The 144,179-nt window shown below is 42.9% G+C and overlaps 2 protein-coding genes and 1 pseudogene across 2 annotated transcripts in view; 1 reads left to right on the top strand and 2 right to left on the bottom strand.

Moving 5' to 3' along the window:
- LOC147886114 (glycerophosphodiester phosphodiesterase GDPDL7-like) overlaps positions 1–3,754 on the bottom strand; it is an 8,835-nt gene extending 5,081 nt beyond the window's left edge. The window contains exons 1-2 of the mRNA XM_087395166.1: positions 3,368–3,754; positions 2,158–2,451 (exon numbers count right to left, since the gene is read on the bottom strand). Coding sequence (XP_087251292.1) covers positions 2,158–2,451; positions 3,368–3,545 — 472 coding nt within the window. The 5' untranslated portion in view covers positions 3,546–3,754. The remainder of the gene's footprint in view (positions 1–2,157; positions 2,452–3,367) is intronic.
- Positions 3,755–30,687: 26,933 nt separating this feature from the next.
- On the top strand, positions 30,688–103,109 carry ACD1 (Pheophorbide a oxygenase family protein with Rieske 2Fe-2S domain-containing protein). Its single transcript, XM_087395445.1, has 7 exons — positions 30,688–31,366; positions 60,732–60,967; positions 61,108–61,234; positions 79,003–79,139; positions 79,283–79,442; positions 102,401–102,676; positions 102,825–103,109. Exons 1-7 carry the CDS (start codon positions 30,830–30,832, stop codon positions 103,077–103,079), a joined length of 1,728 nt encoding a protein of 575 aa, XP_087251571.1. The 5' UTR covers positions 30,688–30,829; the 3' UTR covers positions 103,080–103,109.
- On the bottom strand, positions 65,422–66,676 carry LOC147886113 (uncharacterized; annotated as a pseudogene).
- Positions 103,110–144,179: the final 41,070 nt, after the last annotated feature.

Raw genomic sequence — 144,179 nt, 5'->3', positions numbered from 1 at the left:
GCCCAACAGTGGGTGTAGACCATAGTATAAAAATATGCTCTCATACATACAAATACACATACCCACACATACTTGAGCATCCATTAATACAAAGTCTTCGTATTGAGTTTCTGTCGGCACTCCGGAGGTGAAGGGCAGACTCAGCCATGAAGAAGGCTAGCACTAAAGGAGAAGGCTAATCAAAAAGTAGTCCAAAATCTCTTCATTCAAGCTACAACTGCTTGTGAAGTCTAAACAATTTCATTTTAGTCTCTCCCAAACGAGCATCTAAATCCAGTCTCTCCCAAACTGGCTTTATGTTTAACCCACCCATTTTGCACTTTGTTTTTGGCACCCATGCACACATTCATTGCCAACCTAGCCACAAACCAAGACTAAATTTGCACAGCTTATAATATCCACCCATACCATGCACAAAGAAAGAAAACTATTACCAAGCCCTTCTAGACCAAGTCAAAGCATTGCTAGTATGACCATCAAGCATGGAAGGAGAGCAAAAAAAAATTATGAATCACATGCACACCTCTCAAAAAAAGAAACAAGCAGCACAATTTTGGCCTCATGCATCATCCAGAAGGTCAAAACTACGTGCACAGTGGTGCATCGCAAGGACTAACTAATCACATTCACCCCACCCCCCCAAAAAAAAAGTATGCAAAGCATACATCTCTACAATGTCTTCATATTGTCTCTCTTTGGTGAAGGTCAAACTTTGACTACTTTGTGATGAAAGCCTAACTAAAAGAGCTACAACCCCTTGTGAATACAAGATTATTTCATCCTAATCTTCCCCAAACAAATAATTCCAAGCATTTCTGCTTACAAACGATACCTGACAGGGCGATGCAATGCAAAAAATAGGGGAGGAAAATAACAGTACAAATGTGTATTGAGCCCAAAGGTATATCCTACTAAACATAACAAAAATATATACCAGTCTGCCTTCTACTGGTCCAGGCTAGCACATCTCCAGTAAGAACTTGGCCAGTTTGTCCTATAGGTCAGCCAATCTAGTGAAAAGCTTTTAAAAGCAAGGCCCTCATTGTAAAAAACAGTGGTTTCAGAGCAGCCTTATAGGAATGTGGACTCCAAGAGGAGCAAGATTATCACTAAATGTTTCAGCAAAGGTTCCCTTGGCGTTGTTCATTTCAGCACAGTAATTCACTTCAGCATTCAGCAAATACTTCGAGGAATCACGAAGCCTTGGATTGCTCTCATTATATTGATTCATTCCAGATTCAGCATATATTCCAGAGCTACTTTGGGCATTTGTGTAAGAAAACAGCTAGTGTTGAACCCGGTCTTGCTTGTAATAGAAGACTCCCTGTTTCAAAGACCAAGTCCAAGCATTGCCCCGCTAAAGCATACGTCTATAGCTCCTTTTTCATCGTTCAAAAACAATAGTTATGCATGGTCTTCGGCAGCTTTGCCACAAAATAGGGATAGAATGGGTGGCTAGGTCTTTAAATTGGAAATTCGCAAGGTAAGAATAGTCTTCTAGTTGGCGTAGGATGCCCTTGTCAAAGTGAAAGCAAGTATCATGATGAACTTTTCTTCTCATAACTGGCACGGAGAGGCTAGAGAATTCCTCTTTCCGATGTGCACAATTTTTATTTTTTCATTCAAGTACATATGCTTGTGAATTCCCGATCACAAGATACAGCCATAAGGACCACCATGCATAGTTTACATTGATCACCTACCGACAGTATAACAGGCAACATGTACGAAATTCAGCCCATTTCGTTATGCAAGCATTTCTTATATGTCGAGGATCACCGCCAACAACTGTACACGTCACATGTATGAATATGGTTCAAGCAGGTCCACTAAGAAAAGCCAACACTAAACAGGAAACATAGTCAGGCACATTTGAGATTTCACATTCAGCCACAATGCATGTTACGTAAGACAACTTAAAAGAAAGCACACAAGCAGAACGACTGATTATGGGAAACTGTCCACCGTAAGCTTTTAGGTCTTAGTGCGATTCCAACACTGCAGGGGATGTGCAATACTTTATGGGCAGCAATCTGGATTGATTCTGTAGGTCTTTCCGCAGAGTTCTCAACAGGCTGCTGAATGAGAAATATACTCGTGTTATCAGACTTTTCCATCAAGAGCAATCAATACGAGAGGAAAAAGTGTAACTGGTACCTGTCAAGTTCGCCACCTGGGCCGCTGTAAGGTCTATGGAAAAGAACCCTGTCAATAGTTCTCCGTTCACATCATACTGGTTTAGAAGTTTAGGATAAGTCAGATTTATGGATGTGCTGAGTCCTAAATCGATTCCAGTTCGACATATGCCAATGCTGTCTTTTGTGAGTTGCAAATCACAAAAAATTGCAGTTCCAGTTAAGCTGTTGTTGACAGCATAAAGGTATGCAGCTTCAGTTTGATCAGGAAAAAGCCCTGAGGAACCCCCACGTGCGATGACAATTGGTGCCGCACCTGCTCATGGACAATCAGAGTTAGAAACAAGGAATGGGCATTCACAATTTTAATGTTGCAAAGCGTCAGGAAACACGGCTGCTACTTTCTGCTTAACACTCGAATCAGCTGGCACAACAGGAAGGGTTGTTTTACTCATGAAAGACACAGGGAAGTGGTTTAGTGCATGTGCCAACCCTTAGGAACCAAGAGCTATTTTTTAGTTCTTTGATGTCAGAAGGCCTACCTCTACATAGATGAAAGTAACGCCCAATATAATCTGTCACTCTAAACAAGAAAACGATACCAAAAACACACATGAATAATAATTGGCCACTTCCAACACGAATACAAAGACGAGTGATAAAACAATCACCATAGCATTCCAAACACCTTGGTCATATACGTGAGTGGAAAAAGTCTACGTTGTATTCCAACAGTAAAGCAACGCGATGTGCCAGGCTAATCTTTGAGTTCGACCACCAATGACCTGGCGTTCACGTCTGGAAAGAGCCAGGTGTGCAAGGAAGCTTAACCTGCGGGGCCAAATCACGAGGTCGTGTGCTCAAATCCCATAGGGAGAGCAACCAAGAGTATCTACACCCTTCGGAAAAAGGAGTAGAGGAATTTGATCGCAACACATTGAAAGGTCGAAATTTGGACGGGGGAAGAGTGGTTCAGGATATGTCTCTTCCCTGTCTCTGGCGCTGCTCCTTGTGAACGCCGACTAAAACCAATGCAGGAATGAGCAACTTTGCCGCCGAGCAGCAAAAAGAGGACATCGCGCTCGTGAGGGCAAATGCTACGATTTGCGAAAGAGCGAGACGTTTACACAAATAGAAGGAGAACAAGCCTGAGAGGAGAAGCCTTGAAAGCTTCCCAAGCATGTGTAACTAAGAGCAGAAAAAATGGTGCATTGTGTCGGAAGAGAGCGTACCTTGCACCGTTTGCCATGCGGATCCCTTCTGCGCTAGAAATCTGTGCAGATAAGCGTTTGGGATCTGATGGGTGAAAGAGGAGGAAGAAGCAGCATGGGGGAGGGAAGAAGAAGAAGATGAAGAAGGGATGGTGGAGCAGAGTAGGAGACAAAGGAAGAAGCCCAGGAGGGGCCGCATTGTGGGCAGAAGAAGGGGGACTTGGTATGGGCAGAATAGCTGAGGGAGAGGGAGCGATCTAGAGAAGCGAGATAGCTACTGTGTGTGTTTGTGTTTGTGTGTGTGCGCGTGCGCAGGCAGGCGCGAGCAGAGCTGGACGGATGTTGACGATGAGAGCTCGGGTGGGAGAGAGGAAGAAGGAAAGGGGGAGAGTGGAGACAAGCTGTGTGTGTGAGAGAGAATTTTGGATGATTTCACAGAAAATGCATTTTTTTGGATGACGAGATAAGTGAGTGGGGAGAGTTGACCGTGGCACACTGTGGAGTGCGTGCGTGCGTGCGTGCCTACGACGAACGCGCCTGCTGGCTCCATGTTATGTTTAACTCTAATAATTTATAAGGACCTGGTGATGCGATTCTCAGTCCCTGTTGTTTCCCTTGCCAGCTAGCTAGCTGGAACCCGACGCGCCTCTCCCCACCTCTTTCCCACAACCGCGTGGGTCACCGGACTTGGTCAACCATACCAGCTCTCGGCTTCTTCTTTCACACTCTCCCCTTCTCCATCTTCGTTCTATCCGTCCCCCATCGCCCTTTCCCTGTTTCACACCGCCCACGACTGTCGTAGCTTTTCTCTGCTTTTTAGCCTTTTCCTCAGTTCTGTCGTTATAACACCTTTACCTAATGCTGATGACGTAGAATCCAATTGCTTATAATGCCGCCCCATGACCAGAAAACTACCGTAAATTCTCGAATTCTTTTGTCTTCATTCTCATTTTTCTACACAAACATGAATTAAATTAACTCATGATAACAACGTCGACCTAGTTCTTCAAGAAAAGCAACTAAAAAGTTTCGTGTAGTTCTCCACGTAAATCACCTCCCTCTCTCTCTCTCTCTCTCTCTCTCTCTCTCTAGTTTGATCCTTTATCAACATCATTTGTAGTTCCTTAAGATTAATCATTCCTACGATGTAAAAATCTTCTCATTTCTACCTATAGGCCCATCATGGTTACCACCCTTCATGGGCAAGCTTGTTGAGTTCCTCTTGTCATTTTGTGTGAATTCAATCCTCATATCAACATTGGAGCTTCGCACCTCATCTCATTTGTGTGAGTGTGTCTCTGTGTATAATGAGACAATAAAGGATATGTCAATCCTATAGGCTTTCAATAACAATCTTCATTTCTTTTCTTTTACACCCATGGCCAACTATTAGGAGCTCATCTACCCATGGGCAACACTCCCAAGTAGTAGGGAGGCATCCCGAGGGATTGATAACTAGCTTAGTGGGCGAACGCCCAACCACCTGAGGTGTCGCTGCTTCGCCATCTATGCTTTAAAAAGCATAATAACAAATGTTTTTAAGCAGTTAGAACAACAAAAAACTAAGTAATTTATTGGTCTCTCAAAGTCCCCCATGTACCAATCAATAGATTCTTCTAAAGCAAGGAGGTGTCCTTTCTTCTCAACTTTAGATGTTAATAATTCTACAAACAATTTAAAAGTGAAAGTTCTTGCTTGAATTGCTATACACTTTATTACTAGACTTTGTAAAAGTGTATTTTGTTCCATTTGTTGCTCTATGGACCTTCTTCTCGTCACACAGTCTTATTATGACTTCCTTTTGAAGTCTTATTTTGGAGCTTTGTTAACAAGTTTTGCTACAAATCATTTTGTATAAGATTTTCCTCATTTTAAAACTTCAATTAAAGCAATAAGTGGATGATCCTTTTTCTACAAACCACCATCCATCATCATGTGCAAGAGGGTCATTTGCCTCTTCTAATCAAGTATCTCAAATAGATCTTAGATAATAGTACAAGGTAGGCATACATAAATACATTCTTTTTGTTCATAGCATAAAGGAAAGCCATCGTCTTACAGGGCAAGAACTAAAAAAATTATACATATTGTGTATTTTCGTATTCAAAGGCATGAGAATAGTAATAATGGTTTTTAATCATACACCCCCATTTCATTGGCAAGTGAATGATGTCACGAATGTACCACTAGTTATATTTGGAAAGAGTGTCTACACTTCATGACTTTTTGCATGAGTAGCTTGGTTTTTTGTAATCATAACAAATGCATTTGTTTGCGAAATTCTTAACTTCACACATTCACATAGCAAATAATTAACCTTAATTCACCTTAGGACAACTTCTCCATTCATGCTATTTTCCAAAACATAAGCAACTTGCCTGAGAGTTAGTAATAGGCTAAGTGTAACCTCTTAGATAAATTTGAAATTAGCGACGTCATTTAGATTTTGTATACCTTCAAAGCAATACTACAGAGAATAATATGTAGAGCCCCCCTGTAGTTGCCATTCTCTCATTATCTTGCTACAAATTCCTTAGCTCATGATTTTAAAAGCAAAGAAGAAGGAAGATTTGAGTAGCAAGAGGATCAAGAGAAGGAGCAAGATGAGCACAAGGATTGAGGCGAGGTCTCAATGCAAATAGATTTTTAAAAGAGCTACTGATAGTGAAAGTGAGAGAGGGAGAGAGAGAGGAGTGCACACGATATAGCTACCTGTACACTAAGTGTATTGACAATGAACATGAAGATATACATGTGAATCCCTCAAGGGTTAGGGTTTGCCCCTATGCCTTATGTAGATAGTGCAATTTACACTATCTTTAACACCTGCTCTTAAATTGCACTGGGTAAGTAGAGGGTGCATGTATAAGACCTATTTGTGGATTTCCTTTGGTGTATATGATAGCATCCAAAACTGAAAGAAAACTGAAAGAAGTCAGAGTAGTATGTGCGTATGTGAGCACAGGACTACGTAGTGAAAGCATGTACAATGAGTACAACTTACGATCCTGTACAAATCGTGGATTTCCCCCTCTTAAGTTGTGGGTCATCCTTCGCCTTTGGGAACGAAACCCAAAAAATAGGTTGAAAGGGAGAGGAAGGAAATATGTAGAAAGTCAGGTCCACCTGGATAAAAAACTGGTCAATCAAAAGATGACTGTGTGGAGAACTGTGTGTATGGCTATGTGCTGAACATGTCAAAGCTGAACTGTGCAGCTGCTATGTGGAAGAGGCATCCGGATGTGAGGCTAGTCGATGTAGCGATGGAGAAACAATCCGGTAGATTGTGACAAACAAGGGTGTCACCAACCCAAAAGAACTGACACAACAATGTGTGAGGTATGCTGCAGTAGAGGTATAATTTCTATCAAATGATGCGTGGTCGTAGAAGACCGCATAGTCGGTGTAGACAGAGTGATCCAGGGGCTGGAAATTTGGGGCCAAAGGTACAGGTATGATACGCTGCTCTATTGAAGAAGAGGCCCGTAAAACTGACAAGGTATGGCAACCTGTCAAACCTGCATGCTCAATTGTCACGAACTGGAGGTCGTCTGATGTGTGCATAGCTAAACATTCATTGGCATGGGATGTAGCATCTGTCAAAGGATCAAGGTGGCATGTAGCATATGTCAAAGGCTCGAGGTGGTGGAGCTGATAGTGTAAAGGCCTAGAAGCCTGAGATACAACTGAGAATGCATAAGATGTCCCCGCCGAGGCATATGCAATGTCGAATGCTGATGTCAGGATTGATCTGAAGTCCTGGATCCAACCACTGATTTGCACCAAGTATGGACTGTATACGACAGCCATAAGTGCATGATGAAACATTGAGTCTCCCCAGGTTGTGCTATGGCTAAACCTGATGACATCTACTGCACTAGGGCAGGACCGCACTAATGCATAGGTATCCTTGTGCTAAGAAATGATCTGCTAATGATCAAAAGAGGTGGTGGTGATAACTCGATCCAAGGATGCGAGAGTGAGCCGATGCTGAAATGTCCTGAAGACTGATCTGTTGATCTGTACTGCTCGTGGAAACTGTGTCCAAGGAGATGATGTGCCCCATATCAGAGGTGAAAGCATCAGTGATGGATGCTAGAATGGAATCACCTGAGGAGCAAGATACACTGTGGCATATATCTCCGCATGCAACTGGAGATGTGAGTGCCTCATACTAAGGACTTCCCTACAGTTGACGAACTACATGATCATTAACGAACTCCTGCTGAGTATCTGCATCTGATGTGACAATAGATGGAGTTGGATCCATGCATGAAAGTGATGGTTATACATCACTAGAAGCAGACTGTGTTGTGAAGCATCTGCATCTCATCTGTCAAGGCCAATGAGACTCGGGTCTGCATCGTAGAGTGGTACATACCCTGTGGCAATGAATGGTCGAAGAAAGTTCTCTTTCCACTCATGAATCTCATCCGAAGTCATGACTGGTGTATCATCAACTGCATGATGTGGCCTATGGTGATGTCGTAGTGGAAGGTCACATGGTAAAATGCAAAAGTGTGCCTATGTGGAGAGCTGTGCCTAGGAGGCACTCTACCATGTGGCATGCTGAGGTGGCCAATTAATGATTGGGCAATTTGCTGACATGGCATGCCTATGTGGTAGATGGTCCAAGGTGATGATGTGGCACACGGGCCCATGGTGACATGGCACTAGGGCCACCTTGATGCCATGGCAATCGGGGCTTGCAAGCTGATGTGGTAGTATGCCACATGTCAGTTGGACCTCAGTGTAGTGAGGTTGAGGATAAGGATGATCCTTCCTCTTTGCCATGTGTCGTAGACGATAAAGATCCACTAAAATCTCTGAAGATTTTGTCAAAATCTAAAGAGATTCCGTTAGTGTTCTATTGGAGATGCGAGGGGAGCTGGTCTAGGTTGTGTTGATAGGCGCTGTGGAGGTATCTGTTCGTGGCTCTGAGGCAATGATGTGAGTGTTGTAGGTCATGTGGGAGGAGATGTGATGTTCCGTTTGGAGGAGGCTACCCGTCATTGGAGAAAATCGTGGCCGTTCATTGAGTCAACTGCAACCTTGCAGCGTGGCTAAGGGTAGGAGCTGTGCGTTGTCAGTGAAGCGTGGAGTCGCCATCCGTGACGATTGAAGACGTTATGCTACAACTATGGCGCTATGTCGAGGAGACAGGTTGGTCAACGAAGTGCATTGGCATTGGCGGCTGGCAATTAGAAGCAACGGAGATGTAGGTGAAGGAGGTCGCAATAGTGTTGAGGTTTTTGGTGGCTTCGCTCGTGAGCTCTTGGTGAAGAAGGAGACTATTGATGAAAGGTCATTTGGAGTCGTTTGAATGCAGACCTTAGTGGCTGAGTGGAGAGGGTCGGCTACTTGTGCTCATATGCGATAGCCATGTATAAAAGAAAATGTAAAAAATCTATAGATTTGTCATGCTAAATTAGTGTATTGGTGAAGCTGCATAGCTTCACAAAAGTATTTCAATTACCCAAGTGTATGCCCATGTTTGAATGCATGCCACCCAATTCGAGCAAGTGCCAATAGGACCAAAATGCCACAGAAGTGTCTACGCAGCCATGGAAGCCAACAAAGCATCTAATGTCACTATAAGAAATTACCATCCCAGCTAAGCACATACCTTGTGTAAGTACCTGTTAATGAGTTTGCTCACAGAATTGACTGAGATAGAATTCAACCCACATAAAGTAGATTCTTCATATAGCGCAGACATGTGTATTTAGAGACGATGCTTGTTCAGCCAACTGTCACATCATATAAAGCCCATGTATTCTCATCTCTTAAGGGGCTCGTGCTAGAATGCTCCACTACCTCTATCCTAGCATCCATGTGTTATGGTAATCACCATCAACAAATAGGCTTTTATAGCCAGAATTAGTCGATTCAGCTCCCCAACTAACCATCAACCATGAAATATCTAATCATCACCATCAGTTATTCCAGTCTCATTCATATTATGTGTCATACCATGAATAGAGCTCTTCCATTATGCCTTGATTATCAAAGGGAAGTGTTTAATATGGAAGTGTCATATCATAGAACCCCATCTAGGCCATGTCTCATGAAGTTTGTTTCAAATTCAAAGTAATTACAATGTTGGAACATATATTGCACATGTCATTATGCATGTACCATATCAACACCACATTTCAATCAAATTTGTGGGTGCGCACTCACATGCATATTTTTTTTAATCCATGTCTTATGGTTACATATTGTTAGTTTCCCCCTAGTACTTACGATGAACCCATCTTGCATGGTCGCATCTTTTTGGGCTCACTCAGGGACTATCTGGAAGTTGTAATTTTGATTGTTTCACATCACATGGCCTAAGTTCCCTATGGTACAATAAAATTTGAGTACTAACATTTAAACCTATTCAACCACATCATTGGTTAGAAAATTACCTTAGTACTCAAATCATTCCAGGGGAAGCCATTAAGAAAATTCTTAAGCAAAACAAGGTCAAGTTTGTAAAGGGCTAGCACTCAAAAGAACAATCCTATGCAGAAGCAAGAAAAATTGCAATGCTTCATTCAATAGAAATATGAGAAAATGTTTTCAATGAAAGGAGAAAACATGAAGAAGAGCATGTGTGAAAGAGTTAAAGATGAATAAAGTTGCACATGAAGTAAGATCAATAATATTATATGAAAGAAAAAATAAAGTCGTATTCATGGTGGCTCTAAGTTGAGTTGGAGTGATCTTTATGATGGTATTGGCATTGGGTTTTCCATTGTTTTGTCATTGCAGGTTGACATTTTCTTTTGGGCCAGTTTTGCTGATATGGATGCATAGTATATTCAGTTGTATTTTGATGCTTTGAGCTTTACGTTTTTTGTGATATTACCCTCGATTGTGGCAGACATATTCGGGTGCACCTAGTATTTGATGTGATTTCTTTCTTACAGGCACTAGCATTTGGGATTTTGTTTTGTGGAAAGAATAGATAAGAGATGTGCTTATTCAAAAGAAGCAGATTAAACCCTTGGAAGGGATTGTAGCTATGTCTGAGGATGATTGGAATGAGTTGGATGCATTAGCAAAGTCTACTGTTAGACTTCATCTTGCAGAGTTAGTTTATTTCACAGTAGTAAATGAGCAAACTATGGGAGTGGAAGAAATTATGAGCCACTTATGAGAAGGAAACTGCCTCTAATAAAGTTTACCTCATGAAGAGGTTGTTTGAGCTACTAATGAAGGAAGGGGTCTCCATTGCTTCTCACTTGAATGAATTCAATATTATTTTCAGCTAGCTTCAGGCTCAGAAGCTGAAGTTTGATGCAGAGACTAAGGCAACATTCCTCTTGTGTTCATTGCCATCCTCATGGGATACCTTTTGTGCAACTATCAATAACTCTGCACCTGGTGGAGTACTAAAGTTTGATGATGTTGTTGTGGGTAGCCTGTTGGCCGAGGAGATTAGACGGAAGTCTATGGATGGCAACAAGTAGGATGCATTCTTAAATGTGAAAAGGGATAGATCATAGTTCAAGGGGAAGTCCCAAGAAAGAGGGAAGTCTTGTAGTCCAAGGCACGAAACATTGAGTGCTACCATTGTGGTAAGAAGGCCACATGAAAAGGATTGCTACAAGCTAAAAAGAGAGCAAAGGGATAAGAAAAATAATGAAAATTGGGATGCAAATAAGAAGAAAGGGAGTCCTCGGGAGGACAAAGGATGCAGTCACAATGACGTTCTCTTCATGTCTAGTCTACCTGCAAATTTCCTTACCACTTTAGATGATGCATATTTCTAGAATTGGATTTTAGATTCTGGTGCTTCATTCCATGTTACTACCCATAGGGAATGGATCTCCACTTATGACAATGGAAACACAGGTTGTGTGCATTCCATGTTACTACCCATAGGGAATGGATCTCCACTTATGACAATGGAAACACAGGTTGTGTGCATCGTGGAAATAACTATGCAGGTGACATAGTGGGAGCAAGTGACATAAGGTTTTCTTTTGCAAATGGGTCTGCTTTTGTTTTGAAATATGTGAGACACTGAATTGGAAAATTCTGAAGGTCTCTATGGCTTTGGCAAGGGGTGCCAAATGTGGGACATTGTATCCCTTACATGTATCAAGGGTGTATGATCATGTTGTTGCAATAACCGAGCAGCCAAGTACTTTGTGGAATTTCCGGTTGGGGCACATGAGCCAGAATGGAATGAAACTTTTATGCCGTTTGGGTTAGGTACCGCATTGGAGTTTTTCTGATTTTGAAATTTGTGAGCATTGTCTCTATGGGAAGCAAACTAAATCAACTCATAAAAGAAGGGGAAAGAAACAGTGCTCCATTGCCTCCATATGTGAAAGTGAGTCAGGATATAGTCCCAAATCAAATGAGGAGAGGGCCATGATGGCCAAGGTTCCTTATGCATCAACAGTTGGGAGTCTTATGTGTGCTATGACAGCTACTAGACCGAACATTACATTTGCAGTGGGAGTCGTTAGCTGATATATGGCTAATCCAGGAAAGAGGCATTAAGTGCATCAGGAGGTACATGAAGGATACCAAGGAGATGTGCATCTGCTTTGGCAGAGGAGAGATGTGTGTACTTGGGTACATAGATTCAGACTATGCAAGGCATGTGGATATCTGGAGATCCACTTCTGGTTATGTGTTCACCTTTGCAAGTGGTGCAGTGTCGTGGATGTCTCGTGCACAGAAGTATGTTGCTTTGTTCTACCATAGAGGCCGAGTATGTTGTAGACACAAAGGGTTGCAAGGAGGCTATATAGCTTCATTGGCTAGTGGGAGATTTGGGGATTCACATAGGTGTACCGACATTGCATAGTGATTCCATAGTGCTATTTAGCTAGCATCAAATCCGGTCTTTTATGCAAAGACCAAACACATTGAGGTCATGTACCATTTCATCATGTAATGTGTAGGTTGCCAAATAATTATTTATTTGAATATTACTTTTTTCTCTATATGAGTTTGTTTTTAAGGTTTGTGCAAACCAAAATCTTGATGTGGGTACGAATTAGCTCATTGTTTGATGGCAATCAATATGCAACCTTTGACTAATCAATGAATATAAAAATTACAGTTTATAAGGGCAAATGTTCACGTGTAGAAAGTTCTTTTTTGACATATCAAAAAATGTTCTTTACAAATCTTAAGCTCTTTATTGAACATCAAGTTAGAAAATTGTTTGTACCAAGTTTTGTAAATATTGTCAAGAGGATCGAGAGTAAGAAAGTTGTATTCATCTCATATTATAAATATACTAGAATCCTTAATGAGAATGTAGAATGCATTACCAGGACTTTACATTTTTGACTTAGCTTTTAGAATCAAAACTTTAGCTTATTACTTTTAAATGTCACTTGAATTTACATTGGTATATAATGGTATTAGTCATGTGAAAAACAAAACTCGAGATACAATGTGAAATGGATCATCACCCATTAGCTAGGAGTAGGATGTGGACCAAAATAGAGCCTTGAAAAAAGACAATTGTTAACCTAGTCCAAGGCCTAACTAGCTATGTCTTTATGGGTCTTTTGTTAAAGCTTATTACATGCTCCTTAAAATTTTAACATGTCTCAATAGGTCCCTTTCCTTAACTCAAACAAATCTTGAAGCAAGTGGTGAGGATTCCAAGCTCACAATTTTCACTCTTGCACTTACAAGACATTAGTGGCTAGACTCTCTCCTCTCCTCAAAGTAAATAGGTTGTATGGAGTACTTTATAGATCCACACCAGAGTCCTTCAAGCCTTAGGTGAGAAAGTGAGTGAAAAGAAACTTAAATGATAGAATGGAGAACCCACAAGCTTATTGGAACCTCAAGCACTAGACTCCAATGAGTAGCTCTTCAATGAAGAAGCAAGCGAGCATGCAGAAGAATAAACTAAGAAGCAAGAAAGCTCAAATGAGGAGCAACAAAGCAACAAGCACATATAAGAAGATGAAATGTGATAAGGAGAGAGGAAGTCTAGCTTGTGCCAAATTGAATTTCTTGTCATTTCTCTTTAAGAAGAATTAGACAAGGGCTTTTATGGTCAGCCCAAAATCCTACTATTTTTTCCTACTATTTTTTGCCTCTAAGAGAAAAAGTCTTAATGCACTTCTAACTCCTAGAATCTACCCTAAAGTCCTCGGCTCATCATGGCCATGTGTCAGAGATGTACATCTTTCACATCTTAAAGACCATATAGATCTCCAAAGAGTGCCACCCTTGGTTCAATAAGTTCAAGTTGACAAGAGATGAGAATTGTGGATAGTGTTTCCAATTTTCTTTTCCCCAAAAACGTGAGAAATCGACCATACAAACATAAGCCTTCTTCAAATCCAGAAGAAGGATTGTGTGATGATGGGTTGCGACTCCTCCCATGCCTAATCCACTACCTCCCAAAACGTGAAGATATCATCAAAGATATTGTGTTCCCAAACCAAATCTATTTATGCATCGTGGATGACATTTATGAGGTAGCAAGCTCAATACCTTTGCATAGATCTTGTAAGCGATGTCCAATAAAGTGATCAATCTCTATTATCGGATGTAGACTTGTCCCTCCATTTAGGATCAAACACATCCAACCTTGTCTCAAGGACTGAGGAAGAGAGCCTGAGTCAAAACTCTCCTAAAAAGCCAATTGGAAGGAGATGAGGTTGTCCTCCCAAAAGCATCTAAAGAAGAATGGAGTTAAACCATCCTCCCCAAGGAACTTTTGAGGTTGGAGGGCCTCCCAAAACTCCTCATCAGTGAATGGCACCTCAATGCCTAGTCAAGCTCTAAGGGACCATCATTGGTACTTGAGCCCACACTGCATCATGGCTAGAATAACCTAGGGAGACTCCTCAAACTGAAACAACTATCGATAGAAATCTGTGGTCAGCTCTAGGATATCCAATGGGTTTGAATGCATCTACTCCATTAGTTGTCATTGGAGCTGAGTCTAGGAGGCTCTCAATTAATCCCTCATCTTTGTTGCCTAGATGGATAATATGCTCAAGGAGGCTCTTATCTTTGAGAAGGAAGCTCCTCACTACTTGTCCTCAAACACTAGTCTAGGAGGCTCTCAATTAATCCCTCATCTTTGAGATAAAAAAGCACCTCGGCCCCACTTCTCTTCTCTTGTAGAAGAAAAGTTGAAACCACAAGAAGGCCAAGATGTGGAACTAAAACCCTAATGGAACCCCCCTTACACGGCTGCTGCAAGATGTCAACGGTCACCTTTAGGACATGGGGTAATCATCTTGGATGTCAAGGTAGTTCCATGATATGAGCCTGTAAAAATTCACAAAAGAGGGGTTATCATGTACGTGGCCTCAAATTTGGAAGCTAAGAAAAGGTGCCATCTACCTTTGACTGCTATGGAGGAGTGGTGCCTTGCACCAAGTGAGGGCAAGACTAGGACGTAGAGGAAGAGGCAGATTGCAAGGGGGAGGTCCCAACCTTGCCCTTGCCCAAAGGCTTAGCCACCAAAAGAGGTTGGGATTGTGGGAGGGGGGAGGAAGAGGAAACAAAAGGTATTGTTGTTGCAGTGGGCTAAAGGGTGGGGAGATGGGCAAGTGGAGGGTGGGGAGGGCGGGGGTGGGTGGGTGAGAGTAAAAATAGTTGTAGAGACTAAAGTAGGTGGGGGAGGAGACAAGAGAGGGGGAGGGGGGCGAGACGAGCGGGGGAGGGAGGGGAGGAAGATTTAGGGGAAGATAAGGGAGGGGGATGGTTAGGCGGAGGGTGGTAGTTAGTTTACCAAGCTCTCCTATCCCTGCTGTTGTACAAGAGCCTAAGCACTCTTGGCCACTATCTTTGGTGGGTCTACTAGAAGATTGATGATCTCACGTCAAAAGCTTGGGGGAGTCCTAATGAGGAGGCACCTATTTGTCCCCTTGTACTGGAGAAGCTAGTAACTTTGCTCTGCCATCCTGCATTGTCAAAGTTTGGCTCACCACCTATGATCCTTGATGGCCCTCTTGCTAGGATTCCTTCTCTCCAGCCAGGTCAAGCCCCCTCAAAAGGTTCCACCCAAGATTTTAATGCTTTGGCTTTATTGCCTAGATGGATAATATGCTCTAATTTGCACTTGTGTTGCCCCTAGGTGGGTTGAGAAGGGGGACGCTCAGCCCTAACCTATGGGACAAGCTCGCGCTAAGTGTCCCATATGCTTGCATCTGAAGCACTAACCTAGTAAACCAAAAAAATCCCCTCCATCTTGAGGAAGATCTCCTTTGATAGAGTCTTTGGGTGCTCAACGTTCAATTAGAGTCTAGGGACCCCATCATTTGCTACAACCAAGCTGTTGAAGGTGGAGGGGACTTGAGCACCATGCCAAAACATCCCCCAATAGAGGTTACGATGGGTCAATACTCCTTTGGGAGCCTTGGCAAGTGGAGCATCATCAAAAAGCAAGGTAGGTGATGCACTAAGCCCATATCATCAACTTACAACCATGGTAGCAAGGGATGAAGTAAACCAAGTGTGAGCCAAGGAAGATGGGCCTCTATTGCACCAAAGCCTAGGAAGTGTTGGGGGAGCCAAGAAATTCCTCTTTTGTACATTGTATGACCTCCTGAATGTGGTTGCCCTCTAGGCCCAAGTTCACCTAGATCTAATCACAAACTTGACTTCTTATGGGCTTGAGTCTAGCAATGCACCCCACCACAACCCTATCCTAAAGGGACTAAATTATTGTCTTCAACTGCTACATGTCTTCTTGGGAAAGGATGATTTGAGCGGAAGTGGGAGTCGAGGGAGATGCCATGAGAGCCCCTCTAGCCAAATAAGCTCTGTATCCTAGGTAATCTAACAATGAAATCGATGGACACTTTCCCTTTTTCCAGATGGGATCCCCAAGGGGTGTAGGAGACCTCCTACTTTAAGGCATTTAGTTTGGCACTTCAATACATAATCTTGGACATCCTTTTCTATTCCAAGCAAAAATAATTGTCTTTTCAAAAGTGCATACATATTCTGAATTTTGAGGTGTCCAAAACTTCGACTATTATGACACCCAAAAAATTTTCTAATGTTCTTATTATTCGAGACACATACTCTACACTTGTAAAGTAGATAGCCATCTTCAATACTATGTTTTTCCACTCGATTCTTTTATCACCAACCTGTGGTGTGTCACTATTTCCATGTGACTTCTCAATGAAAGCTCCTTGATTAGTTGGATCCCTCCTCATAATTGCTTTCCATATTTCAAAAAAGTTAGGATCAAACTCACATTTTCCTTTTAAGGACTCTAGGGAATCATTTTGGAGCTAAGTAAAACCCAATATAGCCATTGGCATTTGACTAAGGAATCTGCTACCACATTAAACTTGCCTTTTGATATGTCAATTGAATATCAAACTCTTACATATTACTTCAGCCAACCTACACTTTCTTCCTTTAAGCTCTTGTTGATTGCAAATCGACTTAATGTTTTCTTGATCAAAAGTGATCTCAAACTTGGTACCATATAAATAGTGCCTCTATTTCTTTAAAGCATAAACTATAGCATATAATTCCTTCTCATATGCCAAGTAATTTTGATGAGTAACTTTTTTCTTTAAAAGCCATTGGTCGAGCTTTTGTAAAAGTACCGCCCCAATTGCAAAATCATTGGCATCCGTTTCAACCTGGAATGCCTCATTGGGATCCACTACCTTTAAGATAGGTGCTACTACTTCTAACTTTTCAAAACTGTTATTTTAAGGTTCATCCCCTGTGAAGGTACTTCCCTTACCCTTAAGCTTGATCCATCCATCAAGACAACATTTTCGCATAGTCTTAGATGAATGTCTTTATAAAATCCATATTATGCTCTACTTCTCTCTTAGGGAATAAACCGTCAAGTAAATTAGATGGTAAAACATATTTAAATTCATCCATCAAATCCTTGAAATAAGATTTATATTTTTTAACATTATCAAGAAAAATTATACTAACTTTGGATGCATAATAAATGAAATCATCGACAAAAGTAAGCTCACAGATCTATACGATGCATTCTTGTTGGTCTAGAAGTCATTCCAATTCCATCGAGTAAATAAATGGAGAATTTGGTACAATACGTTCTTCTTGAATCTAGAAGACTCTACCATTTTTTTAAAAATGGACTTATTTAAATAACTTCACTGCAAGCCATGCCCAAGACTACATAACCATTCTCAACCAAGAATAACATCTCTTCTATCGAGATGCATAATTTCGAGATCCAAGGTATCCTCATAGCCTTGAATATCAAACCTCTAGCCCTGCAAGCTATGCCCAAGACTATGTAACCCTTTGCCAGAGAGACCACATATTTATGGGCACTTGGACTCTCAAGCATTTCAATGTTAACTAATGAATAGTTTAAGAGATTGTGTGGTACTTTCATTGGATCCTCATTAAATCATGAGGAGCAAAAGTGGGTTGCCACATCACCGATTATAGACAACAAATATGGGTGCTATCCTCTCATAATAAACCTCTACTAGAGTGCACCTTTTAATACCTTTAAGAGGAAATACCTGCATTGCATGTACTTGCTTTTGTGAAGGCCTCTTTGGGGCTCTGACTCTTGCTTGTTTATTTCTAGGGCATTTCCAAGCAGCATGATTTTCACCTAAACATTTAAAGCTGAGATTCTCTTGCTTGGCCTTCATAATCCTCTCTTTTAAAAAGAGGACGAGTACTGATGAACCGTGCGTTGCATGGGAAGAGATACACTACCATCCTCAACCACTCCCTATCTGAAGGTGGATGTTCCCTCAAGCAACCAGCAGCAAGCATTTGCTTCAAGGAGTCATGCTCCCATCATTCGATCAGTTTATTATGTGAATGGTCTCATAAGTAGATGTGGCTTAAGAGTAATGCAAGAGGTTACAAGAGATCCATTTTGTGCATTGGAAGAGGACCATCATGTCAACATCAGGATTTAAGCACTTTATGCAAAAGCATGCATATGATTGCTCCATTCGGCTCCTTCTATAAATGCGACTCTATTCTTTAAAGATTATACTATTATTCAAGTGGAAAAGGTCCCAGTAATCCGTCAATGGTAGTTTATAAATTAAATAGTAGGCCTCATTCATTCCTACATCTTGAATGAGTTGGTGCTAGCTTCTTTTAGTAAATGCTAGATCTAGGAATCCAATCCAATGGACGTCTCATTTGTGTGCTTTACTAGAATCAAGGAAATGGGTCAACAAAATTAATTTAGAAATGGCCAAGGCCGAAACAAATGCATGTTTTAAACACTTGGACTTCTTTTGGCACATGCAAGTGATGATGCATGCTGACGATCATCAAAAACTTGGATTGGCTTGTGGAATTATGGTTACGTCTTAACCCAAGGATTTGAAACCTTCCATCTCCTCCCTCCATTCCATTGACCTTTCATAGCCTCCTTCCTCCCCAAAGCTTCCTCTTGTCTTTCCACCTCCTCCCCACTCAAAGCTTGCCTCTTATCTTTCCATCTCCTCCTGGCTCTCAAAGCCTCCATCCAGGAGCTCCTTCTTCATGACATGTGGCAACCTCTTGTTTTCTAAGCTGCCATATGTCCTCATTTTTTTCCCTCCTACCTATGGTTAATAGGTTAATGATATCTTTGTGTTTGAGGTTTCTTGGGTGGTGCCTTAGAGGCCTCCTTCCTAAATTGCCCCTTTCTTTTCAAATTGGAAAACTTATTGAATCTTGAAACAAAAGCAGTTTGTTTCGAAGTTCTAGCTCTAGATTTCCCCATAGTATCATCATATATCTAGGTATACTTGACGGCTTCTTCAAAGGTTTTGGGGGAATTACTTCTCACATCTTTCTTGTGGGTATCTTTTAAACCCCTCATAAAACCGTTTACCTTCTAAAATTCATCGATTCCCTATAGGTTAAAGATTACCTCCTTATAATTCACTGTGTATTGGATTGAAGTATTTTTGCCCATTCTACAATTATTCCACGCTCCCCATGCCCTTTCCAGCTCATTTTTGGGTAAAAATTCTTTCAAGAAAGCTTGCTCACAAACATCCCAGTACTTTGGAATCATATCCATTTCTCTGAGGCTCGATTTTTCAAGATGGGTACCTTGGGTTGATGGGAAGTCTTGCCATTTTTGCAAGAACGTGTTAATAGCCTTCTCATTTCTTTCTTTTCCTTCCCCATTGTATATCAGTGGCTTTAAATCCTTTACAATATTCGAGGTATCTTTAAGCCGAGAGGTAGCCTCTCAAATTGACTTGGAGGAGTCGGTGATTTTACTAATTTAGAATTGATAACTTAGATATGACTCCTACCCAAGTTTTTAAATGAGTCATTAACAGGCTCTAACCGTGTTTCTATATTTTGCATTGGGGTTTCTAGTTTTAGGAATTCTAATTATCGAGTTCAGTATCACCATATTCACATCCTTCGGATCCATAAATTCTTCATGTGTTTCCTCATGTGTTTCCTCTTTGACAATGGCCTTTCCTTTTCGCTTCCTTTCCTCACTCACAATAATCATTTTATCTCTCTTTGGATTTGTCATTATGAAAATGAGAATTTTCCAGAAACCATAAAGAGAAAAGCTTTATCTAAGGGAGGACAATACAAAATCCACTTTCCTATTAGTTGTTTGAGGCCTTGGTATTCAATCTCAAAGTCAACTTGCTCTTCTCGCCATGTGCACACTTTTATTCTTTGATTTTACTTTTCTACACCAATCTTGCCTCCTTGACTAGTCCTTTGCGTTAAATTTTGTGAGGCGAATGAATTAGAAAGGTTGGGGTGCCTAGACCTTGGAAGAAATAGAAAATCTTAGAAATAAGGAGGCCCTTTAAGCATTAGGGAGGAAGAGGGGGTTAAAGGATGGCTGATGTGGCTTTTCTGAGGGTTTCTTTAACTTTGTACGAGGAGGGATTTTAAATGTCTTTGCTTTTTCTCTGCTCTGCATAGGTCGATGAAGTATCAGTGCCAAATTGTATGTTGCTTCTTTAAGCATGCCCACGAGACTCAGTCTCCCCTTTTCTCAGTTTGCAGTCTTTGCTGTATCCGCATCTCTTCATTACCATACTAGTGAGGGCTTTATATCGTTGCATCACATAAGAGGTTGAATCATATTTGCTAATCAATGGCAAAATCTGTAATGACTCACACAATCCAGCCTACTGCATAGCAATTCTGGTGAAATAGCTGCTGTGAAAGGATGGAAGAACTCACTAAAGCTTGCTTTAAAAGGGCTATAAACATTGTTGCAGTGGCAATAATAGACACATTGCATCTCATTCCTCCACATAGGTGTTACACCTTGTTCCACATGGGTGTTGCTTTCCCTCACGTCAAAAATCAAGAGTGCCATATGGTTGCTTGCCTCTCCATCATTGTGATTCCTCAAAACAAGTAGTCCACAATTCATGCAATAGTGCTCACAGCTTATGTATATCTTCAAAACCTTCCAAGCTGCTACTAACGTTTTGCATTGGCAAAAGTTTCTACGAGTCCATCCTCATAAAACCTACTTCGATACCAATGATACATCAGCTACTAACAAAGAGGGATCTCAGGATTCGATCCACCCAACCACAATTTCTCGAGTACTCCCTTACTTCACATGATGTACTTGAACTCCTCTACATGTCTCTCTCTCCAGTTTCTTCCATGGTGGACCTCTCTTTCTAAAAACCTCCTTCCAAGCCCATGCATGTCATGTGGACCTTTTGGATGCCAAGTGTCCTTCTAAAGGACCTTAGTCTTTTTACCCTCTTTGGCATCTATCTTTCATGCTAGGGTACCTTATTCCTAGGCATTAACTCTCGTGTCTAACATTCTCTGCACTGCTTCGTGCAGCGCAGTCTCTGGCCTATGTCGCCCAATCACTTATCATCACGTAGCCTTTTGCCGCAACTTTGCCACCTGTCACTGGGTACTGCACCCATGTAGATCATTAAAATTGAAGGTTGGCTTAGAGAGACCACTGTACTGGTTCTTGGTGTAATAATTAGACGCAATCTATTATTCTGAACACCGCCGCAGTGCAATCTCTGGCCTCACCGCTTGTCATCGCGCAACCTTTTGCCGCATCTTTGCTCGTAGCCCATGCAAATCATAGGTTGGCTTGGAGAGACCACCGTGCTAGTTTTTGGCATAATAATGAGACACAATCTATCATTTTGAGCATCGCGCCTCAACGCAGTCTCTAGTCTATAGTCTCTAGCCTGACGACCTATCATCACCCATAATTCAAGGTTGTCTTAGAGAGACCATTGCATTGGTTCTTGGAGTTATAGCTCCATTACCTCTTCTTATGTATTATAGGAGGAGGTCTATGAACGACCAGCTCATTGGCAAACAGATGGAGATCTATGAAAACCACCGCACTAGTTCTTTGAGTTATATATTTGTGTACCAAAAAAATGTATTCCGTTGTGCAACTAAGCAAAATGCAATTGACGATAAGGTCCCATTCTCGGGCAAGGGCCATATCAACATGCCATTTCTGTCCTGTGGCATCCTGGATATTGTATAATGCATGTTGATATGGCCCTTGCCCCTAGAGGGGACCCCTCAAGGGCCATATCGTCAATTGCATTTTCTAAAAGACTAATTGTATTTTTCTAGATGTATCTCCATGCAACCACAACACTGGGGTCGTTGGAGTTATTTTAGTGCTATTTTGGTCATAAACCAAGGAAATTGTAGTCCTTCTTTCCTGGTATTTTAGTCCTTATTGTAGTAGTTATAAATGAGGGCAAAAGTACAATTTATTGAGTGAAAATTGAGCAAAAGAGGTTACAATGTACATCTACGTCCAATAACAAGTTATTAAAAAATTATCAACTTATACCGAGCAAAAATTGAACAGAGGATCTTACATTTATAAAAACTCGGCAATTGTTGAGAGCCTTAAAAGCCAAAAGATTATGGGTAGCAGCCATAACCATTCAAATATAAAAGTTAACAACAATGCATATTGAGAGTCTCAAATTGAGCAAAAAGAGATTACATAACTGCCTTAGAGACCAAAACATTACATCCAGTGAGCCAAAAGATCATTGAGAGCCCAAAATATTACATCCAACCATTGCTGAGAGCCTCGTCTGAGCAAGAGGGAATTTGTATAACTCAGTTTTTTGCCAGTCTAGCTTGTTGCATTAAAAATTTTTTGGGAGCTAAAGGAGGATACAATGGAGAGGCCGAAGACGTGGTTGGGAATCTTAGATGCCACCACCTCTAATCATTTATTACCATGCAAGTCAGTACTACCGCCTTGAATTATTCAAAATTCGGGCCAACCATCGCGATGGCTCTCACCTTGACAATAGTCAGGCTACAACATCATGGTGGCTCTCACCTTGACAGTGGTCAGGCTACAAATCACTATTCCATTCCCTTAACCATTTCATCTTCTATCCCTCTCGACCGTTTCGTTCTCCCTTGCAATCTCAAGCCTCCACTATTCCATTTCCTTCACTGCTACATCTTCTATTCCTCTTGACCATTTCTTTCTCCCTTGCAATCGGACTGCAAACTCAAGCTCCACTATTCCATTTCCATCACTGTTTCATCTTCTATCCCTCTCGACCATTTCTATCTCCCTTGCACAAATGCTCTAGGAATTTCTGGAGGTAGTTTGCAAGCACACTTTTTCGAGAAACAGTGGAAGAGACAAGATATTCTAGATGTATATCCTAATGCTCAGATTAGTAAAGATGGCGGAGTCAAGATTTTGAGCTTGCCAACAGACCTCCAAGATGTGCTGAAGAAGACCATTCACTTCTTTCCTGATACGAGAGGAACCTGTAAGTTCTGGCAAGTTCAAGCAGCAATAGAGCAACTGAAAGGACATGATGCATCTTTCTCAAGGGCGATCTCTAAGAGCATGTTAACCAACTTGAAGAATTGAGTGGATGGCAAAGCCCAATTGTCATCTCAGGTCGTTGGAGTTGCAATGCACCTGATGGCATCTACCCTCAAAGGGATTTTTGAGCAATACGATAAGCAGATGTCTCAAAAGTGACTTTTCTACAAGAGACAGCCACCGATGCAGCAAAGGCAGCGCAACTTGAGAAAAGTCTCAGGGAAGGTGCAAAAGCCAAGGTAGAGGAGGCACAAGAGCCAACTGAGGCCGCTACAAAATTGATCGACATGGAAAGGCACAGAAGAGAAGAAGCAGAGAAGCGCATGAATGTAGAGAAAGCCACCGATGCATTAAAGGTAGCACAACTTGAGAAAACTCTCAGGGAAGGTGCATAAGCCAAGGTAGATGAGGCACAAGAGCAAGCTAAGGCTGCTACAAAGTTGGTCGACATGGAAAGGCATAGAAGAGAAGAAGTAGAGAAGCGCATGAAGGAGCTCCGAGATAGGCTCGAAGAAGTGAGAAATGATGGGGACATGGTGGACAAGGAGCTAGAAAAGATGCGAAGGGATCTTGAAGATCAAAGAGCCAAAAAGGAGGGTCTTTACAAATGGCTATGCACCATAAAAAACGCATTGAACATTGAAAAAGACCAAATGATGGAGGAGCTGAAAAGGGAGAATGCAGAAACTAAAAAGGTGATGCAAGAACTACGAGAGAGCTTTAAGGCTAGGAAGGATGGGGCAGAGTGCAGCTGGGGTGGAGAAGACAATGAGGTAGCTCCCCAAGTCGGGAAGGATGCAGAGAGCAGCCATGGTGGAGCAAGTTCCAGCCACCACGGTGGAGCAATTTGCAGTAGCCATGGTGAGGGTTGTTTTTTTGAAACACTATTGGAAGTTTGAAGACCAAACTACAAGACCTTGCAAGAATATCAGGATAGATGTTTGCACGAGCTTGCCATGGCTTTTGACAGTTATGAAAAGCAGTCCATCATCCTAAGAGATTTCCAAACTAGAGTGGAAGTCTTGGAAATGGCCCATGAAGATGTTTTTCAGCAATTTATGCAGCTTCAACAGATGTTGAGGGATTCAAATGAAGCTATTGCACAGAGTGAGCAAAAAGTGGAGGAGATGAAGGAGAACATCTGCAGCCTTAGGATGAGGGAGGAAGGAATCAAGAAGCAACTCCGTCATGTATAGAGCAAGACTGTGGTATTGACGGCCGCAATAGTGAAATCAGATGCCTATCCTACTATGCAATAAGGTCCAAAATGCATGGTCTGCCATACCCCCATCATAGATGACTGTTGTATCCGATGGCTTGCGTGCTACCACCCTGTGCATGTTTTTTGCTTTGGAGTGTTTATGCATACAAAATCACTATGTAGAGAATGCCATTTGCCATTACCCAGGTCATGGACAGATCAAATGTGCCTGCCTGCTACAACTATCTATGATGAGAAAGTAGATGTTGCAGCTCAATTTGCCATTTTTAGGAAAAAGATCTTAAAGACAAGGAGCTCAAATTGAAGAAGGCTAAGAGCGAGCGTGACTGTGAGAAAAATGAGCCTGAAGGGAGGAACCAACCCCCTTCAGAAAAGGAGCAAGAAGGGCCGAGCCTGCAACCAGGAAGCTCAAATCAAGGAAAGAGGAAGCAACATGAACGAAGGGGCCCGGAAGAGGAAGCGGCATGAACGAAGGGGTGGGGCCCCTGTAGGAAGGAACCAGCCCCATTCTGAAAAGGAGCAAGGAGGACCGAGCCTGCAATCAAGGAGCTCAACAAGGAGTCCTTGAGATGCAATCTGAAGTAAAGGAGTCTTTGAGATTGTAATCTATGTAATCTGTGTGTAATCTATAGAATTGTTAATCTTCTCCAGAGTTTACTTGGGCAATGTTTTCTCAGCTATGTGACTAGATAATGTCCTTTGATCCATGCCAGCACGGTGATAATAATGAGACAAAAGATTTCGATTTGACAAGTAATGTGAGAAGAAAGATTTCAATTACATTACTAATGTGAGACTGAAAGATTTTGATTATTGAACTAATGTGAGACGAAAGATTTCGATTAGACAACTAACATGAGACTGAAGAATGAGAAGGTCGGGCTTAATGAACTCAAAGATTTCGATTACCAAACTAACATGAGACTGAAGATTGAGAAGGTCAGGCTTAATGAACTCTCTTCCTATTTAAGTGCAGTGTAGACACAACTAATAGCCCATTATGAAATCTAGCCCCAAAACTCTATTCACCGATCCATCTACAACGAATATATGGCATACCCAAATAACTTTGGAATGCTGTTGTTCTATTTGAAAACAATGTTGGATGGCATCCTTACAAAAACAGATCCAAAGAAGGAGGAAAACATTTACAAGGAGGACATGCTTTCGTGGTGGGTGTATTTCTTGGAGTCGGCACAAACGGTGAATATTAATTTCCCTGGCTATTGTTTTTCATTCTCCTTTAAGGTACTTGTCAAGCTCATGATGCAGGTTTCTTTTGATAGGACATGAAAGAGGCATGAAGATGTATAGAGCGCAAAGACTAGGATGAACAGGACCCCTAGCAAAAGGAGTTACTATGGGCATATAAGTCAACAAAGTCAAGCAAGGAGTGTGTAATCCGAGTGTGTGAAGAGGTCTACCATTGTGCAGCAGACTGGTTTCAAGAGCTAGGAGATGCGGAGAGGTTGATAAGGTAGTGGGAGTCTGGAATTTCCTTGAGAAAGCAAAACGTCGTCATGTTTTGAAAGAATAAAAATCTTGCAGATATTTCTTAGACTTGTGGATATTCTCATGGTGCTCGTAATACATGATTTTGTATCGACCTGCTTCCATAAATGTTTTATATAGCTCGATGGTTGAAATCTAATGGTTAACGATAACCAATCTAAAGGGCACTAGCACTGTGCAATAAATTTTAGGATAGCACGGCAGTAGTGTAGGGATAGCACGGTAGTATTGCAAGATTAGTGCAGGATAAGTTATCGCTAGCGTGGTGGTTGGTTACACTAGGATATGAATAACCACCAGCGTAGTGGTTTGCTTCTATTATTCTGAGATGAATGGAATTGTAGGATGTGTGGATTCGTTATGGAAAACCAATGTGATGGTTGTTGGGATATACTAAAAGCAAGCATGGGATGAAATCTAACGGTTAACAAAACGATAAACAGTCTACAGGACACTGTTTTAATATAGCACGGTGCAATAAATTTTAGGATAGCACGGTAGTAGTGCATTAGTGCATGATAAGTTATCGCTAGTGCAGTGGTTGGTTTGCACTAGGATATTAATAGCCACCAACGTGGTGGTTTGCTTCTATTATTACAAGATGAATGGATTTGTAGGATGTGTGGATTCGTTATGGGAACCAGCATGGTGGTTGTTGGGATATACTAAAAACAAGCATGGGATTTACAAAAATAATTTAATAAAACCAGCACGGTGGTTGTTTGGGATATACTAAAAAGAAGCAGTCTCAAATACAAATTCCATTTTGTAGGACAAGTGAACATATTGCTTCCTTGCAATGAGACTACATACATTTTCTTGATACTATCTCAGTCTTCCTCATCCACCGCTCCAAGACACCCCAAGATGTGCTCATGCGTGTCTAAATCCAATTTGAAGACACTCTTGCCCTTCTTTCGTTGTGGTACAGGTTGCATCTGGAATTGAATAGCTCTTACTAGATGAGAGTACACACATGTTTGTGGACTCTTATGTAGCAGTTCGTAATTGCAGCCTCTCTTGGATGTTTTTTTGTACCAAAAAGCTCCGACTACTACATCCCACTTCTCATAGGTTGTTTCCCAATTATCCTTAAATGTTTCCTAAACCTTCTACTTAGGTTTTATGCACTGCAATAGAAAGTATGGGTCATCTTCCTCGTTCTTCTCAAAATGTGTGACAACTACAAAGTTATCCCCCTCTTCCAGACAGTTAGTGAGGTCATAGAAACTCTCCCAAAACTGTGGCGAGTCGTTTGTCTCTCCATTGTTTGTCATTTTATCTGAATGTAGAGCGAAAACTTGAACTCGCTCCCATGTCTTCATAGTTACAATGTTCTCACAATCGTCATGATCCCCTATGATGCACGCACTGCAAAAACAATAAAGTTTTCTCGTTTTAATCAGTTGGTTGTTTGAAAAGTCCCATATGTTATGTAGACGACAAACTCCTTTAATTTTCTCACAATTGTGCTAGCGTCTCCTTTGCACTTCATCCACTTTCACTCCATGGAACACTCTGCGTACTATAATATTCTTAAGGCTTTGTTTACTGTATGTTGAATGCGCGCCTATGGAGAGATTGGCTATAAGCCATGTTACAACATCATGGGCATCATTGAGTTTTTCTTGAGGGCATGCTAATTGGTGTTTAAATAGAGCTTGCTTAATAACAACACCACATTCATCATATTCACCCTTGCCATGGCTAGACCCAAAGAAATTTCACATCATGTTTAAACCGGACAGGGATTTGAACCTTGAGACGAAGTAGAATCCACGTGCTAATTTAAATTGAGAGGCACCACCATTTGACCACACCCAATGTTGTTTTATATTTTCTGCATGGGGATTTTCATTTTTCAGCCATTCCCAATGCAGTAGAAAAGCATGCTGCACAAATAGGGTGTCATGTTCCTATCATCTGAAATGTAGAAATGGTACGTGCGTTGCACTGACCTGGAATCCTGTGAGTTAGTAAAACAGATTGGCATCAGGCATGGAAGAATCAAGCAAATGACTATACGTGATATGCACAAGAATTGTTATCTACTGGTTGTACCAGTGAGCACTTTGTATCTCATCTTGTTCTTGAAAAGAATAATTTTTAGCAAAATCTATGACAGATACAATAGTGTCACTGGGAAAATTGACAAGGCACGTCCTGAACTACTTATCCTGCCATCTGGCCGTGAAATTATGAAGCACATAGGTTGGATGGATTGAACCATGTGACCTACAAGCTCCCTTGGCTGGGTGCTCTTATATGACAGTAGCCATCTCTTTTTATCGGATCCTTCAACATTGACATTTTCAAACCTCCTCCATTTTAGAGCAACATGGTTATCTTCCCTTATTTCATTTGGACAGATATCGAATGTCTTCTTCTTTAGCTTCAAACTACAATGCTTGCATGTGCCGCGAATGTATTCAATCCTGTGTCACTCATGGTCTCCCTTTGGACAAACCACTGGTTCCCACAGAGACCTTAGGCTACAAAACCTGCCCTCCCTTGCAACACATGATGAGGATCCAATTCATAGCTTACTGGGCCAAGTGAAAGTCTATGTGTGTGTTGCAATAACAAACATTCATGTCTTTGAGTTTCTTGATGTACCAGGGCTTACAATGCTCAAAGCTCCTCTGCCTAATTAAAATGTCTGGATTCTAATCCATAAACTTGAGATACAACTGTGTCTGCTGACCCAACATGTGGGAAGAACAGAACAATGAGCTGCCTTTTGCTACTACTAAAAGAATACAAAACACAGTCTAATTAAAGTATATAATGAAGCAAAACAATTTTCAACCACCGCGTTGGTTTAGGACAGTCACAATTTCAATCACCGAGCTGGTTTAAGACACGTTTAGGACAGTCAGCCACCGAGCTGGTTTTAGGACAGTCACAATTTCAACCACCGGGATGGTTTAGGACACTATCACAGTTTCAACCACCGGGATGGTTTAGCTTAACGGTCTCAACTTCACATATTAGACAATAACAAGTATATTGCTTTTCATTTTTGAATTTCACCATTATAAAATAACAATATATTGCTTTTCATTTTTGAATTTCACAATTAAACAATGATATATGACTCGAATAGCAGGAAATTAAATTTAACAAATTTAAGTACTAAGAAACACAATAATTTCAACCACCGGGATGGTCAATAACTAATGTCTCTTCAATCACATTGGTTCAAGACAATTACATAACTGGTGATTGAGCTAAAGCAGCCATGGTTGCATGATGTTCCAACCACCGGGCTGGTTTAGTAAAATAACAATATATTGCTATTAATTTTTGCTCAACCATGCCACCGGGCTGGACAACAACTAATGTCTATTCAACCACGTTGGTTTAGGACAATCACATAATTGGCGATTGAGCTGAACTAGCCTATGGTTGCATGATGTTCCAACCATTGGGCTGGTTTAGGACAATCACATTTAGTCCAAGCCTAGTTTAATAAATGAAACAAGTAAACTATCCCAAAGCTCAATCACAAACAACCACTGAGCTGGTTTAGGCACCACTGACTTATATTGTATCTAACATGTGTATGATGTGCTCCTCAAACACCTTGCGTTCCATCCGCTTCTTACAGATGTCCTTTCTATTTGGAGAAACTCTCGTATTTTCGTGCATGGAAAAAGAAACAATTCAAAATTGTAAATAGTGTTGGATTTATTAAAATATCTTTGCACATGCACAACTATCAATGTTTTAAGACCACCATGCACTAGTCCCAATAGTTTGGATTCCAAGTTTTCAATCCGTTTTGGTTTTCAATTTAAAAAAAAAAAGTTATGGAGCGTGCCCTTAAATGGGTATGCATCGCTTTAGCACAACATTGGAGGCTCGTTAATTCATGCATAATGATCTCATTTAGGTGTGTCCTTCGGTTGAGGAGAAGCTCACGTAGTGTACTTTAGAATGATTACTTGGTTGCATGTATGTATAGAATGAAATTTTGATGTTTTTGAATAAATTGCTATATCTTATAGTCTTCAAGATGCATGCTTCACATGCAACATAGCACTTGTAATGCTTTAACAATCTCATTCCAAATACTTATTTCATAATTTTTTGCTCTTATGTTCAAGTTTGGAATGTGTACTACAACTTAAAGATAAAGTTTATCAAATTCCGTTGAGCAATGCATAAGTTATGGGTCATGCAAGATACCTATATACAGAAAAGTCCCTGAACCTCACCAAAAAGCGGCTACACCCAATTAGACACATCATATTTTTAAGGAATCTTAGCTTTCAATAGCATACAAAAATCAATTAAATTGAAGGCTGTTCATTCAATACATTTAATGAAAAGTTATGCTCTAAAATCTCTTTTTAAAGAAAACAACGAGAATGCTTTAGAGTTCTTTGAGTACATAGCTTTCATATTTCTTTTGATGATTTTGAAAAGTGAGCTCAAAAATTTCGTAGACGTGTTGGCACATGTCACTACAGACAGAAGTATGTTATTCACCTTTCCGTAAGTTCTTCTAAGCTGAAAGATAAGAAGCTCATGTCACTAGAGAAAAAAGCATGTTACATCCATCTTTTGGCAAGTTATTTTTCTAAGCAAGAAGATAAATCTTCTATCTCTCTCTCTCTGTGTCTCATATATCGATGTTATACATCTTTTTGGTGAGTTCGTTTTCAAAGCTCGAAGATAATCTTCTCTCTCTCATATACCGGTGTTATCCATCTTTTGGTGAGTTCCTTTTCAAAGCTAGAAGATAATCTTTTAAAGGGAGTTGGGCTACAACACAACTTAACTAAGCATTTCCAAAATTACAAGAAAGAGTTTCAAGCACTAAAGAAACCTTAGCCATGTGATGCACTTTGTGGTGTGAGGGGTTTCCGTGTGTGTGTGTGTGTCTTGTCGCATCAACCTTTCTCCTGCTCTAAGCTCCTCTTAAAAGTTCTTTCTTCGCTCGCACCTCCTCTTTCTCGGCAATTACGTCCTTATGGATTCTATCCTTGCGCTCAAACCTTGCTCTTCTCATGTGCAGATTCTTCTAAAAGTTTGTACCCCCCAAAATCAGTCGCGCGCATACCAGAGAAACACAAATGCAAACATTGCACAGGCTGCAGTTAAGCGCTTACTCTGGGGGATGGCACGTCGCTCGTACCGGTTTACAGTCAAGGGAGGGCGAATGACGAGAGGTCTTAACTTGAACGTGCATCGCCAACACCGAATCTTTGCGACCGTGGCACCTCCAAGACCGACTGAGAACGCCAATGAAGATCCCATAGATAAGCTCGAAGCGGATGACTCTCCGAAAGGCCACAGGTCTCAACAGCAGGCAGACGATCGGGTGAAAGAGGGAAAGAAGTTTGTGTGGAAGGATCATTGGTACCCAGTCTCTCTTATAGAAGATCTAGATCCTCGACTTTTGACTTCTATTCAGCTGCTGGGAATAGAACTCGTCCTTTGGCGGGATCGAGAAGGAAATTGGAAGGCTTTTTTGGACAAGTGTCCTCATCGGCTTGCACCTCTCTCTGTAAGCCTGGGATAGCTTTTCGGTTGTCATTAACCTTACTTCTGCAGCGCTCTGTTTGATAGCTAATGATGCGGGGTTGAAAATTAGACTGCCACTTTAAATGGAAACGTAAATGGTCGGGAACAGAATACGATCCCGACCGATGGCTTTCATATGAATACATCTACTGCGTGTGCCGGCAAATTACTTGAACTGGATGCAGAGATTTTCCTTTCCATGTTTGACAACCATTATGGTAGGCGACGCAAAATCAAATTGACCCTGCTATTTATATGCTGTCTTCCTTCTTACGGTCTTAGAGAATCCGTTTTGGATTGCAGCTGTGTTATAGATTTTGGAAAATGCATTCATTGTAGATCCACACCAGTGGTTCGAGTTTACTTCTAGTAAAGGAGCATTGACAATGGGTGACATTTTGTTCTATTGTGGGTCACATTGGTTAGATTCTGAGTGCATCTTGCACAAGCCTTTCCATAATTAACAGTTCATACTGCGGAATAAGTTGTGTTGCAACCTGTTACCTCCTCACCTAGAGTTGAGCCGTACAGCGCTTGGGCTTCCAGGTCCATTCTCTCTTGGGAGATGGACAGAAAATGAATCTATAACATATACCCTAAGAACTCTTAAGTCACGGCTATTAATATCTAACAGCATCAGCATCATCTCCTCAAGGGCATGCTGAGCGAGAGAGTTTTTTTGGGAGAACTGTGTCTGTGGCGTCTCTCTGCCGGATCAGGGAGTTCAAGCTGGGTGCTACTGGGGTGACGCATGAGGGAGCCTTCCCACTATTGAGATCAGTTTGGCAGGGGTGCTCCTCAGCTCCTTTTCTTTTTCTCTTGTATCAGAGGTCTTGGGCTACCTCCTGGAAGCACATACTTCTCCTCTTGTTGGTCAATGGCTTGGTATTTGGGAGGAGCGTAAGCTGCTTGATTTTGAGCTTGCAAATGATACTGCCTCGTATGTTGAGGGAGTCTGGTACTGCTTGGCATCGGGAGGTTAGATCACTCCGCATAAGTCTGTCTGTTTCCTCTCAATCTTTGTGGCGTTAATGACATGGCTTCAGACCTTGGATTTTAATTGGATTCTTGGAGGTCAGAGATCTTGTGTGTGCTAGCTGGGCATTGAGATCTTGGCACAGCAGTAGGCTGCCCCTGCACCTGCATGTTGGAGCACTGCCAAGGGCTCTTATACAGTCAAAGCTCTGATGGTGAATTCGGTTTTGTTAACTGTAGCATGAGACGTTTGGTGCTTTCTCAGAGGATACAGAGGACAATTGAGGACGCTCGTTTGGAAATTCCTATCAGCTAGTGCTATGGGAGTTGGGACATTTGGGATAGGGTGGTATGGCACACTGTGATTCTTCCCCAGGTTAAAGGGGGCTGGGGTTCATTGAGCCAGAGATATATAGCCGTACCTTACCTTGCAAGCTTATTTTTGTGGCTTGAACCTCTAGGAAAGGAGTTGCTAGGCACCAAGCATCATGGGTCTATTTCAACCCTTTTAGCAACCAGCCAAACCCGCAACGTTGATCCACAAACATTGTTCCATGTGGCTGCTCTACATACATCTCCCTAAACTGACTTCGTTCCAGAAACCCTAGAACCACTCCCAGCTATCTCAGGAAACAAGTTTGCTTTGAGCTCCACTCAAGTCTGACTCCTGAGTTCACCAAGGTGACCTAAAACCCCTCTACTCCTACCATGCAGGTCTCCGACACAAGTCTTCAAGCAGATGGCCTGCTGAAGTTGCGGAGGTTTGTTCCCAGCTTTCTAGGGGGGGCAATTGGATGGATGTGCAGGTGATGCGGGGTGTTGTTAAAGACTCTGGCAGATTCATGATAAGGATTGGTAGCACCACTAGCATGTGGTGTTGTGTTTGTACAAGTGCTCCAGGTTTGTTCCACTCATTGGAGGACGATGTGGAGCAAGACCAAGAGGTGACAGGCGTGGGGATGTTGGATCCTCATGAGTATGATGATGCTGTCGGCATGTTCTCTCAATGCCCACCAGACTTTTCGAGAATGCAAATGTGTGCAATGCATGCAAAATTTGAATGCCAATTGGCCCTCCAATGGGGGAAGAGCACTGTCGTGAGGGTACTTGTTTCATATTTTTGACCTACATGCAAGGTGGGAGTGGCGAATGAATGCAAGGTGAGATTCAGAATGAAGGAAGATACCCCTTCATTAAGGTCCCTCGAGATCACTCAAGTTCCATCTTCCCATTTAGACCTACCCTTAGCCTATGACCCATGCATCTACCATTCAATGCACCTTAATGCACCCTTCCCTTCCTATTGCCCCTAGGACCTAGACACATGGTTGCACATCTTTTATTAATTAAATAAGTGTTACATTTCTAAATCTGGTGCCGTTTGAAGCAATGGCTCCAGCTCAAACACCCTATCTACTCAGATGATCCACCGAGTCGCAACGCTCGCGTGAAGCCTCTCTAGAGATCAAAGAATCAAGTCCAAAAAAGACCCCTGAAGTCAATGTACAAGGTGAATCACTATTGCAACTTCAAATTTCCCAGCTTCAAGATAGCATCTCCGACTTGGTCCAGAAAGTTCAACAACTTCAAGATTCTCGAAGTACCGCACATATAGAGGATGACGTGACGCAACCAGACGACTATGCGGATTCATTCCCACCGTTTACTTCAAGCTTCCAAAACTAAAAGACTTGACATCAAACTTCCGGAAGCCTACACTGGTCAACGCAATCGCCGAATAGTTGACCAATGGCTCGCAAAAATGCGCATGTATTTTGATACTGTTGACCTCACTGAAGGCAAAAAGGTCGCCTTGGCATTCTCCCTCCTCAAGGATACAGCTTTTCTATGGTGGCAAAGATGCTTAAAGGACGGAAAAAGTGTGTTAACATGGGAACGTTTTGAACACGTGCTCCGTAAGCAGTTTATACCTGCCAATGCGGACTTCCAAGCACGTTCAAAACTCCGACAGTTGGAGCAAACGGGTTCCCTGTCTTCCTATATCTCTCAGTTCACCACATTGGTGCTGGAGATTGATGGTTTAACTGAGGATGATCGCCTTCATGCTTTCATCTCAGGCCTAAATCCCTCGTTACGCATCGATGTCCTTAAAGCAAACATCACCACCACAGATGGCGCTATTGCTTACGCAGAGCGCATTACAGATTTTCAAAACACAGGGAAGCAGAGTGCTAATCGCACACAGAACTCTACTATGGCCAAAGGTGCTCGCCCTCAAGATGACACCAGGTTTCGAAAAAACTTCGGTAATCAAGGTCAGCGATAGTCTCAAGATCCCCAGAAGACTCAATCATCATATGCTAGATTCCAACAGAAGCACTCCTCCAAGGATCGCGCCTCTTCTTCTTCACAAAGTCATTACCGACATCCCCAACATAAAGGTGTGGCCACTGACAAGAAGAACAACTCCAGCACAAAAGGACTTTGTACCATCTGTACAGGCGACCATAGATGGTTCGATTGTCCCAAGCGACCAAAGCAAAATTTCAATATGGAACCTAGCACTTCCCAAAGAGAAGATGCTACCCCAGCACAAGACAAGAAAGACAAAGCTGTTCGAATGGCGAATGCCATCCACCTGAGCCTTGCCCGCAACCCCGAACCTTCCCTGGCCACTCAAGTACTTTGTGTTCAAGGATCGATTCGTGGAACAACGGTCACTATCCTCATCGACAGTGGCTGTTCTCATAACTTCCTCGCTAGTTCTATGGTCGACAAACTTCGGTTGACCACCAGTCCTAGTCTCATGGACTATCAGATTGAACTCGCAAATGGAACTACTTTCTTGTGCAACACCAGGATCAAAAACTTGTCTTTTCGCATCCAATATTATACGGACAAGTTGAACTTCGACATCATGCCTCTTTCTCGGTACGATGTCATACTTGGACAACAGTGGCTATACGACTATGATCCATCAATCAGTTTTCGCAGCCATACTATCCAATTTGTCCACCAGGGAAAACTTATTGAGCTAACTGGTTCTAGGGACTCTCCTTCAACCCCAGTTGCCTCTGCCCTACAAGTAAAGAAGTGGGTTCGTAAACGTCAAGTAAAGACTTCACTTCTGTTGGTTACGGCAGTAGAGGAGACACCAACAAAGGATCTTCCTGAATACCTCAACCAACCTTTTTTCCAGCCTTACCTAGATATTTTTCCACAGGAATTGCCAAAGTAGTTATCACCTCAACGACCAGTGGATCACCCAATCGAACTTATTCCCGGCAGTAATCCACCGTCGAAACCTCCTTATCGGGTTTCTTACACTCAAAATGAAGAAATCCAAAGACAGGTCACTGAACTACTCGACAAAGGTCACATTCGGCCCAGTCGCAGCCCTTTCGGATCTCCTGTACTACTTGTGGAAAAAAAGAATAAGTCAATGCGCCTCTGCATTGACTACCGAGCCCTCAACAAGCTCACTATCAAAAACAAGTATCCATTGCCTCGCATCGATGATCTCTTCGATCAACTTCTACATGCAACACAATTCTCAAAGATTGATCTTCGTTTAGGTTATCATCAAATTCGCATACGAGAAGGTGATGAGTACAAGACAGATTTTCGAACAAAGTATGGACACTATGAATGTTTGGTCATGCCTTTTGGGTTAAACAATGTCCCGGCCACATTCATGACATTAATGAACGACATCTTCAGGCCTTTCCTCGATAAGTTCGTCATAGTTTACCTCGATGACATCCTCGTTTTCAGCAGATCCCTACATAAGCACAAACAACATCTTCACCAAGTTTTTGAAGTTCTCCGTGCAAATTCTCTCTACATCAACATTGAGAAGAGTGAGTTCGTCAAGACCCAACTCGAATATTTGGGACATGTTATCTCCGCTCAAGGCATCTCTGTGGATCCCAAGAAGGTCGAGGTAATCCGAAACTGGCCTACTCCTAAGAATGTTCATGATGTCCGCTCTTTTCTCGGATTGGCAAACTTCTACCATACAAAGGTCTATCAGTTTTCCGAAATCGCAGCTCCTATGTCCGAATTATTGAAAAGCACAGCAGTTTTTCAGTGGCTTCCGGAAACAGAGTATAGTTTCCAACAACTCAAGCAAGCACTCACTACCACACCAGTTATGGCTATTGCTGACCCAAACCTTCCATTTGAGGTCATGACCGACGCTTCCGACATCGCTACAGGAGCAGTCTTGATGCAAGAAGGCAGAGTTATTACTTTTGGCAGCCATAAACATTCTGATATCCAAACCCGTTACCCGGTTTATGATAAGGAGTTTCTTGCAGTTGTACATGCTTATCGCTCTTGGAAACATTATCTCATGGGAGCCGACTCTGTGGTCAAGATAGACCATCACTCTTTAAAGTATATCTTTACTCAACCAGTCATGAATGCCCGACAAGCACGCTGGGTTGAGTTTCTGGCCAACTTTCACATGACCATTGAGTACATTCCAGGACTACGCAATGTAGTTGCAGATGCTCTCAGCAGGTTACCTCTAGCATCAGCCATGGTAATCTCTACATTATCTCTGGATGTTCCGAATTCATTCAAAGGAAAGTATTTTAATGATAAAGACTTCGGCACAGCAGTACAGGTTCTTTCAAAAGATCAACCTTCGACTTCCGAACAAAAGATTTTCTCTTCCTATTCTTATACGGACGACCTTCTGTATTATCAAGATCGCGTCTGTGTACCACATGACAAGGATGTTCCGACGTCTTTTGTTAAAAGAGCATCATGTAGTTCCTTATGCTGCCCATCCAGGCATCAATAAGACTTATCGGTTACTCAGTGCAACATACTACTGGCCTCAGATGAAAAGCGACGTCATCAAAATGGTTACATCTTGCTTATCTTGTCAACAAATGAAAGCAAGCCGACGACTTCCAACAGGACTTCTTCAGCCTCTTCCAGTTCCAACTGAAAGGTGGGAAAGCATTTCCATGGATTTCATTACAACACTACCACAATCCTCCAGAGGTAACACTTAGATTATGGTAATTGTTGATCGCTTGTCCAAAATGGCACACTTTGTTGCTTGCAAAAGCAGTGCCCAGGCTCCGGACATAGCCAAACTCTTCATACAACACATCTTCCAACACCATGGTTTGCCCAAGAATATCATATTCGACAGAGATCCTAAGTTTACCGGTCACTTTTGGATTTCACTGTTCGAATCTTTGGGTACAACTCTACTGTTCAGTTCGGCCTACCACCCAGAATCAGATGGCCAGACTGAAAGAGTCAACCAAGTTCTGGAAGAAATGCTTCGACATTATGTTCAGTCACGCCTAGCAGCTTGGGAAGAGTTTCTACCACTCCTTGAGTTTGCTTATAATAACTCTTTCCATAGTGCCATCAGCATGACTCCATTCCAAGCAGCTTATGGACACACTCCGATTGTACCAACGAATTTTGTACTTCAACATCGAGTGGCCCTAGCTGATCAACTGGTTCAAGAAATGCAAGACATTCTTCTGCAAGTCAGGGATCATATGCGAAAAGCGCAAGAGCGGTATCAACGGTCTGCCAACAAACATAGACGTCACCTGGAATTTAACACTGGTGACATGGTGCTATTATTTGTAGCCCCACATCGCTATAAGACGGTTAAGTCTGTGTTTCCTAACTTGCGACCAAGATACTATGGACCTTTCCGGATCATCAAGAAAAATTCACCTTTAAGTTACAAATTGGAATTACCACCATCATGGGGTAAAATCCATCCAACATTTCATATTTCTTGGCTAAAGACGTACATTCCAGGGGATGAAGCAGTTCCTCCTGCAGGTGATTATGTCTCAGAAATCGAAGACGATTATGTTCTCCTTATTCCTGAGCGTATTTTGGACCATCGACAGCGAGAGACTCGATACGACTTATCATGGAATTCCTTGTTCTTTGGCGAGATCTGGACGACTCCGACGCTACTTGGCAGTCTGATGAAGACTTACAGCAGTACCCTGACATTTTACAGCAGTATTTTCAGAATTTATAGTGATATTTTCTACATCAGTTCATTATCTCCACCAGGGTCTTCTTTTGAGTGGGAGGGGATGTCACGATCTGTGACGTATTCCTTTCTCTATTTCTAGACTTATGGATGGTTTGATGAATGGACACTTGTGGAAGGGTATGCCCTTTCGACAGGACACTTCTTAAAGGGCACAACCCTTGCCCTTTCGACGGGACACTTCTTAAAGGGCACAACCCTTGCCCTTTCGACGGGACACTTCCTAATGAGGCACAACCCTTCACAAGAGACATTCTAATGAAGAGACATTTCTATTGTAATGTACCCTCTCATCAAGGGTGACACCCTTCACAAGGGGTACACACCTCTTCATGCACATACCCTTTGGAGTACACACCTTTTCATGTGTGACTCTTCACTCTCTATATAAGAGAGGCCCAATTGTATGGATGACATATCATCTACCCTACAGGCATTCAAGCAATACAATTATTCCTTGTTCTCTGCTATCTCAGTCTCCTTTCTGTTCCTTAGCACATTTCTAAATATAGTAAATCTAGGATTTCTTACATAATGTGTATCAATGACAAAATAGTGATTTCTTTTGTCATGACACTCCCTTCTGCTTGAATGGGTAGAAGTCATCTTCTGGATCCTCTCTTGTCTCTTTCTCTTGTGTACACTTGTCTTTTACTTATGCATTTGCATTGCCTCTTTATCATTTGCAAGTATTATTCTCTTGATAGTACACAATCTCTTATGAACGGAACTTCAATCTCATCTTCAAGTTCCAGTTCCTCCTGATGCTGAATGTCCAAAAATGCAGAAATATCACTGCAGTGTCTCTTCAATATCTCTTTGTGCTCACATGAAAAACATTCTTCATGTGCCAACTAAGTGGTAATTTCAACCCTTATGCTTAGAATCCTCTTCTGAATACCAGTAAAAATTTTCTCTCACCTAAACATATTATTGAAGTAGGTAAACCTTGGCTATAGATGATCTTAAATGGAGATTTCTAACTCTTCTATTTCAGTTCAAAGGAGTAAATCCTTCATTTTCTATTCATTTTCTATAATGAATATATCTATTATCTATCCATTTCACTCCATATAGCAGTGTTGGCTGAATGGATAGCATTTGCTCTTGGTTTGATAGTCATTGTAGATTTCTGGAATGAGGAGGTAGAAGCCTCACTCTCTTGGTTGGATGCTTTATCTTTCGCTTTCATGGCGCTAAACAAGTCTATCTCCAACTCTATACCGAGTTGATCTCCTATATCATCATCGTACTCTAGCATCGTACATTCACCTGAAGGGAGTGGCACCCATCTAAGACGTGATTAGCTATTAACATTTTGTACAATAGCTTTCTCCTTTCCCTTATTGAAGGGCTAATGAGGATTCAACTTTCTCTCAGCTATTTTAGCCAATTTAGTGAGGTCTCTAAGATTGGTTGGGTTGAACATTTCAGCCTCATACCTAAATTTTGGGCTTAGGGCTGCTAGATATTTTTTTCTTCTATCATCCTTATTCTTTTCTAGGAACTCTAAAGAGAGTTTCCAAAGCTTGCTGTGAATTCAGCATTACTCTCATTGTCGAATTGCCTAAACCTTTCCCAACGGAAGGTCAATTCCTCTGCATGCCTCGGAGGCATGAAAGTAGCTTCAGCTGCTTCCCAAACTTGGCCCATTCAAGGATAGGCTCTCTTCCCGTTTGTAACAAAGACCTGTGAAGATCCGGACTTCTCGAGAATGCAAATGTGTGTGATGCATGCAGAATTTGAATGTCAACTGGCCCTCCAATGAGGGAAGAGCGCCCTTGTTAGAAATGACCCAACAGGGTACGCACTGTGGAAGATTGATAGTATTGCCCAGGAGCTCACACAGTGTGGTGTGGGGTGTGGAATCACAAACTTCTTAACTTATGTGCATAGATGTGCAAGCCAGTAAATAGACAATGCTCAGAGATAAATATAGAAGCAACACTTTATATTTCCGTCCGTCCAGAAACTAGGACAGGATACAATACCAATATGTTCTTCAACTACAAGCCTGACACTTCTAGATCTCTGGGCTCGCGTGCTCCACCTCGAGCATATGTAGACTCTCTGTCTAGATCCCTTCCACCTTGCTGTCCGGAAGCCAGCCTAGGTGGGCTGCCACTCTAGCTCAGTCTGCAGCTTCTCCTAGGTCACCTTGTCCTCCTGAATGTAGGCCTAAGGCTCCCCCTTTGCTGCTCCTGTCTGCTGTCTTGAGGGCTGCTCCAAGTGATGAATGAATGAGGCCCAATGGCCTCTTTATATAGGCCCCAAGGGGGCTGGCAAAAACGGACCTGGTAGGGGAATATGGGCCGACCAGACTGCCCCTTCCCTACACGACTTTATAGTTTGTAAACCGACCTCCAGGCAGCCGTTGATTGGCCTACCACCTGGGGGGTCTCTTGGGCTGCTGCCAGGCCCTAAGGGCAGCCCATATAGGGCCCTACCCTTGGGTCCTTCTAGGGCTGGATGGCTGCAACTGTTCCGCCATCAACAGGCCCTTCTTGCAGGCGCCCTTGCCCTGCCATGCTGCGCCATGTGCTTCTGCTCTTTGCCAGGCTCTCTCCAGCCACGTGTGCTGCGCCGTACAGGTCTGTACATCAGCTGACGTCAGCCCGCCCTTCAGAGGGCCCTGTTGCAGGCCGTACGCTTGTCTTTTGCTTTGACAGCTGCCCACATGGCAGCTTATGTGCTGCCCATGTGACAGCCCCAATATCTCCAGGTCTACCTCCCCCATGCTCTCCTCATATGGGGGCTTACAGATGGGGAGGTGACCATTCCAACAGCCCTTGTGAGAGTACTTGTTGCTGATTTCGACCTATATGCAAGGTGGGAGCATGAATGCAAGGTGAATCGAGAGAATGCTACGTGAGATTCACAATGAAGGGTGATACCCTTTCATGAATGTCCCTTGAGATCACTCAAGTTCTTCCCATTTACACCTACCCTTAGCCTATGACCCATGCATCTATCATTCAATGCACCTTAATGCACCCTTCCCTTCCTATTGCCCCTAGGACCTAGCACATCTTTATTAATAGAATAGTGTCACATGTCCGAATTTGATGTTGTCTAAAGCAGTGGCCCCAGCTCGACTAGTTCTAGGTACTCAGATGATCCACCGCCATAACAATTCGGTTAGTGTCCATCATAAATACAAGTTACATCGTTAGCGTATAATATTTAATAATGTTCCAATGTCTACTAATCATTGATTAGAGATTTTCCTTTGTCATGAAACTCCCTCTTGTTTAAATGGGTAGAGTCCTCTTTTGGGTGCTCTCGTCTCTTTCTCTTGCGTACGCTTTTCTCTTTTACTTCTGCATTTGCATCACCTCTTCATAATCTGCAAATAGTCTTCTCTTGATAGTACACGATCTATTTTGAATCAAAACTGAAATCTCATCTTTAAGTTCTGGTTCCTCCTGATGCTGAATATCCAAAATGCAGAAGTACCACTGCAATGCTTCTTCAATATCTCTTCATGTTCAGAATCCTCTTCTGAATACCAAGCTGCTGAAATCTCCAATAACCTACTCAATAAGCTGAAACAAGTCCTCAATCAAGTGGTCAGTATTCGAAAAACCACTTGAAATGACTTCTTCTTCCTTCTCTTTTGGCCTTTCTTCCTTGTTTTTATGCTGCAAACTAGTACATTCCGTTTGGACTACTTGTTTTGAGTGGATTGGAGCTCTGGACACCATTATAAGGGGTACTTGGTGGGTGGATCACTCCCTTAAAATCTTGTTCCAATCCGACTTTCCGTTGGGAAGAATGGGGGGTCTCTTTTTCTCACGGTTTAAGGGTGTTAAGGGTACATTCACACGGGGGGAGTCATTCCGTTAGGACACCCCGTTCCTGGTCCAAAGACCAAAATTTCCAGAGAAATCCTTATCTTATACCCTCCAAAATTCGGTGTTTCAGTGCACCTTCCTTTCAGAAACGCAAAGTTCCTTGCCCAGAAATGCGATGCAAACGTTCATACCCACTTGCAGTTCGCATGTCTTGGGGATGCGTCACGTCCAAAGCTTTTTGTTTGTTCGTTTGGTGTGCGGCCTTGTCTTTGCGGCTTGCTTGCCCGTGGGGTCGCAAGCCCTTTCGCGGTCATGGATTGTCGCTTTTGCAAATAAAAGAGAAGAAATGACTTGCTGTAATTTCAGAATAGAGGTTTATTTTACAACAAAAGTCAAGTGTTATAGAGTGTGTGGTACTTATCCGACTCCTGCTTCATTTGTGTGTTGAAAAACCACCTGAAATGAGCTCTTCTTCCTTCTCTTTTGGGTTCTTCTTCCTTGTTTTTATGCTTTAAACTGGTACACTCAATTTGGGCTGCTCATATTGAGTGAATCAAAGGTCTGCACACCATTATAGGGGGTACTTGGTGGGTACATCACCCCCTTAAAGTGGCATTTCAAGCTGACTTCCTATTAGGGAGAATGGAGGGGGTCACCCCGTTAGGACACCCTATTCCCCATCCAAAGAGAAGAATTTTTTGAGAATGCCCTTACCTCAGGGCCCCTGATTTCAGCCTTCTGTGCCATGACTTCCAGGAAACAAAGATTTTCCAACTTACAATGTGACGCTGCTTGAGATTCAGAAATTCAAATTTCAGAGCTTGAGGTCGCAAACCCTACTTGGGCACGCCTTCTCCTCGATAGGTTGCTGCTGCCCATACAGCATCCCTCTTGTGTTCACGTAGGCACTTCCCTGCATGGGTCCTTCGCCAGCCATGTTTGCGTGTCCCTATCCGTACGCTAGCCGCGCGTCTGCTTGATTGTGTGGTGTCCTCTTGTCCGTCCTGGTTGTTTGCCCCTCTCTCTCCTCGCTTCTTCTCTTCCTTCTCGTCCTTGTGCTGAACCATGCTGCTCTGATACCAAATGTGAAGAACCAGACTTTTCAAGAATGCAAATGTGTGCAATGCATGCATAATTTGAATGCCAATTGGCCCTTCAATGGGGGAAGAGCGCCCTCATGAGAGTACTTGTTTCCTGTAGTTGACCTACATGCAAGGTGGGAGAGAGATGGCGAATGAATGCAAGGTCAGATTCACAATGAAGTAAGATACCCCTTCACCAGTGCTCCTTGAGATTAGTCAAGTTCTATCCTCCCATTTAGACCTACCCTTAGCCTATGACCCATGCATCTACCATTCAATGCACCCTTCCCTTCCTATTGCCCCTAGGACCTAGACACGTGGGTGCACATCTTTATTAATAAAATAAGTGTTACATGTCCTAATTTGGTGCCATCTGAAGCAGTGGCTCCAGCTTGACAAGCCCTGTTTATTGAGATGAACCATCGCCATAACAATTTGGTCGGTGTCCATCATACATACAAATATATGTCACACCTCAACTTGGCACTTCATGTGATAATGTTCTAATGTCTATTAAATCACAAAATAGTGATTTCTCTTGTCATGACGCTCGTGGACTGTTTTTTCACTAGCCAGCTTCAGTTCTAGGCTCTACAGGCTAAGTTAAAACTGTCAAGTCTGGAGCTGATTTCGGGCAAGTATAGGTGCTGGTCAACCTGTTTCAGACCTGTAGTGAGTGATTGTAACTGGCTGCCACCTTCTGCATGGTCTTGGAGTTGTTTTAAACCTGGATGCTATTGTTGTCGACCTGAGCGACTGATTTTCCCAGCTGTTTCAACCTGTTATTAAGGATTTTGAACAGACTGTCTATTGTTTTGGACCTGTTGTTCTCAGGTTGGAGCTCACCAGACCTAGTTGACACATTTGGAGGTCCTTTTTTCTGCTGTTCAGTGCTTCTTTGACCTGTTTTGAAGGGTTTCCTTGCTGCAGCAAAGTCGCTTCTGTACTATAGACATTCTGCAGCTATTTGGACCTGCTCAGGTTCAGTTTGGCTGATGGGTGGTGTATTCTGACAAAGAACAGTTCTAATTTTTTTTCTGCTGTTCAGTGCTTCTTTGACCTGTTTTGAAGGGTTTTCTTGCTGCAGCAAAGTCGCTTCTGTACTATAGACATTCTGCAGCTATTTGGACCTGCTCAGGTTCAGTTTGGCTGACGGTGTATTCTGAAAAGAAAGTTCTAATTTTGATGTTCCAGTTTGTTTCTGCACAGCTTCCATTAGAGGAAGATACAATGACTGAGAAATCAGTTCAGATTGTACTATAGCTTCCCTCTTTAGTGAAGGAATGTGTGCATCTTCTTGGAATTACTGTCCAATCTTTTGGGAGTATTCTGTCATTTGCAGGTACACTCAGACTTCAGGTGAGGTTGTACATTGTTTGGCAAAGCATTAGCTAGTGAGGCAGTCTGAAGAAGTTGGTGCAATACCCTTCACAACAAGTGAATTTTTGGGTTATTTACTTGTGCATATATCTGAGATGGTCAGAATTAGAATCCGGGAGATGTGTTTGGGGTTTTGGCCTAGGAAGGTAAATTTGATGGCACCAATTATTCCCTGTGGAGTTTATGGTGAAGAATATCTAGTTGCAAGAGTCTTCGGGACTTTGTCACAGGTGACGAGGTCTGTCTACTAGATGTGCCTCTTACTCTGATACCAAATGATGGAGATGGAGGTGGGGAATACAATGTGGATAGAGCAAAACATGAGAATCCATGAACTGAAGTTGCAAGAATGAATTAGTGAGAAAGTACAAGGGTTGTCAACATGACAAAACCCTAGGTCAGCCCAAAACTAGGATTACAATGAGCACACACCTAAACTCAACAATGAATAGTGGCTAGGGAACAAACCTTACACAAGGAAAGAGTGCCCCTATCCCTTCTAATAAATTATTACATTGGCCACTACCTTAAATATCACGATATTTTCAACACACATAGGACAGCACACCTCGCTACACATGTACAAAACAACCAAGGAGGTTTTGTGAGAGTTTTTTCATTCTTTGTGAAGCATTATATACAAGACGTTTTACTGAGTTACATGCTGCATATATCTCTCTAGTTTTGTAAGTGCGTACATTTGCAATACTTTGTACACACATCATTTGTGAGTAGAGCTTGAGTGTCATTGATTTTGTGGCAGCAACTCAACCTGCAAATGGCCTACCTAGCCCCTAGCCTCCCCAGGCTACCTAAGCTAGTCCTGTGTGCCTAAGCACATGTCAGATACGGTCCATGCACATGACATACTCCCCTTCCTCTAAGAACTCACTCTTGAGTTCATAAGAAAGTTCATAAACTCTCTCTGAAGGTTAGTCAATGTCTCCCATGTAGAATCCTCCTCGACGAATTCTGAACAAATTCTCGCATCTTAGGCTAATAAAAAGTATGTTTCACAAGAGACAAAGTCTTGTGTACTCTAGGATGTCCTGCACTAGACACTTCTGGAGAATCTTGGATCAAAGATCCGACACATCTGGTACACAAATTTTATCATTTTGGAACAGCAATCATCCACTAACTTCTTTTCGCCTGTACAATAGGTGGCATAATCCTTGAGTCTTGGTCAGTCATTGAGCTCCCATCCTGGACCTTTTGCCAATATTGACTGAAATAACTATTAGGGTCGCAAAGCCCTCTCAAGGATTGAAATAGGTCAGAGGATATTTCAGTAAATGATAGAGCATTTACAAACTTGATCTAACTTAAAGCATCAACCATACTATATAAAAGGAACCTTTACGATAACGTATTTCAAAGTGAAAGTCTTGCATCAGCTCAGCCCATCTAGCCTTTCTTCCCTTCAAGTACGAACCATCACAGACATACTTAATTGACTGATGACCATTCAATATAACAAACTTAGAACCATAGAGGTATTGTCTCCAAACCTTCAGAGCATACAATTCTTTTTCCATTATGAGTCAACGGTATTGAGTGCTATCTAGCTTTTACTCTCTAAAGCTACATGTCTACCTTCTTGGAACAATACTGTCCCAATCGCATAATCACTCGCATCGGCCTTTAAAACCTCAGGGCGGATAGGATTGGGCAATGCAAGAAGAGATGCTTCCTTGACACAAAGTTTTAATGTGTCAAAAGCCTTGTTCAAATCTTGATAGGCTAATTGGACTTACGCCCATGAACTTTCAATACGTTGATCAACAAAATTGTGATCGTGGAATAATCTCACTAAGAAAGTCAATGAATCTTAGGAAAGAATGAACAGTCTGCGATACACCTTTTGAATATGATCGAGATCAGTGCTAATACCTTCCCTAAAAATCTTGTGTCCTAAATAAATGATCTCCTTCATGAAGAAGTCACATTTACTTATCTTGGCATATAGCTTATGCTATCTTAACAAGATTAAGACAATCTTGAGGTGCCGAATATGGTCCTTTAATGTCTTGCTATATATCAAGATGTCATCTAAAAACACAACAACAAACTTGTCCAAATAGTCTTGAAACAAGTTGTTCATCATTTGCTGGAAGGTAGTGGGAGCATTGGTCAAATCAAAAGGTAATATGAGAAACTCGTAATGGTCGAAAAGAAGTTATTTCTATGTGTTTCACATAGATGCGTATTTGGTGATAACCAATATGCAAATCAATCTTTGTGAAATACTTCGCTCCTGCCAATCTGTCTATTAGATCATCGGAGCGGGGAAGATGGTATCTATTTTTAATTGTGACTTTATTCAACCGTCTATAATCTCAGTTTTCTTTCCAAATAGTCTTGAAACAAGTTGTTCATCATTTGTTGGAAGGTAGCAGGAGCATTGGTCAAACCAAAAGGTAATATGAGGAAATCGTAATGGTCGAAAAGAAGTTCTTTCTATGTGTTGCACATAGATGCATAGTTGGTGATAACCAATATGCAAATCAATCTTTGTGAAATACTTCGCTCCTGCCAATCTGTCTATTAGATCATCGGAGCGGGGAAGATGGTATCTATTCTTAATTGTCACTTTATTCAACCGTTTGTAATCTTGGTTTTCTTCGTATTCTCCATGAATTCTCATTTTTCCTTCTCAAAAGGACAGGTGTACCCCAAGGTGATTTACTTGGGCTATAAGCTTCAGCTAATCCTGAAGTTGTTTGGCTAACTCGTCCTCCTTGAATTGGTTCATCCCATAAGGTGAATACTAATAGGTTGAGCTCCAGGGACTAAGTCAATGCAATGATCTACTGCCCTTTCAAGAGGTAAGGGCAGTTGGTCTGGGAATACCATCATTCAACAACTTATTTAATTCTTGGTGTTCATACATGCTTACATCATTTTTGTCAATTACCGAAACAACAAATGAAGAAAGCGGAATCAAAACACACTATTACACATTATAAGAAAAAGTTTTTAATATATTCCAAAGCTGCATCGCACATACAATGTCCTTAAGAAGAAGGAATAGCATCGCCATGAATACATGTATGAGTGCCTGTGTCCAAAAAAGAAAGAGTATGATCCTTTCACCCTATGTTCATAACATCATGGGCTTCAAATGATTCAATTCCTAACAAGTCTATATGGTTGAGGTGCATCACATACCACGTCAAAATGTCCGTGTAGTCTTAAATCTGGAGTGGAAGATTCTGACATTTGTGATCCCAAAAAGTGCGTCCCAGTGGAGAGCTGCACCCCATATGTGTGATCGCTAGGTGTCGTAGGTATATCCAGCTTTTGCATAAGTTTATGGTTAATAAAGTTGTGAGAACTGCCTGGGTTAAAGAGAATGTGAATCTGGGTGTCCTTGACCTTCTCGTAAGCCCGGACAAGGTCATGGGTTTTAAATAATGAGTTATTAAAAGTGCATCTACAAGAAAGAGGGCTAGCAATAACATTCATAGAAATACTTGTCATGGTCGCCTGGGTAGCCCCTTTGGCTTTAGTTCCTTGTCCCAAAGGCAGCTTTGGCCTTGGAGCAGCTGTAGGATTCTTGTGCATGGTACAATCTGCTGTGTGGCCACGCTCCTCACAAATGAAACATCGACCTGCCTTTTTCAGCTTCAAGGTATGGAGGAAATGTGCTTTGCCAGCCATAGTCGAATTCGGTTTCTTCTTGGAGGTGTTGTCTGAAGACTTCCCCTCCGCGGTGCTAGTAGAAAATTGGAAGAACATCCGCTTGTGCTTCCCACTGGTATGTGAGGTGGATGCACCCTTTGTCGTGGCCATAGTGTCATCATAGATACACGTGTAATTTATGGCCTCTTGCAAAGAAGTGCACTTGTTATTCTTGGCCTGCAATTTGTAGGAATCAAGTAATGTGTCCACAAAGAAGCCCAATAAGGTAATTGGATCCATCTTTGTGGCTCTACTCTACAAATCCCAAAACTTTTGTAGATAGACTTTGAAGGTGAGATTCTATTTGGGCATGTCTAGGACTTTGAACTTCTCTACAATATCATAGTCCTCTTTCTTTAGGAATTCTTTCCTGAAGAGCTCTTTAAATACGGTCTAGGTGGAGGGTTTCGGCGGCAACTCCTTCCACCAAAGTACTGCTCTTCTAGATTAATACCTTGCTGGAAGTTGAATCTCCTCATCATCAGGATAAGGGTGAAACTGGAAGTGCACTTGCCACTTGTGCATGTTAAAAATGACCCAACAGAGGGTACGCACAGCGGAAGATTGATAGAATAGCCCAGGAGCTCACACAATGTGGTGTGGGGTGTGGAATCACAAACTTCTTAACTTATGTGCATAAAATAGATGTGCAGACTCATCAATAGACAATGAACCAGCCAGATAGAGAAACCACCAAAATAATATATTTCCGTCCAAAGCTAGATCCAGAGTCCCACCAATGGTGTGGTCCTCTGATCTTACCACAAGGTACTTCTCCTGTCTGCTAGCTATCTCTAGACTCGAGCCCGCCTGCTCCACCTCGAGCTTCCGTAGACTTTCCATCCAGAATGATCCTCTCCACCTTGCTGTCTGGAAACCAGCCTAGGTGGGCTGCCACTCAAGCTCAGTCTGCAACTCCTTCAGGGTCACCTTCACCTCCTGTGGATAGGCCCAAGGCTTGCCTTCTTGCTGCTCCTGTCTGCTGTTAGAGGGCGGCTCGAGAGAATATGATGATCACAACACCTTGCTGCCCTAGAAGACAGCCAAGGTCCAGCCTCTAGGGAACTCAGTCTGCAACACATCTTCCACTCTCCTTCACCCCCAGTGTGAGGCCCAAGGGAGTGGCTTCTGTCTGCTCCTTTTCTTGCTGAATGTTGGATATGAAATGAGGCCCAGGGCCTCTCCTTTTAGAGGGCTCAAGGCCCCCTTGAACCAACTGACCAGCCAGCCCTAATTGGGCCGATTGGCTGGTCTGTAGCAGCCCTAACCAACCGACCAGTTGGTTGGCTGGTTGGCTCCCTATCCAGCCCTATTTAGGGCCATTTGCTGGTCCTTTGTTCCATGCAGGGCCCAGCCCCTTAGGACTGCTTACCCCGCCACCTGCCAGCCGTGCTTGCAGGCCATAGACCTGCCCATATACCTTGCCAAGGACCCTGTCATGCAAGCACCTCTTCCTCTGGATCACCACGCAATCATGCTCCTCATCAGATCCTTTCTGCCAGGCAGATCCAAGACATCCTGTCCCCACCATCTCCCTTTCACAAAGGTGTCTTCTGACGCAGCCATGCTGATGTCTCCAGGTAATTCACTCTTTGTTGTTTGAATAGCACCCACATGGCAGCCAGGATGCTGCCCGTGTGGCACTCCCTTAAACCCTAGGTTCACCCCCGCCATGCTCTCCTCATATGGGGGCTTACAGATGGGGAGGTGACCTTTCCAACACCCTCTCTCACCGACGCATCTCGGCCCAATGCCAACACGTCGATGACGATGTTCTCTTCCGGGCTTTCCATCCAGTGGCTCCTGCTCCACCAGGTCTGGTTCCGCTTCCGCACACCATCCTGGTACACAGGTCCATCTCTGGTAACACCTCCTGGCACCACCTCCTTCAGTCACGTTCTGGCCTTTGAACTCGAGCAACCCAGCCTCTACAATCTTCCAATTGTCCCCCTCATAATGAGTGAACAACCTGGAGTCTTCCAGGCACCATGCTCTGAGGGTCTGTTTCAACCCGTCCTTCCTTTGGCAAGGTCTGCAACAAAAGTACATCTCCAGATAACGTGGACCGCGAACTTTAAACGCACTTGACTAAAACTGAGTCACCCTCCTTCTCGCAAGGGCACAATCCTCCAGTCGTGGAAGTTGATTCCCAAGAGCTTCTGAATCAAGGTCGTCCTTCAGCAAGGTCCTTGCCTTCAGGCTCCCACACCTGTGAGCCTCCTACTTGGGCTCTGATACCTTCAGGCTCTACTTGGGTATGCACAACGGAAGACTGATAGAATAGCCCAAGAGCTCACACAGCGTGGTGTGGGGTGTGGAATCACAAACTTCTTAACTTATGTGCATAAAATAGATGTGCAGACTCATCAATAGACAATGAACCAGCCAGATAGAGAAACCACCAAAATAATATATTTTCGTCCAAAGCTATGGACACAATACAAAAGAGATAGATCCAGAGTCCCACCAATGGTGTGGTCCTCTGATCTTACCACAAGGTACTTCTCCTATCTGTTGGCTATCTCTAGACTCGAGCCCGTGTGCTCCACCTCGAGCTTTTGTAGACTTTCCGTCCAGAACAATCCTCTCCACCTTGCTGTCTGGAAACCAGCCTAGGTGGGCTGCCACTCGAGCTCAGCCTGCAACTCCTTCCGGGTCACCTTCACCTCCTGTGGATAGGACCAAGGCTTGCCTTCTTGCTGCTCCTGTCTGCTGTCAGAGGGCTGCTCCAGAGAATATGATGATCACAACACCTTGCTGCCCTAGAAGACAGCCAAGGTCCAGCCTCTAGTGAACTCAGTCTGCAGCACACCTTCCACTCTTCTTCACCCCCAATGTGAGGCCCAAGGGAGTGGCTTCTGGCTGCTCCTGTCTGCTCCTTTTCTTGCTGAATGTTGGATATGAAATGAGGCCCAAGGCCTTTGCTTTTATAGGGCTCAAGGCCCCCTTGAACCAACCAACCAGCCAGCCCTAATTGGGCTGACTGGCTGGTCTGTAGCAGCCCTAACCAACCGACCAGTTGGTTGGCTGGTTGGCTGCTTATCCAGCTCTATTTAGGGCCATTTGCTGGTCCTTTGTTCCATGCAGGGCCCAGCCCCTTAGGACTGCTTACCCCGCCACCTGCCAGCCCACCACCTGCTAGCCCTGCGTGCAGGCCACAGACCTGCCCATATACCTTGCCAAGGACCCCGTCATGCAAGCGCCTCTTCTCTGGATCACCACGCAATCATGCTCCTCATCAGATCCTTTCTGCCAGGGCAGATCCAAGACATCCTGTCCTCGCCATCTCCCTTTCACAAAGGTGTCTTCTGACGCAGCCATGCTGATGTCTCCAGGTAATACACTCTTTGTTGTCTGACTAGCACCCACATGGCAGCCATGATGCTGCCCGTGTGGCACTCCCTCAAACCCTAGGTTCACCCCCCCATGCTCTCCTCATATGGGGGCTTACAGATGGGGAGGTGACCTTTCCAACAGTGCAACCAAGTGTCTACCACTTCCTTCGTCTTGGATTTCTGATCTCCAGGATAGGGATCTGGTGTAATATTCGGACCCAATATTGAAGCTAAAGCATCCACGTGAGTGAGTGCTTGAACGGTGGTGGTCAAAAACGTACGAGTCGTTTGAATCCCTTGAAGCTGTTGTGCCAACTCCAAATGATTCGCATTAACCAGATCAAACTTCGTGTTGAGAGTGGTCATGAAATCATTGAAAGCTACCTTTGTAACTAGATCATCATAGAGACCCTGGTCATCCCCTCCTTGAAAATCTATGTCATGCCCCCCCTCGGGAAGCTTGGGATCAATCATATCAGCCATGAAGGTTTCGTGGGAAGGAAAAGGAGGAGCTGAGGTTGAATTCAAAAGGAAAGATCAGACGAGAGAGAGAAAACAGTAGAGGGGGATTACGGTGGCAACCCAAACAACAAACTATGGGCTGCCAGAGAGAAGAGGACAGAGGCAAATTCGCTAGGCTGATGAGGAGGATAGGTGCAAATTCTCTGGGCTATGGAGGTGGACGAATTTTGGCCTGGCTGACAAGAGTCGGGAAAGGAGAGGCTGATCGCAATTCTTTGCTGCAGCAATATAGCGAAATCAAGGGGCTGGAGAAGGGTGGGTTTAAGCTTTATCCTTGTTTTTGAAAAGCAAAGCTTTTCGATTTAGCCATCCACCTAAAATTGGAAGGTTTTTGCTTTTAGGGTTTCCAAGCAAGGCAACTCGTGTAGCTAAGTCCTGGGCCTGGCCAGCTCCTAGCACACACCATCTCCTCGCCTTTCTTTGTAGTGCCTACCCTAAATCCCTCATCTAGTGAGTTCGTTGCCCCTCCTAACCTGATCCATGAATTGGCATCAGCCCTACATGGATTCGCAACAACTTTACCTGGATTCGCAACAGGTCTATGCCTCAATCATATAATCCTCTGCAAACTGGTTCCCACACCAAGGAGTCCCACTCAAATCCAAACCCGTAATCACGAATCTTTCTCTACCAGCTTTCCCAGTGATTCATGCACCCTCTTCAATGATTTTTGCTCAATCCTAATCCTGACGATGTCTTTGCCCTAATTGCCAAACTCACAAGCTCTTGCAGGGTACAACAGGAACTTTCGAATTTTGGTAATACTTGGAGGAATACTCGTCCACACCTTCTATCTACAAAGATTTGTACCGCAAGAGTTGGCTCTGATACCAATTGACACGACTCAAGCGCTCTTGAGAACCTGGACCTGCAAACAAACACAAGAAAGCAACTATAGAACAACGATGAAATCACAGGCATGCTCACCACCCAAACCATGACATCTAGGACTTGGAAGCCATAGGCTGAGCTGTTGGCACACTAGCACATCTCCCAACTTGATCCCAACCAGCTTGGTGTCGCATATCACTAGGTGGCGCCCATAGGGGCCCTGGATCTACTGCTGGGCCTCGGGCAATAGGTGTGCATCCGCAACACGACCCAGACCAGCAAGGAAGAGCTCTAACTTGCGTGACTGAAAACGGAACCTCTGGGGTCCTTATATAGGTTCGAGCCTAGTGCTGCTCAAAATAGCAAAAACCCTAACTCATCCGTTGCTCTTGCAACTCAATCTATAAATCGCTTGCCTAGCCCCTAGCCTCCCTAGGCTACTTCAGCTATCCTTTGTGCCTAAGCACACGTCAGATACGGTCCATGCACTTGGCAAAACTCTTCTTCAAGATGGGAAGTTTTTTCCCTCTACCTTAGAGTTTGCAATCTGAGCTCTACACGAATGTTTGAACTTTCTATTATCTGAAACTTAGAAGTGGAAAATTGGATTGTTGTGTTTGGATAATGGAAAATAGAATAGAGAAGGGATATGTGAACCATGACGATCATTGATGAATGTTTTCAAATTGTACGCGGTAGTTGTTAGAAATGAAGAGGGAATGAATCACTCAATCCTCCACCCAAGATCTCTCCAACTCTTACACACTCAACTTAGATAGATGATCACAGATGCAAGTAAAAACACACTCAGATATAACAGCAAATATAGACGGAGAGAGAAAGTATATTCCTCCACCGGATGGTGGGCAGAAAATGGCTCCAAGGGAGCAATACAAATCTCAGCAGGGTGCTGGAGAAAATTGATGAACTCTCTCTCAAAAAACTATCCCAGATCTGAGTGCTAAACACAGCCTTGGAGAAGGGCTTTCTGTACTGCACTGGATGCTAGGAGTGGGCCTTTTATAGGCTCTGCCCAGGCCCCTTAAGATGACCGACCAGCAGGGTCGGTTACCTTGTCTGGTGGCCGACCATAGGGCCCTAAGGGTTAGAGAGGGGTACAAATCCAATGACTTGCAGGGCAAGCAAAGGCAGCTATTCTTGGCTCAAGTGCATTGAACCGACCGGGGTTGGCCCTGGTTGGGCCGACTTGGCCAGCCACAGGCCCCTATATAAGGGTGCCCTGGGCGGCCAGTCTGCGCTGCTGCAGGTGCCTCCATGTGAGGCCTAGAGCCCCCTCATACCTGCTGTTGCAGGCTGCGACCAGCCCGTGTGCTGGTCGCCTATCTTTGCCATGCGCTTCTCCCTCTGATGCCGGCCTGGGTCTCTCCCCAGCCCTCCTACCTCTCACTGCCCCTTGTCCTTTGTCCCCTCAAATCGTGGGCTCACAGGTGGGCACAGTGAGATTCTAACACCCCCCGTCAATGTCACAACTATGGGCCAATCCCCATACGTCTGATGAGGTGCTCCATCTGTTCTCGAGGGAGTGCCTTTGTGAAGAGGTCGGACAAGTTGTCGGCGATCGGGCAATACATGAGCTCGATCACATTGTCGATGATGAGCTCTCTAACAAAGTGGTAATGAACTTCGATGTGCTTGGTCCGCGCATGGAACACTGGATTCTTGGCAATGGCTATGCAACCCTCCTGACTTACGTCCATGTCCTCCAAAATCCACCTCAACCACAGTGTCTCACAAGCTGCTGTACATGCGGCTCTGTACTCTGCCTCGGTAGATGAAAGGGCCACTGTGGGTTGCTTCTTACTCAGCCAAGAGATGGCACCAGATGCAAGTAAGAAGCAATACCCTGTTGTTGATCTTCTGGTGTCAGCATCACCCGCCCAATCACTGTCACAGAACCCGCCTAGTCGATGCCTTTGGTGTAGGTGATCCCGTAGGTGCAAGTACCCTTTAGATACCTCAGCACCCGTACACCTGCATCCCAATGACTCTTCCTGGGAGAAGTAGAGAACTGGCATAATAGCCCAACTGCATAACAAATATCAGGTTGAGTATTGGTAAGGTAAAGCAAGCTTCCTATCAATCGTCGGTACAAAGGAGTATCGACTGGTTGAGATGTGTCATGAACACTTAGCTTGAGTCCGACCTCCATGGGAGTTACTGCTGTTGTGCAATCCTCCATCTGGAATCTCTTCATAAGTTCTCTGCAGTATTTCTCCTGTGAAATGAAGATCCTGTCTTTGGCCTGCTTTACTTCTATCCCAAGGAAGTAGTGTAATAACCCAAGGTCAGTCATGAGTAGCTCCTTGACCTGGGAAATCTTGTTGACATGGTCACCTGTCAAGATAAGATCATCAACATAGAGGATGAGTACCAATCGCAACCCCTTCTCAATGAACAAGTAGAGGTTTGCCTCAGAAGGGCTCCGACTTAGCCCTATCTTTTGAAAGAATACATCTATCCTTTGGTACCAAGCTCTGGGAGCCTGTTTCAGCCCGTATAACGCCTTCTTCAACCTGCAGACTTTTAATGGGGACCCTGGATCTTGAAAGCCCTGTGGCTGCTCCACGTACACCTCCTCCTCTAGGGTTCCATTAAGAAATGAGGACTTCACGTCCATTTGAAAAATAGGCCAATGGAATTGGGCAGCAAGGGCAATCACTGTCCGGATAGTAACCATGCGAGCTGTGGAGCAAAAGTTTCATCAAAATCCATGCCTTCAGTTTGAGCAAAATCTTTGACTACTAATCTTGCTTTGTACTTATCCAAGCTGCCGTCCGGTTTGAATTTAAGTTTGTATACCCACTTAGTGCCGATGACTTTCCGTCACGGGGGCCTGGCCACTAAGTCCCAGGTATTGTTCTTAAGGATAGCATCCATCTCTGCCTGCATGGCAGCCTGCCATTCTGGATTGTCCTTCATCTCCTCGAAGGATCTTGGCTCTTCAAGCTGAGCCACCAACACAAAATTCACGGATGGGGTCTGCTTAAGACGTTGGGACCGACGCAATCCGGAACTGCTACTCTCAGGTATATTGGTGACCCGAGAGTCTTCCAATGTTTTTAGGTACCATTGGGGCAACTTCTTCTGCTTCTCAGTGGGAGGAGGAACTCGAACTGCTTCTGGAACATCCTGCTCTTCCTCAGTACCTTGTGGAACATCAGCTTTCGATTTCTTCACCTCTTGGATGGTCAACCTGGGGCGGGGTGGGTTCGGGGATTGAAAAATCTCCTCCTCAATTTGAGGCTCCTCTTGGGGTTCAGATTCCTTCTCCTCGAAGATGACATCCCGACTGATAAGAATCTGCTTCTTTACTGGGTCGAAGAGTCGATAGGCCTTGGATTCTTCGCTATACCCAACAAAGATACATTTTCGGCTCCGGGAATCAAGCTTGGTCCTCTCTTCCTTGTGCATATGCACCCATACATTAGAACCAAAAATGCGAAGATGAGTGATAGAGGGCTTCTTACCATAAAATGCCTCATATGGAGTTTTGTCCTTGACGGCCTTCGTGTTGGTCCGGTTGAGGATGTGTACTGCTGTATGGATAGCTTCACTCCAATAGGCTTTAGAAAGGGTCCTTCCTTATAACATAGCAAGCCCTATCTCCGTAGTGGTTCTGTGCTTCCTCTCGGCTACCCCGTTCTGCTGAGATATACGTGCAGTGGTGAGTTGTCGCTTGATCCCATGCTTGCGACAAAATGTGTTGAACTCATTGGAGGTGAATTCTCCCCCCCTATTTGTACGGAACATCTTGACATTCTCCCCTGTCTCCTTTTCAACTCTGGCCTTTCAGTCCTTGAATTTCTCGAAAGCCTGTGACTTTTTAGGCAAGCAATGTACCCAGGTCATTCTATTGAAATCATCCACAAAGAGAAGTGAGTACCTGGATCCTGCCAATGATGCTATAGACATTGAGCCACAAATGTCGGCATGAACCAACTCAAGTGGTTTGCTGGCCCGAAACAAGGCCTCTTGTGGGAACTTGTCCCTGTGCTGCTTGCCTTCTAGACAAGCCCTACAGACACCATCATTGCCTGTAATGGGTGGAAGTCCATCCACCATCTTCGACTTTGACATTTCAACCAAGGTTTCATAGCTGACGTGACTGAAGCGCTCATGCCAAAGTTTGGACTTTAGGTTGTCTCCATGAACCAACATTGCACTGAGGCGGTACAATCCGTTTTCTTCGACTCCTTGGGCCACCATCTGTCCATTTGCTTTGGATGTCATGGTGACCTTGCCGTCCTCAAAGAGAAGTGACATGTTGTTCTTGTCCATCTGACTTACAGACAGTAAGTTCTTGCAAAGGTTGGGTACATAAAGTACTCCAAAGATATCCTTCTCCTCTCCCACGGTCGTAATGAAAGGAATGCTACCAATGCCCTTCACAGGACATGTCCGGCTATCCCCGTCAGAAACTTTGGAATCCGGGTGTGTACTTTCCATTATTTTGAACCAAGTCTTTCTGTTGGACATGTGCTTTGAGGATCCGCTGTCAACATACTAACCCTCTTTTCCTTCACTGACTGCATACGCTAAACAATGTTCACTGATTAAAAACAACTGTCTTGTCGTCACATTGGCAGAATCATTCTTAGTCTCTTCTTTGATCTTGGCTTCTCTCTTCCGCTTCTGATCTGCCTCTTTCGGCATTCTTTGGCGGAGTGGCCAAGCTTTTCACAATAAAAGCACTTCATTTTCTTCTTTCGGTCTACGTCCTCTGACTTCTTGAATTCCTTTGACTTGCCTTTTCCAGGCTTGTCTTTGGCCACTAATGCCTTTTCGTTGGTTTGCGTAAAGAGTTTCTCTCGAGCCTCCTCTTGAAGCAGTAGTGGGCCAAGCTCCTCAAAGGTGAGTGGCTTAGTCCGTTGACCCGCAGTGACTGTAGTCACAAAACTTTTGAAACTTCATGGCAATTTGTGGAGTGTGAGCATCGCCAATTGACTCGAGTCCACCTTTTGACCAACTGTTGCGAGCTGGTCCCGCACGACTTTCACCTTTGTTAGATGGTCATGCACAGTATCACCCTCGTTCATATCAAGATTATAAAGTTGACTCTGAAGAGTAATGATACGGGCTGTATTGTCGGTTTCATATAGCTCCTTCAGTATGGTCCACGCCTCTAGAGATGTCTTTGCCAACTGGATATGAGGGATCACAGCATCTGCTGTCGTGCCGATTAGCATTGCTAAGGCTTGAGCATCCCTCTCCTCCCATTCACTGAGTTCATCCGCATCTGCTTCAAATAGAACATCACCTCTTTTGTCCACAATGTCCTCTGGCTTCACCTTGGTTCCAATCACTATCTTCCACAGCTTTCGTGCCTGATGGCTTCGGATCTTGACTTTCCAGATTGGATAGTTCGTCCCATCGCGCTTTCCAGCTTCACCAAAGTTGGGAATGAATGAAGAAGGAAGATGACTGGAGGAGGAGGAAGGACGAGCAGTGGGTGTAGAGGCTTTTGAACGCTGATCCATCTCGGTGAATAGCAAACTTAAAAAAAAAACTGAAGCAAAAAGATGTATTAACCTCTCGTGCTAGCTTGAGCTGAAAACGGAATCGCCTTTCTGCCAAGGGACTCCTCTCTTTAGAGAGTGCTTTGATGAAGAAGAGTTGAGAGCCTATGGCTCTGATACCATGTTAGAAATGAAGAGGGAATAAATTACTCAATCCTCCACCCAAGATCTCTCCAACTCTTACACACTCAACTTAGAAAAATGATCATAGATGCAAGTAAAAACACACTCAGATATAACAGCAAATATAGGCGGAGAGAGAAAGTATATTCATCCACCGGATGGTGGGCAGAAAATGGCTCCAAGGGAGCAATACAAATCTCCGCAGGGTGCTGGAGAAAACTGATGAACTCTCTCTCAAAAAACTATCCCAGATATCTGAGTGCTAAACACAGCCTTGGAGAAGGGCTTTCTGTACTGCACTGGATGCTGGGCTGAATGTAGGAGTGGGCCTTTTATAGGCTCTGCCCAGGCCCCTTCAGATGACCGACCAGCAGGGTCGGTTACCCTATCTGGTGGCCGACCATAGGGTCCTATAAACTGACCAGGGTTGGCCCTGGTCAGTGGCCCTGGTTGGGCCGACTTGGCCATCCACAGGCCCCTATATAAGGGTGCCCTGGGCGGCCAGTCTGCGCTGCTGCAGGTGCCTCCATGTGAGGCCTAGAGCCCCCTCATACCTGCTGTTGCAGGCTGCGACCAGCCCGTGTGCTGGTCGCCTATCTTTGCCATGTGCTCCTCCCTTTGATGCCGGCCTGGGTCTCTCCCCAGCCCTCCTACCTCTCACTGCCCCTTGTCCCCTCAAATTGGGCGCTCACAGGTGGGCACAGTGAGATTCTAACAGTAGTATCTATTGTAAATTGTAAACTATATAGTTGAGATATGCAAGTTAGAGTCATAGATGATAGTTCCAAAAGACATTTTTCATGGAATTTCGGCAACCTACAGGATATTATACGAGGTTTGCTCCACCTGTTCAGCTTCCAATATATTTCCTTTTGTTTTGCAAACAACCTCTTTTCCTTGACCATGAAAGGTTGCTACAATTTGGGCATTTGCAGAACAAGGATGTTGGTCATGGCTACTTTGAGGTCTTGCAAGGTCCTCTTATGATTGTCACATGAGTGCCAGCAGAGAGATATTAAGCAAGCTCTTTGTCAGAAAGGTGTTAATACAATAGTATAAAAAACAGCCAAGAAAAAGGTTATAAAGTTTTAATGAGGGGGTGTAATGAGAGGGATGTCATTTGCGTGTGGGTAGTTATGACAAACACCTGCTGAGGCTCAGAAATGGGAAAAAAATGTGAAAGCTTTTACATGAAATCTCCTTATGAATTTGTCTTTCACTTGTATGATTTAATTGCTTGCTTTTAGGAAGACTTTCTATGCATTACTTTCATATAACAAAAATTTAATGCAGCTAGTACATGCAAATATCTCAAGCCCATTGAGGGCATCTTTTGCAACATATGCTATGCCATATCAATGGGATTGAGGGAGATGCACTAGAATTTATTGAGGGAAGATACATTGCCCTTCTTTGTTCAGTATGATTTTTGGTCCCATGATTTTCTTCCTCTGTGGATGAATGATGGACAGCAGACTGCTAATCACTCAAGTGGAGCCTTAACTCAAGCAGGAAGTTAGGGAGTACTGATGACCACATTTATGTCAGAATAAGTATCTTAAAGACCCATGAGCAGAATGTGCTTTATGATTTCGTTAAACAATCCTGTTCTGTGTGTGCTCTTTCAATGAACAGACTGAATTTGATAGTGTTTATGAGAGCCGCAAGGCTTTTAAAATGCCATCAACTTGACATATAACAATTAATTCTGGAATAGTTTGTGTCTGGAAAGTATTGTTAAGCATGGGTGACAGCCACATGGGCCTGCAGTAATTTTAATACCTACTTATTATGTTTAAAATTGGAGAAATAAGCTCCCAAGTCAACCTGTGTTACATTAGATCCATAGATCATCCATGAAAAGGCAAGCCAAAATAAAATTTTGGTTCTCTGCTCCATGGTTTTGCCTTGGATTGATGTTGTTCTCTCAATTCTGGAAGTAGATAAATTTGCTGATGCATGTGAAAGTGAACAGGATTCGAGAATGACTGGGTGGGAATATTGGCTTTAGCCTGGTCTAGAGGGCATCGTGTTCATAGATTTTTCTAAAGATGGTAGCTTGTGATTTTGTGTAGGAAGGAAGGATAGACGACGATGGATGGTTGCAATGCTCATACCATGGCTGGTCATTTAAGCCTGATGGAACATGCGGATGTATTCCTCAAGCTGCTTCTGAAGGGCCAGAAGCAAAAGCCATTTTCTCATCTCGAGCATGTGTGGTTACATTTCCAACTTTAGTGTCTCAAGGGCTCCTTTTTGTCTGGCCTGATGCAAAGGGTTGGAAGAAAGCCTATGAAACTGATCCACCAAAGTATGTTGGCTTCCTTTTTAAATTCGGTTTCATTTTTGTTAAAAACTAGAAGAGGTTACTTTTTCAAAGATCAAGGGGCTATATTTTGGTTCCCTGACTTAGCATCTAAAGAAAATTTATTTTTTGGGTAATTTTGGCAGGTTACCTTCTGTGTTTTCGGATCCCAGTTTCTCAACTGTTACTATTCAACGTGATTTATTCTATGGTTATGATACATTGATGGAAAACGTTTCAGACCCTTCTCATATCAATTTTGCTCATCACAAGGTAACATATTTGTAACAGCATATATGTAGATAGATCACTTTGCTAGGATTTGAATCTGTAGTGTAATCATATGTTAACTTCAACAAGATGCATTTTTGGAAGATTCATTCTTTCTAAAGTTTCCTTTACCATATGCTACATTGCTTTTTCTCTGAATTTTAGCGATGGGAACATGCATTTTTGCAATGTACTTGATGGATATATTAACCAGGGGCGGGTATATTTGATTGTTGATTAGACACTCGTTTTTAGCGAGTGAGGTTGATTCCAACTCTCGCACTATCTGGGTCGTCGTGGTCCTTGCTTGCCCCAAGCGAGTTGCCAAGGCTTTTCCTAAGGCTCAGCTGAAACGACAAAGCTGGGCAAGGGTATGAGAACAAGCAGAAGGGGATATTTGAACAAGATGCATTGCACAGGCTCATGAACAAGGTGTGTTATTTCTGAATAAATAACCACAGTACGGTGATATTCTCAAGAACTGATACCATACTAAAGGCAGCTGCTTTCTTTGGATCCTTTTTAACCCTAGCTAGAATGATAATAAGACCGAAATACATAGTGAGACCAAGATACAAAGTAGGGTTTTCTGGTATGTATTAGCTTTCTTTATTTTATTTTATTTATTTTTTAATAGTAAAATACCAAATATAGAATCAAATCAAAACTTCACGCCAATACCGTAAAAACAAATGACTCTTCAATTGGTGCTGCATGCGGTTGCAAGCGCCTCATTATTGTCGCCTCACAAGCCGTCACACGGGACTACACTGCTCCATACATTCTCTCAACTAAGCCTTTCTTATTGCTACTAACGTAGCTGCGCTTCACAACATAGCTTGTTACTTGTACACTAAATGTGCCAAAGATTTCGCCCATATATATGCTAAGGCTTTAGGCTCACAAGCCCTTTTCACCATCTTGCTATTTATTGAGAGCCCTCGATTGTAATTTTGTGCTGCAAACACAAAATGCATTGTGGAAGTCCCTCTTGAGCTTCTTCAACGAGTCGCTCATTCAATAACACGTGCTTGCTGTAGTCATTGCTTCAAAGATCTCAGTGTAGGCTACCCCATCTCCATAGGCTACGTTACCCGTTTGGCTATAAATACAAGCCAAGGGTATTAGCTTGGGGAGACAGACCTTAATAGAGAAATGTCTGTTAGATGCATTTGTTAAAGCAGTTGTCTTTGTGAATACGTCTCCTTTTGATGTCGTTAGTAATGGGTGAGCCCTTGCATAAGCCAAAGAGACCAAGGCACCTTAACTTAGTTGTAGTTCTATATCAAACGCCTCGACGTAGAAATAAGCCTTTGGTCCTATGGATACAATTAACCTAGGAGTCCCCCTTGGATCTTGCCACCCCATTGAGATGGCATCATCAGTTCTCTTGGACATGGTTTCCTTTGAGGGGGCGAGATGTAGACCATAGTTGCTTTTTAGAATCGATGATGCAAGGATAGTAGAGTTGAGCCCATCTCCCCTTGTACTTTTTATGGAGTAGATCCTTAGACGAGCTTTCATAGCTCAAAGTTTAGGTAGTTCGGTGATAGTAGGCATTACATAAATTTCTCGTTTTTGGCCGGGGAATGGCTGTCCTAATAGGGTGAACAATCGTGCCCCCCCTCTCAAAACCCCCGCTGGTTCTCCTTAACGGAAAGTCATCTTAAAACAAGATTTTGAGGAGGTGACTTGCCCACCAAGCACCCCTTATAATGGTCTTGAGACTTCCCATTCACTTAAAGTAAGCAGCCTAAAGTGAGTGCACCAGTTTGCAGCAAAAGACAAGGAAGAAGAGCTCATTTCTTTCGACACAACGAATTGGGAGTCGGATAGGGTACCACCAAATCTATATTATTCGACTCTTGCTGTAAAATAAACCTCTGCTTTAAGATTACAGCAAATCAATTCCTCTCTTCAATTAGTAAAAGGAAAGAATGGAAGGGGAACAGAGGTATAATAATGAGCTTGTCCCATTTTTTGCATTTCCAGAAGGACATAGCGAAAGAACACCATCACCTCCTCTATTAGATGAGAATTATACAGATCTTGATTATGATAACCTGCAAACAGAATTACCTTTCTTTTTCCTACAAGAACCTCTTGATAGAGAGTTCCTCTTTGGAAACAAGAGGAGAAATGAATGCACCTAAAGAGCAAGGTGATGAGTTTACACCTTTTTACTCAAAATCCCTCACACATGGATTACCATACAAATACGAGGAGAAGAGAGGAAGAGTCTCCCGTGTTGGTTTCTCAGCTTAAAATATGATTGAGCAGTCCATAGTAACAAAACTAGGGAATAAGAGACTTCCAAATTTTGGGGATGCAGGTTTGAGTACATCTTCGGAAAGAGACAAGTTCCAACCTTGAGAGAGAATTTAATTCCCTATATATAATGGAGCAAGGGAGGCTGATCAAATCCTTCCTTGGATTTGCCATTTCGACCTGTACTTTACCCATCAAGACAACATTGATCAAGAGAAGCTTGCTCTTGCTACATTGCATCTACAAAAGGATGCTTTAATGTGGTGGTCTTTATTACAAACAGGAAGAGAGCCTATCCTTGAATGGGCTAAGTTTGTGAAACAGCTGAAAACCACTTTCATGCCTCCGAGGCATGAAGAGGTTTAGACAATTTAATAATGGCAGCAATGTTAGAAATCAATGCACCCATCTGTGAGTTCCCGATTGTGGGGTCAAAGGGGCACATGATAGCAAGGGGGAGGGGACAGTTTTGGGTGGCATACCAGCAGCGAACAAAGGCTGGAGGGAGGCCATACCCAGCAGGGCAGTAAGCCCTAGTGATCTCCCTGGCAGCCCTTTATATAGGCTGCTCAGGGGAGGGTCTATGGAGCCAAGAAGGGGCCAACTAGCAGATCAGCCTGCTAGCCCTGGACCAACCAGAAATTATGCACCATAGATTAAATCACAAGGGAGCTAGAGCGCTCCTACTCAGATACAAGGACACCGATGTTGGGGCCCCTTGCGGTATTTATTCAACATTCATTTGAAGCCAAGGTCTCTGGAAAGCTGCACCACAGGCAAACCAACCCCCGTAGACTCCCCATCCAGCCCACCCTGTAATTCCCTGCTCAACTCCAAATGGTGAAATGGCATCCAATTACTAGACAACCCTGTGTCCTCAGCTAACCAAAAAATGCAACAGAGACCCCAAAAGCATCCACTGTCTGTGCCACACCCGCAATTGCACAACCAAGTGCCCAACCAGCCAGACACGGCTGCACAACTGCAAGACAACTCCCACACAGCTAGATTTTGTTGCAATCAAACCAAATCGCTATCCCAAAACAGGTTGAAATCAACCTGGAGTCTTCCTGGCCACAAGCCGCTGCATAAATCCACCTTCCCCTCGAGGAATCAATTCCAAACGCAATAACCAGCCAGCAACAAGTCCAGGAACGGCATAAGCAGGCAAAGAGAAGCCTTCCTTCGCCAAGAATCCTCTAAAAACAGGTCACCGGGTCTGGAAAACCCAAAATCCAGCGAGAAACAGTAGATCCAGCTCTGGCCTGGCCTAGAAACAGCTTAGAAGAAGTCTTCCAAGCTTGGGGAACAGCAAAACCAGCAACAACAGCCCAAAAAGCAAGCAGAAAACAGGTCGAAATCCCTGTAGAGAGCTCTTGTTCAGCCAGAAACAATCGTAGCACCTGGTAGCAGCTCATGGACAGCCTGAAGGCAGATCACGACACTTGTAGCAGCTCCTGGCAAGCCCTATCACAAGGAAAGGTGGCAAAAGGAAGAAGCAAGAGTCAGAGGTCAAGAATGAACTGAAGGAGCTTGAGCAAGTTGACATTGAAAATGATATTGAGGATCCTGGGGACAACAAGGATAAAACTATAGATGATCCATCCAACAAAGCAGGAGTTAAAGATGATGTGGAGGATATCATTCCAGAGTGTGTTGAGAGACCATCAGGTGCAGATATTTTAGAGCTTTTTACAGTAACTAAAGAAATTCCACCTCCTCGAATTCCCTTGTGTCGTTGTCTCATAAACCCAGTTGTGCGTAGAGAGTCAGGCTTGCCGCCTAATGGTCTACCGGAATAGAGGACTCGCCCTCATCCTGCTGAGCCTGATCTTCAGCCTCGATCTGGGGGTCATAATCCTTTAATCCTCATGCTCAGCCTCAGGAGCACCCTCTGCATCATTGTCGGAGTCCTCATGTGGTCAAAATCCAAGATACGGTTCAGGAGTGCAATCTGCCCTGAACTTGTTAAGCAAACGCAAGTTTGCATTAACAAATACAAGATCATTTGCCTTCTGAACCCCAAGCCTGTTCCTCTTTTTTGTTGCAATGTTCCCAAAATTACTCCACAACCGCTCAATGGGCGAAGAGCTAGCCCCTTGGCTGAGTATACGAATGGCCATATTCTGGATCTGCCCCATAGTCCTCCCACCAACGAATGGAGGAAATCTTGAACCTGTCTGCTTGTGCATCCTCCAATCCAAATAACCCTTTTCCTTGCCTATAAAATGACAGCTCCCCTTGCACCTTCCTCCTATCATCTGCACTTGGGACAAGTCGTCTCAATATTTTCTCCCATCCTTGCACCACCTCCTTATCTGTTTCTTGCCTCTTCCCTTGAAATTCTGGATCCAAAACAAAGGCTGCAGCCTCTAAAGGTGAATGATATTCCGTCCACCGAGAGGTTGCAAGTGCCCTAATCTCCTCCTTCCTCCAAGCATATAAGTCATCAATGCCCTGAATAGTCTCAATCATCCTATCCAGTCCTTCATACACCTTCCCAATGCAAGGACTATCCCCATCAATAAGCCTCAACATCAAAATAATAGGCTTTGAAACCCAAAGCAAGAGGCGAACATCATCCCAAAATATGTCATCCAAGACAATGGTCTTGCATCTCTGAGCCCTTGCAGTGCTACGCTCATGCCATGCATCCCACTCACTCGAAATAACAAGCTATCTCAATTTAGTTTTCAGCTTAAAAAGACGCCTCAACATGATGAAATTATATGCAAAGCACGTCTCAGAATACTTGAGGAGATTCTTGTTTGGGGATATCTTTCGAAAAACAGCCAAGATGTTGTGGTGGCGAGTGATGAAAGAGACAACATGATTACCCATATCAAAGACAGGATCCACCCAATCCAACTTACCAATATTCTTCAGGAGATTATTCAGCCCATGTGCCATGCAAGGAGTGAAGGTAAGATGAGGGTACTTCGCTTCAAGAATCCTCCCCGTTGCCTTGTTGGCGTTCTCACCATCTGAAACAAACTGGATGACATGTTGTGCCCCCACATACTCAATGGCCTCCATCCAAATGCTAGCCAACCTCTCGGCTGACTTTCCCGCCTCTGAATTATCAATAGCTTTAATGAAAAAGCTAGCCCCTTTGGAGTATGCAATGATGCCCTAAATAGAGCAGCTCCTATTGTCACTCCATCCATCTCCCATCAATGTGACATTGCATCTCAGCCATATGTCTTTGATGGGAGCCAAAGCATGCTCTACGGCCGTCTTCTCTGTCGCCAAGATCGTGGTGCGTAGCGCCTCACATGAAGGGGGAGTGTAAGAGGACCAAATGCTGCAATATCCTTCACCACATCAATGAAGTAAGGATTGCGGGCCTTCACTGTGGGCACATTTGCTCCATAAAAGAATCGGCCCACTGCTGCATCTATCTGTGCCCTCCTCCCAGGATGGCATGAGGCCACAATGCTAGCCTGCATGACTCTCGGAGCCCTTGACCTGGCAGCCCCTAAAGGTGTGGATGAAGCTCTACTCCCGAAGAAGGAGGCAGAAATGGAAGCAGCAAGAGTTGCTGCACTTGGGGCTGGTGGTGGCACTGGTGGTCGACCTCGAGGATCAGGAATGGCAGGTTGCTTGTTTGCCTCCATGTCCAACTTCTCTGCAAGTGCCACAAAACGTGCATGCTCATGATTGTGAACAGCAGGGCAACAATTAATACCTTTATTTGGAAGAGATGAGCTCGCACTCGGTCTGCCCCTCCACTTTTTCCTTTTTTAGAAAAGCGGCAAAGCCACTTGCATGCTCCTCCTCCTTTCGAATTGGCGTACTTGGCCACACGATCCACCTCCTTCACCACTCGGATTTCTGGTCCATGTCAATGCCTCTTGAAGGAGTCATTGAGTGGGCTCGAGAGAAGAGGGAGGGAGCATGGAGAGGGGGGGCGCTGTTGGTGGAGACTTGGAGAGGGCTGAGCACCGAGTAGTGAGCAATGAGAGAAGGGGGCTGAAGGGAGTGGAAGGAGTAGAAGGGAGTGGAAGGAGAGGGGGCCGAGTGGCTGAGTGGAAGGGGGTGGAGAAGGGAGTGGAAAGGGAGGGGGCTGAGTGCCAAGTGGAGAAGGGAGTAGAAGGAGAGGAGGCTGAGTGGAAGGAGAGGGGGCTGAGTGGCTGAGTGGAAAGGGGTGGAGAAGGGAGTGGAAGGGGAGGGGGCTGAGTGGAGAAGGTTCAAGGGAGTAGAAGGCGAGGGGCTGAGTTGAAGGGAGTGGAAGGAGAGGGGGCTGAGTGGAAGGGAGTGGAAGGAGAGAGAGTAGAAGGGAGTGGGAGGGGAGAGGGCTGAGTGGAAGGATAGGGAGTAGAAGGGAGTGGGAGGGAGGATGGAGAGTGCGAAAACCCCCCCGTCGGCGGCTATACATGTTCTTGCGCAACCCTAAATCGGGAACGCCAAACCCTAGACGTTCCAACTGTTCCCTGGATGTTCCTTGGCCGTTCCGGCCGCATTCCCTGGCGTTCCCAAAACTGGAAACGTTCCCGAGCGTTCCCGATAGGCGCTCCACCTAGGAACAGCGTTCCCACGTTCCAGGAAGACGGAACGCCGTTCCCTAGTAACTATGCCTAGGCGGCAGCCTCCTGGTCAATTGCGAAATCTCCAGACAGGCTCCTGGTCAATTGTGAAATCACCAGCAGGCTCTTGGGTAGCTCCTAGCAGGTGGTGACGCTCCCTGGTAACTCTTGATAGGCTCTGGCAGGTGGCGAATTCCTCTGGCAGCTCTAGCAGGCTCTCGTAAACCTCGAAATTTGCTCTGGCTCCTTCTGGCCTTCTAGATCGAAAAGAAGGCCCTTGTGCTAAAAATAGCAATTTTTAATTGCACCACTCTTTTGGCCCCCTGTTGCACACTTTGGCCCTAGGAATTAATTGCCTAGTAACTGGGTGCACATTCACAATTCCCAAGGGTCCACTAGGGAATTTCAATTCTCCAAGTCTCGCACTTCGCCGGACCCTCGCGTCCCAAAGGCTCAAGGCAGTCATGCACAAATTACAAGAGTCGCAAATCAAAAGTCCCATAATTTCACGTCCTCGTGACATCTCGTATCTTGACTCTCCAGCACCAGCTTTTCAATATGCACATGGGGATGAGGGAGAGTCTGTACATGACCACTTGATGAAAGTCAACGTGGTAAGAGATCAACTGGCATCGGTTGGTCAGAAGGTGGACACCTGTCATCTGGCATTGCTGGCACTCGAGAGTTTACCGTGCAGCTTCAAGGGATTTGTCACCAGTGTGACAACAAAACAAAGGACCAAGCCTCTGACATTTGAAGAGCTTGGGCGGCTCTTGCTACTACAGGAGAAAGCTTGGGAGAAGTTATACAACAAGGACAATGATAAAGCACTTTTGGTGCATGACAAGCCAGTAAGGGCAAGTCCAAGGACTCCAAATGCAAGGTTGGCGACTTAGAGCAAAAAAAGAATGTAAAGTGTTTCTAGTGTGAAGAGCTTGGTCATTATTGATGGGATATCTCAAGGTGTATGCCCCAGGCACACCTTGGTTTCTATGTGTGTGTGCTAGAGGCACAGTTAGGTGCCCATAAGCACTGTTAGGTGGTGGTAGATGCCACATAGGATGATTGAGAGAATCTAGGAGCAGATTGAGGAGATGATTGTGGAGCTCAGAGGTCATCAATGATGTCAGTGATCATGTAAGAGGTGCCTACATAAGGACCTCACCTTTCTTCTTTCTATAAGCAAGAATTCTCATTGTGTGTTCACTTCAGTTCCCCAACTTGGTATCAGAGCCCTTTGATTCTCCTTGAGCCCATTTGTGCCACATCATCTTCTTCTTCTCCATCTTCTTCTTCTTCATCTTCACCATTTCTTCCCTTTCTTCCCTTTCTTCCCAAAACTTGCTAGAGCTTGTTCTCCCTCGTTTCTCCGCCATTCTCCAAGTCCTTCTGGCTGGAGATACCCCTCGTATGGGCGAACTCTCACATGCAAGGAATTGAAGAAAGGACGTCGCTGTTGGTCGCCATTTCCCGAAAATCGTCGAACCTCTCTTCTGCGTTTTCTCTGTTTCAGCTCCATCTTTCTCTAATTCCTTTTAGGGGAAGCTTCTCCATACACTGGGCTATCTTGTGTTGAAATTTGAGCAGCAATGGCTGCATATTCAAGGAGAAAACAAGGAAAAACCAGTCGACTTTGAAGCAGCTAGCTATGGCGACGTGATCTGGAAATGCGCCTCTCCTCCTCAGTGGATCTTCTCTGGTATATGAGCTTTCTTTTGCTTCAGAAAGCCCTTTTTTCTTTGCTTTGGAGAGTGAGATACAAGCCCTCCAAGTTCAGGCCTCTGTTTTGGACAGTTTTGACAAGGTTGTGAGTTTGATGCTACATTAGATGCTACTTTAGCATTTCTGATGTTTTAAAGTGATGAATAGCATCAGTACAACTGTGGCTACAGCTTTGCTTTCAGATGCTATACCTGGATTTGCTTGGAATGCTTTCATTTAGCCACCTCTATGAAGTATGCAAGTGAAAACATCATGTTTTGTAGTATGGAATTTGGTTGCATGCCTTTGCTATTCTAAATGCTTGTATTTTGAAGCTCTTCAACTTTTTCTAGCCTTGTAAGAGAGTAGACACTGCCCATTTTGGGTTAGACCCGTCACCCTCTCATGGCTACCATATTGAATATGGACAAGTTCAATGGTAAAGGCTTTCACACATGGCAGATGAAGGTCAAGTTTGCATTAATGAGGGAAAACCTCTGGGGGCTTGTCAAACCTGCTTTAACTTCTTCTTCAACAACCTCTAATGCTGGAGAATCCTTAGCTCCGACACGTCCGGCAAGAGATCCTGCTAGAGAGGAGAAAGCCTATGGCATCATTGCTCTTGCCTTAGGAGATGACTATATTCATCACATCTCTGATTTGGAGTCTCCTTCTGAAGCTTGGTAGAAGCTTGATATTATTTTTTGTTCTAGTTCTCACATCTCAAAATTGTCACTTAAGATTGCTTTCTTTGAATTAAAGATGGCTAGTGGCACTCCTTTGGCTGCCCATGTCAATCATATGCGGAGTTTCATGACTCAACTTGCTTCTATCAACTCTCCAATCACTACAGATGATGCAATGGCAGTGTTGCTCAAGAGTATGCCTGAAGATTATGATCATGTTGTTACCACTTTGAAAAATCTTCCTAATCCTAATCTTGAAGGTCTTATTTCTGCTCTTCAAGAAGAAGAAAGACACATGGAACTCCGGAGAGGCAATGACACAGCCTATGCCATAAAAATCCAGAAGGGCAAGTTTTCACGTTGCAAACATTGTGGGAAGACTAATCACCTCTCAAAAGATTGCTTCAAGATCAATCCATGCAAACACTGTGGCAAAAACAATCACCATGAAAAGTTTTGTAGAGCAAAAAAGGAAGCAACTACAAAGTCAGAAACTGCCAATCTACTTTCAGTTGATGTGCCTCCACAAGATGAGGCATCCTATGAAGATTATGCTTTTTGAATCATCTCCATATATGCTCCAGATCTCTCTTTTTTATGTTGAGTCAAGGTACTCAGCCTGGATAGTCCTCCAAAATGAATGAAATAAACTATTGTGTTCTTTGTAAACACCTCTGGTCACCATATGATGTAGGCCATGTGTATGTGTTTTGCTCCATGGTACCTCCTGCAGACATAGTGTGCATGTACATGCAGGGGAGATAACCATTGGAAGGTCTTTTGTATCCCTTTTGTTTACTTCACACCCTTGGGAACCCCTTGCTAGCATGAGAACCTAGCCATAGATTTATCCTTGACCACCATGAGATGGCATGAGAAACTATGAGACTAGATGTATTCTTGACATAGCCTGAGGCATTCCCTTGAGGGGGGTTATGATGGGATATCCCAAGGTGTATGCCCTAGGCACACCTTGGTTTCTATGTGTGTGTGCTAGAGGCACAGTTAGGTGCCCATAAGCACTGTTAGGTGGTGGTAGATGCCACATAGGATGATTGAGAGAATCTAGGAGCAGATTGAGGAGATGATTGTGGAGCTCAGAGGTCATCAGTGATGTCAGTGATCATGTAAGAGGTGCCTGCATAAGGACCTCACCTTTCTTCATTCTATAAGCAAGAATTCTCATTGTGTGTTCACTTCATGCTTTCACTTCAGTTCCCCAACTATTATGCAAAAGACTGCCAAAAGAAGAAGGCGGCTTAAAAGAAAAAGGAGTCCCATAGCAAGGAGGATCCTAAGAGAGACACAACCAGCATCACTATTGGAGAGAGCTTTTCTTGGCCATACATAATTGTTCTGCTCATATAGTGAGTGAACACAAGGAGGCTTGCTACGCGGACATCGGCGCCTTAAAACACATGTCTAACAAGGAGTGGTTCAAGACCATGGAGGTAACCCATCCCGACTCGAAGGTGACTGTGGGAGATAGCTCGACATGCCCTTGTGAAGGGGATTGGCAATATCCCGTGTGCTGTTTGTTTCAAATCTATGCAAGAATTTGCTCTCTGTGGGTCAGATGGATAAGCATAAGATGTTAGTACTCTTCAAGAATGGGGAAGTCATCGTCACTTCCAAGAAAGACGGATAGGTGGTGGCCCAAGGTGTTGAGGAGGACGGCTTATACCGATTACATGCTCTAGTTGTTCACGGGGACAATGGGCACTCCAAAATGTGGCATGAAAGGTTTGGTCATGTCAATTATGACACTCCTACAGATATGCAAAAGGAGGGACTTCCACCTATCAGAAGCGTAGTGAAAGTTTGCCACACTTTTTTGGAGGGCAAGCAGAACCGGGAACGATTCCCACAAGAGGCTACATTGAGGGATAAGGGACCATTGGAGCTGGTTCACTTAGACATTTGGGGACCAATATCAACCAACTCATGTGTAGGGTCTAGGTATAGTCTTCTATTGGTGGATGACATTAGTCAGATGACTTGAATATACTGCATGGCCAAAAAGTCTCAAGCATTTGAGAAATCCAAAGACTGGATGGCCAAGGTAGAGAAGGAAAGATGGAAGGATGCCAAAGCATTCCGCACCGATCGAGGGGCTCCACAGAATTCAACATCTTCTGCAAGAAGCATGGGATCAAGTGTCAGCTTATTTGTGCTCGCACATCTCAACAGAATTTTAAGGCTGGTTTCACTACGTTTAAACCCTTTTGCATGATTACACAAGGAGGTTTCTTATCTAGAATAGTAGTGAAGAGCTTCTTAGTGGGGTGGGGGGCTAGATTAGTAGGTTTCTTATCTTGATTAGTAGTGAAGAGCTTCCTAGTGGGGCGGAGGGCGGGGTGAATACCCTAATGCAGCCAGAATCCATTGTGAGTTAAAATGGGCGTGAGAAAGAAAGAAAGAAAGAAAGGCAGTCTATTAGAGTCTTTGAAAGACGGAAGGGTATATGACACCGAAGAAAACCAACAATAAAAGCGAAGGATTAAAGTGGGCATCCAGTCCCAAGGCTGGTGTTTAATATGAGACTAACAAATAGAGAAATACACCGCGATGTCTCCACCTAGGGTACACATAGCCTAGCATAATTGTCCACATGAGAGCCAAGGTGGGGATCCTTGTTAATGGGCTAGTTTTTTTTTTGCGCAAAAAGTAGTGCTAGTTATATTACTTGAAAGCGAGAGTACAAGAAGGCCTAAGGGCCAGCGGGCTGTAATCACAAAACGGATTCAGCCCGAGAAGTCAAAATGGTAAATACAAGCCTCTTAGGGCATAATCATCGGAGAGTGGACAAACAGCCACGGTGGAGGGGCGTAATGCCACTGAAGACTCTGAGTGGAGTGCTGGAAGAATAACTCCCGGTGGTCCCAGTCGCGAAGGAAACATCGTCTCTTTTCCTTCCTTGCCCGGGACTCTCCCTGAATCTGATCCCACTGACGCTTGAGCGTGTGAATGATCGTGCTCCAGATATCTGCTAGGATCTGGGTAGTAGAAGTAGTCTGAGCTCCTACAGTCTGCGCGCATCTGGAAGTCCAGATATGCCAGCCTGCGATGCTCCCTATGATCTCCCAAACTGGGTGCCGAGGCATCGCTCCTGCATCTGTCTCTGTCAGATGCCAAGGGAAGCTGTCCATGTATGCCCAAGTGGCCTGCGTGATGAAAAAGACGGGATCCTGTCTAGAGAACTCATAGGCCAAGTGATGTCCCGGCTCAGTGCTGCACCAACAAACGGCTCCCGAAGTGATCGGTCCTAGCTCGGGTGTAGCCCTAGCTAAGATCCCCATGATTCCCTTCCAAACCATCTGTGCATGTGAGCAGCTCCAAAGGCAATGCTTCAGGGACTCCTCCTCCTGAAAACACATTTGGCAATGCCCCTCCTGCCCCATCTGTCTCAGCCAGCTGCCAACTGGAAGCCCCTTGTGTGCCACCATCCAAAGGAAGTAGGAGATCTTCCTCGGACGCTAGCTAGCCCAAAGAGTCTTCCAGAAAGTGCGAAGAACGACCAAGGATATCCCCTGGGCATACCACCTATGTGTTTGTGTGGGTAGCCCACGCTGGAGAGCCCCAAGAGCACGTCGACCCATGCGTGCACTGTAAGAAAAGAAGGGGGTAGGGTTCTTTGAGGTCTCCGATGGTGGCCAACGCCACTCGCGTGGGTCCCACTCCACCTCTGACAAGGAACGGCCCTCCCATATCTAGAGTCTCCAATCCTGGTCCTGCATAATCAGGGGGTCTATATGCCATGTGTTCCCTTGCAGCCCTACAATGCGAAGGCGCTGCCAGGGAAGCTGGGGGTCGATCACGGCCTCTCTGCTCTGTAGGCGACTGTCATCAGTGATGGAGAAGAAGTATACCGAGGAGTCCGAGAAGAGGCCTGCCACCACCAAAGGAATGCCTCGTGGAGTGAACTGTCCTAGCCACCTCTCATCTCCCGGGAAGAGCTGTCCGGTGCCTACGGGAATCCTCCAACCTGCAGGGATGGCAGCATCAATCTCCGCTCGTCGAGCCTGGATCCCACGTGCCGTACCTACTGCTGCTGCCAGCTCGCCTGGGCTCAGCTGACTGTAGACGTCCCTCCAAACCCGGAGCGAGCGCGCGGGCCCACGCACCCTGAGCGCCCAACGGATATGGGATCTCTCTCCAAGCTGACGACCTGTATCATCTGTCACCTGGCTGCTCGAGATCAGGGGCTGTCTATCTGTCTCCTCTCGGCAGCTAGGGGGAACCTGGGAAAGGCTGTGTCGCAACTTCCTCCAGACCGAAATGAGGCTATGGAGGAAGGGGGAACGGGGCTGAGTCAAAGGAGCTGAAGTGAAGATCCATCGGATAGAAGGCTGCCAAACACCCCCTCTCTCGGGAGTACACGCACTGAGACCATGCTGTAGCAAGAGCTTCCACGTCTGTCCTCCTGGGGTCAGACCGCGGATGACTAGCTTGCCAAGAAGTGCCTGACTCTGCAGTTCTGGATCAATGATGTCGAGGCCGCCCTCGGCCTGGGGGAGAATTACCGTCTGCCAAGTGACCCTAGCTCTGGTGGTGCCGGAACCGTTTGAACCAGACCATAGGAAGTTTCGCACCAGTCTCCTCAGCTGGGCTACACAAGACCTCGAGAAACACCAGCAAGAGGCCACATACCAAGCAGTGGCAAGAAGGACTAGTTGACCACAAGGGCCCTGCCTGCCAAGGAAAGCCGAGCCGTGCTTGAGAAAGCAAGCTTTCGTCGTATGGAGGCTAGGACCGACAAGAACTGCTGAGCCGGTGTGATGTCCAGGCCTACCCGATAGAAAGACCAAGACACTAGAACCCCTTGACCTACATCATCGGTGGTCAAGGTGGTAAACAAGACATAGAGGCAATTAGAAAGCCCACTTCTCATCATGTGAGGAAGGAACAGCAGGATCAGCTGATGGAGATGTTGCAGCAACATGGGCTGAGGTAGTTGCAGGAACTGATGTAGAGGTTTTGGAGTAGCAGTCCTTCTCCCGGTGATTATCACGGCCACAAATGGTGCATGGATGAGCCTTGAAACAGTCCTTCTCCACATGATTAGTTTTGCCACAATGGGTGCAAGGCTTTCTTACCTTAGAACTTCCTTTCTTTGCTAAAAATGCAGTGTCAGTTACCTTTCGTTGTTGAGTTCTTTCTTCCTCTTGGAGAGCATTGATGATATCCTCAAGAGAAGGATTATTATGATACTTGAAGGTAGTGACAAGAGTATCATAGGAGTCAGGTAAGCTTTTGAGAAGCACAGCAATAGCAATATCTTCCGAGATGGGAGACTTGACTGACGCAAGCTGAACCATAAGACTGCGAAGATAATTGACATGAGAGGCTATAGTAGCTCCTTCCTGCATATGTAGATCAAAGAATGAGATCATAAGTGCAATCTTAGAGTTTTTAGATCGGGCTCCAAAAAGAGTATCCAAAGTGATCCATGCTTGAGCAGCAGACTGTATGTCGGAGATGTGATGAATGTAATCATCTCCAAGGCCGAGCAATATGATAGCATAGGCTTTGTCGTTCTTGGCAGCGACAACTTGCTCAGATGGACCTTCGGGAGCATCACGGTGAACAATGTCCCAAAGGCCTTCTTTCATAAGATGGCACTTGATTTTGATCTGCCAAGTATGAAAGTTGGACCCATTGAATTTGTCGATAGATGTGAGAGAATGAGAGGAAGATGCCATGTGGGAAGGTCTTACCTCTTGCTAGGATGCAAGGGCAGTGTCTATTCCCTTACAATATTGCAGAAATAAATGAGAGGAAGAGATCTCAGAAGCCGGTTCTCTCACCACTTTGTCAGGGCCATAGCATATGACAGCGCATCGAAGCAAGAGGAACCAGCAAAAAAGGAGAGACTGTTCAGCAAACTGAAAGAGGCAAAAGCTCAGTACCTTAATCCCGGGCAGAAGTAGAAGTGTAAAAAGGATGCATATCTCCGTGAAGATGGAGCTGGAGAAGTCGTCAACCTGTGCAGGTACGGATTTCGTACAGTCGTACGGACTATACGGACTGCAAGCAGAATACGGAGTACGGCCGACGTATGGATGTGGTGCAGAGTACGGATGACGTATGGATGTCGTGCAGAGTACGGATGACGTACGGACGACGGTGCAGACCTGTACGGAACTGTCCGACGTATGGATGACGGCGTAGAGCTGTACGGATAGCAGGAACGGGTGCTAGATCTGTCGTGACAGCAGAGTGCTGCGCAGATCTGGCGCGACAGCAGATCTGGCGCTCAGATCTGTGGCTGAGCTGCACAGATCTGAAGCGCAGATCCGGGCAGAGACTTGGAGCAGGCGGGGCAGGCGTACACGCAGTAGAATCGCGCAGATCTGGAGCGCAATGGCGGGGCAGAAAGAGGGCAGATCTCGGAGAAGAGGCGGCCAGCAGAAGCGTAGAAGAGGGTGGCGCAGAGGTAGAGGTGCCACGAGAGGCTGAAGAGAGAGATGCCGGAGGGAGAGGTAAACTGAAAGGAGAAGACGAAGCTATGGCTACAGCAGAGTGAGAGGAGAGGAGAGGGGATCTACATGCTCTGATACCATGTTGGAATATGGAAGAAAGAACTAGAACTAGAAACTAGAAATGAGATGACAAGACTGAAAGATAAGAAATACCTTGAGAAGAGTGTAGACAAGACACAAGCTAGACTGATAGATTACAATGATGTGACCCATTGAATATATGGGCCAAAGTACAAGACATAAAGCAAGAGTGCTTATGGGATAATTGTAGAAGTGCCACATGGCACACACTAAAGACTAGACTTAGACTTAGACTTAGACTTAGAGCTAGTCCCTGCTATGCATGATGGAGTTAATGGTTTTCAACCTTGTGAGTGACTATCATGAGATTGAAACTGCACTATGTTGTGTTTTTAGAGGATGAGTTTGGGAATGTTCCTGGATTCATCTAGGTATATATTAGACTTAGACTTAGACTTAGACAAATGTAGACTAGGAAATAGTACACTTAGTGTGCACTTATCTCCAACAATTGCTTGACTAACTGCGAACTCCCGAGGCGGGGGAAGGGAAAGGAAACGGAAGGGAGAGGTATGGGGAAGCGGGGGGGGAAGAAGGTGGGGATTAAAGGGGTGGCGGGGAATAGGAGGAGAAAGAGAGGGGGAGGTGAGGTGAGCGGAGCGGAGCGGTGCGAGGCGGGGTGAGGTGAGGTGAGCGGAGCGGAGCGAGACGGGGTGAGGTGAGTGGAGCTTGGCGGAGTGAGGTGAGTGGAGAGGGGGTGAGGTGAGCGGAGTGGGCGGAGTGGAGCGGTGCGGGTCGAGGCGGGGTGGGGTGAGGTGAGCGGAACAGAGTGGAGAGAAGCGAGGCGGGGTGAGGTGAGTGGAGCGTGGCGAGGAAAGGGGAGGAGTGACGGGCGGAGGAGCGGAGGATGAGGAGAGGGTGGCGGCTGGCTGCGCGGCAGCAGCTGACGGAGGGAGAGGGAGGGCCGCGCAGCATGCGAGGGGGGGTAGACGGGGAACGAAGGGGGAGGGAGCTTGCAGGAGCTCGTTAATGGGCTAGTTGATCAACAAGCATCAAGTGTCAGGACTTGTGTATGTTGTCTGGGGGACTAGATATGCCAGTCGTTTGAGGATAGAGTATCGATATGATATCATCCATGGAACTTCTTGTGGGCAGAAATAGATACTCAAAGTTTGATTAGAAGTCGTGCTAAGCGGGCATGCTTTTATCAGCAAAATGGTACTCTTTAATTTGCACCTGCGAATGTGATATCATTTATGAGCTTTTCGAAGGTTCATGGTTAACAATTGTCTTTGTGTAGTTTGAAGATTTCTTTTCCATAGATTTGAAGGGCTTTGGTCTGTGGAAGCATCCATAGACATGATATATGTTTTGAACCTTGGTTGCGGATAAAACCACTACATTTCCATGATGTAGTGTATCTTTCCCATACTCTCTTCTCCCTCATTAGAGTGTATACTATAGCTCCCTCAGTGGCACCCCTTGAATCAGTTGTCCAATAAATTCAAGGACTCCATGGGAACAATAAATTGGGACTCACAAGTTCAACAATAGCTTGATTTTATCACAATCCCAATTTGCACGATTGGATATATTCTCTTACAAAGGCATTATATGATTTTATCCCAATCCCAATGACTCAGTTTTGGAAGGCAAGGACTTACAGAGTAGCTGTTTATTTTATGTTTTTAATAAGCAGATTGCCTAGTGTAGTTAAGTAGAGTTCTGGCATTTCATTAAATTGTTTCTTACTGTGTTATTCTGTAAAATACTTCAAAATGAAATTTCAGCACATGAGGAAGTTGCTTTGAATGTTTTTGCTTTGCCTCCCTCTTGAACTATAATTAGATGTGCCCTTTAGTCACAATAAGTTTTCTGCTTATATTGAATTTCTAAAATAGAATTCGTGTGACTGCTTCAAGGTGTCGTTATTATCGCTTCTATGAGTCTTATGTTTTCAACAGAAATGATGCGGACTTATATAAGGTGCAACAAAAGGCAATTCATGACATTGCATGATAGTGAGTGATTAAGACAGTTATATATGCCCGATATTGTTTTCTAAATCCTAGTTTTTCAAGCTACAGGTTACTGGGAGGAGGGACCGAGCAAAGCCTTTACCCTTTAAAGTGGAATCTTCAGGTGAATGGGGATATGCTGGTGGAAATTCAGATACTCCAAAAATAAGTGCTCAGTTCCTTGCTCCCTGTTATGCAATAAACAAGTAAGTTTGGTACACATGCAAAGGTATTTAGCCTATGATGTTTTAAATCTGTTGTGGGTTTGTGCTCTTTCCTGGCTTTAATGTATTTAATAGCTAGCAAGGGCTCTGTCATATTCATGATAGTTTGATATTTGGAACTGCAGGATAGAGATACCTGTAAAGTTTCCCTTCCTTGGAGAGAAGAGTTGGGAAGTCTGGATTTGTTCCTTCAATGTGCCCCTAGCTCCTGGAAAGACACGTTCCATTGTCTGTAGTGCACGGAACTTTTTCCGCTTTTCAATGCCTGGGCCCGCATGGTGGCAGGTATCACATGCTCTCTGTAATATATAGTTGCCATATTCTCGTCATGAGTTCTTGATTTGCTGCAAGCCAAGAGTTGAAACCTGAGCTTGGAGTCCTCCTTTTTGTTGTCTACCTTGCACATATGCTCTTGAGTCTTGTATCTAGGTCCTAGGTTTTCACTGAGTTCATCAGTTTGGAAGGTGCATTGCACCTTGGTCTTGTATCTCCATTTTCAAGAATAAAGTGAGCTTGGATAATGGGGGGGGGCCGTCTTGGCCCCTCAATCATATTGCAATTTCCAATGATGTCACTTTGTGTTTAAGCTGTATAAGTCTTAATTCCAGCTTAATTGCAAACTCTTAAGTTCAAGTATATGTGTTTGGCAACTCGCAATCATTTCATTCAAACGCCTCTGCAAAATCCGTTGTCTGAATTGATAGAAAGCACCGAGTAGTTTACATTGCATTTTTCTAAAAGTTCATTTGGAATCACAGTTATAAGGAAAGGACAATCCTTGGATTGTAACTTGTTTTATTGCACTGTGAGAGCCCTCTTTATTTGCAAGGGCGACTACAAGGGTTATGAATAAGAGAGCATATGGATGAAATGATCCTTGTAGGAAATAATTCCCCTCTGTAAGTGAGTGTACGCTAGGTAATTGAGGCCAATGTGCTACTGGACGTAAGTCTTGTGAGATCATCTTATGTTAGAGATGGAGCATCTTTAACATGCTTATTTTACTTCGCTAATTACAACAATGGAGTATGCACATTCATGATTTTATTAGGTATTCAATAGCCTTGGTATAGGTTTGAGATGGAGTTTATGGTTTTCAATCTTATGAGTGACTATCATGAGATTGAAACCGCATTATGTGTTGTGTTTTTTTGAGGATAAGTTTGGGCATTTCTTGGGTTCATGAAGCGGCAGCATGGATGTTGAGATTGACTGCGCTCCTTGCTTGCTCCCCACTGCCCCCCTTCCCCCCCGCGTCAGCTCCTCGCTTCCCCCTGACTTTGCCTCTAATCTCATCCCCCCCCCTCTCCCCCTCAGTTCGCCTTTTCCCCCTTTCTTTAGGCCCTCCTTTGCTCAATGCAGGTTTGCCCCTGAGCTACAGTTTTTGGTCGAGTTGCTGCTGTTATCGGGTACCTTGGAGCTGCCCGTGGGGTGCGCCTTTGCAAGGCGCCTCCATTCGTGCAGCAGCTGCCCTTGGTTTGCGACGGTTTTGCAGTCCTGGCTGGCCTGGGCACTCGCATGCATTTTGCGCCTGGAGCAGCCAGCCTTCCAGCTCCCTTGCAGGTCGCAACCTCCTAGCGTGGCCTTTCTAGCTGCTCGCGACAAACTAGGTTTGGGGTGTTGCATGGCTCGTGGCACCCTTACAAGAGCCTTTTACTGTTTGATTAGCCCCTTGGGTCGAGGTCTCGTTGAGTTTTTTCAAGACAAACAACAGGTGAAGCAAGCATTTTAGTCACTTCAGGACAAGGCGGTAGTGGGTAGAATAGTTGGCCTCATGCCCTCGAGGAGAAAGGTGAGAGGCTCGGAGCTTGGCACTAGAAGGGGACCACATTCGTTGAGCTCCCTAGTCACCTCCTTGGCAATTGTGGAGCAGAGCCCCGTTCTCATTGGCCTATACTTGGTGTACCTCTTTCCATGGTACCATGGTTTCACAGTGGAGGATACCACCACGTCCCCCACTTCCCAGTGACGCTCTGATTCCCGGGGCTTCCGCGAGAGTATAGGGTCATTCTTCCTTCCATCAGATGGGTATTTAGTATAATGCTAGAGTCTTTCACAGAGTCTACAGCTTCAATTGTGGCAAATGATGATGCTCCCCGGCTTAGGTTGGTTGTAGAGATCCTAGAGTGCTTCTGAAAATGATTCTCTTTGAGACTCTCAAGGGAGGAACGGTTCGACAGAGGGTGAACATACCCGGGTTACCAGGATAGTGTCTTCGTTGCAGGCTGATGGGCCTCTTAACTCGGGACTTCACTAGAGGTCAGAGTTAGGCCCCTCCCCCCCGTAGGATAGATAAAGACAGCAGAGGGAGCTCCAGGCGGATAGGACTAAGGTGGGAAAAAAGAAACCAAGCAAGTGGGTCTTAAAGAACCGTAGACAAATTGTAGGAAGAGTGCGAAGGTAGCCTCTCACTCCGAGGAGGATCAGTCAGGGAACGCCTGTAGGGAAGGAGGTAGGGACAAATTTGGAGAAAGGGGGATAGAGGAGCAGAAGGGGGAGAGAGAGAGAGGGGAAGAGGGAGAGGAAGGGTAGGAGAGAGAGAATGAGGTAGGAAGAGAGGGAGAGATTGAGAGGGGTAGGGAAGAGAGAGAGTGAGTGAGTGAGCGTAGGCAAGAAGGAGGAAGGGAGAGTAGATAGGATTAGATGTCACATCAAAAAGTCCATAGTAGTGGGTGGATGGAGACTTATATAGTCCCTCCACATTTTCCACCTAAAGAGCCTCTAACTTGGCCTCTTTTTCCCCTTCATTACAGCCATCCCTTCCCATAGAATTTTGCCCTCAAAATTTCATATGCGGGCTGTTAAATCGGTGCAGCAAACAGCAAATAATAATCAGCCTGGTAAGAGATAGGGATTGTCCTGGACAATGCTCTCTGGCTGCCATGAGTTCTCATCCTCAGGGAGTCGGAGTACGTGATCCTTGAAACCCATGATGCACTCCGGAACATAGAGAATGTGGCCCTCCTCATCCATAGGTGGTAGCTCAGGAAGGACTTGGACATGCTGTCCGACATGTGGCTTCAGCAAGGACACATGGAAAACATTATGAATCTTGAAGATCGTGGGTAGCTCCAACTCATACGCCACCTCGCCAACTTTGTGGATGATCCTATAGGGACCGTAATACCTGTGAGCAAGCTTCGTGTTGGTGTTACCCTTCAGCGAGGCATAACGGTTCTTATGGAGGCGTAAGTGCACATAATCCCCTTCTTCAAAAGACAAATACCTCCTGTGTTCATCCGCATACTTCTTCTGCTTGGCTTGGGCATCCTGCATATTCTTCTTAGCCAATTGCAGAAGGGCATCCATACTCTCCTAGTCATTTCTTGCTTGCTGATTTTTCACAGCCATGTCTGCAGCTAAAGACAGCATACCCACTGTGCATCCATACATAGCCTTGAACGGGCTCATGCCAATAGAGATGTGCTTGATACTGTTGTAACAAAATTCAGCAAGTGCCAACCACTTATCCCAAGACTTCTGTGTGTCATGACAGAAATGCCTCAAATAGTCCTCCAGCCATTTGTTCACCCTTTCTGACTGTCCATCCGTCTCAGGGTGGTAAGCAGTGCTAGGTGTAAGAGAAGTACCCACTGCTGTAAATAATTCCTGCCAAAAGTGACCCATAAATTTTGCATCTTTGTCACTAACGATCTCCCGAGGGAAACCATGATGCTTAAAAACATGCTCGATGAACTGCCAAGCAACCTGTGATGCTGAATAACGGGTCTTAGTGGGTATGAAATGGGCCTGCTTTGTTATTCTGTCAACCACCACAAAAATGCTATCCCATCCTCGCTCTGTGAAAGGCAACCGTGTGATGGAATCTATAGCAATGTGAGTCCATTTGCCTTCTGGAATAGGTAATGGTTGCAAGAGACCCACGGGTAACCGGCTGTCCACTTTATTTTTGTGGCAGGGCAAACATTCACTGACAAATTTAACTACATCCTGCCACAAGCCATCCCAAATAAAACTCTGTTGAACCTTTTTATATGTCTTAGTAATACCCGCATGTCCTGCCATAGGAGATGAGTGCATTTCCTGTAAGACCAGCAGTCGGTACTTTGAATCTGGCACCAAATAAATTCTGTCCTTGCATTGCACCACGACAGCCCATTATGCAGCTTAAATTCAGCATGCCCCTGGCTCGATGGCCTCTGTAACTCCACAAATATGGAAGCTGCCTTAGAATCCTGCATGTATTCTTCCTGAATACCATGAATCCACTTTTGGTAGATGGTAGAAATGGCAGACAAACTGCAAGCCCACATACGGGATAAGGCATCTGCAACCACGTTTTCTTTCCCCTTCTTGTACTCGATGTCAAAATCATAAGACTGAACCTTAGCCAGCCACCTCTTCTACTTCATTGACAAGTTGGGCTGCGTAAGGAAATACCTGAGTGTCCTATGATCTGTCTTAACCTTGATTTTGCTACCGTACAAGTAGTGGTGCCATTTTTCGAAAGCATGGAGGGTAGCCAACATTTCCTGATCATACACATGATAATCTAGTTCCTTGGCATCCAATTTCCTGCTTTCAAAAGCAATTACCCCATATCTCTTGTCCTAGCATAGCCCCTAATCCTTTGCCACTGGCATCTGCCTCTACAATGAAAGTACGTGAAAAATCAGGGTATACCAACACAGGAGCATGAGTGAGGACAAATTTCAGGTCTTCAAAGCTGCGCTGTGCATTTGTAGACCACATAAAAGCATCCTTCTTCAAAAGGTCTGTCAGAGGGGCTGCCCGCTTGGCAAACTTGCGAATAAAGCGCCTGTAGAAGGAAGCAAGACCTAGAAATCCCCTCAACTGAGTAGGGTTGCGTGGCTGCGGCCAATCCACAATGCATTTCACCTTTGCAGGATCCACTCGAATGCCATCCTTGCTCACAATGTGACCAAGATACTCAACCTCTTGTGCCATAAAAGTGCATTTGCTGGACTTAGCATAAAGCTGATGCAACCTCAAGATTTCCAGCACTTGCTTGACATGTCTGATGTGCTCATGCTTATCCTTGCTGTAAATGAGGATGTCATCAAAAAATACTAGCACATATTTGAAAAGGAGAGGCTGCAAAATCTTGTTCATGAGTACTTGGAAGGTAGCTGGTGCATTGGTCAATCCAAAAGGCATCACCTTGAACTCATACAGTCCCCTCTCTGTGCGAAAGGCTGTCTTGTGCTCATCCCTAGCTTTCATTCTAATCTAATGATAGCCAGACCTCAAATCAATCTTAGTGAAAAACTGAGCACCTTGAGTTCATCCAACAGGTCATCTATCCTGGGGATTGGAAACCTGTCCTTGATGGTGACCTTATTCAAGTCTCTGTAGTCAATGCACATACGGTAAGAACCATCCTTCTTTTTCACCAGGAGTACAGGGGACGCAAAAGCAGAATTGCTATGAGTGATGAAACTCTTCTGAAGTAAGTCCCTCACTTGAGTTGCCACTTCTTCCCGTTCTAACTTAGAGAGTCGGTATGGGGCCTTATTGATTGGCTTACTGCGAGGCTCCAGGACTATGGCATGATCTACATCTCTTCTCGGAGGCAACTGTGATGGCAAATCAGCAAACACATCTGCAAAATCTGAGAGCAATCTCTGCATATCACAATCATCAACACGGGGAGTGCCACCCTCTTTAGTTAATGACACATTTAATGCATATATGGCGTTGCCCCTCTTGAGCTCTCTAGCCAACTGTCTTGCTGAAATGACCTGCAATTTAGTAGCTGTAATACCATGCAATGTAATTGATCCATCCTTGTGGACAAAGCTGAGCGTCAAGGCATTGAAATCCATGCTGATTTTGCCCAGTGATTGCAACCAATCACAGCCCCGAACAACATCTATTGGGCCCATGTCAATTGCCAAGAGATCACCTGCAAAAGTATAGTCATCAGAGAACTTAATCCTTGCATCTTGGCAACAAGATCTACTGGTCATATGCTTTCCATTGGCCACTTCTACTCTCAACCCATGGTCTATGTCAGTAGCAATCAGTCGAACCCTCTGTAAGGTCTTGCAGTTAACAAAACTATGGGTGCTACCGCTGTCCACCAACACATGCACAATCCTGCCATTAATCATCCCTGTTAATCTGATAGTGTGAGCACTTTTGGCACCCATCAGGGCATGCATGGAAATAGTATAAAGTGTTGGCTGGGCATCCCAATAAACCTCATTCTCGTTCACGGGAGCATTACCACCTGCATCTTCACGTGATAAAAAGGTACCGCATCCTGATGCTGCACAGAAAAGAGTGTTGGCCTACGGCCTCTCATGCCACCAGTAGGCAAAATCTCATACGAATGCGAAGCATGAGTGTCATGCGCAATAGCACCACCAAGATCAAAAGGAAAGTGGGTGCCCTTCGTGGCTCCAGTGTCAAGAGTCTCATCTGCATCATGTGTATTTGCCATCTCATCTTGAGACGTATCCAAAGAACCTGGGGTATCAAACAATTCCTCGTCATCTGAGAGGTCAATGATCATGCTGAGCTTGGCAGTACCATTGTTGTGCATCTTGCACACATTTTTGTGCTCATGAGTCCATTTCTCACCACATTTAAAACATAAGTTGGCCTTTTTTTTGCTGTCCATTATTGCCCGTGTATGCTGTTTTATCTCAGCCTACTGATTTCCAGCAGTAGGCTTGCCTCCAGGCTTGGCATCAGGATACCTGTAAGCCTAGCATACGGATCTTACTACCCGAGACAGTAGGAAAGCGAGGAAATGGTGCTGCTGCAGATTTCTTGTCAGTCCAATCAGCAAACTTAGGCTTCGACTCAGTGTCATACCCTATAGCATGCGAGCTGCCCATGGCATTTCTGTGCTTGCCAGCATATTTAGGCTCAAATACTTCTGCAAGTTGAGCTGCCCTCTCAATTGTTTGAGGGTTATGTGTGTAGGATCGATAAACGAGAGATCGATAGTTATCAGCCGTCACGTCAACTAGACTAAAAAGAAAAGAAAAGTACATAGTACTTGTAGGTAGACCCTAGGACTAAGTGTCCTAGGTGTCACATAGGACTAAGTGTCCTATGTGGCATAAAAGGCACAAAATACACTAAGTGCCTATAACTATGCTTACAAGGCACATACCACGGCCCATAGGGCATCACTAGAACAGGGAGAAGATGGCCTACAAACCCCCCTCCATGGTATGGGCTGAAGTATTCTGGAAACGTCTCAGAATACCTGGTATTTTCTGGTCATGGTGGCACATGTTCATCCAAAAAGATATAGCCACCTATGAATGTACAAGGTATGTCAGATCATGTAACAAAGGGAACCAAGTGTAAAGCCTGTCGGAAGACTTCGAACTTGGGACGAGGAAGTACCTTTGTAAACATATCTGCTATGTTGTCCTCTATGGGAAGATAGGACAACTCTATGTCTCCTGCTGACAATCGCTCTCGAACATAATGATAGTGAACTTCAATGTGCTTGGTACGCGCATGAAACACTGGGTTACGCGCAATGGCCAAAGCACTCTGGTTGTCAGTGTAGACCATAGTGGAGGATGTCTGGCGATTACCAAGATCTGTAAGTAACTGTCAAAGCCAGACACACTCTACTATAGCGGTGAAGGCTGCTGTGTACTTAGCCTCACAGCTAGATGTGGCAACTGTTGGTTGCTTCTTGCTAAGCCAAGAGATACATGAATTGCCAAGCAAAAAACAATTGCCGGTATGTGACACTCTGGTGTCAGAACAACCTGTCCAGTCACTATCCGTGTAAGCATGCATGGTAAGTGAACCCTGATCACCATAGAAGAGAGCTAAATGTACATCATTTGCCATGTCCTGTGAATGTAACTTGGCAAGAGCTCTATAATTGAGATGACCTATTCTCTCATGCCAAAGATGAGTTTCAGCAAGCTGTGAATCTGAAATAGCAAATGCTTCAATAGAGAGTGCAGCTGAGTGATCATCAAGGTGATAAAGGCTCTTTTTCAAAGCGCCAGTGAGAACTATGGCATTGTCATCACGAATCATATACTAGGCATCTGTATCCATCAAAAATCAGTGTGAGACCTAAAGTGGCTATTACTGAAATTGAAATCAAGTTGACTTAAATTCCAGGTACAAAAAGAACATTTGTCAAAGTGACAGGATGGCTTGAAATGGATGTGAGCTGCACATCTCCAATTCCTTTTACAGCATAGGAAGCATTATTAGCACATGTGACAGTCCCTCCTCGAGGTGCATTAGCTAAGGAATGAAACAACTGTCTGCAAGAGGTGACGTGCTTGGAAGCACCACTATCAAAATACCAAGACTGAGCATCATTAGCAGTAAAAAGTGCATGAACTTGGGAGGGATCAAATGAACAATGGACAACCCATGCCCAATCATTCTGAAGAGCATGTGCATGTGAAGCATTTGATGGCTCGTGGGATTCAATTGCATGCGAGGCATTAACTGTTAATCGTGCTTTCTTTTTCTCCGAAGCAATGCGCTTCCTACATTCTGAAATGTCATGTCCAGGCTTGCGACAATAGTTGCATCTTTTCTTCTTTGAGTTATCTGTTGTATTTTTAGATGCATTGGAGGAATTACCATTGGTAGGCTCAGATTTAGGCTTGCCCATAGGCTTGGAAGCCTTGCCTCTTCCTGTCTGCTGTGAAGAAAATGCATGATCAGGAATAATAGCTGGTCTATTAGCACAACTTTGCTCTTCCTGCAAAAGCAATGTGGCTAGCTGATCAAAAGAGTAGTGGTCTGGATTACCCATGGCCACTAATCGAAGGGTTGTAGCAAACCCTTGATATGTATCTAGCAGTCCATTCAATGTGGTACTGACAAGCTGAGAATTTGGCACCACCTCATCAATATTGGCAAGTTGTTTCATGAGGTCCTTGACCTTTGTCAGGTATGCATCCATAGAGTCACCTTCATTCATACTGACTTCTTGCAATTGCCTTCTTAAATATGCAACACGTGCCTCATTGCGAATCTGATAAAGAGAAGCCAATTCGTCCCAAGCATCCTTTGCTGTCTTGCAGGATCGGATGTGTGGAATAATGATTCTCTTGCATGATAAAGCAATACAGGAATGCGCATTTGCATCTCTGGCATCCCATCTTGATTGTTCCTGAGTTGGGGGAGCAACAGCAGGGGTGCTAGAAGATAAGGGATCAGGAGTAGTACCCTCTGCAGAGCTGCAGAGGGACCAGCAGTAGAGGCAACCACGGTAGCATTGGCTGGCCTTAGATCAACCCCAGAAACAATATTCCAAAAGTGCCTTGCAACAAGAATATGTTTTATAAGATAGGACCACATCGGATAGTTGGTCCCATCCCACTTATCATCTTCACGAAGAATGCCAAATAAGTCGTGATTGTTTCCAGCCATTGTAAATAGTACTGATAGAAATGCACTGACAAAGTGACCAAAGTATAGCCTCAAGGATCTAAACTGCAAAAAATATGATTTACTGTCCCAAACACTTGTGAGCGAACAACAGATATTTCCAGGAGGCTGAACTGGGCCTCAAGGCAACACGGTCCCTTTTCTTGCTCAGATGATGAAATAGAGAGAGCAAATAGACTGAAAGTATGTGCAGGAAGGTATAGAAACAGGGTTACCAGCTGAAATTGAGCTCCCAACACAAAAGCCCCAAATTTTGTTGATCTAAGTGATGGCGTGGCACAATGTGACAGTCTTGAACCTGAAATTGACTGAAAACTTCAATTTTTGGAAGGATTTCAGTTGTCAAGGTTGTCCAAAGTGTCGTATTAACAGGTTGAAGGTCGAGATGTCAAAAGCCCTAAATTTTTCTGTTGGAAATTAGTGTGTGACAGTAAAAACTGTCAAAAAAACAGTAAAAGACTGCAAATGTTGCTTGTGAATCAGCTTCTGGTCCCCTGAACTTAAGGTTGAGCCCCAAAAGACTTCTGTAGGTAGAGTATGACAGACCACGGAGCTGCTGCAGCAGATTGAAGTGCAAAAGGCGGCTGGAGCGAAGCTGGAACAGCCCTCAGGGACCTCAAAATAAGTGCGTGGCTGCAGGTGTTTCCTGTGGGGGTCTCTGAACAGGTCGCCATAGCAGGACGCCTCCTGCAGATGACTCTGGAGACGTCACGGGAGCTGGGCGCCTGGATCTGCAGTACAAAAGTGGCGACAGATGGCCACGGTGCTGTAGAAGAACTCGAAAGTGCTGCAGCAGGGGCCTAGAAGCAGTCGCACCTGCTGGAAGCAGCAATAAGGCAATTTTTGGCGACGAAAAGACTCTGGGAGCCTTGGGCAGCAGCTGGAGAGCCTCGAACAGGCTGGAACAGTGAAGACCAGCAGAGGATCATACTCCCAATGAGCAATGGAGGACTCAAGGGGCTGAGGAGAGCTGGAAGACAAGTGTAAGGCTGGCTCTGATACCATTGTAGGATCGATAAACGAGAGAGCAAGTACAAGGTACAAGAGTCGATAGTTATCAGCCGTCACATCAACTAGACTAAAAAGAAAAGAAAAGTACATAGTACTTGTAGCTAGACCCTAGGACTAAGTGTCGTAGGTGTCACATAGGACTAAGTGTCCTATGTGGCATAAAAGGCACAAAATACTTTAAGTGCCTATAACTATGCTTACAAGGCACATACCAGGGCCCATAGGGTATCACTAGAACATGGAGAAGATGGCCTACAATGTGCCTTCACACCTGTCCCTTTTCAGATACATCCTGCACAAACAGGGAAAGCCTCCTAAAACGTTGCAGGTACTCTTGGACCGTACCGGTCTGTGTCAAGGCATAAAATTCAGCCAAGTATTGATCCAATACAAGTGGAGATACAAATGTAGTGACCATCAATTCTTTGAAACCTGTCCAAGTGGTTGGTTTCTGAGGCGAATCCCTCATGTATCGCCACCATGTATGGGCATAGTCCTGCATATGCATACCTGCAAAAATGATGTGCTCCTCCTCAAACTTGGGGTAGAAGCGGAAATAGTCTTCCAGCTTCGTGAGCCACTCCTCCAACTCATTGGGAGTGCGAGTGTCCCCTTTAAACTTATGCACTGTGAGTTTGTCCTTCATATCCTTGGCTGCATAATTCTTATGTGTGTAACCTCCAGAAGTGTGGGCATCATCACGCTTGAGGTTCACATAATCGGAGAAGGGCATCTCAAGTTTGATGGCCTCAGGTAGGGCCCTGTATGAACGCAAAGAATCTGCCAACATGTTATCAAAAGTGGCTTGCTGCCCACCACCAACCCCCTGCTGCGTAGAAGCTGCTGCCATCTGATGCACTGGCTGCGTCTGGCTATATGTGCTCGCTGGTGGAGCGATAGGTGCATGAACTCTGGGCTGGTTCTCTCTGCCAAATGCATCTCTCCGGAATGATGGCATACCAAAGGGCTGAGAAGAGGATTGACCTCTCTCCCAAGGGTGTGGGCTGCCATATAAACCCAAGCGAACGCATAGATGCAGGAAGCTGAGAGCCAAACAATGGCCTGACATCCTGCAAGAAGGTGCTCTATGGCACAGAAAATGCATCAGCAACGTGGCCAAGACGACGGAGGAATGCGGCGAGGGCAGCCATGAATGGCGGGCGGCGTGGGCGGAGTAGATCACGACAGGCACCATCACGCAATCGGCGAACAGGCAGGCTCATGGTGATCACGCAGCAGGAGCAAGTGACGACCAAAAATGGACGGAAACAAGAGATGTGGTAACAGACAGGCTGGGATAAGCTGGAGACAGAACTGGTTGGTTAAACGGACAGCTTCCTTCTGATTGGTTGGGTGGCGGAAAGGACGAGGAAGGGGCAGCTGATTCGGAATGTTAATTCGCCTCACTATTTGTTTGGTTCCCGTTAGGCCTCCGTTGTCGAGAGTGTGGCGTTAGGATTCTTATGCATCGCTGCAGCTTATCCAGGTATCACAAAGTCCCTCGTAAGGGTCGCAATCTAGCGCATGCTTCCCAGTCAGCCGTCAGTCGCACTGTAGTAAGGTGCTTGCTTGCTTTTGCTCTCACTGTGGTACAAGCTCACGTAGTTCATGATTGGTTGTGCCACGTTGTGCGCTGCAAACGATAGATGTTTGTGGGTTGAGTTGCTAGTGGTGAGCTAGGCTTTGGCGTTGATGCTAGTGTGCTATTGGAGTTGGGAAGGAAGATGAAAGAGGGGAAGCAACGGTGTCAGGGTCGGAGCTCTAATACCAATGTAGGGAAGGAGGTAGGGACAGATTTGGAGAAAGGGGGATAGAGGAGCATAAGGGGGAGAGAGAGAGAGAATGAGGTAGGAAGAGAGGGAGAGATTGAGAGGGAGTAGGGAAGAGAGAGAGAGAGTGAGTGAGGGTAGGCAGGAAGGAGGAAGGGAGAGTAGATAGGATTAGATGTCACATCAAAAAGTCCATAGTAGTGGGTGGATGGAGACTTATATAGTCCCTCCACATTTTCCACCTAAAGGGCCTCTAACTTAGCCTCTTTTTCCCCTTCATTACAACGCCTCCTCAGGATGCCCACTGCCTCCAGAGGGGGTGCCCTTTGTTCCTCTAGCAAATTCCTATGGTGCAGAGGTTCCAAGCACCCAGTTACCTCTTCTTCCTCCTCACGTGCTTCCTTTGGAACCAACCTTGACCCCCCGCCTTCGGGTGAGGAAAAGGCCGTGCCCTCCTCTCAGCTTCTTTCTCACTTCAGCAACCTAGGCTCCCCTCTCTGCAAGACAGTGCCTCTTCGCGGGTGTCAGGGGGGGGAGGCTTGTCCTCCCAGCTTCCAGCTCCGAGACTATGTGTTGGGCTCCCTTTGTCGAGGGATTTATGGAGGCTGGGATCGTGGAACTACCTTGAGATCTCGGACTCGTATCCTATGTCTCTAGAGTATTGATGCTACAACCTTGAAAAGGAGGATCAATCTTGTTCGATTAGTGTAGTTGGCTCTTGCACGGATCATCCTCCACATGTGTGGAGAAGTGGACACTATCGATGTTGGATGCCATAATGGAGGATCAGGTGTATCGCATGATGCATGAGTGGATGGGCTCGCAAGGGCTGGATTTGTGGCTTACCTATGGTGCTTCAGCTTATTTTCAGCTCAATTTTACCTCGGAGAGGCTAGCCTATGGTTATGGCAGTAGGAGTGATCCGCCTGCCGCTTGAGGTAGTGTTCACTCACTGGCATTACTGGATGCTTTAGCAATGCACTGAGTTGTTTGGGGTAGATATATTATTCATGCTCCAATGGGCATGCAAGGTAGGTATTGATCGAGTCGCGACCATGGTACACCGGCACATAGACACAAATCACTCTCCCTCCAAATCCCCCTCGAAGTCACAGAGATCTGGTTTTCTGGAGCATGCTCTTGCTCATAGGCGAGCCTTGTTTTCTCCTGTCCCCTCTGCACGAGCTAGACCATGGTGAGTTGGAATGTGCATGGGCGCCATGATCGTGCACGTATTCAGCCATAGTATCTGATACTTTGAGAGGAGTTGCAAAGAGCAGTGATAGGACGGGCAATAGGTTTTCTCTTCATTCACGAGCACATGTTTTCAGCAGCGAACATTGAATGTCGCCACCATCTCCTCCCTGGAAGGGGCCTAGAGGTTTAGTCCCTAGCAGTAGGCCGGAGTGAAGGGGTCTGCATCTCATTCTCCCAACCAGTGGACCTGGAGATATTTAATCAGGGTGAGCTCATCGTAGGTCGTGCAACGTGGATGGGTCTCCGCGCAGGTGAGTCTAGGATTGGGATCCTGAATGTGTATGTATTTGCTTTGGAGACAGCACCGCCTTGCTTTCTGGAGTCAGCTGACAGAGCGCCTCCTAGATGTTGACTCCTAAATTGTTGGAGGGGACTTCAACGATCTAGAGTTTGTGGAGGACAAGCAGGGATGAGATTCTTTCGCTGGAACTGTTCATCTTTGTGATCAGTGGACGAGACCCTTGGAGAAAGGCAAAGTTTACTAGGCTTCAAGCTGTCATCTCTCTTTTATTGACATCATATGAGTGTCGATAATTTCTTGTAATAGAAACAGGATGTGGTGCAGGAGGAGATGTATTGTATGCTTGTAATCTCTCTTCTATGACTTCTTACTTACTAGTACTTTTCCATAACTGGGCTTTCTTCTCTGTTGATACAAGCTTGAGTTTGAGTTCTTTAATCTCTTGTGGCAAGTAAAAAATCTTCTCTTGCTTTCCCGAGATGCTTGTGTTCTTGTCATACCATCTTTGGTCTGTCTTCTCAAATAGGAATGGTGTAGGGGATGAAGCAATGAATGAGTATGAGTATTTGCCTATGGGCGTCGAGGCAGTAAAGACCTTCATTTTAGAATGCTCAATTGTTTCCACGCGTGTCCTTCTCAGGTTCCCCCCTATAGCTAGAGAGTAACCCATGAGTTGGGCTAGGGGCTCATCCCAACTTATGAACGCATTTTTTGGGAAAAGAAAACTTATGAAGGACATGCAAAGGAGAAAGGGGCTATCACGAGGATGTGAATTTTTGAACTTACATGCAGGTAGGACCGTGGAAAATTGAGTAGGCAAGGCCATGGGATGTAGGTGTGCAAAGTTCTCCCTAGGGATTGGTGCTTGGGCCATTGGTTAGGCCCTAAAATTGCCCCACTAGAGGGGGCAATGGGGGCAAATGAAGAGGGGCATGCCATGTGGCATCTCCTATGCCTTGATGGAATTAGCAAGGTTACGTGCATAGTTATGGGCTGTTGGAAGCACCCGGAAGGAAGCACCGACGAAAGAGAGGGTGAAGGATTCCGTACGACGAACGGGGTGAGCAGAAGAGGATCGCGTGGGGGCTGATGGAAGTGGACAGCCTGTCGTGTTTTAGAAGCTGGCCATTTGTTGAAGTACAGACTGTCCATACAGCAAATTACTTTAGATGTTCTTAAATAGTGGTTCCTCTACCGTGCATGCACCTTGAAGGCCCTTTGGATCCACCATAAGAGCGGTACTACCTAATGAAATTGAACTTGCAATTGATATTTCCATTGATACTAAGGAGACATGTGTTACTCCATATCAACTTTGGGTAGAGCTAATATCATCTAGTGCAACATGCTGAATATAGGCCTTGGCAGATGGTTGAGAAAGCAAGACCTTGTCTCGTGGGAAACATTAAAACATCTTGGCAAGGTACTCCTTGAAGTATGTATTCCAAAATTAACCCATGGGAGGTACCTCAATTAAGGTTTCTTGGGTCTTTAATAATGAATGTTTCCATGGACAATCACCTTGTGCCTTGCAAGGTTTTTGTAATTCCTGCAGGTACCTTAACAACAGTAGCAGTTCTTGGTAGAAGTTGGATCCAACCCACTTATAGGGGTTGTTCGGTGATGAATTAACCCATCAAGTTGTACCAATCACTACATTTGTTCTTTTTCTTAGTTGTAACTTGGATGCCCTCATGTTTCATGGTGGCCGTACAAGTCCAACTCTGGCTTCTTTTCTCCAAGTATCATTTATAGCAGTTCACGGTTGCATTCCTTCTTGCATACTCCTATATCTTTGGGGATTGGCTGCCGCAAAACACTCATTATATGGGACTGTTGTCTTGCATAAGATCTTTCTTCGTGTATGAGAGGAATTCAATCATGTCAATTTTCTGTCAATCTTAGCTTTTTTCTTTTAGTGAGATGAGTCATTGGAAGGAACTCTATGCCCAATGCAAATTCCGCATGTGATTAAGGTTGGGCATTTAGGATCAAGAGGGGCGGTAGTCATTGTTGATGTGGACGAGTATGAGATGCCATCCCCTTTTCCCCTCCCCTTGTTCCGAAGAGAAGGAGAGTCAGCTAGGGAAGAGCTTTGACAGGGACACCTTTGGCTCCACCACATATGAGCATGGATTCCCCTCTCTGCCCAGGATGAAGAGAGAGAAAGGTCCCATTTCCTTGATGGCAGGAGGAACTTCATAGAGAATCCCACATCCCAACAGAAATTCTAATATCATTTCAGAATCCTTTTCCATCCCGTGCAAAGATGTGCATTCCACCTTAAAGCCCTTCTAAGGAGGAAGAATTGGGAGATGAGGAAGAGGAGGAGACCAAAATGAGGATCAGCCTTACACCTTTGACAACATGAAGATGGATATGCTCAGAGAGATGAATCTACAACAAACGAATATGAAAAGAGCGTTCATGAACTTGAATGGAGGGAGGGAAGACTGATAAAGCCCAATCGATAAGGGGATGGTTTGAAAGCTATATTCCACAGAGAAAAGCAACCCAGAGGACTGCCAAAATTTTAATCAAGATGACCTGACAAGTATTTTGTCAAATTGACTGTTAAGAAGATGCGCCAGTTCTTTAGTAGTAGTATTCAGGTTCTTTTTTGGATCAGGTCTAGTGCTAGATGATTTGGTATCCATATCTATCCTTTGGGTGCATTTAGTCCTGGACGTTTGGTTTCATCATTGATTTAAAAGCTGGTCATGGGGGATAAGAGATGGAAAGCCCAAGGACTTGGACAGGAGAACTAGCACTCAGAAATAAACATTGGCAGTTTCAAGCCCTTCTTGCATGCATGGCTACACCTAAGCTGTATTATACATGGCTGTATGGGACTTTGATAGAGCTATCATTTAACATAACGCTTGCCCTGTAGGCTGTATGTCATCTCACTGGATTGTTGAGGGTTAATACTCTTCAGCTTGTATTTTCCATTAAATCAGAGCTTACATTAGACTACGTTACTTCCTGAAGGGCTGTCGTTCTATCCTTCCTCTTTTCTAGATTTTTGCAACAGTAACTGTTATGCTCTAGTCGAGATAGCATGACCTCGGATAGATCGGTGGGCATTTTCTCTTAGATGACCAACTTTTGTAATAATTAATGTGCGTAATTAAATGGTCAAGAGAAGTAACTGCCAAGGTCCTAGGTGAGGGCGTAATGGCATTGACTAGATAGTTCTAATAGGGCTAGGGCCTAGGTGCATCTAAGTGTGAAAATTGCCAAGGGGCAATTGGTTTTAAAGGAACTCCAAGAGAGGGGTGGAAAAAGGATGCATCTAAGTAAGGGCCTAAAATGTAGACATGTGGCCAGGAACTATCTAGGGAGTTGTGGGTCTCAAGGATAAGCATGAAGGAAATAACGGTGTGATGTTTTGAAAAAAAATACGTATCAAGTCCTTGAGAATTGGCTGGGAGGTATAAAAAAATTGCCATCGCCCGTGAGCGTGAAGAGTTAGTGCGCAGGTTCAATATTAGTCAGGAACTGTAGATTAAGGAAAAGGGAGAAAATTTCTTAACACTTGGTATCAGAGCACAAGGCAAAGGAAGAGGTTCGTGAGCTTTGACGAAAGCTACGAACGGACAGCAGGACTGATTGACGGAAGAAAGGCTTGGAGCGTAGGTTATTATTTGTAGGAAGGTCGACGGAGCAGGTTGACGTTCTACTGCGACGGTGTGGCGTAGTGTAGACGGACGTTTACGAAGACCTTCCCTCACCTAACTCAACCAGCGCGAAGGGCCAGAATAAAGCGCAATTGGAGATATAGGCCTTCGACGAGCGGAACGCATGAACTGTGATAGTGTGGCGCACCCATACGGACGGGTAGTGCTTACGCCAGAAGCTAAGCCTACAGGGATTCGGTTAGTTAACGAATTCCAGGCCTGGACATCCCTGGTGGATTGACGACGTACTGATGGAGTGGGGCGATGACCCGTTGTGACGAAATGAAAGGACCAGAACACAGGCGCCGTTGACGAAGCCAGACCACATATTTGCAAGCTAATTCTGAGCGCTGTCACGTCAATTCGTATATTGCCTACTCAGCCTGCGTGGAGCTTCCAGGGAGCAGTCCTTCTTTTTTTTAAATCAAAATCTGAGTTTTCAGTCGAGTTGTCTGTACAGCAGAGGCTGTCGTCTATTCATTTCTGTGTATAAGAAAAGGGGGAAATCCATCAAAAAAAAAAAAAAAAAAAAAAAAAGAAAAGAAAAGAAAAAAACCATCTTCCACTGTGAACTTATGGAAGCAGAAGGGCAGAATTCAAGGGTGAATCCTAGTGAGTCTAGAGCACAATCTACACAACAGATGTCACATCACGCAGCACCTACATTGATTGGTAGGATTTCAATATTAGAGGATGCTTTACAGCAGATTATGAACCAGCAGCTTCAGGTGAATGCTGGTCAAAATGAGATTAGGGAGATGGTGCAAGCCTTGTCGGCTAGACCGTCTAGGATTGACAAGGGCAAAGCTCCAGCAGAGCTAGAGCCCAGTGTACATTCCTTAGAGCGCGCAAGGGTCAAAGTGCCTAATATCGCTAATTATAGACCGGAGAAGTACGCTGGTCGGATGACCGAGCGCAGCTCTGATGTGATCGAGGTTTGGTTGCACAAGTGGGAAGAAGCCTTCGCCATTTGTGAGATTAGATCCGATCTAAAGAAAATCCGCGAGGCCACACACTTGTTTATTGAGGCAGCGGATAGATGGTGGATAAAGCAACAGAAGGATCAAGTTGCTCCAACCACCTGGGAAGGGTTCAAAACTGAATTCAAGAAACACTTTCTCCCACCTGATGAAGAATCCCGAGCTTGGGATGCTTATAGAAATCTTCGTCAGAGGAGCTTGTCAGTGGCAGAGTACACTGACAAATTCAGAGAATGTGTGTCATGAAGATAGCAGACCCTCTCCCTATGTCGGTTCAGTTAAAAGACTATATCTATGGACTGAACGACAAAATAAAAATGGAAGTTCGGGCTAAATATGTGACTACACTAGATGAATCTATAGCAGTAGCCCTGAACTATGAGGATGCCAGAGGCAAGTCTGGTGGATTTGTGCAGGCAGGGACTCAGTATGAGCACCCGAGGAAAGGGGGATTTCAGAGGAAATGGGTTTCAAAGACAAGTGTCTCGCAGCCAAGTGGCCAAACCAAGCAGGTGAAGCCGGTTGAGGGACCAACAAAAACAAGTACCACCGTTGGGGTGAAAAGGAAAATAACTCCAATGGCAGCCCGGGCTTGGTCAAAGTCCTCATTGACCCCTGAACAAAAAGAGAAAGCTAGGAAAGAAGGATTGTGCTTCGGCTGCCTTCAGCGACATCAGTGGAAGGATTGTCCACTGAACAAAGATCGTCGCACGGCTAATATGATAATATCTGAATGCGACGTAGAAATGCAGGAGAGTCCCAGTGCAGAACATATGCAGATGCAACTGGCGGGATCTTCTCAGAGGTTAGTACCTTGTTTGTTGTGTGTATCTGTTGCTAAGTTAGTGACGAGTGCACCTGATAACATCCTATCTAAGCCCGCAGCAACGGGGTATACAGCCTTCAACGATACGGAGTTGATCAAAATGAAAGGGCAAGTGGCCAGTCATGATGTCATTGTGTTGTTTGACTCGGCGTCAACTCACAATGTGATTAACTCCAAGCTCGTGAAGAGGCTGAAATTAAAGACAAGTCCATTTGACTATGCGTATACAGTCAGGATGGCAGATGGAAGTTCAACTGAAGTATGGGACCAAAGGGTTACCCAGTTGGAGCTTCGAATTCAGGACTATGCTGAGAAGCTTGATTTTGAAATGACCAAGCTTGCTCATGCGGATATAGCCCTGGGAATGGCGTGGCATTCTAGGAAGAATCCAGCCATTGATTGGAAAAAGCACGTATATCAATTCAAGATGAATGATGTGCTTTATGTCTTGCGAGGTGAAAAAGATATACCTCAGGGACCGTTGGTTTCCGTGATGGAAATCAGAAAGGCTCAAGTAGAGTTTTTATACCTTTGCACAGCATCGGTAGAGTCGGTGGATGAGTCTTCGGCTAGCACTGATGTTACGCAAAGTGGTGAGATGGCCAAGCTGGCTAATCTTATAACAGAGGAGTTCTCTGAATGTTTTAGGGATGAACTACCTTATGGGTTACCTCCAGAGCGGAAAGTTCAGCATAAGATTGAACTGATCCCGGGGGCAGAACCTGTAAATAGACCTCCCTATAGAATGAGTTTTACTGAAGAAGCCGAGGTGCGTAGGCAACTGGAAGAATACCTCAAGTTGGGGCAGATTCAACCAAGTTTCTCACCTTTTGCTTCACCAGTGATATTAAAGAGGAAAAAGGATGATACGTTTCGCCTCTGTATAGATTACAGAGCATTGAATAATATCACTGTTAAGCACAGGTATCCGATGGCTCGGATTGATGATTTGCTAGATGCATTACATGGAGCCGTGATTTTCAGCAAGATAGATCTTAAGTGCGGCTATCATCAGATCCGGATTAGAGCCGAGGATGTGCATAAAACCGCTTTTAGAAGCAGGTTTGGTCATTATGAGTTTTTGGTAATGCCCTTCGGACTTACCAATGCTCCAGCGACCTTCGTCATGCTTATGAACGATTTACTACGTCCGTATATCGGAAAGTTCGTAGTACATTTTATTGACGATATCCTGGTATTCAGTAAAAGTATTACTGAGCATCGTGAATACTTAAGAATAGTGTTTAGTACTTTGAGGAAAGCCAGTCTTTACGTGAATAAAAAGAAAACTATACTGTGTATGGTTAGGCTTGAGTATTTGGGGTTCATAATTACTCCACAGGGGGTAGAAATGGATCCGAAGAAAGTGGCTGCGATACTAACTTGGCCAATCCCTCAGAGTCTGACCGCGTTGCGATCATTCTTGGGATTTGTCCAGTTTTATAGAAGGCATATCAAAGGATATTCCGGAATAGTATCGCCATTGACTGATCTGACCTCCGATAAAGTACCTTTTATTTGGGGACAGAATCAACAGGAAAGTTTTAACACCATAAAACAAGCTGTGGTCTCAGGACCGGTGTTAAAAATAGTTGATCCCCAGAAACCGTTGTTCCTAGAAACCGATGCAAGTGGCATTGCGGTAGGAGCAGTTCTCCTTCAAGAGGGAAGGCCAGTAGCCTTTGAAAGCAAGAAGCTTTCTCCCTCTCAAAGGAATTGGCCAACTCATGAATTGGAGTTGTATGCTGTTATCCATGCTTTGAAAACATGGAGGCATTATCTGTATGGTTCAGAGTTTTATGTGGATGTAGATCATGATACTCTGAAACATTTTTGTAAACAACCTGACTTGAGGGGCCGCCAAGCTAGGTGGGCAGAGCTCATGCAGGAGTTTAATCTAACGATTCGGTACCGAAGAGGAAAAGACAATAAGGTAGCTGATGCGTTGTCTCGCATTATGCACAACCTGAGTTTCACGGTATTAGAGAGTGCTCTAATGACCGAGATCAGAGAAACTCAAAAGGTGGACGAGTTTGTCCAGAGCTTATGGCCTAAGGCTCATGTGTTAAAACCCGGGGAAAATGAAAAGGATGACCTGGCATCCAGAAAAGGCCAAACTTATGCAAGATATACCATAAGGGATGGTATGCTAGTTAGAAATGGCAAGGTTGTAGTACCTGGTCAGAATGATCTCAGGCAGAGAGTCATTCGACAAAGCCATGATAGCCCGTGTGCGGGACATCCAGGTGTCGAGAAGACATATGATCTCGTGAAGCGAGATTTCTTTTGGCCCAAGATGAAAAAGCATATTCATGAATATGTGACACGGTGTTTCTCGTGTCAGGTAAGTAAGGCCGAGCGGGTGAAGCCACCCGGACTTTTACAGCCCTTGGAAATACCACTAAGCAAGTGGGAGAGCATTTCCATGGATTTTATTGTAGGACTACCTGCAACACAAGGAGGGTATAATTCTATCCTTGTGGTGGTTGATCGTCTAACCAAGATGGCTCACTTCATTCCGACTAGAGAGTCTATTAGTGCCCCGCAAGTAGCGGATTTGTTTATTAGACATATATTTCGTCTGCATGGATTGCCTAGATCCATAGTGTCAGACAGAGATGTCAGGTTTACCGGTCACTTTTGGACAGCGGTATTTGAGACACTAAGGACTGAGTTGGGAATGAGTAGTGGGGATCATCCTGAGACGGATGGTCAGACGGAGAGAGTCAACCAGACTTTAGAGGCAACATACATGGGACAAGTGGTTGCCATTGTTGGAGTTTGCCTACAATGATAGAAAACATTCATCTACTGGGTTCAGTCCGTTTGAACTGAACTATGGTTATAGACCAGCTAATCCAACTATAGTTGGAGTACCTCAGAAAGTGCCTAGTGCCGCGAACTTTGTAGTTCAGATGCGGGAGATGCTAGCACTTGCGAGAGCTAACATCCGCCAGGCTATGGATAGAGCCAAGGTGTATGCGGATGAAAATCGATCTATAAGAGTATTTGAAGAAGGAGAAAAAGTTTTTCTCAGAATTCCTTCGCACTCGAAGTCGTTGACTTCAGGAGAGTGTGCTAAGTTATCACCTCGATACTGTGGGCCGTGGTTAATTCTAAAGAGAATAGGCAGTGTAGCCTATAAATTAGAATTGCCACAGGGGTGTAAGGTGCACCCGGTTTTTCATGTTTCGCGCTTAAAGAAATTTTTGCATACAGGTGACTCACTAATCGAAGGTGTGGTTTTGTTTCAGGAGATAGAGGATATTGCAAGACGCAAACCAACAAGGATCCTGGACCGAGGAACAATGCAGATACGAAATCGGAAGATACCCATGGTGTTGGTTGCATGGCATGGTCAGCCTCTATCGGAAGCTACCTGGGAATCCGTATACCAGTTGCGGAGAGCGTTCCCAGATTTCATCATCGAGGACGCTGATGCTTGAAGAGGGAAGGAATGTTATGCTCTAGTCGAGATAGCATGACCTCGGATAGATCGGTGGGCATTTTCTCTTAGATGACCAACTTTTGTAATAATTAATGTGCGTAATTAAATGGTCAAGAGAAGTAACTGCCAAGGTCCTAGGTGAGGGCGTAATGGCATTGACTAGATAGTTCTAATAGGGCTAGGGCCTAGGTGCATCTAAGTGTGAAAATTGCCAAGGGGCAATTGGTTTTAAAGGAACTCCAAGAGAGGGGTGGAAAAAGGATGCATCTAAGTAAGGGCCTAAAATGTAGACATGTGGCCAGGAACTATCTAGGGAGTTGTGGGTCTCAAGGATAAGCATGAAGGAAATAACGGTGTGATGTTTTGAAAAAAAATACGTATCAAGTCCTTGAGAATTGGCTGGGAGGTATAAAAAAATTGCCATCGCCCGTGAGCGTGAAGAGTTAGTGCGCAGGTTCAATATTAGTCAGGAACTGTAGATTAAGGAAAAGGGAGAAAATTGCTTAACAGTAACCTGTTCTCGTTTTAGATTTTGACTAGTGTTTTTAATTTCTCTTGCAATTGAGAAGCAAGAGAGGTAAATAGAAGCAGAAAATCCTTATCTGTACCATGCACACAATAAACAACTGTGCTTGCAATATTTTGGTCAGCTTGTTCCACGCTGGCATGAACATTGGACTTCAAACAAAGTGTATGATGGGGACATGATTGTACTTCAAGGACAAGAGAAGAGTTTGTATGCCAACAGTACTGATGCCTCAGACATAAACGAGCAGTACACCAAAGTCACTTTCACACCTACACAAGCTGACCGTTTTGTGCTTGCTTTCCGCAACTGGCTCCGGCAGCATGGTAATGGCCAGCCAGATTGGGCTCCAGGCAGCACTTGGGGTCCACTTCCATCCACAGTTTTATCCAGGCAACAGGTACTTCTCCTGTTCTCAGTGGTCTAGCGATTGTTATGCTTGAATCTTTGATCTGTAAATCAAGTTGTGCCATCTCAGATATTAGGGAGGTAAAGGTTGGTTTTAACAACTTGACACGTGCTTATGAGGTAACTATGGTGTGTTGCAGATGCTTGATCGATATCAACAGCATACTCTGAAATGTGCCTCATGCAGACAGGCCTACGAGGCTTTCAAGATTTTAGAGAGAGCATTTCTTGGGACAACAGTTTTATTTGCAGCTACTGCAGGAATACCGCCTGACATGAGTGCCCGAATTTTTCTAGCAAGTGCGGCAGTGGCTAGTGCGATGTTGTTGTTTGCTTTGAAAATTTGGGAGAAAAACTTCATGTTCATTGATTATGTCCATGCCGAGATTGATTGACTTTTTTTATTTATCCAGCATAATTGTACATTTAATTTGTAAAGAGTAAAGCTGAGTCTTCTGTTGAAGTATCAGATCATAGGAAGGGTTTCACTAATTTACCTACAAAGAGTTAGTATTTCCCATTCTAGTACCTATTACTTCTATCATTTTCGAAGCTCACAGCAATTGTGGCTTGCAAGCAACCGATGCAAATCTGTCAATATGTGATCAGGGAATATGGTTCTGTTTACGTTTTCTTTGTACCACGACAATTTCCCTGCCTTTGGTATTGATAGTGTGCTCTTCTTTTGTGAAGAAATAAGACTTATCATGTGCATGTGGTATGAATGTGTACTAATGAGAGAGCATAAAAGCTTGTACACTCTACCTTGTAAGTTATTGAGAGTATGAAAACTTGGTGAGATGAGAGAGAGAGAGAGAGAGAGAGAGAGAGAGAGAGAGATCTTTAGGCTTAAGTTTGAAATACTGACAAGTGCTCTCCCTTCTCTAGAGACTGCCCATCTACCCTCCTTCCCTAGTGACTTTAGTAGTGAGTTTTGCGGCTCTCTATTATATTGGGTTCGAGGTAAGTTCCTCTGCTATCCAAGTGTTTGTGCTTTTGAGCTTCTGGGTTTGTCTTAAAATCTGTTCTTATTGCCTTGTCTATGCATGTGATCCTGAGAGAGAGAGAGAGAGAGAGAGAGAGAGAGAGAGATTACGGTGTATGGAAGGCCAAAACAAGCTATGAGACCATAAAAAACTGAAATCTTTGTGAGTACACCGGCCATGGGAGGAACTAGAGATGTCTACACACCTGCTAGAGACGAAAAAAAACAGAACTGATGAAACTAGGAACTGCAGGAAGGAGACTCCTATTGGGAGGAGTTCTTGTCTTGTCTTTTCATGTGTCAAGAATGAATGACTATCTTTGCATGGGTGTGACTAGGGTCGCGGTGTTTTTGGAACATGTCTGAGATCTGTGGCTAGTGTCCTTTTCTCCTCTCTATAGGATGGAATCTTGGGAGTGACATCAAGGTATCACCATGATGCATCTCGGATGGGACGGCGCTCTTTGGACTTATGTCTTGTCTTCTATTGACCTGGCACACTTGAAAGTCAAGGTCTCGGTGCTGACATGTCCTATCCAATTGTTCTTTTGTAAAGAAGACTGTGATCTCCAATTGTGTCAATCTATGGGATGAGGTTTTGGGTTGGCCCATGGAGATCCGTACTTTATGGGAGAGATGGATTTGTGCATGGATTTAACGTATGCAAGAAATGGTCTCTATAGTACCATCTTGGTCCCATGTGAATGGACATGGATGTATACTTGCCTTAGGGCATTCTTGATGATCAAACGAGTCTCTTGTTGTGTGAGATGCACGAAAGAGGCATTTAGTGATCACAGGGCACATCTATCGGATACATTTGGTGGTAGTAAATGATCAATAGATATGCCCCGTGATGAGAACCATTTGTAGACTCGTGCATACTAGCATTACTCATCTCCCCTCTCTCAATTGCAAGTTGCATAGACGATGAGAGGGCCCTCCATGGTAGGTCTCTAGCGGCTTGCATTTATCCAGTCAAAACACTTGACTCATTTAAGATACGTGATGATCTAAAATGAGACAATTTGTGGAGGGGTCTCGCAAGGTTAAGAGTCTTGCTTGGAGGCCCTTCTAATCCATGCCTTCTAAGTAGTTAGGAACATTATAAAGCGTCTCTGCATAAGGAGTACACACATAGATGTGTTGGAATGTGCAATCATGAGTGCATGAATGTGTAGACGGGAGAGGACAACTAGGACCTCACCCATGAATGAGAAGTGGAAAACGTGTCAAGGGCATAATCCCATAAACAAGATGGATGCCTAATTCCAAGGTATATGAACCCTTGGTGACAGGGATCTCCAATACCCTCAATCCATCTTAAGGGGCTAAGGTCCTTGGAGTGGCTAGGTGGTTGATGGGTTGGGGCACCCTCAGTACATGGCTCCACCACTTGAATTGCTTCATGTCAAATTCTTGACATGGCTTCATAGCCTACCTTTGATTTTACATGAGCATTGTTGAATGTGGATGCAGCACCTGCGATGGTGACGATAGGTGAAAAATGAGCATTACAAAAAAAAGGGCACTAATTGATCATGGAGTGACATATGGCATGTCGGGGTAGAGCTAATTAGATTGGCCACTGAAAGCCAGCTTAATTGCAGTGAAAAGATAGTCGATCAAAGAGTCGCTTGGTCATAAGTGGCTGACAAGACTACCATGAAGAAGCAACTGACCAATTAGAACAGCTGGGAGAAATAGGCGGATGCACAGAAGGACGACCAATGGCGCAAACCACGAAGTTGACATAGGACAAAGACTGCATTTAGAACACGTCGACCAGAAGCTGTTGGCGTGGTATAGATTAGACAGGTGGTGCCTCATAGGTTGATGATGAGTGGCTGCGCAAAGGACTGTAAGCCATCTTCTCTCGGTTGTATTGATGCCCTTTGGGCCTTGGTATGTGCCATATAGCTTTAGTTATTGGCACTTAGGTCACCTAGTACTTTTAGTGTCTTGTGACACCTAGTACTAGTGGTACCACTAGGACACTAAGTCCTAGGGTTCTCTATTATAGTACTTTATACTTTCATTTTCATTCTTCTAGTTGATGTGACGGCTTCCACTTCTTCCTCCGGTATCAGAGTACTTCCTTCTCGGACCTGCTCCCTACTCCTAGCTTCCTGCGTCCAGCTCCAGCTCCTGCACTTCAGCTCCATCGTCAAGCTCAGCTACCGGACATCCTGCACAGCTTCGACGCGATCCTGCGACCTGCTGTCCATACAGTTCCGTCCGGTTGTCTGTACAGTCCGCCATAAAAATCTCTCCGTACGGCCGTCCATACAGTCCGTAATCCGCGTCAAAAATATGTCCGTATAGTTTCGCACGGCCGTCCGTACAGTTTCGCATGGCAGTCCGTACAGTCTGTACTTCTGCTTCAGATTTGACCGTACAGTTTCGTTCGTATTGTTTTGTACTTGCAAGATTCATTTGTAGGCTCAGCTGTGTATTCAGCCATTGTTTGGCTTCGATTTTGGGAGCAGACATTGCAGTAAATATGCAATTTTTTTGTGACATTTGGGGCTTTTGGATTTGGGCTACGCTTTTGCAAGTAGATTGCAGATTTGCAGACAATTTGGGGCTTTTCCTGAAATTGCTCCATTTTTGGCTTAGTTTTGCTCTACAAATTGGGGCTTTTGGGTCTATTGCAGGCAGATTGCACGATACTTTCAGATTTGCAGTGAAATTGGCAAGAAATTGCAGGCCATTTGATCACATTTGCAAATTACAGCTTATTTTGGGGCTTTTCCAGATTTGGACAGCAAGTCCCATTTTCTTGCAGTTGCAAGCCTTGAGGCTATCTTTTGGGTCACTTTGTCAGTGCATTTTTGACTTGTCCTATTTTCAATGGCTGGCAACAATCATGATTTATTTGGCATTGTTCGTGAAGATGACGAGTTGGATGGCACCAACTATCCGATGTGGTCTTATCTCATGAAACATATTCTTGTTGCAAGGCATTTTTGGAACATTGTTTTTGGGATGATCTGAGGCCAGCCAATGCTACAGTGGCTGCCCCTAATGCTGGACCCTCTACAGAGGGGACTCCTCCTGATGCTTTATCCTCTAGCACTCATGTTGCTGCTCCTCCAACTTGGGAACAAACAAGATGGGATGCAAGAGATGCAAATGCACATTCCTATATTGCTTTATCATGCAAGAGAATCATTATTCCACACATCCAGTCATGTAGGACAGCAAAGGATGCTTGGGACAAATTGGCTTCTCTTTATCAGATTCACAATGAGGCACGTGTTGCATATTTAAGAAGGCAATTGCAGGAAGTCAGCATGAATGAAGGTGATTCTATGGATGCATACTTGACCAAGGTCAAGGACCTCATGGAACAACTTGCTAATATTGATGAGGTGGTGCCAAATTCTCAGCTTGTCAGTACCACATTGAATGGGTTGCCAGATACATATCAAGGGTTTACTACAATCCTTTGACTAGTGGCCATGGGTAATCCAGACCCCTACTCCTTTGATCAGTTAGTCACTTTGCTTTTGCAGGAAGAGCAAAGTTCTGCTAATAGGCAGCTACTATTCCTGATCATGCATTTGCTTCACAGCAGACATGAAAAGGCAAGGCTTCCAAGCCTATGGGCAAGCCTAAATATGCGCCTAATAGTGGTAATTCCTCCAATGTATCTCAAAATACAGTAGATAAGTCGAAGAAGAAAAGATGCAACTATTGTCGCAAGCCAGGGCATGAAATTTCAGAATGCAGGAAGCACATTGCTTCGGAGAAGAAAGCAGGATTGACAGTAAATGCCTCACATGCAATTTAATCCCATGAGCCAGCATATGCCTCACATGCACATGCTCTCCAGGATGATTGGGCATGGCCTGTCCATTGCTCCTTTGATCCCTCCAAAGTTGCTTCACTGCTAATGATGCTCAATCTTGGTATTTTGATAGTGGTGCTTCCAAGCACGTCACTTCTTGCAGACAGTCGTTTCATTCCTTAGCTAATGCACCTCGAGGGGGGACTGTCACATGTGCTAATAATGCTTCCTATGCTATAAAAGGAATTGGAGATGTGCAGCTCACATCGATTTCAAGCCATCTTGTCACTTTGACAAATGTTCTTTTTGTGCCTGGAATTGAAGTCAACTTGATTTTAATTTCAGCAATTGCCACTTCAGGTTTCATAGTGATATTTAATGGATACAGATGCTTAGGATATGATCTTCGTGATGACAATGCTATAGTTCTCACTGGCACTTTGCAAAAGGGGTTTTATCACGTTGATCATCGCTCAGTTGCACTTTCTATTGAAGCATTTGCTATTTCAGATTCACAGCTTGCTGAAACTCATTTATGAGAGAATGGGTCATCTCAATTATAGAGCTCTTGCCAAGTTACATTCACAGGGCATGAAAAATGATGTACCTCAAAACTCACACAGTTTTCAAACATGTACCTCAAAACTCACACAGTTTTCAAAAATGATGTCTTTTGGGTAAGATGCATCGGTTTCCTTTTCAAAAGAATTGTCCAATCACAAAGGAAATTGTAGCTAGTGCATAGTGATGCTTGTGGCCCAATACAGCCAGGAGAGCAGAGGGTATCAGTTGTACCAACAAAATATTGGGAAGATTATTGTTAGTAGAGATGTAATCTTTACTGAACATTCGGGTTCTCTTCTTGTGGACTACAAAGTAAGCCAGAAGTTGACATGTTTGATGCCTTTGACTCTTGGTTACCTTTGCTTCCCTCAGAGGGAGACTTTAACCAGCAACATGAGCCTGTTGTAGGCCCTCCAACAAGCAATGATCAGCCAGCACTCGATGCTGATTTGCAATTTTCTGTTCCAGCACAAAATGATCCCTTTATTCATGATGCAGTGATTGAAGAAAGAGCCGTCAATAGACAGCAAAGGCAAGTTCCCAGAGGGATTATTGATACATTGAGGGACAGCAAACAAGATCAACCTGTTGCTGCCCGGACAATATCAGGGATTAGACAAATGCATGATCACTTCCTTGAGTTTGCACTCCTTGCTATAGCTTGCAATGAAGAGCCTTTGTACCATAAAGATGCTTTTGACAGCAAAGAGTGGATGGATGCAATGAGATCTGAGCTACAATCTATTGCCAAAAATGACACATGGGAATTAGTAGATCTCCCTCCCGGCAAGCATGCCATTGGTACCCAGTGGGTCTACAAATTAAAAAGAAAATATGATGGTAGCATAGATCGACACAAAGCCCGTCTTGTTGCAAAAGGGTATGCCCAACAATAAGGCATTGACTTTGAGGAGACCTTTGCTCCCACTTCCAGGATTACTACTATTAGATGTGTCATTGCCATTGTAGCGCATCACCATTGGCAAGTGCACCAGCTTGACATCAAGATTGCCTTTCTTCATGGGGATCTACAGGAAGAAGTTTATGTGACACAACCTCTTGGATTTGAGATTGTTGGCTCTGAAAACAAGGTATGCCGGGCATGGTATGCTAAAATTCATGCACACTTACTATCCCTTGGTTTTCAAAATAGACCCACAGAGCCCACTCTTTATGTCCGTGGGAGTGGATCTGATTTTTTAGTGCTGATTTTTTATGTGGATGACATGCTGATCACGGGCCTTGATACTCAGCATATTGCAGCTTTCAAGGCTGATTTGCAGCAAGCTTCTGAAATGTAAGACATGGGACAGCTGCACTAATATTTAAGCATTCAGTTTGCTCATGTTGAGGGGGGTATCATGATGTCAGAGTCCAAGTATATTGGACAGCTCCTTGATCGTTTTCAGTTTGAGGATTGCAAGCCAATCTCTACTCCAATGGACCTTGGCTTCAAATTTTCAACTCATGATGGGAGCCCACCATGTAATATCACTCTTTACCAGCAGGCTGTTGGTTGGCAGTTTCTATTCAATCAGCTTTGGCCAACCCTTGTAGACCACGTTAGATGCCTTTTGGCTTTTGCTACTAGCAACTCTAATCGCGCCGAGTCTGCACGACTTCTTGACAACTCAATTGCCTGATTGTGGTTGAGGTTTGCTGCCTCCTGCAACTTTGTCCTTGTAGGCCCACGGAAGCAAAAGGATGCACAAGAGTGGAGCAAGAAGTGGAAGCCGTCACATCAACTAGAAGAATGAAAATGAAAGTACGAAGTACTAAAAAAGAGAACCCTAGGACCTAGTGTCCTAGTGGTACCACTAGTACTAGGTGTCATAAGACACTAAAAGTACTAGGTGACCTAAGTGCCAATAACTAAACCTACATGGCACATACTAGGGCCCAGAGGGCATCAATACCACAGGGAGAAGATGGCCTACAAACCCCCTCCATAAGCCGTCACATCAACTAGAAGAATGAAAATGAAAGTACGAAGTACTAAAAAAGAGAACCCTAGGACCTAGTGTCCTAGTGGTACCACTAGTACTAGGTGTCATAAGACACTAAAAGTACTAGGTGACCTAAGTGCCAATAACTAAACCTACATGGCACATACTAGGGCCCAGAGGGCATCAATACCACAGGGAGAAGATGGCCTACAAACCCCCTCCATGGTATGGGCTGAAGTATTCTGGAAACGTCTTAGAATACCTGAAGTATTTTGGAAACGTATTCTGGGCTGAAGTATTCTGAAGAATACCTGGTATTTTCTGATCATGGTGGCACATGTTCATCCAAAAGGATATAGCCACCTATGAATGTACAAGGTATGCCAGATTATGTAACAAAGGGAACCAAGTGTAAAGCGTGTCGAAAGACTTCGAACTTGGGACGAGGAAGTGCCTTTGTAAACATATCTGCTATGTTGTCCTCTGTGGGAAGGTAGGACAACTCTATGTCTCCTGCTGACAACCGCTCTCAAACATAATGATAGTGAACTTCAATGTGCTTTGTACGCGCATGAAATGCTGGATCACGCGCAATGGCCAAAGCACTCTGGCTATCAGTGTAGACCATAGTGGAGGATGTATGGCGAATACCAAGATCTCTAAGTAATTGTCGAAGCCAGACACACTCTACTGTAGCGGTGGCAAAATTATTATTAATTTAATATTGTGATGGCCCTTAATCATTGAGCACCTATATTGATATGGGTATTAAAGAGCACCATAGGTATTAGGTTAGGTAAGCCTCGAGTTTGGAAAGAACAACATCACAATGCAAAGGAAAATTAATATTTCAACGAATTTTTAAAATGCCAACATTTATGACAATCTAGAAACCCAACTTCCATCACTACTTCAACTCTAATCATCTTAAAATATTGTAGCAAGCCTTGCCCAAAAGGAGAGGGTTGGAAACCCTAACCCTAACTCTAAAGAGGTTTGTATATATTCGTTATTTTCAACTAAATCTAGTGTACAGTAAGTCATTTGTGGTGTGCTCTCTAGTTGTGCCCTCTCTCCTCATCTTCACTCTTCTTCTCTCCTCTCTCCACATTTATTGATGGTATCAGAGTGCATGGTTCTGTTTTCCATTGAGGCACCATCCTTGAGAGTGTGAACATGAGAACGTGAGAAAATTTGAGAGTTCTCGAGTGATTGCAAGTTCCTTTCGTTCACTTCTGTAGAGAGATTTCCATCTATCTTCTTGAGAGCTCTTTAAGAAAATTTCCGTTCTAAGTCCTTTGTAAGGATTTCTCTTCATTCCATTTGAGGGAGAAATTGTGTTCATTGAAAGAGATTGTGAAAGGTTTGCATTGAGAGAGAGAGCAAAATTTTTCTTCATTCCATTTGAGGGAGAAATTGTGTTTATTGATAGAGATTGTGAAAGGTTTGCATTGAGAGAGAAAGTGAGTTCTCTGGGAGAGGCTCCCTTTGGGAGAGAGAGAGATTGTGAGAATTTATTTCTTAATAAAGAGAGTTTATTGGGAGAGATTCTGCTGAGAGTGAGAGTGGGAGAGCCACCTCCTTCATCACTATCCTGTCGACGTCCAAGTGTAAAGCAAAAGGATTCATCAACGAGCTTTTCGATGCCCCTTTCTATAACGACCTATTCTACAACACAGCGCCTAAGCTACAATTGCAATGTTCCTACCGACGACTCCTGTACTGCAACTACGAGCTCCTAACCTTCACTGGATCCTACTATGCTCTTTGCAACTCCCTATGTCCTAGGACCTACAACTAAAGCGCCCAAGGAAACAGCCATTAAACACAAGCGACGCACGTTGGACTGCCAGAAGCAAATAAAACAGCACTACCCATCAGACAATGACATCTCCATCAACAGTTGTGCCTCACAAGAGCCCACAGGAGCGCCTTGACTCCATCACACCAACAATAGCCACGATCTCATGATCGGCACCTAAGATTCAATGCAAGCGGTGCGTGCGTGGGCTTCAGACTCCAGCTATGACCATCAACCTGCAATGCTCACAATACCCACAACACAAGCAACGGGAAGCGCAACACGGCTGACTCAATTGCCATCAAGCTCAACAAGCGAGCAAGCTTTGTGACCAAATGCGAGCTTCCCACGACGTGAGAGGAGGTTCCATCCTCATCAATGCCATGTCGTCTTATCTCCACGCGGCATACCCTATCCTTTGCCACTTCAACAGGGAAGCACATTTACCACATCATCCTATCCACATCACGTGTACCTACCACATAAGCCCAACCATGTCAGCACGCAGAGTCCTTGCCATGTCAGCATCCATCTCAGTTGTCATATCACTATGTTGACTCACTTGCCACATTAGTAGCGAGGGCCACAAAGCCATGTCAACATGCCATATAATCTTTAACCAATCAATTGCCATGTCATCATTGTCACATGGCATATAGCCCCTTGGCAAGCGCAGTTGCCCCTCCACAGGCACACTTGGTACCTTGCATGTGCACAGACCTGCCACTTCATTACACAATGCTCCAAAGGAACAACCCTTGCCAAGCACAATTCTACATGTGAAATCTATATGCCACATCATCACTTTCATCCTTTGTTGCCGTTCCATCTAGATTAAGCCATATCTCTTGATCCAGGAAGAATTTGAGGGTATTATGAAAACGAAAAAATGCTCGATTTTTTGTGCTCTACGCGCTCGTCACATCATGCACACATTTTGGCACATGTATCACATACCTTTTAGCCTCAGCATCAAATCCACTTCTTGCATGCACATAAGCCTCTACATCGACGCATCTGACCCAGCACTTAAAAGAAACAAAAGAAAAGGAATTATTTGTTGATTTTCATCGCTTGACGATTGGTCTAGATCTAGATCTGAGTATATTGCATGGCTCTCTCCATGTAATGTCAATGCCTTGTAGCTTGAGAATGACTTTCTACAACATCTGATGATTACCATTGAAGTAGTGATTGATTAGAGTCAAGTGCATGTTATTAAAGCTAATTGTTGATGTTGATTATGCACATTGATATATTGCATGGTTCTCTCTAGGAAATGTCAAACTACTATGTCTTTGTGAATGACTTTCTATAGTATTCTTTTTCTCCATGAAAAATACTTCTATTAAGTCTGAAAAAACCTGCAGGAGCTAGCTCAGAGGGAAAGTACATCATGTATTGCATGAACAAAAGTCGCCCAAAAGGATCAATAGAAAATCTTAGTACTCAGTCCTGCTATAGAATATGAGAATAAGGGAGAGCCCCTCCATTCTGTAAGAAAAATATCCATCCAGGCAGATGTTTCCTAGGAAGAACCTTGCATGGTCATCATTGGCCATCAAAGTATACATGTATGGTATTAGTACAAATACTAGCCATGGTGTGAGAGGGATGGACCTGAGATTCATCCAATGCCTCTGTGCATCTAGTTCTCTAGATATGCCATGTTCACTGCAATCCCTCCATGAATAGATAGCCAAAAGAAAATAGTGATTTTTTAATTTTTGCGGGATTTCTAGAGTCTCCTCGAAAAGACTCTTTGCAGAGAAAAAATATGAAATTTCTCACGATGAGGGGCTATGGAGGGCCTACAGGCTCTAGAACTGATCTAAAATAAAAACTTCTTGGCATTACTTACAGTATAGCAAAAAAAGGGAAGACTCTTCTCTTGGTGCTCATCAATCCATTCCCACTCTCCTGGATCCCAATGCAAAAACTTGAGGGGGACTCCTCCATATAGCCAAATATTCCAAGATCCCAAGAGGGTAAGATGAGGGTTTAAATCTAGGTGCCACTTTGAATCCTTGCCATGGTCAAAAAACCCTACAATCCTAACAGGTTGCTGGAAGGGAATGCCCAAGAGAATATCATCTAAAGATCTAGACAACCTTCCATCTCATTGAACATCAAAGACCAAGGCATCCTCATGTGATATTTATGATGTGAAGAGGAATGTTCATCCTCGAGAAATCCCCCATCCAAGCAGAATAAACAATCAGTTGTCATTTGTACTCCACCCAATCCGCAAGTAGGGCTGCATTTATCTTACTGAATCCTCCCTGTGCTTCCTCTAAGGTGGCATACCAATTGCTCTTGACGATCCTCTGTAAGCTTTTAAAAAGCTTTCCAGGATCCTATAGAGGCAGCACAACCTCTCTCCCATCTTGACCATTGCATATAATGAGACTGGTTGAGTGGTCATTCGAGTATTGTATCATTCCACGTGATAGGCTACCTCTCGCAATCTCTTTCAAAGAGGCTGCTGGAGGGGCTCTTCAAAGAGTATTTCTGAATTAATAGCAACCATGAGAGGAGAGGAGGATATATGAGGCGTGCTAAAGTTTAAATCAATCTGTTGCCGCCTTCCCAATCTTCACCTAAAGAAGGGGTACCAGAGTATATGCACCAACTAAAAAAGTCCTTCCATTGTAGTTACCAAGTCCCTTTACCACAAAGTTGCAAGTAGGGGAATTGTACTACAAGTCTGGGTCTATGATATTAAGACTCCCTTTCTTCCAAGCCACTCTAGTGATAGTGTGTGTGGTGCCATCAACCCATTCATAAAAGGTTTCTTATGGGTCTCTTGAGCTATGTAATGCAATCCCTAGGGTTGCACCAACAAGAGCAATCATGCCAAGTTGTGGCCAATAGAACCTGACTGACAACCACCACCTTGGAAGCTAGGTCCAGTTTGGCTGAACTCCAAAAAAGAAGTTTCCTCCTAATGCCTTTCAACACGTGCAAATTGATGTGAGAAAGAGATACACATACCAACCTGGCATCCTAAATATCTGATGGTAACACCCCTTTGAATCTAAGTAAGTCCTAAATATGTAATGGTAATACCCTAAATTTGGATTGTTGTCGTCACTAAACGAAAAGGCATTAGGTTCGTTCCAATTAATGTGTGCACTAGTTGCAGTACAAAACAATTCCAAGGCTCTCGTGAAAGAAACGTGAGTCTGAAGAGTGGTGTTCAAAAAAATAGCAGTGTCATCTGCAAATTCAGAACCTAGGAGTTGCTCATTATTTCTTAGGAGTAGCTTCAGCCCAAAAATATCAGCTTGAGATCTAAGGAAGAGAATTTGATACAAACGTGAAAAGAAAAGGGGCAAAAGGGCATCCGTGACGGATTGATCTAGAAATGTAAAATCTCTCTCCCTTGATTCCTTTGATAAGCACCTAGCTTTGGGTTGATCTGCACAAAGATGATACCATGCATCTGAGAATCCAAAACAATGAAGAGTGTCCTCTAGAAAATCCCAATCTACCATTCATAAGCTTTTTTAAAGTCCAAGTGTAGAATGGCTAGCTTTTAGCTGCCATGCATAACCCAATGTGAAGCCTTCCAAAAGAAGAAGATATTATCATAATTTCTCTTGCCATGCTCAAAGCCTGTCTGTGTGTCATGAATGAGATCCGAGAGAAAGGGCTACAAACTTAGACTTACTGCTTTCGCTTGAATTTTGTATAAGGTGCCCAAAAGAGTAATAGGCCTCCATTGTGACACCAAATATTTGCAAATCCCCTTTGGAATGAGATGGATGAGATCCTCTGTAAGTGAGTCCATCATAGTAGCTGAGTCCCAAACACCCTGTAGGGCTAAGGTAATATGATCCCCAATCTCATCCCAAGGGGCAATGAAAAAGATGCTAAAAGCCCATCCAAAATCGAGCACTTGCCCTTATGAAGACAAGAAGTGTAGTCTTGAATTCCACATTGATGAAAGGCACATCTAGTGAGAACGTCATATCTGGCTTCACAAGAAGTGGAATATGCTATCAAATACGAAACAAACCCCTCTAAGGGGGAAGACCTCTTGCTCAAAGAGTCAGCTAGAGAACCAAGTGGAGGGAAATCCACAAGGGAAAGAAATCATCCACGTGAGGTGGAAGACACCCTATCAAAAGGAATACCAGAATACCAATCATTATCTCATCTAAGGTGGAGGGTACAAAATCTTCCTCAAGATAGTCCGCTAGATCTGACAAGGCCGAAAAAATAGTTCCTTAAGATTAGGCCTTGTGTTGGGGTACGTAAAATCCTCACAATCAAATTTGGGGAGATGGTATCAGACCCCTGTCCTTTGATCCATGAGGGGGGATGCAGACAAAGAATGGGGCTGCTCGGAAGAACCATGACCACGAAGAACTGCAAAGACTCTAGGACTGGTCCTATCCAAGATAGAATCATCAATTATAACGGCTTGGTCAAGGTGAGGAGCTGCAATCAGGTCCATGGGCAAGTTGCAATCAAATGAATGGGAGGGGATGTAATCAAGGTAGCATCACTCTATGTGTTAGTGCCATGCACATATGATAACACATGATATTGTAATGGTTACTCAACACCTTGATGTTGCCCATCGTATACAAAGATCCAGAAGACCATGTCCCCCACCATGATGGGAGACAACTAAACAACTACAATAGATATGTGACATCTTTGCTTCTTATCTAAGAGATACCACGGCCCCTAGATATGTCCCCGGAGCTTTCACACTACCCATTGGAGTTTCCTAAGAGCTCCAACGAGTGTGCCTCTGAGTTTTTGAGGTTTTTGAGATCATTAGCTTAGCCTAGCACTCAGTAAGGGTCTTAGTGAGCCCTTTGCTTCAGCCCATGGCGGCTTGTATGAGTTATTTGCTGCTAATTGTACTTTGCCTCATAGACCCATGAGGCCTCCTGAAGACATTAATACAACTCTCCCTCCCTCCCTCCCTGCCTCCCTCTCTCTCTCTCTCTCTCTCTCTCTCTCTCTCTCTCATCTATGTCCTAAACATGTGTGTCATCCACCACATCTATTCTTTCTTTTGTCTTATGTGTGGTCTTCTTGAGATTTTGCCACATTTTCATACATTTTTGTGTTCTTATATTGTTGCGGTCCACTCTATGTATTATGTTTGCTCCTTGTTTGAGTATCTAGGTGCATTGAGTTGTCTGTGCTTGTTTGTATGTTTGTTTGTATTACTAGCTTGTGTTTAGTGTGTGTGTGTGTGTGTGTGAGCATGTGTGAGTTTGTATTTTTCTCATGTGTTAATTTTTTATTTTTCATGCTTCCCCTTGAGCTAGATTCTTTTTGCCATAGCTTTGCTTTGAGTAGGGACAAGTATAGGCATAGTTGGCACTGTTGCCTAATATCTTGCTTGAACCTTAGCTAAAGGCAGAGTTAGAATGGTATTGTTTTCATTGTTCCAATACAATATATGGCTTGTAGATCCATCAATAGTTTTTTTCTATCTTGGCCTACAAGAGTCTCCAATTTGCATTTTCACACCTTGTCTCTAGCACCTATTGGTGAGAAGTCGATAGTCATTTTAAACGTGTCAAGCAAAAGATAAATATCATTCCCTTCCATTTTTGGTATTGGTACATTTATTTGTTTGCTGATCTTGAGACTTAAGCCTCTCTCTCTTAGCTTTGCTTTTGATAGGAATGGGATCAGTAGTCCACTATTGGGGGTGACCTTTTCATGGGAGTTGATTTGGAGATTGAGAGAATATACAAATAACTGATTGAGATTTGCATGCGTTTGGTGTGCTTAGGAGTCATCGAATACTAAGAGAAAGGGAAGAGCATAAGCATCACCACCACCTTTGATCAATTGGTGCATCGGGCCTACATAGGGGCATGCATCCTCCATAAAAAATCCAATGCCATAGTGATAGTAGCAAATCCCTTTAACACATGTATGGAGCCATGTGTCCTCCCTAAACTAGCATGCTGATTATAGTAATAGTAGTTCACATAATACCATGCATGTCTAGCTAGAACTAACATAGTATACCACACTGCCACATGTCATGCAAATAGGACCCAGCATGGTGGTGGTAGGAATACATGATAATGTATGCATCGCCATAGGTCTTCCACCAAGGACCCTACCCATGGATTCAAGTACTACTTTGAGGTTTGCATGCTACCATGGGTTTCACTCTTTGTCAAGAACCAACAACATGGTGGTTGCAATAAAATATAGTAGCCTCTACTTGGCATACTTGCTCTAATGGCACATGGACTACAGTATAGTCAGAGAGTCTACAAATGCTGCTTGGGGAAATTTTGATTTGAATTGAAAATTGGAAACCTACAATGTGATATTTATGGTGAAAGGTTATGCCATTCAAAAATTTCAATTAGCAATTTGAGCTATTGTATTCATTTTAACGCTAACACTGATTTGTAATCTGACTCACCAATTCACATTGCTCTTGTATTGACTACATCCACTCATTCTTTAACCAAACTAAAAATGAGTGCTTACTATTAACATGAATAAATCACTTCATTATAAATTCAACTACCCTACATGGATAACCACCCCCAAATACATCGTGCATATTGAAATAATAAGTCACTCTATAATATATCACTATATTATAAATAAAACTACCCTAAATGGGTAACCACACCCCTACTACATCATACATCCCCCTTGTTTCCTCTAAGCTAGTTGTGACATAAAGTCCAACATAATTTCCCAATGGAAATTTCATGTAAAGAAATTATGCATTGTGCTTGCATTGATTTTATTTGACTATTCAAATTTGTGATTATTTCACTCATTTTCTTGAAATTTGCATTCTCCTTTTAAAATCATATTTAGATAAGAAAAATTCTAAGACTTTTTTTCTTAGGTGATGAAGCCCTTGACAAGAACACGCTTTTGAGGTACTAGTACTAAAAAAAATTGTACCATTTTATAGCGCTCTTAGCTATCTTGATGATAAAATTATTAAGTTTTAGTCTTGAACATATTCAATTCAAAATTGGAATTCCTCTTTGGATCCAATAATCCAAAGACATTTAGCTACCTAGATTCCTTTGAAGCCCACTCCTTCTAAAAACTTGTGAAGATAAGCCTTGAGCTCATATAATGGGGTAACACTTGCCAATTGTATGTGAGTATCATGATGGTTCTTTTGGTCTTGACCATAAGCCATATATTTTATGGGTATGGGAGGTTCTAGGAGCATAAGTGTGTGTTTTGAGGGTTAATGGACATGTTCTAGGAGGATAACTATGTGTGCATTGAGGGGGGATAATGGAAGTGCTACTAGGGCCTACAATGAATATGTAAAGTATTTTTTTAGAGGCCCCTCATGGTACATCAAGGAATGTTAGAGATGCAACGGTAGGAAGGTAATTCATATGATAGTGGTTGGCTACATATGTCTCCTAGCCAAAGCCTTGAAAATATTGTTAAGCTTTTGGATATTGAGAGACACAATGGGGAGAAAAAGTTAAAGCATGAAGGTAACAAATGAGAAGCAAAAATGTTTCATGATCCAACTCCAATTTGGAGTGGATATTTGGGGAGGTATTTAGATAGATGGTATGATGTCAATACATAGGCAACTTAGTGAATGTAATGCTTCTTTAAAAAATACAAATCATTTTCAAATACAAAAGGTGACCCATGACCCACAATTGGAATGAAATGCTAGGGTAGTTATTGCGATACATGTTTGAATGAATGTTGCACGTGGTCTAATGTTGTTCTAATAAATAGATTGTTTGAATATTTTTTGAGCTATAGAATCTCATTCTAGTATTTAGCAATAAATGCCTAGGGTACTATTATGTCAACTGTAATACCGTGACATCGGTATAACGGGGAAACCATGAGGGCTTGACAATACTTGCCTGTGTGGCTAATGAGGGCTAGGGTCTGGGGGAAATCCTAGGCCTAGGCAATTAATGGAAGGGTGCATTAGTTGAACCTAAAGAGGGGTTTGATGGTAAGGTCCACTTGGACACATGGCACCATGAGGGTTGGCCACTTGGGAGGTGTTGGGCTATGTGGGAGGATCTAGATGGGAAGCTCGCTAGAAGGGGTTTGAGAGAGAAAACCCACGTACTATTTTTGTGAGCTAGCATACAGCTGAAGGTCTAGACCGTGGCTGGGTGGAAAAACGTTGTTGAAGCGCTCGAGGTTGGAGGTGTCGTAACATTGGTATCAGAGCCATCACAAAAAGTAAAGGGAGCTCTTATAATCGGAGATGCAGAGGCACAGTTTCTATGAACTTGGCCTTCCCAACCCTCCTTCCCAAGGGTAGAGACTACAGCAAGATTTTTTTCGCCTTCTCGTAGCACTATCTGCAATTGTTGTACTCTCAAAGCCGTGCTTCTCTAGACGCTCAGGCTCACGCATTCCCGAGACCTGAGTCCATTATTCCGGACTGCTGTTTTGCAATTTCAGAAGCCACCTTGATTGTTCCTCAAACACCTTTATTACGCACGGCTGAAGCTTTTCGAGAGTCTCTTTAATCTTGTCGTATTGCAATGGCGCAGCCTTCGAGTATTTTCAGAGTCAGAGCCCTTACATGCTACTGTTCGGCCGTCCTTAGTTTTAGTCTCTTGGTGTATTAGTCTATTTGGGAGTTGGTATCTCTTCTGTAGCCCGCTCTTGGTGCTGTGTTTATTTTGTATTCAGCCCAGAGACTGAGACTGAGAGATCGGAAGTCTCCAACAGTTCTATGATTCATGCCTGCATCTAGTGCTGCAGTAAAACCTTCAAAAATCGTGCAACTCTTCTCTGTTGTTTTCCACCCTTTGAAAACCACACAACTCTTCTCTGTGTTAGGACCCTCAAAACATGTCATACAAAGGTTTAAAAACCTTTATTTGAAAAAAAAAAAAGAGGGCCATGTCATTCAAGGTCTCCCATAGCCTTTTTAACCTCCTATATATCTCAAAAGAAAATCCCAATGCCCATATCATTCCCTTAGCCTCACCGAAATTAAAGAAGATCGAAATGAGGATTTTGAGATCAAAGAAAGCACAAGAGGCCGGAGTTAAAAGAAGATTTGGGGGATCGAGTTCAAGGAAAGCGAAGGCGAGATCAATAATCAAAGAAAGCGAGATGACTTTCAAGACGAATCTAGAGCCTTGAACAAATACCAGGAAAGCGGGCATCATATTTTTCTCTTAGACATAAAGTGTTTCGCTTTACATTTTCTGGAAAATATATGTCTTTATAATGATTACTCCAGAAAGGGATGGTATGAGTAGAGAGGCCGAGAAAAGGGCTAGAAAGGGAAAAGCAATAGTTGGAGAGGAAACACATGAGGAGATACAAACTGAAACACAAGAGGATAATGTGGAAATGGAGGATATTGATTACGGTGATTATGGAATTCCGTATGCGGAATTCACTAAACTTGAAACTTGAACGAAAAATATAGAAACAGAGTTAGGGGTTATTAGTGAAACATTAAAAACCCTAGCCGAAGCTATAACTAAGATAGCTGATTCTCAATCGGTGTCTATTATTGAAAAATCACCAATTCCTCCTAATCAAGTTGAGAGGGCTACCTCTCGACTTAAAGAAACATCGAATATTCTTGAGGACTTAAAACCACCAATTTTTAATGGGAAAGAAAAGGAGCATAATAAAGATTCGATTAATACGTTCTTGCAAAAGTGGCAAGACTTCCACTGACTCAAGAATACACCTCCTGAAAATCAAGTCGTGGAAGCAAGTCTTTCCCTTGGAAATAAATCCTATAAATGGTGGATGAGCCTTAGGGAGAGTGATAGAGTTCCTAGATATTGGACTGAGTTTGAACAAGCCTTCCTAAAAGAGTTTTTACCGAAAAATGAATTAGAAAGAGCATGGGAAGCTTGGGACGATTGCACTATGGGTAAAAACACTCTAGTCCAGTACATAGCGAACTATAGGGAGGCAATCCTTAAGTTGAAGGAAATGGATGAATTCCAAAAGATAAGGGGTTTTATGAGAGGTCTCAAAGACACTTATAAGGTTGAGGTGAAAAGAAATTCTCCTAAAACCTTTGAGGAAGCGATTAAGTATGCCCAAATATACGATGATACAATAGGGAAATTCAGAGTTGGAACTTCAGAGCAAACAGGTTTTGTTCCAAAGTTCAATAAATTTTCCAATTTGAAAAGGAAGGATCACTTTAAGAAGGATGTTCCTCAGGCACCACCTAAGAAACCTCAAACACAAAATTATCCTCTCTTGAAGAAAGAGGATTATGAAAGGGCCAGGCAAGAAATCTTTGTTTCAAATGTTTGGGCAAAGACCATGCTACTTGGAACTACCCTAAAAATAAACCAGCGGGAGCTAAAGCCCCAAATAGACGTCCACAAAAACAAGTGCATGCGGTGCAAGTGTTGCCGCTTAATGGTACTGAAAGGTACACTGGGGTAGAGGTCTATCATGAGGATAGCACCCACATGTGCTGTCTGTCATTGGCAATGTGGCAACCCACCTTTGCTCCTCATGATTTAATGAGGATGCATGGAAAAATTAAGGGACAAAGAGTAAGAGTAATGGTCGATGATAGTGCAACACATAATTTCTTAAACTACTCGTTAGTTAAGAAATTAAAATTGCGTGAGAGTCACGGCGCCCATAAATATGTGGTCTCTTTGGCGAAGGACAGTGATAAAACAGTTTGGGACACCATGATATATGGTGTAGAGGTGGATATTCAAGGCTATCAGGATGCCCTGGATTTCCAAATCATGCATCTCGACCGAACAGATGTAGTGCTTGGTCGAGAATGGCTGTATAGTCTTGGGCATAGCTTACAGAGGAGCTATCTTAATAACTCCATTATGTTTGAAAAGAGGGTAGAGTCTTCCAAATTCAAGGAGAACATGATGTGCCTAACTCTCCTCTTATTTGTTCGATGGAATTGGAATGACTACTACACCAAGAAGAATGCGAGGTATATCTTTGTGAACTTACTTTTATTGGTGATTTTATGTCTTTTGCATCGGAAAGAAGTAATGTTGTCTTTGATAATGTTAAAAAGTATAAATCTTCTTTTAATGATTTAATGTTTGAATTTAAAGATGTTTTTTCGTTTGATTTACCTGATGGTTTACCTCTTGAGAGAGAAGTAGATCATAAAATAGATTTAATTCCTGGATCTACTCCTGTTTGTAAACCCCCATATAGACTTAGTCAAACGGAGGAACGTGAGGTCGAAAGATAGTTAACAGAATACCTTAGGAAGGGCCAAATCCAAACAAGTAGCTCACATTGGTGTGCACCAGTTTTACTGGTAAAGAAAAAAGATGGTACTATGCGTTTATGCATAGATTACCGAGCACTAAATAAAATCACCATAAAAAATAAGTATCCTATGCCTCGCATTGATGAGTTCTTTGATCAGTTGCAAGGGGCAAAATACTTTACTAAAATTGATTTAAGATCAGGATATCACTAAGTACGAATTAGGGAAGAGGATGTCCCTAAGACATCATTTCGTACTAGGTATGGGCATTATCAATTTAAAATAATGTCATTTGGATTAACAAATGCTCCAGCAACTTTCATGAAACTTATGAATAGTGTCTTAAGGCCATATTTAGGAAAATTTGCTGTAGTATTTTTAGATGATATCCTTATTTATAGTAAAACAAGGAAAAAACATTTGGAACATTTGCGAAAAGTATTCCAACTGCTTAGAGATAATTCACTCTTTGCTAAAGAATCCAAATGTGAATTCTTTGCAAAAGAAGTGAAATACTTGGAACATATAATATCCCAAGAAGGGGTTCGTATGGACCCTGACAAAGTAAGGGTCATATTGGAATGGCCACATCCTACAAATCTAGAAGAATTACAGATATTCTTAGGTTTGTCAGGATTCTATAGAAGATTCATCCAAGATTACACTAAGATTGCTATTCCGATGACGGACCAGCTAAGGGAAAGGGAAGCACCTTCATATGGGATGAACCTCAAAAAAGAAGTTTTGAAAAATTAAAGGTAGCTATAGCGGCAGCTCCTGTCTTAAAAGTAGTGGATCCCAATGAACCATTCGTGGTTGAGACAGATGCTAGTGATTTTGCTGTTGGGGCGGTGCTTATACAAAAAGATCGACCAGTGGCTTTTGAAAGCAAAAAGTTAGATCGTGCCCAACGAAATTACTTGGCATATGAGAGGAACTATATGCTATAGTCTATGCTTTAAAGAAGTGGAAGCACTATTTATATGGTGCAAAATTTGAGATCATCTTTGATCAGGAGAGCATTAAATGGATTTGTAATCAACCAGAGCTTAATGGTAGAAAAGCTAGATGGGCTGAGTTAATGCAAGAGTTTGATATACAATTGGCATATAGGAAAGGGAAGTTTAATGTGATAGCAGACTCTCTTAACCAAATGCCAATTGTTAATGAATTGAGTTTTACTTAATTTTAAAATGATTTCCTAGAGTCCTTAAAGGGGAAATGTGAGTTTGATCCTCACTTCTTTGAAATATGGAAAGCAATTAAAAATAGGGATCCAACAAATCAAGAGGCTTTCACTGAGGAGTCGCATGGAAATGGCGACACACCACAGGTTGGTGATAAAGGACTCAAGTGAAAAAAATATACTATTGAAGATGGCTATCTACTCTACAAGGATAGAGTATGTGTCCCAGAGGATAATGACATTAGGCGCCAAATCCTTTTTGAATGTCATGATAGTCTGAGTGCTGGACACCCGGGAATTCAGAAGACATATGTGCTTCTGAAAAGACAATTCTTCTGGCCTGGAATAGGTAAGGACGTCCAAGATTATGTATTGAAGTGCCAAAAATGTCAGGTCAACAAGGCTGAATGCCTTAAGGTAGGAGGTCTCCTACACCCATTAGAGATTCCATCTGGCAAATGGAAAAGCATCTCCATGGATTTCATTGTGGGACTACCTAGGACACAGAGGGGACACAACTCTGTGTGGGTAATTGTGGATCGGTTGACCAAGACTCATTTTATTCCTGTCAGTGAAGATGTTAAAACTCCAGAATTAGCTAGGCTATTTGTGGAGCATATCTATAGACTATATCGGCTACCAGCCGGAATTGTTAGTGACCAAAATAGCAAATTTAATAGCCATTTTTGGAGGGTTGTGTTTAAGAGGTTGGAAACTTCATTGAATATGAGCACCGCAGATCATCCACAGAGTGATGGTCAAACTGAAAGGGTCAATCAGATCATTGAAGATATGCTTCGAGCATACGTAAGTAAACGGCAAACTTATTGGAAACAATATTTGCCCATATTAGAATTTGCATATAACAGTGCCAAACATTCAGCTACAGGTTTCAGTCCATTCATGATGATGTATGGATTTCAACCTAGAGCCCCAATGACAGTGGGACTTGAAAAAGAGAAGGTTCAAGCGGCCAAATACTTTCTTGAGGATATGAATCAAGTGCTTAAGTTAGCTAAAGATAGCACAAGAAGAGATCAAGATAGAGCATAAAGTTATGCAAACCCCCACCGTAGAAAGTTAGAGTTTGAAGTAAATGAGAAAGTCTACCTTAAGATACTTGAATCTTCAGAATCTCTAAAGACAGGTAAATGTCCGAAGTTGTCCCCTAGGTATTGCGGACCATTCACAATACTTAAGAGGATTGGAGAACTTGCTTACAAATTAGCCTTACCTGAGGGATGTAGAGTACATCCAGTTTTTCATGTAAGTAGACTAAAAAGAAAATAAGGAGATGATGATAATCTCATTGGAAATGAAGTCCTAGTTGAACTTATTAAACCCGCATCTTTACCACATGAACTAGAAAAAATTTTAGATACATAAGAAAAAAGAACGCGACATACTATATGGAAAGAATGTCTGGTTAAGTGGAAAGATAGATCTGAAGAGAGTTCAACATGGGAAAGGGTAAGCAGTCTCCAGAGGAGGTTTCCCAATTTTTTTTCTGAGGACGTAAACAATTCTTAAGGGGGAGGGAATGTTATGTCAACTGTAATACCATGACATCGGTATAACGGGGAAACCATGAGGGCTTGACAATACTTGTCCGTGTGGCTAATGAGGGCTAGGGTCTAGGGGGAAATCCTAGGCCTAGGCAATAAATGGAAGGGTGCATTAGTTGAACCTAAAGAGGGGTTTAATGGTAAGGTCCACTTGGACACATGGCACCATGAGGGTTGGCCACTTGGGAGGTATTGGGCTGTGTGGGAGGATCTAGATGGGAAGCTGGCTAGAAGGGGGTTTGAGATAGAAAACCCGCATACTATTTTTGTGAGCTAGCATACAGCTGAAGGTCTAGACCGTGGCTGGGTGAAAAAACGTTGCTGAAGCCCTCGAGGTTAGAAGTGTCATATCAGGTACTTACTCTTTACTGATGTGTGATAACATGTGGGTTAATAGGTAGGATACTATATAACCAAATACAAGGGTGTTTCATTGATGTCTATAGTATTTAACATATAAGAGAATAAATGAATACAAATATTAGACCCTTTATCTAAGGACCTCCAAATCCCCTCCAAAATTGCATACAATGTGTGAATGTAGCTAATAAGAGCATCCCTAAAAAGTGATCACATTGAGCTCTTGTCGTATGAATGGATTAATATGAAATTTTGTGGTATTCTAAGGAGCTAGATAATAATTTGATTTTTCAACGTTGGGAGCATCCATTTTAAGTAACTCTCCACCACACACATCTAATTCCCTATAATTAATTAAACACATTGTACACAGTTTTATGATAATCGTTGTCAATTGACCTTAATGTATAAAAAAATGCTTTTTAAAAAAAGATATGCATTTAGCCATATGGAGTCAACACACCCCATCTATACAAATGATTCAAAGTATTTTGAATGGAGCCTTATTTCACAATATACTAAAGATCCCATTATATAGCCCGTATGACCTAACCCCCTTGGTTAACTCATGTGCTGCCACACAGTAAGAAGATTGATTATCCCAAATCTTAAACTTGCAAAGGATAGTATACAATAATGTCCAAAAGTTATTGATCTTGATAAAAAATCGATTTGTCAAGTTTTTGGGAAGCATTATACAAAAGTATGTATGAGTTATTTTGAGTGAGATGAACTCAAGGGGCTCACTTAGTAGATTTTTTGGTTGCAATGCTTCTGCTAGATCATGTGCATCATGAAACTTGTATATATGCAAGGTAGGCTCCTTAAAAATTCCTTTACATGAGGGAGAGGTGTTTCTTAATATTTTAAAAGGGGACTCAACCCCAAGACATAAACAATTAATTTGTTCCATTTCCATGGTTGGAGAATACATATCTACATCCCACCATCTACTAGATCCACTATTTTTCAATCATTTTCCATGAACCTAGTTTTCCCTAATTTAATTTTTTCCCTTGATCCTAGTTTTTCCTAATTCAAGATCAAGCTCTTAGGATGTAATCTCAGGAAGCTCTTTGTTCTATTACTCCCCTTGTCCTTGAGACATTTAAAACACCCCAAGTCTGTATTAGATATTTCTACTTGTATCCACTCCCTAAACTAGGGTTTCAATAGCTTAGTTACCCACATTAAATTTTCTCATTGGCAACTCATTTGTTGACAAATTTGCCGAAAAAACTCATTCCTTCTAGTTGAGCTCTAGCACTGAATTGTCCAAACATCTCTAATACAAGTCCTTACAAAACGGGTACATTAAAAAGATTATTTAGATCATACTACTACCTTGCAATACTAAGATTATAATCGGAATGTAAGATTTACCATGTAGAAGCCATGCTACCTTGAAAATTGTGCCAACCACAAAAACACTTTAAACATGAAGTTTGTACCTACAGATAATGACCTTTGAGTAGTAAACTCTTAATGGTAGAAGGTGCATCATCTTAGATTTACCCCTAAATGGAAGAAAAACCAAGAATTAAAGTTTACATAAGGCATCACTTTCCTTGATCAAATACATATGTTCATAAGAAACATCTTAGAGGTAATTTTATTTCTAACATCAACATTAACCTTTGGCCCAAACATAAAGGATAACATCATTTCCTTAGTAGAGTTAGGCACAATTGTAAGCTTCAACCAACGTCCTTAAAGTATATGTTCTCAAGGCCCACCCTATATTGTTATACTCTTAGCCCCATTTGTAGTCTTACTCAAACTCTTGATCTATTCTCTAGGTTAAATTTAGTAAAGAACATATTATGTTACCACCGGTAAGTGATCTATCTGATAGTAATGGGATAATTACTGGTAGTACTTTACTACACCTTCTATATAAGCATGTTGTCGGCTCATTTACAGTTGCTTTCAATTCAAGAGGTAACTTCTCCTCTCTGATCTTAAGCCCCACACCAAGGTGTGGCATACAAAGTGGTCCCTAGCCCTTGTTCTCACATGGCATAAGAAACAATGGAAGAGCAATAGGAGAGGCTTTGTGATGAAAGTGAAGCTATTTTTGAGGAGATTTAGTGCCTGGAAAGTGCAATGAAAAATGAAGTTGCACAAAATACTTTCATGTTTGTACATGCACAATTTAAAAGCTTAACCAAATTTAAAAAGTGCTTATAGAAAAAGTGCATGGATCATAGTGTGCAAGGGCAAAGTCAAATGATATAAAGATTACAAGATGTCTCCATCCTTCAAACCAATCATGCCTAGTGGAGGCATTCCAGAGGGCAGTGAAGATGCACTCCTATGTCATGTTTGTAAAGCATTTTTAATGCATCTACCAGATTTCATATCGCATCTTATAGGCATGGGTTTCACTTTATATGTTTTGTTACGATCCATGCAAGCACATAGGTTTTGTCTACTTTGTCACAATGAGCTTACACTTTGTCACAATGAGTTTCCACCATCATTGTAAATGGTTTTTGGCATTGGTGATGTGCACTCCACTTTCTCCCCTAGATCCTCCATAATGGGAGAAAATTTTGTCCCTAAAATCTTTGACGACTCCTAATATCCATTGCCTATTGCAATAGCTCCTCATCCAAGTATAAGAAGTCATGTGTTTGGAATTTAGGAGATGATTCTACTTGTACAATGTCTTTGACAAATTAGACAATGGGTAGGGGGTTAGATATGATGAGATGAAAGTGTAAAATCATCTAGATTTGATGAATTAGAAAATGGGTAGGGGGTTCAATATGATGTTTTTGATGAATTAGACAATGGGTAGAGGGTTAGATATGATGAGATGAAAGTGTAAACTCATTTATCTAGAACCTAATCATTCGTCGATGTAGGTCCCATGAATCCTAGAATGAGTGGTCCCTATGTGTCTTATGCTATAATGGGCATATCAAAGAGTGGCATCATTGATCTCAAACTCACCCTCAAATCCGATGTCTATGCCTCCAATCCTCAAAATAGATTCTTCCTATGCGAGTCTCTTAGAAGGGTAGCATGTGGTAGCCAACTACAAATCTCTCTCCAAAATGCAACTTGATCGCTTCTCATATCATATGCATAAATGTTGAGCATACTAACTTGGGAGGCCTTAGGGAAAGGACTATCCCTTGAGACTAGCTAATATCAAAACACCATGTGCAATGGAAGTAGGAAGAATCAAAGCTAAAAAAGAAATACATATTGATCCAAGAGCACTAGATCAGAGGTATGCTTGAGAAAAAAATTCCCTGACATGTTCCGCTTCCTATATGAGTTTGTGCTCTTGGATAACAATAATCTCAATCCGTCCATGAATGCCCAAATCAGAGGTATACTTGGGAAAAAACTTTCCTGACATGTCCCTTGAGTCTAGCTAATATCAAAACACCATGTGCAATGGAAGTGGGACGAATCAAAGCTGAAAAAGAAATACATATTGATCCAAGAGAACTAGATTAGAGGTATGCTTGGGAAAAAAATTTCCTAACATGTTCCGCCTCCATGAATGCCTGAGGGGTGGAGTTGTTCCTTGATGATTTTATTCTTGGTAGTGTGGGTAGGGATCTCCCCCATTAGACCCCACTCATTGTAGTGCTTAGGGACCTAGCCCATCATACCCCACAATTGCATGCCTTTGCCTAGCATTGTTGTTTTTGCCCTCAAAAATCTAACTATACCCCCACCCAAGCCAAAAAGTTAAGAAAATCAACATAATTAAAGAATGTGCGCGTGCATGTGCTACATGTCATTTTTTGCACTCAAAACTCTAACATACACTCCCAACCAAAGGAAAAAACTAATTAAATTATAATATTTTGTGTGTGTGTGTGTGTGTGTGCATGAGTGCATGCAAGATATTCAAGAACCCTTTGCTTAACTAAAGGTTTAATGATAAAGGAAAAGGGTTTAGATGAAAGAATTAGCTTTATAAAATAATTTGAACAATAAAGAAATACATGAAATGTTTGTAGTCAAATACCTTTGCAAAATACTTGGTAGAACATGTCCACGAATAAATAAAGTAAAAAGGAGTTTGTCAACAAATAGAGGAGCTTTAGAAATTTGAAAGCAGGACACATTGAATATATTTTTTTTAAGGGAGGTGTTTGAATACCTTCCACCATCCAACAAGAAAGAACATGGGTGATTCTCATATATTGACTTTATTGGGAAGACATGTGTCGGAAACACCTCTCCCTTGATTTTAGCTTCAAATAAAAAGTTAATAAAGGCTCTGTTCTTACATATACTTTTAATGAAAATGAATAAATCAATCATAGGACGTCAAGGGTAACCAAGTTTAGGGGTTTTAATAAAGGAGGGATCATAAAAAATAGTATTCAAGTAGTTCAAATAGTTCTAAATGTAGAAAGAGTGTAGAAGGAAAGAATGTAGTCATTTCTATACAACGAGGAGGTCATAAGAATGAGTTTTATAGCCATCATCTCAACCAAGGAAGTATTATAGAAGAGCAAGTGACAATTTGAGGGAGTGTAGGTACTAGGCATAGGTTCATATAAGATCTATTACAAGCCTTTCCCAAAAATAGAGTAGCTTTCACAAGAGTGAATATGAAAGAGGTTATGAATATGATAGGAGAAGTATAGGATCCTATAAGGAGCATACCAATGTAGGAGAAGAGAACATAGACATGAAAAGAAGTAGGAGAAATATGAAATTGCAATGAAAGGTAAATCAAAACATACAAGAATCAAGGTAGGAAAGAAGAGTCTATTGGCAAGCATAAACCAAGAAATCAAGAGCATAAGAAGGAATCATCCAGCATAAATGAAACCGTAAGGTATAGAATCTACAAAGGCAAGATGAAAGCATAAGTGTAGACAAGGAAGCATCGACAATATAGAGATGGTCCACAAGGGTGAGGAAGGATCAATGTAATCATAGGTGGTTGTGGATGGGACTCACAGAACTCGAATTTCAAGGGTAGTCTAGAATTTCATTTTGAAGTGTAATTTAAGAGTTCTTCTAGTTAAGCTATTTTTGAAGGGTGATGTGGCACTCATTTTGAAAAAAATTCCCACCATGGCACTTCTTTTGAAGGTTCATTTCTCCATTTTCCCTTATGGGGAAGGGCAGATTCCCCTTTAACAGTGTTGCAACCTTTCAATTTAAGCACATGATGGATAAGGAAAAGGTATAATCATGACAAGGGTAAGGACCTTGGAAGCATACTAAAAAGAAAAAGCAAAGAAAATAATAAGCATAAGAGATACAAGTTCACAAGGTTGAGGAAGGAGGGAGACCTGTGAGTCCATTGACGTTGGCATAAGATCTCTCTAGCTATAGAGTGTTGTTGCTTGTGATAGATCAGGGAGATGGTGATGAAACAATAGCAAGAAGGAAAAGGAAGCATCGTTGTGGTGGTGGGAGGGAGAGATAAGAAAGCAAGGGAAGGTAGAAGTTGCATTTGGGCAGAGCCTATGGAGGATGATGTTGTAGGAGAACAATTACAAGAAGGGGGAGATGTACTTATAAGGGAAAGTAGATGACCTTTGGCTTTGAGTTTTTGAACAAATGGGAGAAAAGTAAATCTGCGCACGCATGTGCGTGCACGTTTTGTGTGTGTGTGTGTGTGTGTGTGTGTGTGTGTGTGTGTGTGTGTGTGTGTGTGTGTGTGTGTGTGTGTGTTTCATGCTACTTCAACGAATCTACATCTTCACTATTCCACATTCTTAGTCAAAGCTTTGGAAGGCCGCTGGTAGCCATTACTTCATCAAGACTATGCTCACATTTAAGTTAATGCATTAGAGTGTAGCAAAGAGAAATCCATTTGATTACTCTAGTTGGATTTTAAATCAAGAATATAAGAGAACAGTTTCTTGTCAATTTCTCTGATGGTAGTCAAAACTATAAGACAATTTCTAAATTAAGCAAGCTTTAAGGTGGTTCACTTTCTAGTTCCCATCACTGCAAATAGATACATTTATGTAAGTGTGCACAACGGGGTCGAGAGTATTATATCTCTCATAGTAAGTCCCTCAAGTTTATTCTTCAAGGTTGTTGACATCCTTTTTTATAATATCATGCCAAAGACTCTACTTGTATATCTGATAGAGAGGTGTGTCAACTCACTTGGCACCATCACAACCAAACCAATGTTAGAACAAATCATTTGAGCTCTGTAGGCTTCAAGGTCAGCACACAATTATTATCCTTGTCACTCTATCTAGATTGTCACTCTATTCATATTCCAAAAGTAATCAAAGGTTGGCATTTATAAGGTTACTAAGATGCTAATAAAATACTAAAGGAATTCCAAAGGTTTTTATGTTCCATTAAAAAATCATGTCTTTCTATGATACATAAAAAGCTACTAAAGGGCACAAGGGCCAAAACCATGTCCTTATGCCTCACCAGGAATCCCAATGTCCTCTTATATTAAACTTTCCATAAAATACCAACAAGAAATATCATACTATGTGTGAAGTAATGCTATGACATTCTAGTCATCATGATAGGAGCCATGTCACATAGCACACGATAGAATAAAGTTCAAGAATAATTAATGCAAAGGATATCATCCTAGAATGAAACCTACAAGAGTTCAATTAGATAGCCTTGCAAGTAATAGGATAGTCCTACAACAGTTCAATTAGATAACCTTGCAACAAGTAACAAGATAATCAATCCTCTTTGAATCTCTATCAACTAGTAGCCTTGTACTCGAAGCCTTTTGGGATATAGATCTTGAAGAGGATGATGAGTGGGTCGAATTCGATCAGTTGCAAGTTAGGTGAATAAGTCCCCAATGATGAAATTAGGGGTCATAGAAATGCAAAGTGAGAGTCCAATGATGACATTGAGCACTCAAAAGGAAAAGAATCACAACCTAAAAGGAGAAAATATCTTGCCAAGCAGAGCCATGTCTTTTTACACTCAACAATGGCTTGGCTTGGCATAATACTAGCTTTTTGATTTGATAAGAAGCTCCTTCTTAAAAGCTATGCTATTAAGAAAAGGAGCTTTAAGTGGAGAATGTCAGAGGAGGAAATTAGTTCCCATACTTGGCTGAGCTCCATACCTCAAAAAATGAGTGTTCTACAAGTCTCCATTCCGTTCACACTGAGTTACCCCTTCAATTCTTTGATGCATGCAAGTGATCTTTGTCTTGAACTTGGCCTATTTATGTTTGTAGCAACATCTTGTATATTCTCTCTAGTATTACTTGAATTAGGAGATAGAGCACTCATACTTGGACTTATTGCTTTTGTTGAAACCAAAAAGGTACTAAGAGATCTTTGCTTTGCATCATGCTCCTTATCCTATTGGGGACACCCTTGCATTATGATTACTACCTTTAAACTTTCTTCTTTTTTCATGAGAGTGACTTGATGTGAGAGTTTGACTTTGTGTGCTCACTAAGAGTAGCGTACAAATTTGATCTTGGAGGACATAAACATAGCCATACATCATCATATTTTCATCCCACCTTCACTAAAATTTTATCCTTAAAATCATGTATTGTAGCCTCTAGCACCTCAAAATTCCAACCTATTAATACAATATGAGATGAGTAAGAGACTTAGTGTAAGAACATGAAAAATAATACTTGAGGAATAAAGGAACAAAAGATACCTTCATTTGTCATCATAAAAGAATGCAACTTCTCTATTGCATCCTCTATCTCTCTTTTGTCATCCCTTGCTGGTTGATGCACTAATTTGGTCATATCTTCTTTCTATAATCCTTGAAAAACCATATACTTGAGCTTATGCTTTTAACTCTCTAAGATGTGAAATCTCATGAAGTTATAGAAAAACAATTGTAAGCTACATGCTTACCTTTGATCAAGCCTACCAAATCCATACATGAGGTACACCATTGAAGTCCTCAGAATGCAACTCAAACCTATCATCCCTTGACACTACCGTTTCCCTTAGCTTTGATCTAACTCTATCACATTCTTATTGCCAAAGTTCAAGAATATTGGAGCCTGGTAACTTTCTAGAGAGCTTTGAAGATATGTTCACTTGAGCTTTAAGATTTGCTTCACTAGTTGGTTGAGTGTGATTTCTCTTACATGGAGGAAGAGCTTCCTCCATGCTACATAAACTCCTCTTTCTGTGAACTATGGGATGATCATTAATTATCCATCGTTCCTCTTGCAATTTGGTTATTGTATACTCATCTTCAAAAAACTCAAATGATCCCAATAGAAGCTCATTGCCTTCAATTTGTTCATGAACATGAGAGAATGTTGGATGAATTTTGTCTCTTGTCACTCTAACAAGACCTAACTCCTCCTTGCCTATCATTGTCAACCACTTGAATCCTAAAAAAGGATGCCAATATAGGAGTGAGTCTACTTCAAAATAAAAAGAGAACCTCAATTAGAACCTCCCTTCAACCTGTACGTGCACGACTTAAAAAACTTAGACCACCAATTCTATGCAAGATATGTGACTTTGAATTTAATCATCACAAATACAAGTTATGTGCATGCCTTGTGACTTTTAATTTTACTATAAAATACACAAACTCTCTTCAAATCAATCAATAATTCTAACAAACAAATAGACCATTTAAATCCTGAGAAAGGATGCCATGATAGGAGAGCGAGTCTAGTTCAAAATAGAAAGAGAATCTCAATTAGAACCTCTCCTCAACCTATACGTGCATGACTTAAAAATTTTAGACCACCAATTCTATGCAAGATATGTGAGTTTGAATTTAATCATCATAAATACAAGTTATGTGTATGCATTGTGACTTCTAATTTTACTATAAAATACACAAATTCTCCTCAAATCAATCAATAATTCTAACACACAAATAATTTTTTTTGGACAAATTGAAAATATATTTATAGCACTTTATAAAATTCATATAGTATAAAGGCAAATATTGGTATTCAAATTTCAAGAAAGAAATAACATTGAAGTTTATAAACACAATTGTCCAAGTAGTAGCTTCATAATCAAATCAGATTAAAAAAACGGAGGCATCATCTCAATTGTAGGATGAAAACAAGCATGGGCTCAATTGAGTATTAAATCTTGCTAGATCCCTCATGTCATTCTATTTTGTTTCTTTACAAACATATAGTTTGTCACATTGAGATAAGCATGTCACAACTTGCCACTCATGTCGACTGTTTTGTATAATCCTCCTTGAAATAGTATTGTGTACATTCCTTATAGAACATAATAAGCTCTTTAATCATATATCCTATGGCATAGACATCTGATTCTTTACTATATGCATTGATGTTCTCAGGGTCTATTATTTTTGGAGCTTGCCAAGGATGAAGTCTATTGTGTCTTATTGCTGCACCCTTTTTAATCTTATAAGTCACATCATCCTTAGAAAATTAATGGCTTCTCTTGAGTCACCAGATCGAAGCAATAGTCCCCAATTAATAATGCCCACTCATGGATAGTGATCCTTGGTAAAATCGAGCTCGCATCACATTGAAAGGGTGAAGATTACAATGTATAATGCCTACTTGGTGTAAATTTTCTAACACATCAACCTAGCATGTATGATGTCCGGGGTAGCCTCCACAAATGCCTTTAATATAGTAATCTTTGCATCACCAAGTATTGGATCTTGTTCTTGCCTAGTGACTCCATTTCTTTTCCAACATAGCACTTGCTTTTTTAATGTCCCTTTCTCAAAGGGTACCCTCATCATCATATCTCCAATACTCCCTCTATTGAAGTATGGAAAAATGTTGATCCAAGGTAACATTCTTGTAAATCCTATGCATCTGACAATACTTGGATGTGATATTTGCATTCTGTATTCCTTATCAAATGACTTTACTGTGTCAGCAACATCTCCTTTGTAACACTTTGCTGCATAAGTTATCTACTTCAAGGAAAGAAAGTGATCCCATTAAAAGTGACTTTGAAGCACACTTCAAACAATCCAGCACTAAGATTCTTGCCCTCCTCTATGGCCTCATGGGAGACCCCTAACAAAATTGAACAATCAACATCTCTAAATGAATGTGCTTTGTGAGAAGCATCCCCGTGACTTCCCTCCATGGCTAACGATGCTTGAGAAGATGAATCACATGCATGTCTTAGTTGCTCATATCGCACTCCCTTTGAAATAGTGAAATGTGAATCTATGTCTTTTGCCCTCTTGCTTTCAGCCTTCTCATGTTTCCACTTCAAATCCCAAAAATCTAGTTTATCCATATCAATATTAGTAGGTAATTCTTTTCTCAAGTCTTGTTCACATTTTGTCAGATTACCTATAACATTGTTGATCATATGGCATACTCCTTTATCATTCATTTCACTTGAGAGAGGAATTTTTCCAATTGTGTTTGCTTTGACTTCACTGTAGAAACACTCTATGTTAACTGCATTGCTAGTTGTGTCTGTTATCTGCTCGTTGCTCATCTTGCTTATCCTTATATAGAGATGTTTTCTAATGACTTTGAGCCAATCTTTTCTTGACTCTTCTTGCATATTTCCAAGAATGGACAACTATAAAAGACATGTATGAGAAATCAAGTACTGAGAAAGTACAAAATATATTCTTATTCTGATACAAGCGATGAAAACAGAGTTAACTCCAATAAAGAGCACAATGAATTCCATAATTATCACAAGTATTTAGGGTCGCTAACTCCAATAAAGAGCACAATGAATTCCATAATTATCACAAGTATTTAGGGTCGCTTGTAGAATTTAAAGATCAAAAGAGTACAAGGAGATACTATAAAAGTAGCATCAGCTCATATTTGATGTTCTTTGACAGACCATTAGATGAGAATCATAAATTGACAGTGCATACGCACCATTAGTTTGAACCATAATTGAAGTATGGCATGATGGTCCAAAAAGGTTCCTCTAGAGTAGCAACAATAACTCAAACAAGAACAGGGTGTCTTACTTTCATACCCCACTCTCTTTGTGCTTCTTGTCTATGATCACTAGCATTTCCCTTGTACTGCTTGCCAACACACCACATGTGTTGCAAGAAACTAGGACAACCTATCAGATGGACTCAATAAATAGACCCATTTGTTCCAGATCCAATCTTTTCACCTACAAGGATCTCTTTCTCAGTGATAAATGTCAAAAAAGTAACATTTCTTACGTGGTTAGCTCGTTGTTGTAGCATTTGCATGTCATCTTTAAGCACCCTTCCTTTCATTACTTCTGTGCCTCCTACCTTTTTTCTCAGCTTGCTCCTCTACCATCCCAAACTTTAAGGATGACTTCTTTTCCCAACATTCAATTCTAAGGTTCTTCTTATCAGATTGTAAGACCTTACTTTTAGGAATAGCCCATAATGCATCCCATCTTTCCACCTGTGATGCACTAACATCATTGGCAAATCCCAATCTTGTAGCACACATTTACTTAAATCGTGTGTGAGCATCACCAATTTGGGATTCAACCCAAAGTAATGCATCAAAATCCCAATCCACAAGGTTGGCAAGCTAATGGGTTTTGACATCTTGTTCTAGCGTCCTCTTTGTGTCATGAATAACCTTTATCTTGAAATTACTCAACCTATCAGTGCTCTCTTTTATGGTCTCCATCTGTCTCTCATGCAAGCTATTTATTTGCTCTAGCATTTGCTTGCAAAGTGCCTAGTTGACTTGCTTGCATTGTTTCATCCATTAATGCACACATGCTTACTACTACTTACTAGAACCCTCCATTTCATATTAAAATGTGTAGAAGTTTGTAAATCCAATATAATATCTACATATACAAAGTTCACATGTTAATTCAACTTACACACAACATATTGTACATGGTACAGAATGCATACAAAAAAGAGAGGATAAAACCACTCTCCCTTTGAGAAAGTCCAACATAACCTAGCCTCAAAAGTGGTCCCATCCAACCCCATCACTTGATGGGCATACAGTCTAGACTTGCATCCACCTTACTCATCTTTCTTAGCTTGCTTATGCTTACTACTATTTATCAAAACCCTCCATTTCATATAAAAATGTGTAGAAGTTTGTAAATGCACACTTATGCTTACTACTACTTACCAGAACCCTCCATTTCATATAAAAATGTGTAGAAGTTTGTGAATCCGATATAATATCTACATATACAAAGTTCACATGTTAATTCAACTTACACACAACATATTGTACATGATACAGAATGCATACAAAAAAGAGAGGATAAAACCACTCTCCCTTTGAGAAAGTCCAACGTAACCTAGCCTCAAAAGTGGTCCCATCCAACCCCATCACTTGATGGGCATAGAGTCTAGACTTGCATCCACCTTACTCATCTTTCTCAGCTCGCTCTTCTACCATCCCAAATTTTAGGATTGACTTCTTCTCCCAACTTGTGACAGAGTCTAAAAACCTGACCTTAAAAGTGATCCCATCTAGTCCCATTACCTTGTGGGCGTGTAGGGGCTAGGAACTAATCCCTTGGCCAAGCACTAGATGGGGATTAAGACAAGGGATGGAGATCTGGATTCACTACTACCATGTGACACATTTGAACCTCAAGTGAATATTTATAGAAAAGTCTAACTCTCTAGCACTTATTTTTCATCTTTGTTCAATGCAATGCATATGAGGGGGGCTATGACTATGTGAATTCATAGAGTGGACTTTAAATCAAATTGGCATGATTCTTATGTAGGAACACAAAAATCCATCACCTCTCTCTTTGAAAGAGTCTAGGCACCTGACCTTAGAAGTGGTCCCATGTAGTCCCATTGCCTTGTGGGCATAGGGGCCAAGAACCAATCCATGGCCAAGCACTTGGTGGGCCTTAAATGTGAGGATTGAAGATCCCTAGATTGTTTAGGAAGCACAATAACTTTTAAAACCATTTGAGCTTTAGTATAGAATCTTTGATGATGATAATTCTCTCTCTCTCTCTCTCTCTCTCTCTCTCTCTCTCTCTCTCTCTCTCTCTCTCTCTCTCATTCACTCATCTTTTCTTTTTTCCTTCCCTTCCTCTCCCTTTTACAAATTCCACTCTTTTCTTTTTTCCTTCCCTTAGTCTCCCTTTTAGAATTGTACTTGCTTCTCTTATGCTACTAGGACCTCTTGCTTATAATAATGAGAAAGTTTTTGTAACCAATCCAAAGCATCATGTGTTATATATTTTTGCAACTACTTTATGACTGAAATATAAAAATCACAACTCATACCTCTTAATCATATTACAATAGTATGATTGAAATATAAAAATCACAACTCATACATCTTAATCATACTACACAAGCATTTTTAATTAATAAACATATGCAACCATTTCATATCCAAGCTACAATGACATCGAAAGCCAAATAAACGACTAAGTGCCAAAACTTATATAATTACAATTAAGAATCATAGTACAACACCTAAATTCGAATAAACAACCAAGTGTTGAAGATTAGACTATTATATCTTGTGACAAAGTACAATGACACCATAAGCCAAATAAATGACCATGTGTCAAAGTCTAAACAAATTTTCTATGATGTATACAACAGCACCAAAAGCCAAATGAATGGCCAAGGTTGAAGACTAGTTATTTTGCAAAATATGTACCTAAGAAAACAACACCACAAGACAAATAAATGACCAAGTGTTGAATCCTATTACCCTTTGAAGATTGGTGAACAACACATGCAACCGAATGGTATGATCAAGTGTTGAGATAGTTTCAAAATCAAGGCACATTCCTTATGTGAATAGGTGATGATATGGTATATCAACTTTAGGCAGTATAAGATAGCCAATAAGCTCCAAGCATGCACTTTCACAATCTTTAGGTGACAATGGGAAGGTGTTTTAAAAAATAATAATTTATTTTCCAAAGAGAATAACTTTCTATTAATGCTTAGAAAACAATGGGATGGTGTTATGAGCACAACATATGAGATTCATACACCCATGGGCTTTAAAACTATACGTGCAAGTCCTAAGATTAATCATCAAACAACCTCATCCTTTTCTCTCTTACAAGCATTCTTCTTGACAAACAATGAATCAAATGCCAAGATCCAAGGAGAGCCAAATTTGATGACAAACAAGGAAACCAAACACAAGGCCTATCAGCATGTGTATCTACATGCTACATACAAGACAACGAAGAGAAACACTAATCATTATATTGGGTACACACAATATTAAATACCCTCAACATCAACCACCAACATTGTGCCACATCATTGACCTATAGCTAATTTTTGTGTAATCCACAAGCAAAGAGGAACTTAGGAAGCACTCTAAAAGAAGACAAGGACTACTTTGACACTAATAACCTCAACAAAATGAATTCATATAAACTAGGTTGGGTAGTTCACACAAGTGAGAGTGGGGAGGCTATAGAAGAGGGTGGAGCTTGCAAAAGTCAGAGGAAGAGGATGGAGCCTTCATGGACTACAAACACAATAAAAGAGATACATATAATAGGGAATTGGAATCATCACAATGCAATAAGAAAGGGACAGAGGGACTATTAACATGGAGAGTGCTACTTTATAAAGAAACGTATCAAAAGCTAAAGAGAGAGAGAGAGAGAGAGAGAGAGAGAGAGAGAGTCATAAAATGGGAGGAGCCAATCCAGGCATGAACTCAAAACTTGAATAATTGTCCATACTCAAATTTCTCAATAATCCATTATCTCAAATGGGTGAACATACAATGAAATAAGCGGCCAAATCTATCCAATGGTCTTCTCAAATGTCTCTCTTCCACCTCCTTCAACATCCTCTTGCATAAGTGCCCCCCCTAACAAATCCCAAGATTCCCCTCCTATGATACCACTCATATGTAGAGATACCATCCCTATATGGAGATACCATTTCATATATAGAGATACCATCCCAATGTGGAGATACCATCCCAACATGGCACAATGGTCTTCTCAAACGTCTCTATTCTACCTCCTCTAATGTCCACTTGGATAAGTGGTCGCCCTAATAAATGCCAAGATGCCCCTCCTATGATACCAGTCCTATGTGAAGATACCATCCCAATTTGGCTAACTTCATCTCCAAGTCTATGCCTAGCTAAAGATGAAGGCATGTTCTAATTGTGGTGTATGACTAGGGTCGGATGCTATGGTATTATTACAGATGGGCCTATTGGAGTCAAATGGGCCAACATGATAACACTTTGGCACACTTGAGGGACATGAAAATCCACAGAACCATCCCAATGCCTAACGAAAAGTTAGAGGGTTGCTACTCAGGGCATACATCATTTCAAAACTAATATCCTAGGGCTGAGAACCCATAAGATATAATGTGAGCCATCATAATGGATACAAGATGAAGAAATGAAACCAGAGGTGAATAAGGCCCAAGTCCCAAGTGCAAGGGTCATACAACTAGATTGGTAGTTGGACAATTGGATTGGCTAAATAATAAGCCAAGAGTGGCCAATCACTCATCAGGTCTATCAATGAAATTCCAACAACAGTTGCATGGGGGTCTCATGGGGGTAGACATAACCGATATAGCATCCCAAACATCATGGTCGTGATGAGAAGAATGATCACATGAAACATCATCCATGCATGGACCATGGATGTGCTATAAAATAAAGCTGCTCCATTCTCCTCATGCATTGAAAAGTACCAGGAGGGCCTTCAAGAGAGGTGGTTTGAATGTCGATGTCTTTGATGGAAGCATCAAGCCAAAAATAAAGGTGGTTAATAAGCCAATAGCACAGAAAGATCCATGCAATCTCTAATACCAAATAATCACCATGTCCATACCCATGGATCTTGAAATAGTGGAGGAAGCATGGTGGCATTTTGGACGTGGAAAAAGGATGGGGTAGTGTTGGTGGAGGATCTAAGGTCTACCAAGCAAATCTCAGGGCATCTGATTCCAAAGGGGATAATCGCAGGAGTTAGAGGTGGATCCAATAAGCTTTGCATCAATTTCGAGAGCTTTGCTAAGCTTCAGTAATGCTTTTGACAAATGTATCTTTACACACAGTTCACCATCCTCATGCCAAAGAGCACAAAAAAGAATTGTATTGGTTGTAGCAGGCTTCTACAGGATAGGTGAAGGGAAACATTATTGCAGTAGATGGCTCCTAGAGAGGTAAGCAATTAGATTTGGGTAGGTGCTTGTTGCAAGAAGGTAGTATGGGGTTGAGCAATGGCACCAAACAGCTCTAAGCAAGCTAATGTAAATAAGAACTATCCACAGATCATGTGGCCACATTCTAAGCCACCCCACTTGCGATTTAACGAACCTATAGGATTGGCTACTTTGTGCTTGGATATTTTTTGTGAAGCGTTAAGCCCGACAGATCAAGAAGTATTTTCTTCTAGCAACAAGGGGAGGTAGATGTGAGTATAAGGGAGGGTTTATGTGGGAGAGGAAGTTGTGTAAGAGTTGGCGCCTAGGATTCAAGCTCTCTTTGACCTTGTAGATGTGTTTAAAGGTATGTGCAAGAGGAGAGTGTGTATTGATGGTCTTTTATTTAGTGTGTTACTATTATTCATGTGAATACTGAAAGGAAAATTGAACATCACTAAACCATATGTCTACTATATCTGGTAATAAATCTATGAAAAAATGAGAGATATGAGCATTAAGTAATAGGCTACAAAAACTATATACAAGATGGTAAAGCTTCCTAAGTGGAGAGGCGTGCCGCCTCCTCCCCCACACTATGTGTATAGTTTTTATTTTTGATTGCTCGTCCATTCAAGACTGCTTGTTTTTAATCTAAATTCTTACAATATTCTTCTCTTTTAATGCATGTTATCAATGCAAGGAAGCAAGGGGATGCGTCAATTTTACGAGCAAAAACCTATGAGCAGGTTTATTCGAGCGTGTTTTTCAAGAGATTTTTAAAAATGTTTTTCTTTAGGAAACATGGTTTTTACACTTTTATTTTCACTAGAACTAGATCCCTTTATCATAAAAATATACAGACTAGTCACTCATTCATTTTTACACAACATAATTTTCTTATTTAGAGACATCCCTTTGTGCCCCTGTTATTACCTTAAAAAAGTGTTGATTTCTTTAAGAAACATTCCTCATAATCACTCTCAATGTAATAATACTATGCATATATAATTACTTATTGACACATTTATATCATATGGCAATATCTTTTTAGTGTTTTTATAGCATATTTATGGACATGTTTCTAAAGAAGTTTAAATTACTATAAATAAGTATTAACTTGGGCTTATATATCACTCTCATAAAATACATGTAATATTTAATACTATATATGAAAGATTTTCCAAAATATAACTGCATAGATGTGCTCAAATGGGGTGTTCCAATCAATTTGAGTGGTTGAATGACTATATTTGGACATTGGATATGAAAGTTATGTCACTTTTAAAAGTGCTGTCCAAGGTAGTTTCGCCAGCGAAACTACCTTGGGAGACTTGCTTCAAAGGGGTTTCGCTGGCGAAACTACCTGGATGGCTTGCTTCAATGAGTTTTCTTTGAAGAAACTCTTTCATGAAGATAGGCTGAGAGAGGGTTTTCAATGTCACCCCCTATTAAGTAAAAGTTGTAAGAAGGATCATAAGGGAATTTTCATAGAGAAGTCTACTCTACATGTGGGTTTCTTCAAAAGCCATCCCATTATGCTCTCACCATTCCTACAGATTCACCTAAAGATTTTTGTATAAAATAGGCATTGCTATAATACTTTGCATATTTCTAAGTGAAACTATGTTTTCTTCTGATCGATTTTTGCCATATTTATGCATAGTTGGAAGCTTTTTTTTTCCTTCGCTCGGACGCTCGGAAGATTTTGCTCAGAAAATGCTCGTCCCCGAAGCAAGGAAATCCAAGATGGATACAAAACGAAGGATGACGACACTTGTGTTCACATGGTTGTAGTCCATGAGACAATATTGTATAGACTTCAACAAGGATCAATTATCGAATTGCCTTATTCATGTATTTATTGACTTTAGCTTCCAAAATATGGACATCACAAAATCAATAATAAATCACCACCCCTAACATTTGCAGGGAGGATCAGGTCCTCCACGAACCCTGTGTCATGTCTCATATCCACCATTTTACTCATTCGCTTTTTCCCTTGAAAATTTTGATAAAATACTAGGATTGAAGTTCAATTTCAAGTTAGGAGTTATGTGCTCCATGATGAAAGG

Source organism: Dipteris shenzhenensis, chromosome 24, assembly GCF_047967505.1.
Source record: "Dipteris shenzhenensis isolate YYH24624 ecotype China chromosome 24, Dip_SZ_1.0, whole genome shotgun sequence".
Lineage (NCBI taxonomy): Eukaryota > Viridiplantae > Streptophyta > Polypodiopsida > Gleicheniales > Dipteridaceae > Dipteris > Dipteris shenzhenensis.
The sequence above is the reverse complement of the archived record's forward strand: the minus strand, read 5'-3'. Positions and strand labels throughout refer to the sequence as shown.

Excerpts from the sequence above, each read along its gene's own strand:
- ACD1 (XM_087395445.1), top strand. The coding sequence starts at position 30,830 with ATGGATTCTATCCTTGCGCTCAAACCTTGCTCTTCTCATGTGCAGATT. Across the intron at positions 31,367-60,731 it reads ATCGGCTTGCACCTCTCTCT|GAAGGAAGGATAGACGACGA; the intron begins GTAAGCCTGGGA and ends GATTTTGTGTAG. Across the intron at positions 79,443-102,400 it reads CTGGGCCCGCATGGTGGCAG|CTTGTTCCACGCTGGCATGA; the intron begins GTATCACATGCT and ends TATTTTGGTCAG.